Source organism: Microchirus variegatus, assembly GCF_963457635.1.
Source record: "Microchirus variegatus genome assembly, chromosome: 2".
NCBI lineage: Eukaryota > Metazoa > Chordata > Actinopteri > Pleuronectiformes > Soleidae > Microchirus > Microchirus variegatus.
In genome coordinates, this window is record NC_139803.1 from 4,423,218 (window position 1) to 4,567,396 (window position 144,179).

Consider the following 144,179-nt stretch of genomic DNA (forward strand, 5'->3'; position numbering starts at 1 on the left):
CACACACATATCCAGGGCGCCAGTCTCGTTGCTCAGGCTGAAGGTTGCCGGGGACGGACTGGATGGAAGCGCGTCCGTGCGTCTGTATCAGGGGTTCTCAAAGTTTTGATACCTGAGGGCCAATTTAGGAACCCAACATTAGACTGAGGGCCGTCAAAGGGAATACTACGTTGTCCAAAATGTAACAATTTTCTTTGAAAAACAAAAAGTTTGGTCCAAAATTTGACAAAAACGTCATATGTCGTTAAAATTTCAAAATTTTTGGGGGAAATTTTTTTTGTCCAAAATTGGACAAAAACGTTGTACAATACTATGACGTCCCAAATTTGACAATTTTTTCAAAAAAAGTTTTGGTCCAAAATTAGAAAAAAATTACATATATGCCGTCACAAATTTCACAATTTTTTTCAAAAGAAATTTCGGTCCAAAATTTGACAAAAATGACATATATGCCGTCCCAAATTTGACATTTTTTTCAAAAAAAAATTCGGTCCAAAATTTGACAAAACCGACATACTATACTACGTTGTCCAAAATGTGACAATTTTTTTTGAAAAACAAAAAGTTTGGTCCAAAATTTGACAAAAACGTCATATGTCGTTAAAATTTTAAATTTTTTGGGGGAAATGTTTTTTTGTCCAAAATTGGACAAAAACGTTGTACAATACTATGTCGTCCAAAATGTGAAATTTTTTTGGAAAAAAATTTAAATGCCAAAATTTGACAAAAACGTCATACTATACTGTGTCACTATGTCATCCAAAATTTGATGACATAGTAAATACAGTTGTACAGTTTACACTTATTGGTCTGTATCCAGTAATGTCCAATAAACATTTAACAAGCTTAGTAGCTCCTGGATTAAAACTATCAACTGTAATTCATTGCGGGGGCCGCCAGAAATGTTTCTGCGGGCCGCCATTGGGCCCCGCGGGCCGCACTTTGAGAACCAATGGTCTGTATGGATGAGTGACTGATTGAGTAGCAGCGAAACAAAGAAAAATCCACAAAGGGATGAAGAATGGTGAAGGAAACTGAAAAAAAAACAAACAAACAAACGGGAGATTGCATTTAGCCGTTTGACCTTCAGCGCTGCATCGACTTCTCTAAGACAAGGTCGGCTCCTGCACAGAGGTCACGCCCACCCCAAACACACCATCTCACACCCAGATCCAGCCTGTAGACACTCAGCCAATGGATGTGAGGTGCAATAACACCTGATGTGAGTGGGAGCCTCTCGCACACACACACACACACTTTGCGATCTCCAATTCACACGTCTCACTTTAGTGGCCAAAGACAGGGGGAGTGAGAATACAGGAGGAGGTGGAGATAGAGAGAGAGAGAGTGTAAGAGAGGTGTCGCCTCTCCTCACTGATCCCTTATGCTAAGAGGGATTTGCATACATTTTTAATCAAAGCAAATTAGATCATAACCAAATTAAATCACGCTTTCCAGCCGCCCCCCCCCCCCCCCCCCCCCCCTTCTCTGTCTACCTCCTGTTCCATCCTCCCACCTATTTCTCATCATTTAATTATAGTTGCTAACAGGTATGGTTAGACAAAAAAAATAAAAATAAAATCCGCACACTGACGGAGCTAATTGACTTAAAATATATATGTTAAAAACCGTCTGTGGGTGTTGAAGTGAATGCATTTTTTTTGTCAATAATGAATAAAACATGGAGGACCTGGATTTCAGCTTAAAGGCACGGACGAAGCTAATTTTTACATTTGTGGCAGGTTAGCGCCCGTCTTGGCTTTGTTCAGTGGCACCGCTACTGTAACTGTCAAACGTGTACTGACAAATACGTGGCGATAAATCAACACACACACACACACACACACACACACACGCACACGTGGTGGCTTACAAAACAGTCGGCCGCCGCAGAAAACGAAGGCACCTCCTCCTACATTCCTCTCCACACCCTATGCTGCGAAACAGATTGGTATGGGCCCCCGTCGCTCGCTACTGCCAATCGCGCGGTAACTTCCTACCGTCGTCCGATAAGTCAGTCGTTGTACAACCCCGTTGTGGGCGTTCGTCGCCAGGTTCCACCTCCTCACTGGCCCCAAAAAAACACACTTTGTCACAAATGCAAATTTGTCACAATTTCGTCCCCCGACGACAAAATAAAACCAATAGTGATTGCGTTACACACACACACAAACACACAAAAGAGGGAAACATTCATGTGCATTATTATCATAGTCCGTTGTTCTCTGTCACACATGCGTGAGCTCGTGGGCAGACAAAGGTGCCCTCAGGCCTGTTTGAGACGCAGACTCCCATGCCCCCCGGTAAATGAAAACTTTCTCGTGATATTTTAATATTATTAAAAGTCGTATCATGAATAAATCAGCAGGCAGGACCCGAACGTCTCCTCCATGACAGTCGCACGCATACAGTACACAGCAGAGAGAGAGACAGGAAGGGACAAAGATGCTATTAAGCAAAGCACAATGCATATGAAGACATACACAGTGAATAGACTCAGGCTGCATGTACTTTTATTGTTGAGTCACCTGCTACGTACTGTAGATCCTTTTATATATATAACTGTGCTAACCTGTGTGAACCCAGCCCAGTCTGCTGGCTCTTTGGCTAACTAAACAACCGATCAAAAATGAGATTTCTCCCCTGGCATGCTAGAGGCGGGATTAATCGGATGATGATCGCGAAGCGATGTATCGCAGCTTTTGTATACATCCAATATTCTATTTTTGCTGTTAGATTAGGGCCTGAGGACAAATTAAAGCGGACCTAGACCGGAAGTTCCAGTTAACGCTGTTTTTTAGTGTGTATCACATGCGTCATTTCCTTGTTTAAGAAGCCCTGAAGGTTCTAAACAAACAGTTCAGCCACTGCTGAGAACGCTGTGTTTTATTGTAAATCTCGGGCTCAGCGAGGTCTCTGAAAAAACCCGGTCCGGTTAAGTAAACACCGGTTCTCCTGAACAGCAGATCCTCCTGCTCCGGGCACTAGTCCGGGCACATCCGGTTGCGTACATTGAACCGCAGAAGAAGAATAACGTCCGTTGTGGAGGTGTTTCACGAGCGACAGTGTCTTCTGACTCTGGGTCTGACTCCGGGTCAAAGGTCGTCAAAGGGACTGCGGCGGGGAGTCGTGAAGAAGCTTTTTAAACACTGTTAAAACAATGTTTTGATAATGAGTAGCAGTGTATCCACCATTCCAGAGGGGGGAGCTGCGCCTCTGAGAGCGGGTGTGCTGAATATGTCATTTCCGGGTACTGGCCAATCACAAGACTCTGTCTTCTGGGTGAGAGATTTATGTCTGAAATATCGCGGCTGGGGAACAGCGTCAGAAAAGTGGATTTCTATCGGCTCGTTTACAGCAACTAGGAGGTTTTTGAGCATAAAAACAAGTTAATGTATGTAAGTAGACCTCCATAACTTACATATATGTGCAACAGGACCACTCTGTGTGAGCTTTAAAGCACTCACTCTTCCACGCCAATGTCCGTTAATGAGAGGTTTTAGCTCAAAGGGACACAGGAGCTGCTGATCTACTGATCTGCTGATCGAAGCCTGAGGCTAGAAACACGAATTCCATACAAAGCTGCAGTATATATATATATATATATATAGGATCACTAGAAAAAAGATTGTTGGAAAACTAACATTTTGGGATTACAGCTCTTAATTCTAAGCTCTTGGACATGTGATTGTTGGAGTTTATTGTGCGACTCATTTTTAGACGTTTAAAGCTCACATAGAGTTGGTCCTGTTGCACATATATGTTAATTATGGAGGTCTACTTACATACATTAACTTGTTTTTATGCTCAAAAACCTCCTAGTTGCTGTAAACGAGCCGATAGAAATCTGTCCTTTTTGAAGCACTTGTCAGCCGGGCTATTTCAGACATAAATCTCCCCGAGAAGACAGACTGTGTTGTGATTGGCCAGTACCCCGGAACACTTCATCGATCGCTGACGAGCAGCTGTGGGAAAACTACAGCGATGACTTGCAGCTACAGTCTATCATTCAAGTTTCATCAGTATCACAGAACAAAATGAGAGCATGTGTGTGTGACATTTCTGAGCTTTCACTTCCCTGATATTATTTTTTAAGTCTCATCACTAACTCATTACCATCGGTTCAGATCCTGCCCTCCATGCAATCAGCTCATTCCCTTGACCTGTTAATTCCACGCCTCCTTCTCCTCACCTGCAGCTCATTAGTTCTCCTGTGTGTATATATATATATATGTATATATATATATACAGTATATATATCAGCTCACATTCATTTTACCTTCTCCAGCATTCTCTAGTTCATTCGTCTGCCCGATCTGACCTGTTTCAAGTTCTCGACCCTTGGTTTGGAGTCTGCTGTTTTATGGACTTGTTTGCATGATTGGATTGACCTGATCTGACCCTGTTTGTTTCACAGTCTGTGTAAACTGAACACTCCTTTAAACTGAGATTCTGCCTCTGTTGTGTATTTGGATTCTTCTCTGTCAGTTTGTGTCACAAATTTTTTTGTTTGACCTGCGCAAGACACACAGTTTTGTGCAACTTCTCTTGTGCAGGACTTTCTCTCTTGTACCTAACTGTAACCTTAACCTAACTATAATTCAAATCTCTGCCTCATTAGAACCGGGTTTTGGTCTACATGAGGACTACTGGTCTTGACGAGGTCAGGGTTTATGTCAGAACAGGTCCTGAAGAGGTAACTACGATGGCCCAGGGGTATCAGGCCAAATACAAAAGCCACAACACAAATGCAAAGCCACAACACAAAGTGGCTTTTGTATTTATGTTGTGGCTTTTGTATTTGTGTTGTGGCTTTTGTATTTGTGTTGTGGCTTTGCATTTGTGTTGTGGCTTTTGTATTTGGGTTTTGGCTTTTGTATTTGTGTTGTGGCTTTTGCATTTGTGTTGTGGCTTTTGCATTTGTGTTTTGGCTTTTGCATTTGTCTTGTGGCTTTTGTATTTGTGTTGTGGCTTTTGTATTTGTGTTATGGATTTTGCATTTGTGTTGTGGCTTTTGCATTTGTGTTGTGGCTTTTGCATTTGTGTTGTGGCTTTTTCTATTTGTGTTGTGGCTTTTGTATTTGTGCACACAAAACTCATGTTTACCCTCCTGTCATAATTAAGCTGACTTGAAAAGAACTAGGAAGTGGAGCACATGGGTGATTTTTGGGGTCCAGGGAATGTGAAGTATTCTCCGTAGAGTTCAAGCTAAATGTCAATTAATCAATTACCTTTGACATTTTGCACAAAAGTTGAAAGTCTGAGGTTTTCGCCCTAAATGTGAGAACATGCTAATCCTCTAAAGTTCAGTCAGACCGTGATTAAAACATTTATTGCAACAAATTGAAATACAGACAGACTTGTCGCTGATGGCTCTGCTTGTTAAATGTTCCCTGGGTCGTCCAAAAGCAGCATGCCAAAACAAACAGGGAGCACAAGGCAGGGAAACCCCCGTACAAGTGCAAGCCCGTGCAAGACATTTGATAAGATTTCAGACATTTAAATCTGTCAAACTCTGATTTAGAAAAGGTGGAGGCTGCACAACTTTGCCAGGAGTATCAGTGTATCAAGACATGATTGGGAGAGGAGTGTTTATGAAATTAACCAACTTGGTGAGAGAGTGGCACTGATCGGAGCATGAGTAATAGACTGTGGTCAGCTGGCTGTCAGCTGATGTTGTATGTATTTCAAAAGTTCATGAAAATTATTCCTTAAGAGGTTTGCAAATATTTTCAACGGATCCTTGTTCAGGGCGATGCCGACTATTATGATGGTAAATTTCAAGACATTCCGAGATACTTTTTGTTTTTAAGACTAAAGTCAGCTCACTGTCAAATTGCATCAGGGCAAATGGATAATTTCCTGAATTTCAAAAATTCGTTAAAATTATCCCTTAAGATGTTTGCAAATATTTTCAACAGATCCTTGTTCAGGGCGATGCCGACTATTAGAATATTAAATTCCAAGTCATTCTGAGATACTTCTAATGTACAAACAACCATGTCTTCAGGTCAAGTACCGTAGCTTATGTTATAGCTTTCTATACAAATATGATTACATTGTTATTAGTTATTAGTTAGTAGAGTTATTAGAAGTTACCGGGAAACATCCCTCCTTCTGTTTTTTTGACAAATCGTACACCTGATGGTACTGACTGGAAGTACCATAGTGCCAGTGCAGCTGATGCTGACCCACTCAGGTGTTGATGGGCGTGACATTAACCCTGTTGTAAGATGATATACCACCAAAATAATCTTGGAGACATTATTTCAAGGTTGATATCCCACATTGTGTCGGCTTTAAGAGGCTATGTGAGATGACACACGGCCATTGTATTAAATGCTATGATGCCAATGTGTGTATGGTTTGCAACAGGAGGAGGTGCAAACATTAGTTTTTGTGTAACTCTGCCATTTTCTTCATGCTTGATTTTCGTTCCGTACACAGTGTTTTCACCATAACTCCAGACTTAAAATGGTGATTTGTATATTCCACCAGTATCCTGAACGTGACGGGCCGTATTCTGCTGAAAGTGTGCTACCACGTTCCAGGTTCAGTTTCTTTTGTGTAACCGTTAGAGAATCTTGCAGCAAAATATCTGAGAGGTTTAACAATGAGTTTTGAGAGAGGAAGTGGAGGAGTCCAATGGGAGACATGTGAACTGTATGCTAAGTTGTGTATGTGTGTAAGAAAAAAGAGAGAGTTGAGTGGCGCAGATAGCAGGGAATCGGGCTGATGGGCAAAGGCATGCTGCCTCTAGGTTCAATCTGCCCGCAAGTTAGGCATCAAACTTTCACATCCACACATCAATTATTCAGTGCCCGGCGTTGTCGGAGTGTTAGCATGCCACAGTGGCAGACGACAAAACCCTGGATGAGGAGGGAGAAGGGAATCAGGAGGACACAGAGGAGGGAGAGAGAGAGAGAGGGAGGGATGTTGAAGAAAGAAACTGATGATTTGAGAGATGGATGGAGAGACTGCGGCTCCTATAAAAGCAGACTCGAGGGAGGCAGGAGGGGCGAAGAAAGACGTCGGGGTCTGGAGGAGGAGAAAGTTGGGGAAATTGCAGGAAAGTGCAGAGCAGCGGCTTTTGGAAGTGAACACAGTGATGAGATACTATAGCTGCAGCTATGTCCTATAGTCAGAATGTAAATGTATAAAAAATGAGATTCATATATTATTTAACTGCTTCTTTTTTTTTTACACATTATCAATTTCACTTTTTATTTTTTACGGGACCGCACGAGGGAACGGTGCCGAGCACTGTTGCCTCACAACAAGAAGGTCCTTTGAATCCGGGTTTGAATCCCTAAGTATCTTCATTACTCGTTACTACCAAATAAAATCAGAAGAAAGTGTAAAAAAATTAATATACATTGTTTACGGAGTAACTTTGTAAGATAAGATAAGATAAGATAGCTTCATTTATCCCACAGTGGGGAGAGAACAGGGTTCCAGCAGCAGCTCCGTATACAGATAAACAATAACACAAATAATATAAAAACTGTACATGGAGAGAAATAAGATAAGAGTGAATGTAAATAAGGAGCATATTAGGTTAAGATAAAAATAAGACAAATATAGGCAAAAAAAAAAAAAACTGAAGACAAAAACTGTAAACAATAACTTAACAGACCAGTTAAAAACAAGGAACACAACTGTAAACAATAACTTAACAGAACAGTTAAATACAAAACAAAACTGTAAACAATAACTTAACAGACCAGTCAAAAACAAAAAACTGTAAACAATAACTTAACAGACCAGTTAAAAACAAAAAACTGTAAACAATAACTTAACAGACCAGCTAACAACAAAAAACAAAACTGTAAACAATAACAGACTAATACAGCAGTGACACAAACATTGTTATTTGGTTTGCACAAATAATCTGCACATGTTATACATGTGCAGATTATTTGTCCTCTCTAAAGTGTCCTCTCTCTCTCCAGATGAACCAACATTTGAAAGTTAACAGAAAGACCGTTTACATATCCAGCGCGGCAGAGTTCCAGGCTCAAATATTTATCCTCTGTGACTTGGTAGTGCAATTTTTTTCCAGAGGAAATGTCATGAAAAAAAAATGTCCATAGTAGTGTGAACAAGGCCTCGGGACGTCAATAAAACATACAGAGAACGACCAGAGCCATAAACAAGCTCATACAATACAGTACACGTTAGCTTCTTTTTGCCAAGCAATGGACAACATACAGGTAAATGTGGCGTTAAAGAAAAACAAAGGCAAAATTAATAAAAAAGCAAGGAAAGCCAACCTATCCTTGGCAGACGTGTTTGGAACGTGCCCAGGTCCAGTTACGTTCTCACACCTGTTGTACAGTCCACAGCACCAGAGCTCATTTGAGCCGAATCAAACTGTAATATCAACACGATACCAATTCATTCCTGCACTAGAGCCGAACAAATAGAAACCTACGTACGGTACGTCCGGGGGGGGGGGGGATAATGTTCAAGAGTGACTGGAATCCAACTAAGGTGATTAATATCAGCGTAAAATGGCTAAGTTTATGTGTGATCTAAATAATTAGGCAATTTAAAGGTCCAGTGTGTAACCCTAGGGAGGGTTTGTTGGCAGGGATTGACTATTCTACCCATATGTACATTTGTATAAGAGTAAATGCTTTAAAATAGATATTGCTGGGTTTGCATAGCCCTAGAATAGGCCTTTTATATGTACATTAGACAAGGGCCTTGTTTTACAGTGACCACCATCTTGCACTACCATGTTTCTCCACTGTTTGTTCCATTGTTCCCTGACAGGCTTGGGAAAAGGAAGGAGTGAATTATATATCACTAATTTTAACAGCAACACTAGCCCTTTAACTCAGAATCACCAATGATAAGTCGGTCAGTTCAGCCATGGTAACTATCCATCTGTGTTAGTATGGACAGAGATTACTCCTAATACAGAGAAAAACATAAATAACCACTCCAGGTTGCCCAAGAATGAAACATGAATATCAAATAATTGTGGGTACACACTCAGAAATAGGGGTATGAGACAGGAATATTTCTGTAACTGATGATCAGAAAGGGCTAAAAGTGAATTAAAGCAGACCTAGACCGGAAGTTCCAATTAACGCTGTTTTTTTAAGTGTGTATCTGCGTCATTACCTTGTTTAAGAAGCCCTGAAGGTTCTAAACAAACAGTTCAGCCACTGCTGAGAACGCTGTGTTTTATTGTAATCTCGGGCTCAGCGAGATCTCTGAAAAAACCCGGTCCGGTTTACGTAAACAAAGGTTCTCCTGAACAGCAGATCCTCCTGCTCCGGGCACTAGTCCGGGCACATCCGGTTGCGTACATTGAACCGCAGAAGAAGAATAACGTCCGTTGTGGAGGTGTTTCACGAGCGACAGTGTCTTCTGACTCCGGGTCGAAGTCAGTTGGGAAGCCGGGGTGAGAGTTGAGTCTGAAATATCGCGGCTGGGAAACGGCGTCAGAAAAGACAGATTTCTATCGGCTCGTTTACAGCAACTAGGGGGTTTTTGAGCATACAAACAAGTTAATGTATGTAAGTAGACCTCCATAACTAACATATATGTGCAACAGGACCAACTCTATGTGAGCTTTAAATCAAAAGAAGGAACAACTTTGTGCCATTGTCGAAAATCTTCTGTCTTTCAGACCTTGTCACTTGTCTCTAAGCGATAGATCATCGCTGTTCTCACTGTTGTAAACCTTCACCTCTTCAGCATCTACACTACATTTTGGACAATGATATGCTTCAAACTTTATGGCAACCATTTGAGTAACGTTCCTATGTCCTTTTTCTGTTCCGACATGTTTTCTGACCCAGTGCCACAAAGAGAAGACAAGGTCATCGAGCACCTTTGGGATGAACTGGAATAGAGATCGCTGTAGTGCTCAGGCATCCAAACCCTTTTGTCCATATAGTCTACCTTTACTGATAAGCGTTTGTATAATTGTTTGGCAACAACATAATGTAACATTCATCTGTGGAAACTGAAAAATCAAAGAATGTGACGATCGAGTGTGTACTTTCCTGGCAGAAAATATAAGGCAGATGCCAATCAGAGAGAAAGACAGTGATATTTAGCAGAGCTGAAGGTAAAACCACGTTGCCGCACAGTTGACTTCGTGGCTGATCTTGATGTTGGCTGATCTGGGAAAAAAAAAAAAAAGCAAAAAAAAACTCATCGAGGGCATTTCATCACAAACTAAGATCTCTTATTCCCAGACAGAGCAAACTCCTTCTACTGAGCTGAACCCTGCAACATTCCACCCCGACAGTTTCAGAGTGATGCTGCGCTGTCGGGCTTTTTCACGCACAAACACACGTTCTCCAACAGTCAAGAAGTCAGGAATCTGTCCATGAGAGCGCGCGCACACACACACACACACACACACACACACACACACACACACACACAACACAGCGAGCACTCACTTTCACAGAGAAGCATGGTTTCCCACTTGAGTGCGAGCCAGCCATAGAGAGCAGGAAGACGACTGACAGCCAAGGCAGTGTGCTGATGGTAAGCAACATTTTCTCAAAAGCTGGGACAGGGGGAAGTGTGTGTGTGTGTGTGTGTGTCTGTGTGTTCTTGTACTTGCGGCATACTAAGGACCAGTGAGGGTTTTTAAACCAACAAAGTGAGGTCAATTTTACGGCGTTAGGACATTTTGGCAGGTCCTCACTTTGTTTTCATGGAAATCACTTCCGTAGGATGCTATACTCAATTTGTCAGAAAAAATTAAAAAATTGGACGACATCGTATAGTTTGACTTGTTTTGTCAAATTTTGGACCAGAATTTTTTTTTCAACATTTTTTTTCAAATTTTGGACGACATAGTGTAGTTTGACGTTTTTGTCCAATTTTGGACCAAAAAAATGTGGTCAAATTTTTTTGGGGTCAAAATTTGGTAATTTTTTTTTTAAATGTTGGTCGACATAGTATAGTATGACGTTTTTGTCAAATTTTGGACCCGAAAAAAGATGTCGAAAACGTTTTCCAGCTCTTTTTGCTCTGGGGCTCCACCTGCAGACATTTTATAGTACTGCAACCAGTAGTTCTTTATAGATGTCATTCATGAAGTAGATATTTGTAATTGTGTTGATAAATAAAGTGGAAATGCTGGTCCTCGCTTTGTCAGCAACCCAGTCCTCAGTATGCAGCAAGTACAAGTATGTGTGTGTGTGGGTGTTTGAATTCTTTATTATTATTCTTTTTTTTTACTCCATCTAAGAGGAGTTCATTGACATCTGTCTTTTAGAATGTCAAAATAGCTGCTTCGTTAAAAAGGGTTAAATAAAGTGGGCCAAATAGATTTCAACTGAATAAAAACTAGCTGAAGTGGATTCGGCAAAAACTAAAAAGTTTATTCAACGAGAGGAACAAATGAGCAGTGTTTAGAAAAGGGATAGAGAGAAATGTGAGACCGTGAAACTGAGCAAGGTCAGTTTTATATTTGAGGTCGTGCTGTAATTCCCTTGTGAATGTGCTCTGGCTCGGTGTGGGTTTCCCTATAGACAAAACCACAGAAGCAAACGGACGTCCATTCATCCTCAAACCTTGACCTTTAGACATCTAATCTACAGGGCAAGTGAGTGACCTCTCTGCCCTTGTTCTTTCTCCACAGACAAACACACACACACACACGTATGAAATCACGTGTGTGTGTAATTACACTTGTGAAGACCTTCACAGACTAACCTCTTAACCCCAAACCCACTAAAACCGCACTGTGCCACTGCATCTATGCAGAAGAAACGCTACCCACGACTGACATCAAACCATTTATCAGAATCCACACTGTCATGAAAGGCCCTCGGTGCCCAACTAAAAGGGATAGTTCGGTGTTTTTTTTGTTTTTGTTTTTTTTTTATAATGTGATTGTATGAGATACTGATATCCAGTGCAGTGAGTTTGCTGCAACACAGTCAGTGAAATCCAATTCACACAAAGTCTTTGTACTTTGTTACAACACTGCACGTGACACACACAAACGAGTGACAGGTGACTTGTAAAGCAGTTGTTTTCAGTGTAACTGAATCATTAGAATAAGTTAATTAAAACTATTTGTTCAGTACTACTGAAATACAAGGTTTATGATGTGTCGCAATCAGTAGTGCTGTCGCTAAATACACCAGACTGCTCTGGTAAAGCGGACCTAGAGTGGTCCTGTTGCACATATATGTTAGTTATGGAGGTCTACTTACATACATTAACTTGTTTTTATGCTCAAAAACCTCCTAGTTGCTGTAAACGAGCCGATAGAAATCCTCTTTTCTGACGCTGTTCCTGAGCTGCGAAATTTCAGACATAAATCTCACCCCCAGAAGACAGAGTCTTGTGATTGGCCAGTACCCCGGAAGTGACATATTCAGCACACCTGCTCTCAGAAGCGCAGCTCCCCCCTCTGGAACGGTGGATGCACTGCTACTCATTATCAAAACATTGTTTTAACAATGTTTGAAAATAGCTTCTTCACGACTCCCCGCCGCAGTCCCTTTGACGACCTTTGACCCGGAGTCAGAAGACACTGTCGCTCGTGAAACACCTCCACAACGGACGTTATTCTTCTTCTGCGGTTCAATGTACGCAACCGGATGTGCCCGGACTAGTGCCCGGAGCAGGAGGATCTGCTGTTCAGGAGAACCGGTGTTTACGTAACCGGACCGGGTTTTTTCAGAGATCTCGCTGAGCCCGAGATTACAATAAAACACAGCGTTCTCAGCAGTGGCTGAACTGTTTGTTTAGAACCTTCAGGGCTTCTTAAACAAGGTAATGACGCAGATACACTCTAAAAAAGCAGCGTTAACTGGAACTTCCGGTCTAGTTCCGCTTTAAATATTGAGATTTCTCTGGTATTGCTGAAGACTAACCCACATTTTTAGGATTGTTAAGTCTTTTTAACCGATCTACAGCTCTGCATTGTTCGGCTTGATTCTTGCGTAGTCTCTTCCTGTGACCAATCAGTGGCTGGCAGTCTGGCGACGTTGTGCATAGTATCGCCTCGGCTCGATTGGAACCTCGCCAGAGCAGGTACTAAAAAAAAGTACCTCGTACCAGGTACGATGCTCCTGGAAACCCAACTTAACCGTGCCAAGGCCAGTCAAGCCGGTGGAAACACGTCATAACATTTTCTGGTATCGTTTACTTACTTACGAAAATGTTCTTACTTTAGTGTTTAATGATTCAGTAATACACACATACACATCTCATATCTTATTTTTTCCCGACATCACACAGTAAGTACAGGATACATGGATGGATAAACACAGGGACATTGCAGTCGGTCAGACGATGTCACCCGAGAAGTCGATCTCTTGTCCGTCGTAAGGATGGACCTCATTCATGGCTGAATGGCACTCAGCTGCTCCTGATGTGGTTTTTGCGATCAGATTGAACACGTTCAGGATGAATCGTGTAGCATCCAGACCTGTACGTCACACAACGACGACATGATCACATCACTCAGGATGGTTGTTCGTGCCCAGATCTCAACAGGGCTCAAAAAAACCATATTCAGAACCACGTTTGAACGTTCAGTGCCGTGCTTTGAGAGTCATATATTTATATCTCACCCAATTACAAGAGTCATTGTTCTTATATTATCAAAGCAAAGGAAGAGAAAGCTTTGAGAGGAAAAACAAAAATGAGTGATTGGTTTGAGATGGAACACCATAAAAGTCATAGACATTCCCATCCACCAGCCAAACCTCCACTCCTCTTTTCCACTTTGATACACTAGTTCCTGAAATGGGCATGTACACGGATGTAAATCACAAGCTGCGTACGAACATCACTTTTTAGGGAATATTGTTGTGGAAGTATGCATGGATGCGATGGTTAGATTTGCAACCCAAAAAAATGTGGTATATTTGGGTTTCAGACGGAAGTGGCCAACATTCTGCCAAAGTCTCATGTGCCACCCACTGCACTGTCACCTAAATTGCTGAACAATGTTGGGTTGCATTTTGAAAAACATCCTATGCACCCTGTGATGTTTGCCGTTTTTACAGCTTCTCCTTCCACCACATCCTTTGCCCACCATAACTCCTCACCAACCCAAGATGCCCCCCTCTGATGTGGACAACGATAAACAAGTAAACAAACAAAAACAATAATCACACCCTCGACCTTGCACAAAAATAGACGTTTAGGGGAATTTTCTGATTTCAAAGAATTTTCCCGTGTTCTTGTCGAGATCATTTTTGATTCCAGACACAATGAAGCACAAAGTTTGGGCCCCCCCCTGTAAATGTTCATGATTTCCCTTTATAAATCATTGGTTGTTTGGATAAGAAATTTCAGTTAAATACATCATATAGGAGACAAACACAGTGATATTTGAGTTTATATGGTTTACAGAAAGTGTGTAAGAATTATTTAAACAAAATTAGGCATGTGCACAAGTTTAGGCACCGCAAATAGAAACATTTTGTGCATCCTCCTTTTGCAGAAATAACAGCCTCTGGATTCTAAAGCGACTCCGTTTGTGGCGGGTGCAGAGAAAAGGCCTTTTTCTGCATTACTCTTCCATACAGCATCTCCTTGTGTAAAGGGTTTCTGAATTTTGTGGTTGGATGTCCTTATATGGATTATTTATTATCAAATTATTAAAGTATTATTACCTTTCCATTATACACTAGTGCTACTCGGCTCGACTTGACTTGACTCTACTCAGTGTGGTATCAGACACGTCGTTTTCCATGACTTCATCGTACCTCCTCAACGTGGTCATAAGACAACAGTTTTTTTCCCTGTACTGAATCATTAGAATCAGTTTATTAAAAAGATTTGTTTACAGAATCTTTCAGTACTAAAAAAAAGCAGCAGGTACTATCACCAATGGGGAAAAAAAATCAGTAGTGTCGAGGAGAGTAGTGCTGGAAGTGCAGAATTGAAAAGCACCATCAGTTGCTCAGAAACAGAAGGTCTCAGCTTTATTATCTCGCCCATTGTGTCCGAGCACCAAACACTGCACATTATTTTGTTAAATTACTGCTAAATTATTTTTTCATTCACAAGTCTCTCCGGATCAAATTATATTTCTCTTTTTATATCACAAAACAAGAGCAATCCTATTGTAAAAGGGACACGGTCTGTATTTATGTAGCACTCCCGTAATCTTGATGACCACTCAAAGCTGCTCCATTCACCCATTCATGAAGCTGCCGGCACAGCCATCAGGGGCAACTTGGGGTTAAGTGTCTTACTCAGGGATCAGCACAGAGCTGGACATAGAACCCTAAAAACTTCCATTTGAAAGACAATTCGCTCTCCATGACACTGACCAACCAGGATGTCCGATCGTGTCTACTGGACCGTTCCATTTGTGATACACTAATGTGCAGCCGAGAATGTTCATCCCAACAAGAAGAGTGTATTCAATTTTGAGCTTAAGTCGCTGAAGCGGGACAAACCACGCTCACCTTTTCCCCCTCTCTGTACTCAATAACAGGTCGGATTTAGGGTGAATTTCAATTCCTTGCTTAATCCTCAATCTTAACTCTCAATCTCAAAAATAGTGCAAGTGCTGTCGTGATTCTCAAAAAAATTAAGTTGAGGGCCAAGTTTAAGGGCTGTATCGCCCTCAATATTGAGATTTTCCCAAACCACCCTTGGGAGCAAGGGCTACCCAGAATGCATTGCGTATTTCCACATAACAAAGATGGCGCCGAAAGCAGCGAAACGAGTACGCTACAAATGAAGTATTTTCTTTGTTAATAGAGATATAAAAATGATGAAAACCATTGTATTATCTTAGTTTAGGCCCATATTATGGATTACTGACGTCATTGTTGCGTAACATTTCTTTTTATTTTACGATCTTTTTTCAATAGCCGGCCGGTGCGGACAAGCGATGGTTTGCTATGGTTTACTTTTCAATAAGCCGTGGTGTGTGGTAACTGTCAGCTGAATATTTGTATGAGTATCATCTTATAACTAACTGACAACCTAATAACTTGACTGACAAACAGATCGTAATAAATAATCCTGACGTAAATGCGTTCTTCTTCTTCTTCTTTTTTGGAGTTGACAGACTGGACGCAGCTTTCGCGTTATTCTGCCCCCTACAGTCTGAAGACGTATCTGCATTTAAGGGGTGTCCCATTTCTAAGTGACAAAATAACCCTCAACACTTGGTTTTGAGGCCAGTTAAGATTAAGGGTTGAGCTTGAGGGTTAAGATTGAGGGTTAATTGGCCCTTAGATTCACGTGAGAGCTTTTAAACCCCAAATAAACGAGAATCCATTGGAGACGCCTGGCAGCAGTTTCACACGGCACCATTTTCCTAAATGTGGCGATCACGGAGAGTAAATAAAAGTCCCACAGAACGACACGTTCAAGTCAGACATTTACGTGCGTTGCAGTTTTTATGAAGCGCAGATGGCAAGGTTGTCGTAAAAAACATTAAATGATAGCAAGAAATAATGTGTAGAAGTCGCGCATAAAAAATAACGATCCCAGATCGACTCATCCATATGTCGTCCGATCAAATGATCGGTATCCATTCTAAACTTCATTATTTTAAGGATTATGAGATGTATACATTTAAGAGACACTTCACAAACCCAGTAGTCCAGTGTCACTACAATCTCAGATTGAGTATTATAACTCACGAGAGTCAGGGAGCATGGCAGCGTGGTGGCACAATATGTGTGTGTGACCAGTACACAGACACTCCTTATGGTCTGGTCCATAAAAGGGCACACCAAAATGTGGACTTGTGTCAACTTGTCAATACGCCACAGATGTCACAAATCACGAGGGAGAGCGTGCCGTTGGCTCATGCCGAGTGCCGGGTTGAGCGTTTCAGCTGCGGCAACGAACGCGACTGAACGTGCACCATTCCGCTGCCGGCCGCCCGTGGACTCGTTTCAGAGCGACTGGAACCGCAGAGAACCGTGCACATGCCCGCTCAGGACTGGTACGTGCGGCTCCAGCATACTCCGCGATCGGTTCCGCCCCAGCGACCAGAACTGCGGGTGAGACTGTTGGTCTGCGCAACAGGTGCATTGTCCCTGGGGGGCGCATTTGACGTAACACATAGGGAACAGCTAGAAAAAAAATTTTTTTTTCAATATTCCAACAGGTTAAGAATAACAAAGAAGTGTCATATGTTAAAGGGGAAATAAGTAGTTTATAGTGCCATCTAGAGTAGAGGCTGAAATTTACAACAAAGAACTGCTCCTCTGCTCACCCCCTCCCTTCCCTGAGCGCTACGGTATCCTCAGCTGGTCAAATGTCGTCCTCGTTGTCTTTCTTCGTGTCAGCAGATGAGGTTCGTGAGGTGAGGGAGAGGGCGGAGCTACCGCGGCCGTAGCAGACGAAGCGGAGAGAGTGGAGGCGGGACTTGTTCTACAAGTAAAGAGACACTTGATTTGTTCTCTCGCGTTTGTCCTTACAGGCTCCGGTAGAAACATGGCGTCTCGCTGCTAACAGTGGCTATGCAACCGCGGCCCGCGACCGTGTTATTTTACATGACTTTTTGAAACACTACGAAAATGAAACAAAGAATATTAAACAGCGACTAGACAATGCAGGAGCACATAATATGTATAAAAAAGTGGATTTTGGGTTATATAAACCCATAAATACTACATATTGTACCTTTAACTAACAAATGAGGCTTTTCATAAATGAAAATATGTTTTAGATCATTTGATTTTAATCCTCTCTTAAAGGTGAAGTAAGTAGTTTATAGTGCCATCTAGAGGAGAGGCTGAAATTTACAACAAAGAACTGCTCCTCTGCTCACCCCCTCCCTTCCCTGAGCGCTACGGTATCCTCAGCTGGTCAAATGTCGTCGGAGAGAGTGGAGGCGGGACTTCCGCTACAAGTAAAGCGACGTTCGATTTGTTCTCTCGCGTTTGTCCTTACAGGCTCCCGTAGAAACATGGCGTCTCGCTGCTAACAGTGGCAATGCAACCGCGGCCCGCGACCATGTTATTTTACATGACACATACTACGAAAATAAAACAAAAAATATTATACAGCGACTAGACAATGCAGGAGCACATATGTATAAAAAAGTGAATTTTGGGTCATATAAACCCATAAATACTACGCAGTGTCTCTTTAAAGCCTGTAACAATAGACAAAATATAACCGAGGGACGGCATATTTTATATATTCCATATTTCACAGGTATACAATAAATAACTCTTTAAAATTCTTTGAAAGTATGAATGAATATTTAATGAATATTATCATAAAATGAAGATTATTTGTTTACCATACACATACCATGTTAATACAGATTATATGGTATAGGTTTTGTGTGAGGGGTGCAAAATGGCACGCTGAAGTAGAATATAGACCCATATATATTTAAAACAGCTGGATGATGTTAAAATGTATTTCACAATATAATGGTGATAATGGATTTCATGTCATTCTTTACATTTCTTAACACTAGATGAGTCTAATTCAGCACACTTTCAGATTGTATATCTTGTTCTTAATCAGGGCTGGTGTTAGTTTGACTCCAATAAGTGTCACTATAACACTTAAAATTTTACTCTGTAGAGGAAAACAGAGGGAAGTTCACTTCATCTTCCTGTTAGAGGTGTAACAGGTTAATGTTCCCACAGTCGCTCTTGTTGATTAGTGTCCAGGGAAAGACGGCGGTGTTGCGGGTTAGTGACACGACGGCGCGGGAAGTCACGCTTCCCGGTACCACGGGCGTAGGAATAAATAGGTTTTTGCGTGATTATGAATTAGTGGAGAAGTTGGCGTTTGTTTTGATCGTTCAAAATAAGTCAAAGTTAATGTTCAAAAATCACAGTTTGCACATTGTAAACGTGGTGAAGTCACAAATACACATTTGACTTCATCAGGCTCTCTCTTGCAGTAAGCTCTGCTTTTTTTTTTATTTATTTATTTATTTTATTTTTTTGTCCATCTCCATGAGAATACGCTACTGTTTCTGTTACACCCCTTTCTTCAAATCCTTAACCCAGCTGGAAGCTCCAGCTGCTGGGTTATGGCTTGTCTGATTCTCCCCTGTGGCTCATTTAACCAGAGAAGAAAGCAGACGAGAGGGAGAGAAGAGGAGAGAAGAGGAGAGAGGAGAGGAGGGATTTTACCATTTATTTCAAGACAAAAAAAAACTCCAGAAGCGTATCATGATGAGTAATAACTAGTGCTGTCAAATGGTTAATTTTTTTCCCTAATTGCGATTGATTGCAAAAGTGCAACAGTTCATTTTATCATGTTTATAATTCACATTCAAATCACAGTTTTTTTAGGTCCACACTAAACAATGTAAAGCAACTCTTACCAGTGTCTCTTGATTGGGAATCAAACGAATGAAACGTTCTTTTATAAAGTTGACTTTTAGATATCTGTGAAGATTATTGGTTCATCGTCATCTTCAGGAATCAGTTGTGGGCAACTTTAACTCAAGCAGGTTCACTTGCAGAGAGCTAACTCCTGCACTTAAAGGTGCATTATGTAATAAATCATAAAATCCTCCTAATATGTCACAGAGACTCAGGAATAATGTTCATATAACAAACTGAACTCACCAACAACAACAGTACAGACAAAATATTTGCATTAAAAAAAATATATTTTGCAGACTGCAATTCACGTTTATGTTTTGAAATCGTGTTTTGGCGTCATGTGGCGCCACCTACCGCCGTCTACCAACCATCGCAGTCAGTAGAGTCTCAGCTGCCGAGAAACCAACGGGTTGCCAGTTTCTGTGGGATCTTCACAGAAAAAAAAAAGTCAGGAAATAAATAATAAGACTATTAATGAAATAAATAATAATAACCAATGTGGAGGCGGGCCGTAGTTTGGGGACCACTGCCATAGTAGCGTGTGTGTGTCTGTGTGTGTGCGTGTCTGTGTGTGTGTGTGTGTGTGTGTGTGTGTGTGTGTGTGTGTCTGTCTGTGCGTGTCTGTGTGTGTGTGTGTGTCTGTGCGTGTGTGTGTCTGTGCGTGTGTGTGTCGGTGCGTGTCAGTGCGTGTGTGTGTGTCGGTACGTGTCAGTGCGTGTGTGTGTGTGTGTGTGTGTCTGTGCGTGTGTGTGTCGGTGCGTGTCAGTGCGTGTGTCAGTGCGCTTTTGTGTGCGTGTGTGTGTGCGTGTGTGTGTCTGTGCGTGTGTCTGTGTGTGTGCGTGTGTGTGTCTGTGCCTGTCTGTGCGTGTGTGTGCGTGTCTGTGCGTGGGTGTGTGTGTGCGTGTGTGTGTCTGTGTGTGTGTGTGTGTGTGCGTGTGTGTGTCTGTGTAAATAATAATAACCAATGTGGAGGCGGGCCTTTTGCGGCCCCCGGGCCGTAGTTTGGGGACCACTGCCATAGACTGTATATCCATATGCAGTGTGTTCTGTTTTCAACATGAACCGTTTTGAAGCCTCGCCGTTCTCGATTTGATCGCAACGAGGCTCCTGTTGGACGTCAATCACACAGGTGCCCACTCACTTTATCGTCTATTTCCCTCTTAACGGGAAGACGATTTACAAAAACTGGAATCATGTTCGATTGAAGCAGAGCTGAAACTCGCAAAACGAGACCATTAACTCCTCAGGAAAATGTTTATTGACGTTACAAATAAAGTACAAGCGGGAGTAGAAGTAGAAGTATAGAAGCTCATTTTCCAATAGAAGTTATTTTTTTTGCAAAGGATTCACCCCCTGGTGGCCAGGGTAACAATTTCTACAGTCTATGACACTCACATTGCAAATGCATGGCCTACAAATCCGGTTTCTCTCCCCGTCAAATCCCGCCGTGTTAACCATCTTTGTCTCCATCCTTCACTCCCAACTCTACAAACCAGGTTTCCTGTGAGGGAGTATTCAATAAAAATCAGTTGAGCACAGAGAACAGGGGAACGCCTGCCTGACTGAGGTGCACCCGAATGAGCGAGAGGCCAAACGGTCTCCGCAGAGCGCAGTAAACATTACGAGCAGTATAGGGCTGGGAGAATACAGAGTAAAAGTACCATGCAGTACAGTGTATATTACTCTGTGGTCCACTTGGCAGCCATTGGGGTGAGAGGTCAAACCTAAAAGCCAATAGTGATTGGTTCCCCTGAGGAAGGTCACAGTACACACCTGGCCTTGGGCTCACCGTGCATTTTCTCCCTCGCTCTGTCTCTGCACACACTGAGGAGCGACCTTGAAATTTATTTATTTATTTTTTTTTTTTGTCCAACCGTCCTTCTTCCTCCAACTCACCCAACAATTACTGTTATAGCAATTTCAGAAATAAAGGAATCTCAATTTCTGCTCAGGGAAGAAAACCAGTGCTCTGGGGCATTAGAGACTCTCTTTCTGTGTGTGTGTGTGTGTGTGTGTGTGTGTGTGTGTGTGTGTGTGTGTGTGTGTGTGTGTGTGTGTGTGTGTGTGTGTGTGTGTGTGTGTGTGTGTGCGTGTGTCTGTGCGTGTGTGCGTGTCTGTGTGTGTGTGTGTGTCAGTGCGCGTGTGTGTGTGCGTGTGTGTGCGTGTGTGTGTCTGTGCGTGTGTGTGTGTCTGTGTCTGTGCGTGTGTGTGTGTCTGTGCGTGTGTGTGTCTGTGTGTGCGTGTGTGTGTCTGTGCGTGTGTGTGTCTGTGCTTGTGTGTGCGTGTGTGTCTGTGCGTGTTTGCGTGTGTGTGTGTCTGTGCGTGTGTGTGTGGTTGTGTGCGTGTCTGTGCGTGCGTGTGTGTGTCAGTGCGTGTGTGTGTGTGTCAGTGCGCGTGTGTGTGTGTGTGCGTGTCTGTGCCTGTCTGTGCGTGTGTGTGTGTGTGTGTGTGTGTGTCTGTGTGTGCGTGTCTGTGCGTGTGTGTCTGTGCTTGTGTGTGCGTGTGCGTGTGTGTCTGTGTGTGTGTGTGTCTGTGCGTGTGTGTGTGGTTGTGTGCGTGTCTGTGTGTGCATGTGTGTGTCGGTGCGTGTGTGTGTGTGTCAGTGCGCGTGTGTGTGTGTGCGTGTGTGTGTCTGTGCCTGTCTATGTGTGTGTGTGTCTGTGTGTGTGTGTGTGTGTCTGTGCGTGTGTGTGTGCGCGTGTGTGTGTCTGTGCGTGTGTGTGTGTGTCTGTGCGTGTGTGTGTGCGTGTGTGTGTGTGTGTGTGAGGTTAGGGCCCCTTCCGCTTTTTTGATGTACTAGATACCTAGAGCAGAAACAGCTTCAGTGAGCACTTAAGCTATAGGCGATGCCCAAGGCTTTGATTACCATGAGCTCAGGAAAGAAGGCAAAGGTCAAACCAGGGCGTGAGTACTTTTTATTTGTGTGTGTGTGTGTGTGTAAGTGTTTTAAGTGCTACTTATGTAACCATGGGTCATTAAATGCATTCAGCCTTTAGAATCAAACTTAGCGAGCAATTACTTAGGAGGTTGTTCTGTTTACTTCGACTCTGTACTTGTCGAGTTATCGATGGGAAACAATCAGTCGAATGATAAAACTCTTTTGTGGTCAGTCCCTGAATAAATGTACAGTAAAAGTGAAAGTGTATCACGAAGTGTAGGTTACATGATGATGATGAAAACCATTGTATTATCTTATCCATAACTCACATATATGTGCAACAGGACCACTCTGTGTGAGCTTTAAGAAGTCTGACAGGGGTAAAACAATAGTCGAGAGTAGCTCAAAGCACTACTTGTGCTGCTGTGACATGAAATTAGATTTTTAACAGTTAGCAAAAGAGATCACGTGTTGAAGAGTTCATTTATTGTGGTAGTTGTGACAATTAAATCAACATATGAGTGTTGATTTAATCTGTTCAGAGGAGAAATTGTGTTATGCGTTGCTCTTGGGTGCAGGTAAGACCTGGTCTGAACACACTTTTTTTCAGGAGGGATGGTCAAAAAACAGCTTTTTTACCCCCCCAAAAAAAGCCATGCTTTATTTTATTTTTGTGTATTTTTGCAGAAAACAAGATTTTAATAAAAGTCACATACGAGGCTGTGGTCTGACTTGAGTGCAGGCTCTTTGACTTTGACGTGCAGATCAGCCGGACCCCCCCTGGACTGACAGAGCACAATCGCCCTCACTGCGACTCCTGCAACTGAAACTGATCTGAGTGCAGATCCATACGTAGGCCGAACACCTTCAGCTCCTATATTTGAAGCCAAAACGTTGGTACGGGCAGAGAGACGACGACGAGCTGCCGTAGCTGCGAGGCGACGGGGAGCTGCAGCGATTCTGAGAGCAGTCTGAGCGGAGCTGCAGCTCTGGGCCCTGGTGAGCAGTAAGAAATTAATTAAGAGTGAAACGGCAGCAGCAGGAGGGAAGATAGGAAGGGAGGACATGCAGAGGGACTGGAGGAGAAAAGGAGCATGCATTAGAGAAACTGAGAGAGAGAGAAAGAGAAGAGGAGGAGCCTCTGGGAGTGGGAATCCTGCAGGATCAAGACCATTATTGCTATTATCGTTGTCTAATTTTCTCTGCCCATCTTTCTCATACCATCTGTGTGTCTTCCCCTCGTCCTTGTCTCCTCTTCCTCTCTGACCTTTCCTCTCCTCCATCTTCTCTCTCTCTCTCCCCCACTTTTCCCTCTTCATTCCGGCCCTCAGAGTGAGGACAGGCTGCTCGCCGGCGGGCGCAGTAGAGGAGGGAGAAGCGAGTAAGAGCCCTAATGAGATGTCTATCGCCTCTGTCTAGACTGGACCGCTCCTCCTTAGCAAAGAATCACCACCACTTCCACACTGCACTACACACACTATACCTATCTATCTGCAGAGTGTGTGTGTGTGAGGCTGTGTGTCTTTAGGGAATGAGTGGAAGCATTATGTGAAGTTATGGTGTGTGTGAGAGGGGTACACTCTATATAGTGTGTGTGTGTGGTCTTGTACTTGCGGCATACTGAGGACCAGTGAGGGTTTTTAACCAACAAAGTGAGGTCATTTTTACAGAGTGACGACATTTTGGCCGGTCCACTCTTTGTTTTCATTGAAATCACTTCCTTAGGTTGCTATAACATGCTATACTCAATTTGTCCCAAAAAAAATCACATTTTGGACATTTTGGACAAAAAAATATTGGTGAAATTTTTCAAATTTTGGACCAACATTTTTTTTTTTCGACAGTATAATATGACATTTTTGTCAAATTCTGGACGAAAAAAAAAAAAAAAATCAAAAAGATCCAAATTTTTTTGTCAAATATTTTTTTCATATTTTGGACGACATAGTATAGTATGACGTTTTTGTCAAATTTTGGGTCCAATTTTTTTTTTCACATTTTGGACGACATTGTATAGTATGATGTTTTTGGTCAACATTTTTTTTTTTTAATTTTGGTCGACCTAGTATAAGTATGTTGTTTTTGTACAATTTTGGACAAAAAATTCAAAAAAATGAAAAAATCGGAAAAGTTTTCCAGCCCTTTTTGCTCTGGGGCTCCACCTGCAGACATGTTATGGTACTGCAACCAGTAGTTCTTTGAAGATGTCATTCATGACTTAGATATTTGTAATTGTGTTGATTTGTAAAGTGGAAATGCTGGTCCTCACTTTGTCAGCAACCCGGTCCTCAGTATGCAGCAAGTACAAGAGTGTGTGTGTGTGTGTGTGTGTGTGTGTGTGTGTGTGTGTGTGTGTGTGTGTGTGTGTGTGTGTGTGTGTGTGTGTGTGTGTGTGTGTGTGTGTGTGTGTGTGTGTGTGTGTGTGTGATTGTCTTGCTTGTGTATATCATGCACAGACATTTCTGAGTGACAGTGTGTGCTACTGTCAGTGCTATCTCTATAATTTGAGTGTGTGAGAAACTGGCCGTTGGGCAGACAATATTATGATGGATGCCCTCACACACACACACACACACACACACACACACACACACACACACACACACACACACACCTATACTGCCTCACACAGGCTGACCAAAAAAAAAAATAATAATCACTCACCTGGCAGAGCACCCTTTGTATTTCCTGATAGGCAGTGCCCATGGCAGAGCTTCACCGCCACATGGACCTCTGCTTATACAGCAGGGCTGGACCTGAGCAGTTCTGTAGAGACCTCTCCACTGGCAAAGTCACCACAAGTACTCACTTACACATGTTCCCCAGCATTCATCTCCACTGTTGTCTTTGCTATAGTCCAGCAGACTCTTTCAATATTTCAGAAATAAAACCCAAAATCCATCACATCAAGCAGGAGATGACAGATACCTTCCTTACAGCAACATTCTCCATCTCACCAAAAAAATCGATTTCTCTATAACTGAATCCTGAAAACCTTACTTTTGTGGAAAAGGGAAAGAAAAGAAAGAAAAAAGGAAAGGTTTTTCTGCTTATCTGTATTATGTCACATGAAAGAGTCGCTGCCTTAGACATGAAAAATTTAATTTAAATGTTGAATGGTTAAATGGTTGATGTTAACCCACTCTGCAATTCCCTTGGGTTTTGAAGGAGTGTTGAAACATTTTGGAAAACCTGTATATTTGCTTTCTTAATAAGAGTGTGATGACTGACTGACAGCCTCACGTCTGCGTAATAACATGTAGAGATAGTGACACATTGCTGGCAAGTAACAGACGGTTCACCCAATAAAACCTGTGCCATTTTAAAGCTCACATATAGAGTGGTCCTGTTGCACATATATGTTAGTTATGGAGGTCTACTTACATACATTAACTTGTTTTTATGCTCGAAAACCTCCTAGTTGCTGTAAACGAGCCGATAGAAATCTCTCTTTTCTGACGCTGTTTCCCAGCCGCGATATTTCAGACTCAACTCTCACACCCAGAAGACAGAGTATTGTGATTGGCCAGTACCCGGAAGTGACATATTCAGCAACACCAGCTCTCAGAAGCACAGCTCCCCCCTCTGGAACGGTGGATGCACTGCTACTCATTATCAAAACATTGTTTTAACAGTGTTTAAAAATAGTTTCTTCACGACTCCCCGCCGCAGGCCCTTTGACTTCTGCGGTTCAATGTACGCAACCGGATGTGCCCGGACTAGTGCCCGGACTAGTGCCAGGACTAGTGCCCAGGCTAGTGCCCGGAGCAGGACGATCTGCTGTTCAGGAGAACCGGTGTTTACGTAACTGGACCGGGTTTTTTCAGAGATCTCGCTGAGCCCGAGATTACAATAATACACAGCGTTCTCAGCAGTGGCTGAACTGTTTGTTTAGAACCTTCAGGGCTTCATAAACAAGGTAATGACGCAGATACGCACTAAAAAAACAGCGTTAATTGGAACTTCCGGTCTAGGTCCGCTTTAAGTCAACGGCATTTTAATAATATGTTGGCCACGTTATCTTGCCATTAGACAGCCTTATTCAGATGGGAACTGAGGGTTGTGTTGCTTTGTAAAACCCTCACTGCCGAGGTAAAACATTTCCATCACAGCACAGAACAGTTATTGATCCACTGCTGCCTTCACCAGGAAGTTCATATGTGTTTCTTTGTGAGTTTCAAAGCCTTCATTTAGATTTAAAAAATAAGTGGCTCAAAATGTAACAGTGAAAGGACAGCAGTAGACCAGAAACTCATTTATCTTCACAACCTTAACCTTCACAAATTGATTATACAAGCTGGTAAAGATGGTTAGTTACATAGTGTTGATGTAACTGGTGTGGGTCTCATGAGGTCTGCATTGTGTTTTGCCTGAAAAAAGTGGTAAAACCACAAAGCCCAGTAGTTTAGTTTATGTTGAAAGTTGAGTTCATGTCACTTTTGGTCTTGGGTTTTGATTTTCACTTCCCCTTTTATTTTGGTAAATGGTTCAGGGTTTCCTGTTACACTGACACTTCATCCAGCTTGACACATCTCCCCCATAATTCCCTCATGAGCTTCACCTGGTGATCCTTAGTCAATCACTCACACCTGCCCGTGATTCCCTCGCCCCGATATAGTGTTCCCAGTTCCCTTGTCAGTTGCCAGTGTCTTGTTTTTGCTTCCGAAATGTCAGTGCTCATGTCTGAATGACTCCAAGTCTGTATTATTCCTAGTAAAGTTAGTCCTAAAGCTAAGCTTTGTTTTTTTGTTTGCCTCTTCCAGAAGAAGTGATTTTGTTTTTGCCCTAGTAAGCTCTCTTAGAGAATAGTTAGCCCAAATGCTAAGTTTTCTTTTGTGGTTTCCTTCTCATTGAGAAGTGATTTAGATTTTTTTTTTCCTGGCCCTTCAAGAGAATTAATAAAGACTCTTGAAACATTCATCGTGCCTTCTGTCTCGTGCACTTGGATCCAAGCAGTCCACCCGCATTCCTGACAGATCCATGTAGTACGATGGCCGACGGGGACAAACGCACTGCAAACCCCAAAACACCAGCAAATAACAACAATAACAACAGACCCGTAAATCAGTCGTAAACATTGTTCTGTCAATTTTTTTATCTGTAGATGTTACTACGCTGTTTGTGTGTAAAATATCATGCACGACAGCCGTCTTATATCACCATATTCTATTATGATATCACAAGAACAACGTTTGTGGGGATATTTCAGAGAACTTTCAAACAAAAGTGTCTGTATTGATATGGAATAATATATAGTTTAAAAGTAAAAAAATCTATTTATGATGAAAAATTAATCTTTGCGTTAAAAAAAACACAGAAATAACAATAGTAAGTGGTGGACCGCATGAAATCAACTGGAGGGCTCATTGGCTAGCACAATATGTATATATATATATATATATATATGTGTATGTGTGTGTTTCCCACTTCTTAACTGGAACGCACTGACAACTTCCAATTTCCAGGTTTAAATGGGCTGCAGCATTAAGGCCACATTATACTTCTCCGACTGCGTAATGCAGCCCGATCAGTAGGGGTCGCTACTCAAGGCTGTTGTGCTTTTGGCTACAGTGAGCAATGGCGTCCGAGAGAGAAAGACTGCTGTTGCTGAAACGGTGGCCGTTTTTTCACTTTTCCGTGACAAGGAACGCAGTTTTAAGATAATTTGAGGCGAGAAATTGGCCATTTAGAGTCTAAACGTGCTGTGTGTGTTGTCGGCGGTGATCAGCTCCGCCTCTGTGGACGCTCGGTGCGCACTGTGAGCCGGCACAGAGCAGCGTCAGCTCGTTCCGTCCTGAGGACCAATCGCAGCCCTTGCCGTCTCCGACACTGTGCACCCGGAGACTACGGAGAAGCTCTCCGACAGGGTCTCCGTAAGCTACGTAGAGCGCTTTTACGCAGGAGTATAAATCGTGGCTTTACAGCGGCTGTGAGCTCAGTTCTCTGTGATGGTGAGCTGTGAAACAAAAAAAGACTGAGGCTCGTCTCACTCGAGGCTTCGTTTCCTTGCCTCCCTGTGTCTCTTTACATGGCCGTTATTATCAGACGCTATTGTGGGGAGGCATCTCTTATGGCAGCCTGGTCACTGCACACACACACACACACACATTCACTTCACTTCAGCGCTAATCTGGAGGGGCCAAAGTAAACGAGAGGAAGACAAATGATATGAAAGCGAGCAAAGGGAGTGAAGGAGAGCAGCAGAACACTTGTTAGCAGCCACGCTGAAAGTCTGCTCCTGTTCCTCGCTTGAGTAAGAGGCACCACCTTTTTCTTTCAGATAAAAAAAGTCTTCGTCACTGTCTCTGTTTCATCCCCACGCCCTCCCTCCCTCCCTCCCTCCCTCCCTCCCTCGCTCCCTCCTCTCTGAGGTCCATTGGTTCCAGGTGACAGGATTACTGAGGGTCAAGCAAGACTGCACACTGGGTAACTCACCTCAGTCACACCAGAACACACACATTTACTGTCTCTATATCCTTCTGTCGGGCTTATACACACACACACACACACACACGGACAAAATGTGCTCACACACTGGGCTTTCGACTGAAGGCCTCATTACCTACACTACTGCTGCCCATTTTAGAGACACTACTCAGCACGCCGCCTCTCTCAGGCTTCCTCCTCGCTCGGTCTCACACAGCCAGTCACACACACACACACACACACACACACACACACACACACTGTCCTTCCATCAGTGAGTTTCTCTTTGTCCTCATTTTTCAATTTTAGCATCAGACCTCCAATACCTCAAATCACAAGTTATCAATTTACTGATGTTTAGATTATTATAATTTTTTGTGGATATTTATGTCAATAGTTTTCTCATTTAATGAAGTATCACTTCATCAGCAGTAGATTAATCGATGATTAATCCATGAATCGATGATTAATCCATGACTAAATTAATCGCCGACTATTTTGATAATCGGTTTTTAAGCTTTTTTCACAATTAAAACCATTGTATCTTGGAATTACTTGAAATTGTACACATTCACAGTCAACGACACAATGAACAAGAATCCGTCGATTACGGTGGTATTTATCGCCGTTATCGCCGACCTCGTCGTCTTCAAACATAATTATGTCTTCACCATGAATCCCGGTCGATTTGTTCGAATTTGTCGATTTGCATCCTCTTTCAGACACGGTTTCGTGTGTTTGAAGAATAGAATGGTAAGTTTTTCTTCAGGTTGTCATGGATCAAGTGGAAGGGTTCAACTCCAGAGGCGGCAAAAAAAAAAAAAACTCCGCCCTTAAATATTCCCACCACCACATTTTACTGTCAGTTTGATGCATAGCTGCACCGTTCTTTGTCTCCTCACATCAACCCTCTTCTTGTTAAAGCCGTGAATCTCAAAGTCAGATTCATCAATAAACGGGACTTTTTCAGCCACCCACTGTGATCTGCTGGTATTTCACAGCCCACCCTAAGAGTTTGGCGTTGCTTCTCCCACTGAGAAGTGGTTTAGAAACTGCCAGTCATCCTCTGAGACCACAACAACAACACTGCCTTCTTTTGGCACTATGTTTCCCCGATTGGTGTTTGCAGTCTTTATTTAGCGAAATTTTGGAGCTGCAATAAAAGTGTATTTCTCTCTCTCTCTCTCTCAGGGAACTAAAAAGTTGATGTTTTTGATCTTCTGATATCGTGGTCAGTTTTGCTTTGGATACAGACGATCCAGGGTTCCATGCCTGCTTAAAAAAAAAACGTTGGTCTATCTATGGTTTGATGGTCCGCTGTCACGAGGAGGCAGATCTGCTAGTGTTTTGTTGTTTAGTTAGTGTTTTAATTTTTGAAAATCAGGAAAGTTATCCATGCACTTAGGCAGTGACTTGACTTTTTTTTTTTTTAAAAACCCAAAAGTATCTTGGAATTACTTGAAATTGTACACAGTCACAGTCAACGACGCCCTGAACAAGAATCCGTTGAAAATATTTGCATATCTCTAAAGGAATATTTTTAATGAATTCTTGAAAATCAGGAAAGTGATCCATGCACTTAGGCAGTGACTTGACTTTTTTTTTTTTTTAAAACCCAAAAGTATCTTGGAATTACTTGAAATTGTACACAGTCACAGTCAACGACGCCCTGAACAAGAATCCGTTGAAAATATTTGCATATCTCTAAAGGAATATTTTTAATGAATTCTTGAAAATCAGGAAAGCGATCCATGCACTTAGGCAGTGACTTGACCTTTTTTTTTTTTTTTTTTTTAAAAACAAAAGTATCTTGGAATTACTAAAACATGACATGTTTTAGTTCATGTCATGTTTTGGTGTTGGTTTAGGTTCACTTCCCCTTTTATTTTGGTAAATACTCACGCTTCCTGTCGCGCTGATACTGCATCCACCTTGACACACCTTCCCTTAAATTCCCTCATGCACTGCACCTGGTGATCCTCAGTAATCACACACACCTGCCCTTGATTTTCCCTTCCCTTTATAAGGGAACATTACATTTGTTGCATTTGTTCCATGTTCCCTTATAACATACATGGACATTGTTGCTTAGAAATCACACTTTCAGAATCTGTAAATAACTCAAAATGTCCCCTCGGTAGACCGGTTTTGCCATTGCTGGACAAATATTCAAATGAATGCAGTAGCGGATCACGTGTGATGTAAAATAATTGATTCTGTCTGTGCAGGAAACCAGAACTATCCCTTTAAAAAAACCACTGCAGAAGAGGGCGTTACAACCAAATGTGTTTAAAAGTTGTGACTGGATTGACTTGAGAGAGATATTTTTTTTTATTATTATTATTATTATTTCTAGTTCACTTTCTCTGACTGCACATTGAACCTGTGCACAAAAACAAGTGGATGGAAAAACAACTACCTTTCGTCTCCGTCCTTCGCGACGAATACTTCACTTTAATGAAGGAAACCACGAGATAGATAATTTTACCCCGGATTCACCTCGACGGAGTACCTTCGTGAAACTGTTCATGATAGTAAGCGCATTTGGAATAATTTATGTTGCGTGCGCGCCTCGGCGTGCATCTGTCCCGCGGGATCTCGCACACGGCCTCGGCACAAGCGGCTGTTATCTCCTGCGATCGAGTCTGACGCTCCAAAGCTGCTGCCATCAGCCACAAACTCATTAATTACTCTTTAGTATCAAGCCATAATTAGAGACACCAATCAGGCTCCCGCTCTGTTTCCCCCCGCTCCACCCAACCCCCCAGCCCCTATTAGCACTCCAAATCGCACTCTGCGTGCGAGTTGAGCTAAAGCTATAGTTGTTGCACAGCGACGAGTTCCCCCATGTGTGAGATTAGGCTGCGTGTGGTTAGATAGGAGAGGGAAGGAGGGAAGGAGGGAGAGGAGAGGAGAGGAGAGGAGGCAAGGTGGATGTGTGTAAGGGGGGAAATAAGGAAGGTAAGACAGAGATAGGAAGGTGAGGGTGGGGAGGAGGACAAGAGGGAGGCGAGGTGATGTCGGTGCTCAGGAGGAGCATTAATTTGACATTAATTGTGTCATCATCGCTTTAGGTCACACACACACACACACACACACACACAGCCCTCCGTGTCTCACACTCTTGATGAGTGGATCAGTGGAGGAGGGAAGGTAGAAGAGATCTGATTAAATCTGTCTTGTCTGTCTGCAACCGGAAGAAGGTGAAGCAGGGACAAGGTTGAGGAGGTGGGTTATGAGGGTGATGGTGGTGATGGTGGTGATGAGGAGGGTTTGGAGTCATTAAGGTCAGTGATTGGTTTAATTACATGCGCAGGAGAGCAATAGCAGGGTTTTTTCTTTTTAATCAGGAAACAAACAAAAAACACTCTGTAGCCGTGAAACCCGTGGGATCTTTGACTTGATCGTGTAATCTGTTTTATATTTAGAGAGATGAGAGGATTTTATGTAATATATATATACATATATATATATGTATATATATATACATTTTGCAGAAATATCCTTTAAACCTCCAGTGTGTACATTTACAAAGATTTATTGGCCAAAATTTTTTAAAGGTCTTAAGGGTCTTCATTTATCTGCTTATTTACTTATGTATTTACTTTAGTATTGTATTATTTTAATATGTCTTTTATTTATTGATCTATGTCATCCAAATTTTAGATAATGTCACAACCACACTCTCCCTCATCCCAATCTCATACACTGTTAGAAATGTTCCAGTAAAAACACAGTAAGGAACTGAAATTCAGAAATTCCTGAAAATTGTTCCTTAAGAGGTTTGCACATATTTTCAACGCATCCTTGTTCAGGGCGATGCCGACTATTATGATGTACATTGTTTGTATGTATGTAAATTTCAAGTCATTTCGAGATACTTTTTGTTTTCGAGAAGAAAGTCAGCTCACTGTCAAAGTACATCAGAGAAAATGGATCATTTCCTGAATTTCAAAAGTTCTTTAAAAAAATTTCGTAAGAGGTTTGCAAATATTTTCAACAGATCCTTGTTCAAGGTGATGCCTCCTGTTATGATGGTAAATTTCAATTCATTCCGAGATACTTTTTGTTTCCGAGAAGAAAGTCAGCTCACTGTCAAAGTGTATCAGGAAAAATTGATCATTTCCTGAATTTCAGAAATTCATGAAAATTATTCCTTAAGAGGTTTGCAAATATTTTTAACAGATCCTTGTTCAGGGCGATGCCGATTATTATGATGGTAAATTTCAAGTCATTCCGAGATACTTTTTGTTTTCGAGAAGAAAGTCAGTTCATTGTCAAAGTGCATCAGGGAAAATGGATAATTTCCTGAATTTTAAAAATTCATGAAAAATATTCTTCAAGAGGTTTGCAAATATTTTCAACGGATCCTTGTTCAGGGTGATGCCGACTATTATGAAGGTAAATTTCAAGTCATTCCGAGATACTTTTTGTTTGCGAGAAGAAAGTCAGCTCACTGTCAAAGTGCATCAGTTAAAATGGATCATTTCCTGAATTTCAGAAATTCATGAAAATTATTCCTTAAGAGGTTTGCAAATATTTTCAACAGATCCTTGTTCAGGGCGATGCCGACTATTATGGTGGTAAATTTCAAGTCATTCCGAGATACTTTTTGTTTTCGAGAAGAAACTCAGCTCACTGTCAAAGCGCATCAGGGCAGAGGGATGATTTCCTGAATTTCAAAAATTCATGAAAATTATTCTGTAAGAGGTTTGCAAATATTTTCAACAGATCCTTGTTCAAGGCGATGCCGACTATTATGATGGTAAATTTCAAGTTATTCCGAGATACTTTTTGTTTTCGAGAAGAAACTCAGCTCACTGTCAAAGTGCATCAGGGCAAATGGATGATTTCCTGAATTTCAAAAATTCATGAAAATTATTCTGTAAGAGGTTTGCAAATTTTTTCAACGGATCCTTGTTCAGGGCGACGCCGACTATTATGATGGTAAATTTCAAGTCATTCCGAGATACTTTTTGTTTACGAGATGAAAGTCAGATTACTGTCAAAGTGCATCAGTTAAAATAGAGCATTTCCTGAATTTCAGAAATTCATGAAAATTATTCCTTAAGAGGTTTGCAAATATTTTCAACAGATCCTTGTTCAGGGCGATGCCGACTATTATGAAGGTAAATTTCAAGTCATTCCGAGATACTTTTTGTTTTTCGAAGAAGAAGACTTGTGACTTCTTTTTCCTTGTGTGTCTCTGTCTGCATGTGAGTGAGATGGATTGCAGGTGTGCGTGATTGAATGAATGACATGTGTGAGTGAGTCTAGGTGGAATCGTGCGAGCTGATTGGTCCTGCACAGGAGGAACCCCGAATAAGAGGCCTGAACATCCCAGCTGCAGTGGACTTCCTCAAACCTCTCACAGCCAGCAGACATTTTGTGCTTGGTTTTAATACACCTTTAAAATTGTTTGTGTTGTGTGTTGCTGGTGGTTTTTTTGGTAGTTGGGAGGAGGGAGTCTCTTTATTCTTGTTGTGATCGGGTTTTTCCCCTAAGTCTGGTCGTAACAATGGGGAGAAGACAGTGGAAGAACATCTTGACACTTGAAGGAAATAAAGCCGTGTGGACTTGTGTTCTTGGAACAGCAGCAGTGGAGAACCTAGTGCACTCCAGAGGGAAAGGCTGGATGATAAATTCAATGTGAGATTAAAATAATGTGCGAATAGGACATTTAATAGGAAATTACTTTTTGCCTGATCCCAAAATCGAAGTTTTTAAAATTAGATTCTTAAATTGGATAATAAGATCAAACAAAGGGTACTAAGCAAGTGTAATAACGTCACATGCCAAACAACGTAGCTGTGTTAATTATTCTGCATGTCGGGACTCTATCCCGAAGTCCAGAAGGGGGGAATTATGCTGCGTTCCAGAGCCCATCCAAACAAATGGGATGTAGTTCTTATTCTACCTGAATTGTACTTGCTCCTACTTCAAAGCGTTCCAGGCAAATTGAAGTCGAATTTTAGAAAACATGGACGATCGCGGCGCTTTAGATTTATGTTTGAAGAGGCGTTTTGACTGTCGGCAATTCACTCTCTACTTACATACACAAGCGAGCCGTACGTGTAAAAAGCGTTACATGTCGATATGTAACGTCATGAGTGTACTTTTACCGTAGCCCTACGTATCTTCATGCTGACGGATAACAACAATGACATAATTTCACGCCATAACATGCCTACATACCAAACCTAACTGTTCCATAGCTGAACTCCTTATAACTGAAACATAGTTTTGGTAAATCATGGACTCAGACTAGATTTACCAAGGCCTAGTATGTGTGTCCAACTTTTTCTAGTTGGAGGTAGGATAAGTGCCACGTCCAACTGGTTTGGATGGTTCTCTGGAACGCAGCGTAAGCGTATTAGACACTTTAACACAGCAAATATGTTTACTATAAGTCTGTGTTCACATACTCTGTAACTGGGGTTTACAATGCCCTACAATTAAGTTTACGAAAGGAAGCCTGTAGATTTTATCTGAGCGTTGCCTGCTTCGGATGGATCGTCGGTTGACCATGAAGTGGATGTTAAGGTTAGGCATTTCCTGGATCCTGGACAGGTCCTGGTAGTTGTCCTTTAATGTGCTCCCTAGGGGAGACTGAAGGTTGAATGGCAAACCAAGGGCATGGGTGATGATGTATAGGAGGAGGAGTGTGGTTTTGCTCAGGGAGAGTTAGAGCTTTTTGGGATTTTGGCGCCTGGAGTAGACACTTGACTTGTAACAGAATCTCTTTAGAGTCTCATTCGGCATCATCATCATCTCATCACCTGGTGTTCTGAACAAAGAAGGAAGCCCGACTAAAACGACACACTCAGAACTGTTTGAGGAGGATATGCATGTGATCTCTGCGAGTGTGTAATTTTGTCTCAGAAAATACGTAATAAACTTTAATTGAAAATGCACAGTTAAGTTGTGTGGGATATGGTTTAGGAGGAGGTTTATGAGCTATGCTAATTTATTTTTATATACAATAATTAAGCGATGTGAAGAGTGTCTGTCTTCACAACCAAAAACACATGATGAAAAATTATCTCTGGACTGATTGACGGGTGCTTTAATACAGAGACAATCACTGGACGGAAGCCAAATTCAAATTATTAACGTTTCGCTGATGCCGTTACAGTTTGTTTTTTAACGACAGTATGGGGAAATCTCAAACCATCGTGACTGATGTGGTTTAAGTTATAGAGCTTTAAAGCTAAATGTAGCCACCAGAATAAATTACACTGACAAGTGTGTAACTAACAGTTGAGGATGAGGACGGTCTTTAACACGCTTTTACTTTTGCAGGAGACCCACAACTGCCGAGGAGTTCCCCTAACAGCAACACTGTGCCTCAGTTCAACACTGAGGAGGTTGTTTACCATGTTAAAGCTCACATAGAGTGGTCCTGTTGCACATATATGTTAGTTATGGAGGTCTACTAACATACATTAACTTGTTTTTATGCTCAAAAACCTCCTAGTTGCCGTAAACGAGCCGATAGAAATCCTCTTTTCTGACGATGTTGCCCATCCGCGATATTTCAGACTCAACGCTCTCACCCAGAAGACAGAGTGTGTTGTGATTGGCCAGTACCCGGAAGTGACATATTTAGCACACCAGCTCTCAGAAGCACAGCTCCCCCCTCTGGAACGGTGGATGCACTGCTACTCATTATCAAAACATTGTTTTAACAATGTTTAAAAATAGCTTCTTCACGACTCCCCGCCGCAGTCCCTTTGACGACCTTTGACCCGGAGTCAGACCCAGAGTCAGAAGACACTGTCGCTCGTGAAACACCTCCACAACGGACGTTATTCTTCTTCTGCGGTTCAATGTACGCAACCGGATGTGCCCGGACTAGTGCCCGGAGCAGGAGGATCTGCTGTTCCGGGGAGAACCGATGGTTACGTAACCGGACCGGAGATTACAATAGATTCTGGGTGAGAGAGTAGAGTCGGAAATCTCGCGGCTGGGAAACAGCGTCAGAAAAGACAGATTTCTATCGGCTCGTTTACAGCAACTAGGAGGTTTTCGAGCATAAAAACAAGTTAATGTTTGTAAGTAGACCTCCATAACTAACATATATGTGCAACAGGACCACTCTATGTGAGCTTTAAGTGTGTGCAGGCGACGGTGGAGAACATCTTTGAAGGCGTAACGTGTAACGTAATATTCGTTCAAACTTGATTTTTTGGAAAAGCAACAGCACTAACGTCCTCCCCGCAAAGGACGTTAGTGTGTCGAGCATGTTTTAGATTTAAAGACACCCTGCCTGGCACTCATCACTCTCCGCCGAGACGAGTTGTCAAAGTGGAGTCAATTAAAAGTGTACATCTCAGTGAGAAATGCCTGTTTGAGCCTGAGCGTGTCGAGAGCACACACAGTTTCATAACTGCGCAGCGTGTGCTTCTTTTGTGCAAAACGTGTGAATCTGTGGTATTTTCAAATGTATGTGTGTGTGGGTGGGTGTGCATGTGCATGTGCATGTGCATGTGCATGTGCATGTGCATGTGTATGTGTGCACATGAGTGTAAAGGCGGAGGCTCCCCTGGGGCCTGGCAGTATGGCGCCGTAGTGCTGCACACTCCTCCTGTGAAAACGCCTCCAATGGGACCCGGGACAGCTGTGGCCAACCTATACTGCTTCATGAGCCATAACAAGCCTTATGACTGACACACACATATATGTATGTGTGTGTCTGTGTGTGTGTGTGTGTGTGTGTGTGTACACACCTATTTTCTCCAATCCTGCCAACTGTGTCTGGCTGTCTGGTTGTAGCTCCCTTTCATTGTCTGTCTATCAAAAATCTCTCCGGATCTCACTCTCACTCCATTTCGCTCTCTCTCTTCCTCACGCAGTCTGTTGCACAAGTGATGCTTCCCCGACATATGTGAAGGTCCGTTTCCATCCCTTCTTATTCCTTCGTCTTAAAAAAAAAAAAAAAAAAAAAAATTCATACAGCCCACTCCTTTTTTTGCTTCCCACACAGCAACTTGGTGTCACACAACTGCGGGGGTTTGCCTGCCCCGATGTGTGAAAGGACTTTTGAAACGAAACAAACCACACAATAGAGAAATTAATTAACGGGCCGCGTACATTCATTCATCTCATCCGCTATTGTGTGCGAGCGCCATGAGAGAAGCCCCGGGTTTGCTCAGGCAAAATCCACTCCAGAAAAAAGGTCACTTTGTTGTGTATTCATTAAGAATCAAAGAAAAATAGGAATCATTAATATTCGTCGGTCATTGTCCTGCACATAATGACGGTGGAGTCGGTGGAGTTTTTGATTTCATTTATTTAACAGTCACCAGATGATGAGATACATTCTCTTAAAAAAAGAAATAGACAACAAAACCGATATTCTTTTTTGGAGATTTTTTAAAAACTATTATACAATATTCTTAATATATAGATTTTGTACAAAATAAAAGTCAGTAAAAGGTTTGGGGGGGCAAAATCTTAACAAAAAAAACAAGTAAGGGATAGGGGGTCGACTTGAAACAGCAATCACATTAAGGAGTGACAAAGACCAAAAATCTCTTTCATAAATAAATATAGGAAAATTAGACATCATATATAACTCTCTCTCCAATAGCAGGGCATTGTTAAATGACCTATGTAGCAGAGGTTGTGACATAACTGCTTTTATGAGAAAATTCCACATGTTAACTGGAACCAGTGTGGCAAAAAAAAAAAAGCCCTGAAAAATAAGTATTTACCTCAACGGGTAATGGGTCTGATAGTCTGTGCCACACTTGACCTTTGGCTGGAACAATAACTCCCCCGCGACCATACTGTGATCTGTACTCAGTACAGACCAGACGCAGAGATTCTGCTGGAGGGAACTATAGAGGAGGGAAAAAAAGGTACGTCCTCTTTCTTTTTCTATCTCTCTCCCTCTCAAGGCCAGTGAGACGCAATCTTCAGACCCCCCCCCCCCCCACTCGCAAACGCACAGACGATTATGTGCGTTCGTGAGTGTGCTCGGGGGGGGGGGGGCACGGGCACGGGCACGGTATTGAAAAAGAAGGAGCACAGAAGGTCACACTTGCACTGCCGAAATTTCGCTATGTTTCTTTGTTTGGTCCTCGGAATTTTTTAACAATACGACAACAATTACAAGACGACACAAAAATTGCGGATGTGAATGGCTGCGGGGGGGGGGGGGGGATGGGGTGCGACACCACCACCCTGTTTGACATCGACTCTTGCCGTTAAGATTGGCTGATTGTTTTAATCTCCCTCTTTTTTTTTTTGAGAATTTGAAGCTCGGGGGCAAAAGCACAGAAATCATGGCAACACAAAGGAGATATATATACGGAAGATGATCTTCAACACGGACACACCGCGTGTTTTTAACACACACGCCTGAAACTGAGCACTGAAACTGAGGCTGACGACTGATCCCGCTGCGACAATAGACTTTTGTTCTGTCCTTGTTTTCTTTTTTGTACCCAGGTGAGTCGGCCACTGACATTGGCCCCTTCAGAAGCAGGACGGCAAGCAGAGCGACTCGGCATTAATCACAGTTCTGTCAGTTCGCTTTTTTTTTTTATTCTCGGCACATTAAGTCGGTAGAGGAGAGTGGCGGCTGGGACGGCCCCGGAGGTGAGAGATGGGAGGACGGGCGCGGTGGATTTCTCGATAATGACGCGTCGCTCGCCACATCACTTTGGAGATTAAAAGCAAGATGCTGAATTTCAATCAAAGCGCATTAATGGCTCGGTTGTGAGAAATGGCCACTTTGTCTCCACTGGCAGGCAGAGAGAGAGAGAGAGAGAGAGAGAGTGAGAGAGTGAGGAATGAACTGGCACTAGAGGAACAGGTGAGACAAGGTGATATGACATTTTAATTCACTAAATTGCATGCTTGCCGGTAATGATAGAACCTGTTTAATGATGTAGTGACAATATCCTCTAACCGATGGCAAAAGGTCATTAACAAAATGTTACGTCCAAAAGAAAAGTCAAAGTGCCAAGGACTGAACACCCGCCCCCGAGCTGTAAATTACAAGATTGCAGATGTAATATAATAAATTGGAGCTGATTATTATGCGACTGGTATAATTTAACGGGCAAACAGATTTTAGACAAATAAATACTCTTATCCCATTGATGAATTTGGGTTAAAGTGATTGGTTGTATGTTGGGTTAACGTTGGTGGTCACTGTGCGAAATACAGGGGGGGTCTGGGGGACTAATGATTTTCTCTATGGAATTTGGTGCAAGAGAGTGAGCAGTTTACAAACTTAAAGGCGCCATATGTAAGAATGTGGCCAAAAACGGTTACTACATTCAAATTCGAAAAAAATACCGAGGTCTTTTAGGTTTCGTTTTCTGACGTAACTGGCAACCCGTGGTTGCTCGGTAGCCGAGACTCTGCTGACTGCAATGCTTGGTAGACGGCGGTAGGTGGCGCCACATGACGCCAAAACATGATTTCAAAACATAAACATGATTTGCAGTCTGCAAAAAAAATAAAAAATAATAATGCAAATATTTTGTCTGTACTGTTGTTGTTGGTGAGTTCAGTTTGTTATATGAACATTATTCCTGAGTCTCTGTGACATATTAGGAGGATTTCATGGCCAGTTGCTTTAGATTTATTACATAATGCACCTTTAATTTGCAGCAAGAAAATGTGACAAACGCGTTCTTAAGATAGTGTAGACTTAAGCTGGCTACAGATATGATTAGATGTGCCTTTTTTATGTGACTAAAATCAGTTTTTCCTTTTGGCAGCCATCAGTGAGAGCAAACGTCTGTGTCTCATGCTGCTTCCTAGCACGGGGGGGGGGGGGGGGGGGGGGGGGGGCGTACTGCACAATGCAGTCAGTGCTGACAATATGTCAGTACCTAATACAACCAAATAATAATAAAAACATAATAAATACATTTGCCAACAGTATATAAGTCCGTATTAGTAAATCCATAAGGTGAGATGAGTGGACAAGGTAATGGTTTTGAACTAAAAAATTGTCCTCACGACCGACAATGACAGAATAAAGGAGTCAAATGTTAATTCAATGCCAAGATCTTTTTCTTTTTTTTCTTTTTTCTTTCACATTTGTCGCGATCAAATAAAGTCCTGCAGCCACCTCACAAAAACATGTCGGGCTCTGCCTGAGCTGCTCTGCGAAACGTGTTGCACTGTGAGATGTGACCCACTTGCAAATAAAGTGCATTGAGAGTTCAGTTCTCATGGTAGATGAGAAGTGATGTCGGGCAATCACAGCTGAAAGATTGTCATCACAGTATAGCTAGTACAAGGAAAAAAAAAACCTAACGTGACATGAAATAGATCTCTCTCGGAGGGGAGGGGGGTAAAAAGAGGAGAGGGGGGAGGGGTTTACAGACGAACTGTCAAGACAACAAAAAGAGATGGTGGTGTTGGTCATACATTAGTCTCTGTGTCAAGTCAGGAGTGTCAAAGTTGAGCACAGTGCTTCCTGGGTGGGGTTGGATGTCTTTGTTGCCCCGGATTTCAGCCAGGAACCCAGCTCTGGTTGCTGTGGACTTGTTGCGGACTGGCCATGCTGCTCATTCCCATCCCCATGCCCATGGTCACACCCATGCCCATACCCATTCCAATGCCCACACCCTGGGCTAACGAGCAGTCAAAGTTAAAGTCCATCTCCTCCCCAGAGTCCATAATGTCATGGAGGAGGATGGACTCCACATCGCATTCCAAGCTACCATGGAACATGTCAATGTCCAAGTCGGCCGGTAGTCTCTCATGGGTGTGAGCTTGGTGATAGCTGTGGTTGTTGCTACCAATGCTACCGTTACCCAGCACTTGGCCATGGTGGTAAGGTCCGTTCGTCACGCCATGGTGCTGCGGATCAGGAAAATGGCTGTGGCGAGGGTGCGCGTGTGGTGCGGTGGCGACGTGGCAGGAGTCCTGGGGCATGCCAAGCATACCTGCTGGGTTCGGGGGGAGGGTGGTGGAAGCAGGGAGGTGGGCGTGTGACGGTGGACTGTACAAATAGGGAGCTTTGTGGTTGTAGGTCTGCAGTTGATTGTTGTTGCCGCCGCGTGGGGCCAGGGCCACTGCACGCAGGGGTGTGTGGCTATGGCTTTGGTTGAGGTTGTGACTGTTGTGAGCGAGGCTGTGAGGTGAGCTGTGGTTGCGGTTGGTTACACTGTTGTGATTATGACCGGGCGTATGGCTGTGAGTTCTATTATGGCTATGAGCTGAGTTGTGACTAATAGGTCTGCTGTGGCTGTGGCCATTGTGGTGGCCGGGGTGGTGGCTGTGATGGTTTGAGCCTACTCCGTTACTAGATTGACCGATCATGGGATGGCTTTCCCTCTCCTGTCCCAGCATCATGTCCTTGGAGCAGTATTGCTGCCCAGCTGGAACCCCTGTCAGCAGACTCTGCAGGGCATTGGTGCTGGAGTACGCCCGCATGGTTCCAGAGAAACTGGCTGGCTTGTTCTCCTGAATGGTCTGCATGGGTGAGTGGTGGTGCAGCATCCCCACGCCTGACGTTCCATAAACGCCGGCACCGTAAGCGTTCTGCCCCTTCACTCCAGAGCTGTAGTGGTAAACAGGGGTTTGGTGCTTGTGTCTGCCGACAGCCGGATGCTGCTGCTGCTGCTGTGGGTGATGATGATGGTAACTTTCCTCCATCAACTGCTCATCCAGACTGATAGCACCTGTCAGGCTAGCCAGCTGAGGCAGCTGCTCGAGGGGAGGACAGCGATTTCCTGTCCCCATGGATGGAGAGCGGGCACTGGTCGGTGATTGATACAGGTGGGGGGACGTGGAACTGGACAGGCCGCCCTCCTCTGGTTCCTCAGGTTCTTCTTCTGCGAGGATCGGTGACAGACGCCCACTCAGGGTGGAGGCTGAAGAACTAGCCCTGGAATGGAGGTCTGTCCAGGCATCAAACTCGCCATCTGTCCCTGTTGCACCTCCGACTCCCGGGAGGCCTTTCGGTGGTGAGCTGCCATGGTCAGGAGAGCCCTGGAGCCCCGCCGCAGCAGATGCCGCTCCTATTCCAGGACGGCCGACCCTCTTGCCTCTAACGCGGCCTTTGCTTTTCGAGTATTTGGTGCTGTTGTCCATGGAGACTGCTCGCCGGCGTGGGGACTTGCCCATCTTCCCTCCGTCTGGGTTCAACATCCACCAGGAACTCTTGCCGGTCCCCTCATTCTGCACTCGGATGAAGCGTGTGTGGAGGGACAGGTTGTGCCGGATGGAGTTCTGTGGAGAGACGACAGGATTTATGAATAAACTGGTCGATGACATGAACAGTGTGAATCAATGGAATCTGCACATGTGAAATATTACATGGGAAAGTTTGTGAGACAAAAAAAAATATCAGCACAGATATAAAAATAATATAGGGCACATACATATAATGGAAATATATTTGGCCAAATTATGACAATGCTTCGCTTCCTATTATTGGACAAACAAATGTGAAGCTGGATAGAAATGGAATATTCAGCCCTTTATGAAATCCATATATAACCCTTAGAAATGGGACACCCCTTAAATGCAGATACGTCTTCAGACTGTAGGGGGCAGAATAACGCCAAAGCTGCGTCCAGTCTGTCAACTCCAAAAAAGAAGAAGAAGAAGAAGAACACATTTACGTCAGGATTATTTATTACGATCCGTTTGTCAGTCAAGTTATTAGGTTGTCAGTTAGTTATAAGATGATACTCATACAAATATTCAGCTGACAGTTACCACACACCACGACTTATTGAAAAGTAAACCACAGCAAACCATCGATTGTCCGCACCGGCCGACTATTGACAAAAGATCGTAAAATAAAAAAATAAACGTTACGCAACAATGACGTCAGTAATCCATAATATTGGCCTAAACTAAGATAATACAATGGTTTTCATCATTTTTATATCTCTATTAACAAAGAAAACACTTCATTTGTAGCGCACTCGTTTCGCTGCTTTCGGCGCCATCTTTGTTATGGCAAAACACGCAATGCATTCTGGGTAGCCCTTGCTCCCAAGGATGGGTCTCGGAAAATCTCAATATTGAGGGCTTAAACTTGGCCCTCAACTTAATTGTTCTGAGAATCGGGACAGCACTTTTTTTGAGATTGAGGGTTAAGCAAGGAATTGGAATTCACCCTAAAGGTGAAAAGGACTAAGCGATGAAGGTGTAAATCTAAGGAGTCCGAGCCAAACTAAAGCGATCGGAGACGGTCCTCATGTACGCTCCTCACTGCTGCTCACTTTCATTTCCATCCATCCATCCATCTGTCCGTCCTTTCGCTCCTTCTCTCCTTTCAGCACCGGCTGATGTTCGCTGCTGTGGTTGAGTGGACTGCATGTTTGAAGTCAGTGCCAGTCTGGCTCTCGTAGCTTGAACGGTGTGTGTGTGTCGCAAGATTGCGCCAGGAGCGAGGAAGGCTAATGGATGAATCCCACCCTCCAACATCTACCTTCTCTCTCTCCCCTCTCTCTCTTCCTCTCACTGTCACTGTCTGCTACACATTTTTGACTTCGTCTAGATTCTTTGCACACGAGAGCAATTTTCCACTTCGGCTTCCAGTCTCTACGCCTTCAATTATACGATGTGTCACCAATTACTTTCCCATTATCCTCAACACCAGCGTGTATAAGTCATTCGTAGGATATCGGAGTTTTTTTTTTAATAATCATATCTTAAGACTTGCCGAACGCTCGATGGCTCCCGGTGTGCAACAATCTGTCATTGAAATTCTAATGTTTGTTTTGTGTGTGTGTGGGGCATTTTGACGTTCGGGCAGGGGGAAATCTAAAGGAGCTCCCCGTGGTTAAGGAATACACCGGTACAATAGATCGTCTCTGATTGCAGGGCACTCACGCGTCCGCCGTTTGTATTCGCGCTGAATCGCGCGGCGGGGGGACGCAAATAAATCAAATTGCGGGCTGAGACCGACAAACGGGGGAAGGGCGAACTGAATTCAGGTGATCTGCGAGTGCCTCCTTTTGGGGGTTATCTCACTGTGACGCCATCAGCGGTTGGGTAACCATGGCGACCAGGTAAACCCTGCAGAAGTGTATTACACTGTGGGGAGAGGGAGAGAGGGGGGGATGGGATGGGAGAAAGGATGAGGTGGTTGTTTGATGCTGCTGCTCCAACACTAAACAGCCTTTCATCTCAGCAGTGCAGGTCCGCAGGGGGGAACGCCTGCTCCCTGCCTCTGACGGCTCCTCTACGTGCCGCGCCAACTCCCCCCGTCTCACTCCACCAAGGATCATCCACCTAATCACGCTGCTCCAAAATCATCCCCGTCAACTTGTGTGATTCATGATGCCCGAATTAAAACATACGCAAGCCGTCAGGTGTAAACGGGGGGCTGAAGCACTTTGGCGTTGTAACTCTGCGTGACCCGTCTGCTTCAAATCGTGATTTATCCGCCCGTATGAGCAGCCCTCACTGAACTTGGAGGGATTTGTCATCATCCCCCAAACCCTCTTTATCTGATGAATCCACCTGCTTGCCGCAGAGATTTGGAGAGATTTCGGATTCGTCATTATCATCATCATCATCATCATCACTAGCGTCTGGCTTCCTGTCGTGTAGTTTTCCGACACCTTCCGTCCTGTTTGTTTATTTTTTTGCGCCTAAGAATAGCTCGCGCAGGTGGTTTCCACCGCGGGTGTGTCCGCCTCCTGTTCCCCCCGAGGTCTGAGGCCTGAGTCAGCAAGGGGCAATTTGGCCCTCGGTCTATGGCCCTCACGCCCCTGAAACAGGCAGTTGCTGCTAATCCCCCCCCCCCCCCCCCCTCCTCCATCCCGGAGTAATCCCAGACAATCCTGGGCTAATCCTGAGTTGATTCAGGGGCACTCCCAGCTGGGCGTCTCACAGAGAGCCATGCCAGGTCACCACGGACACAGTGGGCCGCCCGGATATGCTATGATCCAATAGTAATCCACATACGGGGGAGTTTGAGTTGTGGGAAATAAGGACGCTCAAACATCCTTAGTGTCAAACTATGTATAAATTGTAATAATTGTATATTTTGATAATTTTTTTTGATACGCCCATCCAATCGACTACCTTCCCTTCTGTCTGCTTTGCTGTCCTTTAGGTGGTTGCCTTTGCCACATTTTCACCCCTCAAGGGCTTGAATGGAATAAAAATTGAAAACTTTATTATGTTTTAAATATTCATAAAATGGAAATTCTCTTTCAGCCCCCCCCCCCCCCCCCCCGCCCCCGGCTCGCCAAGGCAGACAGATGAAGCCTGCAGAAACATACAGTGACAGAGGAACACACACATCACACGCCCCGCGTCCAGGAAGCTACTTCCTATTCAAATCATACTCTTTAATACAATGGGGCCGAGCAGAGAGGGCTCTAAATAATGAATGAAGCCGTGACTGGGCTTGTGTTGAGAGATGCATGCACTGCCTGGTCCCACAATACCGAAAAGAAAAGAGAGAGTCAAAAGTAGTGATGCGACATGTTTTGTTTTCCACATTTGTCTGTTTTTTTTTAATTAACCTTTATTTAAACAGGTAAAAATCTCATTGAGACCCAGGGTCTCATTTACAAGAGAGACCTGTTCCAGTTAAGGCAAGGATGACGTGGTGATAAAGTAAAAACATTTCTTCAGGATAATAGTTTTATGACGAAGTGAAAGCCAATTAAGGTGAAAAGAACAAGCGGCTTTGGCCTGAAATCCCGAGAGCTGAATTAGATATTTAGACAATAGATACCAAGCCACGGCATATAGGTCTATCTGTGCTCAGATTAAAGGCTTATAGGCTCTTTGCACACAAATCTGACAATGTTGACACTCTTGTCCTTAAACGCACAGGTGCACTGAAGAGTAAGAGGGTTTTGACCTAAGGAAGGAACAAGAAGGCAGCGCTGAAACCAAACAGATGGAAGCAAATGCAGCCTTGACAAGAGGCACGTTTCCTTCAGATCAGGAGACTCTCAAAAATAACACGGACTGAGGCTGGGCGATATGGCTTATAAATAATAATAAAAATCTGGATATACAGCTGCATATATACATATGGCGCCTTTAAACAATAAAATTAACTAAAATGTGTGGTCAGATTCTGCTATATTAAAAAGTGTTATTAATTAACTTTTTCAAAATAAAAATTGTGTTTTGAGCAATATTGAGTGTATTTACCACATTTATGCACAAAGTGAGTGAAATAATCTTTTGTTTTACATTGATTCTTTTTCTCCCGATGGTTAGCGTTAGCATTAGGGTTAGCGTTAGGCTACTCTGGTTAATACGACAATCATCCGTGTTCCTGAAACGAGCCAATCAAATCGCTCGATTACTGGAAGAGAGAGACGTGGGAATGAGAAGATGTGGTTCGCCCCGAAAGTGAGGAAAGTTGATAGAGAAAACCTAGTGTTTAAAAATGAAAGGACGGAACCAATATACTGTATCTTCATTCTTCCGACAGCAAGTACTCATTTTATTTATGGTACAGGCGACCATTTCTTTACCATATCAAAAGTCTTTGAAAATTTAAAATAAATAGTGTTGAAATTAAAAGAAAATGCGTACTATAGTGTTGATAGACGTAATGGCAGGATGTTGGATGCAATTTAGACAAAATGAGGTCTAGACCTATGCAGGGAGGACATTTGGCCTAAGGGAGAAATAAATAGATGTTGTTTGGTGCAGATTCAGGGTGGTTTTAAACCACTGTTTTTGCGGAGTTTTTGATATCTTTGATGATAACAATAGCAAAAAATGTATGGAGTATTCAGGCAAATGTGAGCGTCTTGATCTGTAATGAAAACACGGGAAAATGAGGAGCCTCAAACTTTCCTCAAATTACATCAGCAGTCTCCTCTCACCATACGAGCCTGCTGGTAACTTTACATCCTCATCCAAAGTTTTACTAACTTTGTATTATTATTATTTGAGTTGGCCAATTATTGCTCATTATTTGCAGAAACAGGTTACTATGGATTTTCATCCATAGTAACCTCTTTAGGTATGATTAATTTGGCTCTTGGAAATCTTACGAAATCAATTGCTCGACTCTCTGCCCCCCCGTTTTTTTTTTCATGCAAACTCACTTTGATTCAGCGACTGGAGAGGCCTACTCAGTGCTGGGAATCAATAAAGTTAATGGCTATCAGCGCTGAAGCTTAGCACACATCAAGGTCCGGCTGAATCCACGATCCACCTGCATTATGAGGCCAATGTCAGTGCTCGACATGCAATATTCAACTGTTTGCTCTACGCAGTCCGACTGCTACAGGCTGGGAGCACAAAGAGCACTTCCCCCCTGGTTCCTTATCCGGGAGAGTCAGAGACAGTGTTGGGACTGTGGCTACGGTCATAATAATACTGCATTTTTATCAGAAAAACGATGATGTGTGTCCAGACGAGTGTTTCAGCTGCGGATAAACACGCATCGATACCAAAAGACCATGAAAACTTCTGAGGTCAGACAACCGATTGCTCTCGCAGCGAGATCCAGGTTCAAAAACAGAGGCAACAAGGCCTCATGATGACAGACCTTCAGCTTTGGAAGAATGACATTTTCTCACTAACTTGTGTTTTTGATAATGTTTATCCAAGTGCATATTTATTTCTGATTTATAACTGACTCGAGTCATTGGATCGTTTGCTTTGTTTAATCCTTAAAGGTCACATAGAGTGGTCCTGTTGCACATATATGTTAGTTATGGAGGTCTACTTACATACATTAACTTGTTTTTATGCTCAAAAACCTCCTAGTTGCCGTAAACGAGCCGATAGAAATCCTCTTTTCTGACGATGTTGCCCATCCGCGATATTTCAGACTCAACGCTCTCACCCAGAAGACAGAGTGTGTTGTGATTGGCCAGTACCCGGAAGTGACATATTCAGCACACCCGCTCTCAGAAGCACAGCTCCCCCCTCTGGAACGGGGGATGCACTGCTACTCATTATCAAAACATTGTTTTAACAGTGTTTAAAAATAGCTTCTTCACGACTCCCCGCCGCAGTCCCTTTGACGACCTTTGACCCAGAGTCAGAAGACACTGTCGCTCGTGAAACACCTCCACAACGGACGTTATTCTTCTTCTGCGGTTCAATGTACGCAACCGGATGTGCCCGGACTAGTGCCCGGAGTGCCCTCGCTGAGCTCGAGATTACAATAAAACACAACGTTCTCAGCAGTGGGTGAACTGTTTGTTTAGAACCTTCAGGGCTTCGTTAACAAGGTAAATGACGCAGATACGCACTAAAAAGACAGCGTTAATTGGAACTTCCGGTCTAGGTCCGCTTTAACATAACTTAATATGAACATATTGGGTACAATGGGAGTGATTATGATTATCGCCTTAGTCACAAAGTAGTTCTAATGAGAAAACAACAATGGTCAAATGTAGTGGCAGTGATTTCTATTATGATGGTGAAACTGAAAGTCGTAACGGAGCTTTTCCTTCATAGCTAACCTAAAATAAAGCTACGTTTATATGTGAACCTCTGCGTTCATATGCTCCGAACCAATGGGCAGTGAACATCTGCCAATGTATGTCCTAGTTACATTGGAATAACCATGTAAACTTCTTTTATTCACATATTTGAGTTTCATTGTCACACCTCACACACCTAGTGAATAACATTATAGGTGCAGTGTGTATTGGTGAGTTGTGTCGCAGCTTCCTTTTCCAAACTTCAAAACTTCAATGTATAATTTGTCCATTGTGGGCTTTTGTAAAACATGGTGGTCAAAAATGGTGCCTGCCAATAGAGCTGACTTCTGATATAAATATAACATTGATTCTGGGTTATGTGGGTAGATGTGGAAAGTGCGACTCCTTCAATAATTACACCATAACAATGAATCTCAGGAACCGTGTGATCATCTCTTCAGGTCTATAGAGCTGCTCATAAAGACAAATGTACTCTGCTGTTTGTTCCCATGAACATTCACACAAAATTTGGAGGTGAATTACATTTATCAGAAAATTATCAACCTCTGTGGCAGCATCACGTCTGATGCATATGCCCTCACACTTGCAGCAAGACATGAATCGAGCTCAGAGCAGAGCTCGGAAAAAGTGAGAAGATGATAATGGGAATACCTAGAACTGAATCTATCTAATTCAGTTTAAATCTAAACTGAATCTAATTTATCTGGGATGACCCCATCTGACTGACACGGTAGCAGCTGGAGGATACAGCAGGTGGTGGAGGAGCTGAGGGTGGGAACATGAAGGTATTGCAAGGGGCCCCTTCAAGCCACACAAAGGGGTGCCCTCAAAATGCCCCCCACTTGCCCCATCCCCCGCCCCCATCAGAACCCACTCAGAGTATTTCACATGCACACACACACACACACAAGGGCATGGAAGCAGGTCAGATAGTTTATAGGTCCCATCTTGTGGCTACTAAATGTGCACTCATTCAAATCGATCTGAGAGAGGAACTCGGGGACTCTGAGTGAGGGTCTGGGAACCGCTCACCCGATTCAAATAACCGCGAGGGTGAGGCAGAGTGGGTGCGCTCGCCCCGGTTAAGAACACAGCAGCTGCTCTTGTAGTGGCAACCGGGTGGAAGCCGTTTGCCACACTCGACTGGTATTACCAAACCGTTTCATGCAGAATGGAGCCATTATGTATTGTCAAAGGGTATCCCCCCCCCCCCCCCCCCCCTCTACGGCGCACATTCATTTGATAAGCCTAAATCGAGGGGGAGTAGCAGAAGTGCTAACTATGTTTATTGTGATGCTGTATTTGCCTGTGCAGAAGGCAGGAGGGATCGGGTGGGGGGGGGGGATTTCAACACAAGCAGTTTTGTTCAGCACAGGAATGAGTTTTGTCAGCTAAGCCTGTCTCCAGGCTATTGGTGGAAATTAGCGCCGACTAAATATTCGCTTTCCGTGATTGATGTCACGGCTCGCGTTGTCCCTTTGAAGGGAAATAAAGAATTTAGAGCCGTGTGGATTAATCGGGATGGGGTTGGGGGAATTTAATGTGTCTGAGTGGGGGGGGGGTTTGAAGAGGGACTGAAGAGCCTAATGGCTGCACAGATACGGCACAATGGAGCTGAAGCGATACGGTGTATCAGGGAGGGGAGGGGGTGGGTGGGGAAGACAAGTGAGAGTATGAGAGTAAGTACAAGAGAGAAAATGAAAACTGTTTGTGTGTGGAAAAAGAAGGAGGGGGGGGGGGGGAAGAGAGAGAGATGTAGCTATTTGCCTGTGAGGCCCAGAGTCAGATGATTAAAATCCCTTTAAGAGACTTCTTTAGTAGAGACAGATGGGCAGACGGGCCCGTTTTTTGGAATACAATCAAATTGCAAAGATTAAAAAGGAGTCTCTCGTTTATTAGGAGGTGAGAAACAGTTACTTTCTCTGCCACATGTCATCGTCGCCTCCACAACACCGGTCGCGACCGCATTGGCATGCAAGCTGCAGTACAATCGTCAATGGGGGGGGGAAGCATAAACCTGGGATTAGGAATTACATCAATCTGTGTGTATCACTGTGGGGTCTCTGAGGACTGGCAGAATTTTGCGAATTTACTGCAGAATAAATGCCGCCTACAAGGAGAATCCAAAAAAATTGTCATTACTTTCGCGACCGTTTCACAAAAAGCTGAGCTGAGCGCGGGGGTATCTCAAGGACTTTTCATTAAATAGCCGTCAGTGTTACAGACAGAACTTTCACTCCAGCCTTAACTGGGTCTCAGTTCTGATCATTTTTTAGTGATAGTTTGATATTTGACTGTTTCAATTGGTTTCAAATGTTATGTTAGGTTTATACTCTGAAGCAAGTTGTCACCTATTTTTTTTTTTGCCATTTAAAGCGGAACTAGACCGGAAGTTCCAGTTAACGCTGTTTTTTTAAGTGTGTATCTGCGTCATTACCTAGTTTAAGAAGCCCTGAAGGTTCTAAACAAACAGTTCAGCCACTGCTGAGAACGCTGTGTTTTATTGTAATCTCTGGCTCAGCGAGATCTATGAAAAAACCCGGTCCGGTTACGTAAACATCGGTTCTCCTGAACAACAGATCGTCCTGCTCCGGGCACTAGTCCGGGCACATCCGGTTGCGTACACTGAACCGCAGAAGAAGAATAACGTCCTTTGTGGAGGTGTTTCACGAGCGACAGTGTCTTCTGTGTCTTATGTTTTGATAATGAGTAGCAGTGCATCCACCGTTCCAGAGGGGGGAGCTGTGCTTCTAAGAGCGGGTCATGGATGTATTATATGAACTAGATAGAGCATCGCCACCTCTGCCTTGACGACAATTTTTACATGGTGGCCACTGTGGGTACTGCAACAGAAAACCCCATAAAAGCCCAAAAAGCAATTTTCCCATTGACCGCAATAGTAAAAGACACGCCAGTAAACGTGTCCACAGGACCCCTCGAGACGTGGACACGGGCTTTTATAGATCTTCATATGGTAGTGACACTACTGCGCATGCTCTATGGGCCCCATAACCCGGAAATAAACACGGAAGTCAAAAAACTTCTTTAGCTTATGCGCTGGGTGAGCAGCTTCATAGGAATGAACGGAAGCGAAGAAGGCGGTGCTCTCTGCAGTTTGCATATTATACATCCATGGAGCGGGTGTGTTGAATATGTCACTTCCGGGGGAACTGGCCAATCACAACACACTCTGTCTTGTGGGTGCGAGAGTTGAGTCTGAAATATCGCGGCTGGGAAACAGCGTCAGAATAGACAGATTTCTATCGGCTCGTTTACAGCAGCTAGGAGGTTTTTGAGCATAAAAACAAGTTAATGTATGTAAGTAGACCTCCATAACTAACATAGTATTATTATTATTATTTTATTTGGCCAATTATTACTCATTATTTGTTGACTGGCAGAAACACGTTCCTGGTTTTCGTCCATAAGTGGGGTCTCTAAAGGATTGTCAGAATGTGTAATTTACCGCAGAATAAGCACGGCCTTACAAGGGGAATCAAAAAATGTTTAGGCTTTCATTACGTTCGCGATCGTTTCGCAAAAAAAAGCCGAGCTGAGTGCAGGTTTCTCAAGGACTTCTCGTTAACAGCCGTCAGTGTTTTTACGGACACAGAGTTTTCACTTGAGCACCGATCTGAACAGGTACATTCCCTTAGACACCACTGTACTTGAATAGAGTGTAGAGTGATTCAGGCACTGTGAAAGGTGCTTAGTGTTAGACCCCATTATTCCGACATTGCTGTACGACCATTTACTTAAAAAAAAAGCAAGTGTGTGGTGGCCTCAGAACAGGAAGTGGCTGTGGAGAGGTGGTGTAATGGTGTTGGTGGGGGATTCCTGCTTGACTGTGCACTAATTGAAGCCAATGCCTTTTGCGACTCATCAGGCGTGCCCACCCTGGCGCCGAGGGTAGAGTTGGCATCAGGGTGGCAGGGCGTGGGGGTTACAGAAGAGCTGCCGCAGTTTTTTGGTGGATAATAATAGACGCGGACAGATTAGAGGAGCATCTGAGACCCAGATAGGGGATCGGAAAATCCGCTCTCCTGGTGCCAGGGACAGCTGAGCACCAGTTTCCGGTGGGGGACACGATCTGGGCATCGGCGTCTAAAAGCACCACGCCATTAAAACGAGGAGGTCCACAAAAATAATAAGGCGAGTGCCACAGTGTAATATGGAGGATTTTTTTTTTTTTCCACCCGAGACCTGTAAGGGTAAGGCAGGACTCGTGAACCTCCCACTGAGGATTCACACAACAGGTGTTTGGGCTGGGCCACCTGTGGGGCCAGCCGCCTGCTCGCACTTCACACCTCGTCTAGGGAGCAAACTAACATTTTCCACTGGGCTTGCCATGCTTTCGTTTAAAGACCAACACATTTCTGGAGAGGCTTTTTACGGCTTTTTTTTTTTTGTTAACAAGATATGCGTGCGTGCAAAGCGTGTACAAGTCAATCTGCATTTTATGCGAGTGCCTGTGTGTCTATATTTGTGTATCACTCCATTTAATAGCCAACAGGCACAGTGTGGAGTTGATTATATTGAAACCTTACCTCTGCTGTACACAACAGAACCGATGGCCAACAACGGAATCAATGCGGGCCTGAGCTTTTCTCGCACTCGGCCTCCACATAATCTCCTTCGTACAACAACGAGAATCTCATTTTCCGACGTTCCGAAAGGTCGGCGCTCACCTCTGATCACACTTTAATAAACATCATTCTGATCATTTCTAATTTAATTCCAGCAGAGCAGCAAAACTCATAGGCAGCCGTGCACGTGGCATGCAAAATTCATGGGATGGTCCCTTTTAATTGTTTCAATTTCACACTACAGAGAAGAATGACCGCAACCGCAGAAGGAGGGGGAGAAAAAAAAAAAATCCACAGAAACACATCTGCAGAACACACACAGATGAAGAAAAAAAAAAAAAAAAGTCTGGTAAAGTCTAGTAAAGTGCCAGCTCTAGTTACATTTTAATAAAACCATCCTCACAATTCCTTTTTTGGAACGGCACCAAACGCAAGCCTCCGCACTCCTCTCTTTGTCATCTCACCTAAATTGGCAAATTGCGCCCAACAATCTCACAATCCTCTCCAAACGCACACACACACACACACACCTTTGCACACACACCGTCTCCCACACGTACATCGCACGCAACATGCCAACATGACACAAAGCCTGGCACATCGGGGCACACTCATTACTGCGATGCCAAGCTACCAGTTGCTAAGGAGACCTGTGGGAGAGGGAGGGTTCCTCGCTGTTGCCATAGCAGCCGGATCGCTCCCTGCCAACTCTCTCCCTCGGGGAAGAAACGAGGCAAGAGGTGGGGGGGGGGTGAAGTGGGTAGAGGTAGGGGGCAGCGCTTTAATAGGACTACGGAGGTGCGATGGAACTTCGTTAGCCGTCGGTGTGCACCGCGCCAACCGTCGGTCCTCGTTGACTGCCTAATACCCGCATGCACAACACTTATGGGATAAGACGGTGAATGGGCGAGAGTGAAAAACAGTATATACAGAGGGAGGAGCTGAGAGGGCAGAGGTGAATGAAGAACATGAAGATGACTGGAGAGTCTAAGAACATCTCAGATGTTTGGGAAAGCGGTCGGGATGCGATTGTTTAAAGCTCACATAGAGTTGGTCCTGTTGCACATATATGTCAGTTATGGAGGTCTACTTACATACATTACCTTGTTTTTATGGTCAAAAACCTCTTAGTTGCTGTAAACGAGCCGACAGAAATCTGTCTTTTCTGACGCTGTTGACCCAGCCGCGATATTTCAGACTCAACTCTCACACCCAGAAGACAAGAGTGTCTTGTGATTGGCCAGTACCCCGGAAGTGACATATTCAGCACACCCGCTCTCAGAAGCGCAGCTCCCCCCATTGGAACTCATTATCAAAACATTGTTTTAACAGTGTTTAAAAACAGCTTCTTCGCGACTCCCCGCCGCAGTCCCTTTGACGACCTTTGACCCGGAGTCAGAAGACACTGTCGCTCGTGATAAATACCTCCACAACGGACGTTATTCTTCTTCTGCGGTTCAATGTACGCAACCGGATGTGCCCGGACTAGTGCCCGGAGTTGACCGGGTTTTCTTAAACAAGGTAATGACGCAGATACACACTAAAAAACGGCGATCAGACAAGAACTGACACTTGGACCCTGTTCAGACCTGGTATTAACATCCCTCCTGACATCCAGATCTGAAAAATGGAATGAGGGTGCATTTAATTCCAGATGTGAACGGCAATGCTCAGCACTATCCACACCAGATGCCACGTCTGAAGGGGATCATGGACTTTCATCCACAGATTGTCTGCAGAAGTCGCTCCTGAAACCTTCCTCGGGTTCAACTGTTCAACCTTCATGTTATAATCTGAGAAAGCAGCAGTAGAATCTCTGTCCCGCAAACAAAACTTCAACGTCAAAGTTGAACCGCAAAATCCGGACAATTTCTGGACCCCCCGGAGTTCATGTCTAGAAACACCACACAGTGGTGATGTGGCTAGCACTGTTGCCTCGCAGCAAAGAAGGTCACCCGTTCAGATCTCGGATTGATCGGAGGGTCTCTCTGACTCTGATTCCCCTCCCACAGTCCAAAAACATTGGGGGATTATCTCTTGTTCCCCACAATCCTCATGTGGAGGATAGAATGGTAGAAAGCTAATTATATTATAACGTCTAAAAGCTGTTTCTGTAAAATGTGCCTCCTCCATATAATCACCCTTGACCTTCACCTGCTGCCCCCGTCTACCCGAGTAGACGTAATTATCCATTACAATAATATATTAATAATATATTAACGACGTGTCATCAATCTCATCAACGAAAATGGCATCGACGGTGTCGCGCTCCGTTTCATTAGAGCGGAACGCGGTGTTGTGTCATTGACGAATCTCTCAGTTTCACTTGCCAAAAAGTGCGACTCACAAAAAAAAAGAAGCACCGATGTGACTGTGAGTGATGGCTGTAAATGCTACCTGTTAATGGAGCTGTCCAAAACTGTGATTAATGGCTGACAACTTTTTTCAAGCTTTTGCAAAACAGCCGGCACATATCTCTGCGATTACAGGTTTTTATTCATTAAATTAATGCACTTGACATTTGATTGTCAACTTCATCCGTCATCAGCAAGCAGCAGCAACCGGGAAATTACAGCGGCCGAGGTTAAAAGGTAACATTTTAAGATTTATTTTTTTTTTCCCACCAAGTTTTCATCTTCATTATTTATTTATTTATCTTTAGAATTTTTTTGTTCCCAAATTCCCAAATTTTCCAGTCATTTTGGAGCATTTTTTATATTTGTCCCCTCATGATGCTTTTCTTTCATTATTGTTAGACGTGACACAGTTTAAAATAAAAGAACACTACTCAAATTTGTCATGTTTTGATAGAAGCAGGGCCGTTTCTAGCTGTTTGGGAGACACTATTTGGGGGCCCCCATTTTTTTCAAACTTTTCAAACAAAGTAGATATTCCTAACTTTTTCTGATTACCCGACAAACACTTACATGCTTTGCAAATATATCCATAATGAATGCATCCGATACATGCAAATAAAGACAGGTACTTTTAATTCTAAAAAAATATAATAAAATATGAGTCTGAGCTTGCAGTTTGGTGGGGGCCCCCTGGTGGCTGTGGGGCCGTATGCCGCTGCATAGTCCGCATATAGCAAGAAACGGCTCTGGGAGCAAGTGATTGAAAATTAATCCAGGTGAGTGTGTGTGTGTGTGTGTGTGTGTGGCCTCAGATATTGAACGTTTGTAAAAAAAAAATCAAAGTGTATGGAATTCAAATCGTGAAGGGTCAAAGAGATTTCTGTATTCAGGAGCAGTGCTTCACATATCGACAGCCCCGATAACCCCTGATACTCCTGGCTGTCTTAGACTCTCATGTTTTAAGTACCAGTGTACAGTATATATATGAAGTCATGCATCGATTTAGTCTGAATGAACTCTTGAGTGTGTGTTTTTTTTGTTTATTTTGGTGTGTGTGTGTGTGTAAAGTCAAGACCCAGCACCCATCCTCACCTCTTCATCCTGACCGAGTGAATCTTTTCATTTTCTTATTTTCTTTATGTGTTTTTATTTTACTTTTACTTCACTATTTTATTTATATTCATATACTTACTGTTTTTTTTTGTTTTTTTTGTTGATATTTTGACATTTTACAATGCTGCCAATTTCGCTGTAATTTATTTCAGGTCCTCTGGTGAATTGAAGGCTACAAATAAATGTTTTCATGTCATTTAAAACAACGCGTCAGTGTTTTCAAACTCTTCGTATTTTTGCATCCGGTTGCGTACATTTAACAGTTAATGAGTAGCAGTGCATCCACCGTTCCAGAGGGGGGAGCTGTGCTTCTGAGAGCTGGTGTGCTGTCACGTATTCCAGGTACTGGCCAATCACAACCCACTCTGTCTTCTGGGTGTGAGATTTATGTCTGAAATATCGCGGCTGAGGAGAGCGTCGGTGAGGAGAGATTTCTATCGGCTCGTTTACAGCAGCTAGGAGGTTTTTGAGCATAAAAACAAGTTAATGTATGTAAGTAGACCTCCATAACTCACATATATGTGCAACAGGACCACTCTATGTGAGCTTTTACATGTTGATGGTGCTGTGTAATGATCCATCACTTTTTAGAAACTACAATTACAAGTGAATATTGAACTGGGGCTTGACCTTTCCAAAACATATATCTTGCAAATCAAATTGGAATATGTCAGAAAAACTCAGTGTTATTATTTTTCCCAGCCCTAAAAGACGCTGAAATTGAGAAGAACGATAAAATGGGGGTACCAGAAAAGTCGCTATTCACCCCCTTCTTCCTCTTCCTCTTCCTCTTCCTCATCTCACTATTTCCTGAAACAAAAACGAGCCCAATTAAGTCAGTTTGAGTTAGGGTCCAGTGTGTGTGTGTGTGTGTGGGGGGGGGGGTTACTGTATTGTATATTGTGGTTCTGTCTAAGAGGTGAAGAGGGGGGAGGATGAAGGTTGGTTGGGCTTTGGGGGGGGTTGGGGGGGGGGGGGGTAAAAGTGGTGAGATGAAGCTCTCTCTCTCTGCAGCCTAACAGGGCCAAACCTTGCACTCAGCTCCTCGACGGGAGACGCTGAAATATTAATCGCCACGCTCCAGCCGCAGACGAGCGAAAACACAAACGCTTCAAACTCCCACCCTAATGAGTGTGTTCATGAATGGCTAATGTGCACAGATGGGGGGGGGCCTGACGACTGGATGGATCGCAACGGGGGAGGGAGCTAAAAAGGGGGAGTGCGGGGGGGGGGAAAGTGAAATTTCGGCGGGGGTGCGGTGTGTTGAGGGGGTGCAGTGGCATGCCGTGACCTTTTAAGAGCCTCCTGAAAACTTAATTAAGACTAACCTACGACCGCGGCTCTTTCCTTACTCTCCTCTCTCTCTCCCACACACACACACACACACACACACACACTCATTTTCATCTGCTCTGCTCACACACAATTGTTCACCCCCTTGCTCTTTGCCCACACGTCCTGCCGAGCTCATGTACAACACATTTCTGGGGATGAAACTTCAAAACGACTCACGCTGGCTTTTTTTTTTTTTTTTTTATGCACTCGCACAGTTTCCCGGGCGCGCTAATGCACACACTGCACACGCATCCCCGAGATATACACAAAAGTACGACTGTAGACATTAAAGCTGCAGAAGTTGTGATGTCTTCCTTCGCCCCCCCCCCCCGCCACGTGGATGCATCTCAGGAAGAGGCGGTAACAAGTACACACGGGGCTCTGAAGAGCAAGGTGTGTGTGAGTATTTGACCTTGAATGACAAGTGCGGACCTAGACCGGAAGTTCCAATTAACGCCGTTTTTTTGGTGTGTATCTGCGTCATTACCTTGTTTAAGAAGCCCTGAAGGTTCAAAACAAACAGTTCAGCCACTGCTGAGAACGCTGTGTTTTATTGTAAATCTCGGACTCAGCGAGATCTCTGAAAAAACCCGGTTCCGGTTACGTAAACACCGGTTCTCCTGAACAGCAGATCCTCCTGCTCCGGGCACTTGTCCGGGCACGTCCGGTTGCGTACATTGAACCGCAGAAGAAGAATAACGTCCGTTGTGGAGGTGTCGAGCGACAGTGTCTTCTGACACAAAACTATTTTTAAACAATGTTTTGATAATGAGTAGCAGTGCATCCACCGTTCCAGAGGGGGGAGCTGCGCTTCTGAGAGCGGGTGTGCTTATTATGTCACTTCCGGGTATTGGCCAATCACAAGACAGTTGGGAAGGCTCTACGCTGGCTGGCCAATCACAACACACTCTGTCTTCTGGGTGTGAGATTTATAGTCTGAAACACCGCGGCTGAGGAGAGCGTCTGCGAGGAGAGATTTCTATCGGCTCGTTTACAGCAACTGGGATGTTTTTGAGCATAAAAACAAGTTAATGTATGTAAGTAGACCTCCATAACTCACATATATGTCTTCTAGGTTAAAGAGAAAGGCCTAGGAAGTTGGTGGAAGTAGCAGTTTACCAGCAGGGGGCGACTCCACTGGTGGGAAGGAGTCCATCTGTATGGAAGTCTATGGGAAAATGAGCTTCTAATTCCAGTTTGATTTTGATTTTGAATATTTGAGAGGAAACCAGTGAAAATGTGAATCTCTTGAGTTCAGTCTGTGAGTCTATACCTCTATCTTCAATCACCAGCTATTCTCCTCACCTGTGTTTTCAGCACAGCACTGAGGTCAGAAACATCGCAAAACACGAAAGGGCGACAGAAATGTGGGCTAGCGCATCTTCCCAGGACTCTCCATTACCATAGAGGCCACCTACGGATTAGGAGCACCCAGCATGTGGACGCACACACACACACACATACACACAAACGCACAAACACCGATGCAAACACTCACAGCGTCTAATTAGAGGAGTGAGATGCCGCTGACCTAATTCCTAACCTCTCCTCGGCAGTCAGGATCGGAGCCTCTGCTGGAATCGGTTGGATTAAGGCGGGAAAATGGAAGGTGCCTCACACTGAGGAGTGTGGAAATGGAAAGTGTGATGGAGGTTAGAGAGGGAAGAACCTCTTTCTACATGTGAGGAGGCAAGAGATGTGGAGGACACACCTGTGAGGTTACACAATCTAAACAACTACCAATCATAACACAGAGCTTTGTTTGAGATAGATAGATAGATAGATAGATAGATAGATAGATAGATAGATAGATAGATAGATAGATAGATAGATAGATAGATAGATAGATAGATAGATAGATAGATAGATAGATAGATAGATAGATAGATAGATAGATAATAATAATAATGCATTATATTTAAGGCGCCTTTCAAGACACTCAAGGTCGCCGTACAAAAAAAAAAAAAAAAAAATTGATAGATAGATAGATAGATAGATAGATAGATAGATAGATAGATAGATAGATAGATAGATAGATAGATAGATAGATAGATAGATAGATAGATAGATAGCAATGTCTTCGCTTAGCTAACTTTAAGCTAGCAGATAGATAGATAGATAGATAGATAGATAGATAGATAGATAGATAGATAGATAGATAGATAGATAGATAGATAGATAGATAGATAGATAGATAGATAGATAGATAGATAGATAGATAGAATTAATTGTTGTTTTATCCCTTACATTATCAAAAGCAGGGTCTTTTTGGGCCACCATGTATTTACAGGAGCCCACAATGGACAAACTAAACAGATTTTGAGTTTTAAAATCTGTTTGAGTCTAAAAAAATGTGACAGGGGATTTGCTTCTGCATGTTGTTAGTTCACATTTGGAAAACTGTTTGTAAAAATCATGTCTATCATCAAATACGGAAACGGAAGGAACCATTCTTAAAACTTATTTTCAGCCAAATGTAATACCCCAAAGCTTCTCATGGGTCCCCAAAGATGAAATGGCCTCAGGTATCAAAACATGACCCGATAACGCAGCAGCATCAACTGCTTCTCTGTCCACATACTGGTCATCAATGAGGGAATCGCAGATGAAATACAGAGAGCGACCACGCTCTGCAGACAAAGAAGGAACTGCACTGTATGTAGTATAAGAGTTAAGGATTGCAAGAGGTGCGATGTTACTTTGCCATCGACAGAAGTTTCCCAGACGCACTTACGACTGTCTGTCTGAGTCTTTCATTTAAATTCAGCAAAATTAAGCTGATGAGCCATGCAGTTTATCAAACGACTAATCTGCACGCAGCTCCGATTGCCACACCTGCAGAAACACACTGGAACATTCAACACGGGCCCACACGGTTCGTCTCTGAGCAATCCGTGTCTGTATCCTAAGGTGAATGAAATGTCAAAATCCGTTGTGTGTTCTCATTCTCATTCATTTCCACACTCACTACTGTATTTGTCAGCGAGCTCAGAGGCCAAAAGAGACACTGGCAGCATCATTAACAAGTGAGCAGTATACTGTGATTACCTCCATGGCCCACATCCATCCATCATCATATAAAAAAAATCCTGAAGGCGCATGCAGCTGCAAGGATGGAGGCATATTTACAGTGAGTGTGTGAGTGTGAGGCCCACTGGCGGGTTCTGTGTGTGTGTGTGTGTGTGTGTGTGCAGTGAAGGTGATGGCCCCATACTCACACACACAACTACACATCTGTCAGTGGCTTTGAATGAGCTGATACGTGCATGTGAGAAAGTGCTACACCTCCGTGTGCGTGTGTGTGTGTGTGTGTGTGTGTGTGTGTGTGTTCTTGTACTTGCGGCATACTGAGGACCAGTGAGGGTTTTTAACCAACAAAGTGAGGTCATTTTTACAAAGTGAGGATATTTTGGCCGGTCCTCACTTTGTTTTCATTGAAATCACTTCCTTAGGTTGCTATACCATGCTATACTCAATGTGTCAAAAGAAATATGTATATAGTATAGTTGTACATAGTATAGTATTACGTTTTTGTCCATTTTTTTTTTTCAAATTTTGGACGGCATAGTATAGTATGACTTTTTTTTGTCAAATTTTGGACCAAAAACTTTGGGTCAAATTTTTTTTTCAAATTTTAGATAGACATGGTATAGTATGACGTTTTTGTCAAATTTTGGACCAAAAATTTTTGGTCAAAGATTTTTTCAAATTTTGGACGACATAGTATAGTATGACTTTTTTTTGTCAAATTTTGGACCAAAATGTTTTTTTGTTTTTTTTTCAACTTTTGGATGACATAGTATAGTATGACGTTTTTGTAAAATTTTGGACAAAAAACTTTGGGTCAAAATTTTTTTTTCCAATTTTGGACGACATAGTATAGTATGACGTTTTTGTCAAATTTAGGACCAAAAAAAAATAAAAAAAAAATTCTAAAAAGTTTTCCAGCCCTTTCTGCTCTGGGGCTCCACCTGCAGACAGTTTATGGTACTGCAACCAGTAGTTCTTTGTAGATGTCGTTCATGAAGTAGATTTTTGTAATCGTGTTGATTTATAAAGTGGAAATGCTGGTCCTCAGTATGCAGCAAGTACAAGAATGTGTGTGTTTGTGTGTGTCTGTGTGTGTGTGTCTGAAGGGGGGGCTGCAGCATTTCTGCCTGAGTGCGACTGTCAGTGGGCATCACTCAGCCCCGGCAGTGTGGCAGGATGCGAGGATCATTAGTGGAGGAGACGGAGAGAGAGAGGGAGCAGAATGGAGGAGAGTAGAGGAGAAAAGTGGAGAAAGAGAGAGAGAGAGAGAGAGAGAGAAAGAGGGGCAGTGACTGTGTGAGTCAGGCAGCGCATCTTAATATCCGTCTTGAGAGCATTACACACACGGCACTGCACTTTCCTCTCAGTCACGCAATCGCCGCAAAGACCCCGCCGCGGCCCCCTTTTTCTCCTGTCATTCTCTTCCCCTCCGTCACTCTCCCTCCCTTCATCCATCTTCCACCCCCTTTTACACCCTGCATCTCTGATCGACCCTCTCTCCGTCCCTCACCGCAGAAGTCTGAAGTCGTGGCCTCACTTAAGCAACGGTTTGCGTCGCAGATTTTCGTTTCCCCCGAGCTCCAGATTTATCCGTCCTACTTCTTCTTTCCATTTTCGGCACCATTGCTCCCATTTTCACCCACTCTGCATCTGCGCGGCCCCGACCTCCTCCGTGCACCAGGCGTCACTTCTACTCGACCCCGTCTCTTAACCCGCAAAAGCAAGGTGAAACAACTGCTCGACACGTGAGACGTGATTTCTTTTCACTTCTTCGCTCCCCTGCCACATCCCAGCACTTTATCTGCCGCAGTCGTTCGTGTGTCAGCCGCCTTCAAGCCCTCGGCTTACTCGTTTGTACCTTTACCCACCGATTCACTCGTTCATCTGACACTTTGAATCAGCACACCTCGTGTCCACAAATGTGCATTTTCTCCACCGTCCCTCAGTGCTGCCCTGAACTCACACACTCTTTAGTCAGAGTGAATCTCCATCGCTGCAGGTCCGTGACCTGTGCCGTGACGCTGTGCGCTGAATACGCTAATCAACATGCCTGACATTTACACAAGCAGAACAGATAACGAAGCTAGTTGCTGTGCTGCTAGCATGGGTGCTAGCTCTCCCCGATTCACCTTCATCAGTAGCTTCCCTGATCCATTGGTTTGCTTTTGCTTTGCAGCGTTTATCACGCCGCGTTTATCATAGCATTATAGCCCTGCTGATGAAAAAAAAATGAAACTGTCATGTGTTGGACAAGACAAATGATGATAAGGATAGAGACACAGCTATGCATCAAACAAGGCCACTCAAAAATGTGTTGTTTGAGATTTGGGTCCCACTGAGCTTTATCCCCCTAAATCATTGGTTCTCAAAGTGCGGCCCGGGGGCCCAATGGCGGCCCGCAGAAACATTTCTGGCGGCCCCGCAATGAATAACAGTTGATAGTTTTAATCCAGGATTATACTAAGCTTGTTAAATGTTTATTGGACATTACTGGATACAGACCAATAAGTGTAAACAAAAATACTGGGTATTTACCTGGTTTCTATATGGTGAATTTTAGTGTATTATTGGGTTATAAGCTGGTAATAAGCAGGTAGCTACAGCCCCCAATTACTAGCTATTTACCCAGTAAATAATATAGGCCTATATAACCCCAACCCTACGTCAGAAAACGAAACCTAAAAGACCTCGGTATTTTGAATTTGGGTGTAGTAACCGTTTTTGGCCACATTCTTACATATGGCGCCTTTGACAATCCTAAAAACAAGTCACTCGTGTGTGTGTGTGTGTAAAATGAAGTCACCGCAGCCATGCAGTGATGACTCCGCCCACATTGAGTAGGTACTTTTTTTTTCTCGTTGAAATGCAACCAAAACGTGCCGTGTCGTGTCGTTCTACAGCCGTTTTAATCACAGTCATGTCTGGTCTTAAAGGGATAGTTTGGAATTTTGGACATAAGACCTTTTTTCCATCTCAGCCGGTGTGATGGAGACGTCTGGAGACGTTTTCAAGAAATTTAATTCGGTTCTTCTAGTTGCCGAGTTCGCTGGTGCTATGGCTAGCGCAAGTCAGTGGTACAGGTTAACATGGCATTAGAAACGCTCATACCGACTCCACCTCGCGTCGCATGAATTTATGAGGGACTACTTTCTCAGCAGCAGTCCGGAATCAGTCCGCCGCTGCCATAGCCTAACAGGAAGTATGACGCGCTGCTGCTGCTGCTGCTGCTGAGACATAAATCCTTCAAATTGCAAGGTTGGTTTTATTTCAAACATTCTATCAACACAGATATGTACATCGATAGTCTGCCGTTACAATCGATTTGCCTCTGGTGCACTGTGGAGTCGGTATGAGTGTTTCTAATGCCATGCTAGCTTGTAGCCTACCATTGACTTGCGCTAGCCATAGCACCAGCGAACTCCGCAACTAGAAGAACTGAATGAAATTTCTTGAAAACGTCTTCAGACGTCTCCATCACACCGGCTGAGTTGGAAAATAGGTCTTATGTCCAAAATTCCGAACTATCCCTTTAATATACACTGAAAAATGATTAGAAGACCAAAATGAGCTCTAATAATACTCATATTTTTGGAATAATATTGACAAGCATTATATATGCATTTAGGCTCCATGCAGAGCTGCTATTAAAATCCACCCTGAGAGAGACAATCAAAAACACAACATCATTCAGAACATCATCCATTTCCTGTTTTATTTTGTAGTACTCTCCGTCGCGCTCATTTCGTGTAGCTTTACTTCCTGGTGATTATCCAAATTGGCCACACCTGTGTCTCTCAGTATAAAAGCTCAGATCAGCAGTCCGTTCACTGACAGCTTGTCTTGTTAGTGTGTTGCTGTTGTTCTACCAAGTGTTTGGCCTTATTTTTTTGTCATGTCAAAATTCTGTTTTTTAAAGAATTTGCCTGTACAAATGTGTCCCTAGTGTCAAAGTATTTCATGTGTCAGTGTGACAGCAAAAGTAACGCGACGCACAAATACATCAACAACTGCTAATCAAAGTGCAGATCCAGTCACGTTAATGTGTTTATCTCTACGGGCTCAAATAAAGCTCTCAGACAAGGTTGATCTCACCGCTGGTTCTTTTTGTCAGACAAAGTGCATCAAACAATAGTGGACACAGCGGACGTCACATCAAGATCACTTTAGTAACGTTAGCAACTCTTGCTGCATAGTCGGCCATGACGGCATCGGGCGTTAACACAACACGTATGTGTGAGTTGAACTTTAGAGACAGAGAGAAAAAGAGAACGTGAGTGAATCAGTGCAGTATGAACACGCAACTGGAACAAGATTCAAACCTGTTTGGAAAAATCAATCATGTGTTGATTAGGTGAGCCACCGTGTCTGAGCGCACACAAAACTATCCATTTAACACTAGTTGATACCAGAAAGGTATTGCAATAATATCCTTTTAAAAAAGACTAGTAGTATTTATGGGTTTATATAACCCAAAATCCACTTTTTTATACATATTATGTGCTCCTGCATTGTCTAGTCGCTGTATAATAGTTTTTGTTTCATTTTCGTAGTGTTTCAAAAAGTCATGTAAAATAACACGGTCGAGGGGCCGCGGTCGCATAGCCACTGTTAGCAGCAAGATGCCATGTTTCTACGGGAGCCTGTAAGGACAAACGCGAGAGAACAAATCAAGCGTCGCTTTTACTTGTAGCGGAAGTCCCGCCTCCTCTCTCTCCGCTTCGTCTGCTACGGCCGCGGTAGCTCCGCCCTCTCCCTCACGGAGAAAGACGACGAGGACGACATTTGACCGGCTGAGGATGCCGTAGCGCTCAGGGATGGGAGGGGGTGAGCAGAGGAGCAGTTCTTTGTTGTAAATTTCAGCCTCTCCTCTAGATGGCACTATAAACTACTTACTTCAACTTTAATAGAGATATAAAAATGATGAAAACCATTGTATTACCTTAGTTTAGGCCCATATTATGGATTACTGACGTCATTGTTGCGTAACATTTATTTTTATTTGACGATCTTTTGTCAATAGTCGGCCGGTGCGGACAATCGATGGTTTGCTATGGTTTACTTTTCAATTAGTCGTGGTGTGTGGTAACTGTCAGCTGAATATTTGTATGAGTATCATCTTATAACTAACTGACAACCTAATAACTTGACTGACAAACGGATCTTAATAAATAATCCTGACGTAAATGTGTTCTTCTTCTTCTTCTTCTTTTTTTTTTGGAGTTGACAGACTGGACGCAGCTTTCGCGTTATTCTGCCCCCTACAGTCTGAAGACGTATCTGCATTTAAGGGGTGTCCCATTTCTAAGTGACAAAATAACCCTCAACACTTGGTTTTGAGGGCCAGTTAAGATTAAGGGTTGAGCTTGAGGGTTAAGATAGGAATTGGAATTGGCCCTTCAGTCTCCATGAGGATTAGCGGTGCTGACAAGGCCAGGGTTTCTAACAGAAATGGACCAAATACAAGCACATACACACAGATGTGACTGCAGCACCATGCCCTCAGCTGTCTGTCTTGCACCTCCTTGCCACTCATCGTGATCTCTCTCCCCATCCAGTCTTTGGGAATGAATCACTTGTAAGTATTTGAGAAGACTTTGCTAAGCTGATTGCTAAAGGAGAGGAGGGGGGTAAATTACCATTGCACATTGGGTCATGATTTGCCTTATGTAATAGGTTGTGTCTGCGTATGTGTGTGTGTGTGTGTGTGTGAGTGTATGTGTGTGTGTGATCCCGAAATACATCACCCTCCCGCAGCCCGTACCCCACGCCACTTACCCATTTTGCACTAATTGAGGGATCTTTTTTTTTCGGAAGCCATTATTGCACACATTTAATTATTTATTTTGACGGGAAGCAATCTGGTGGCTAGTGAAGAGGCCTCGTGTGTGTGTGTGTGTGTCTGTGTGTCTGTGTGCGTGTGTGTGCTCTCGTAGTTGCGGCATACTGAGGACCAGTGAGGGTTTTTAACCAACAAAGTGAGGTCCTTTTTTATGAAGTGAGGACATTTTGAAAGTGAGGTCCTCACTTTGTTTTCATTGAAATCACTTCCTTAGGTGGTAAACATGCTATACAGAGGTCCTCGATTTGGTACAAAAACCCGTTTTCCAGCACTGGTGTTTTACACACTTTTTGCTCTGGGGCTCCACCTGCAGACATTTTATGGTACTGCACCCAGTAATTCTTTATAGATGTCATTCATGAAGTGGATATTTGTAACTGTCTTGATTTATAAAGTGGAAATGCCGGCCCTCAGTATTCTGTGTGTGAGTGTTCTTGTATTTGCGGCATACTGAGGACCAGTGAGTGTTTTTAACCCACAAAGTGAGGTCATTTTTATGAAGTGAGGACATTTTGGCCGGTCCTCACTTTGTTTTCATTGAAATCCCTTCCTTAGGGTGGTAAACATGCTATACTCCTCAATTTGGTACAAAAAAAAAGTTTTCCACAGTCCTGGTGTTTCACACAGTTTTTGCTCTGGGGCTCCACCTGCAGACATTTTATGGTACTGCACCCAGTAGTTCTTTATAGATGTAATTCATGAAGTAGATATTTGTAATTGTGTTGATTTATAAAGTGGAAATGCTGGTCCTCACTTTGTCAGCAACCTGGTCCTCAGTATGCTGTGTGTGAGTGTTCTTGTACTTGCGGCATACTGAGGACCAGTGAGTGTTTTTAACCCACAAAGTGAGGTCATTTTTATGAAGTGAGGACATTTTGTCCGGTCCTCACTTTGTTTTCATTGAAATCACTTCCTTAGGTGGTAAACATGCTATACTCCTCAATTTGGTACAAAAAAAAGTTTTCCAGTCCTGGTGTTTCACACAGTTTTTGCTCTGGGGCTCCACCTGCAGACATTTTATGGTACTGCACCCCGTAGTTATAGATGTCATTCATGAAGTAGATATTTGTAATTGTGTTGATTTATAAAGTGGAAATGCTGGTCCTCACTTTGTCAGCAACCCGGTCCTCAGTATGCAGTGTGTGTGTGTGTGTGGAGGCGGGTGTGTGTGTGTGTGTTTATGAGAGAGAAAGTAAGGGGGGTGGGAGCAAAAGCAAGACTCGGTCAGTGCAGCGGTTTGGGGTAAATGTGTGTGGGTACAGGTATACTGTAATCTAACAGCGTCTGTGGGGCTTTCTGTATGAACAGCAGGACAAATGTAGTAGCGCTCGTATGTGTGCAGGCAAATGTGTGCTGCGTCTCAGAGTGCATGGCTTCCTGAGTGCAATGGGAGTGCCCTAATGGACGCACACTTGAGCTGAAGTGTGCAGAGTGTAGCTGAAGTGCAGCCAAGTCTGGCTTCCCAGTCCTGCTTGGAAGCCCTATAATCTACTCTCTTCTATTCTACCTCTCCTTTTTCACCCTCTCCATTTTCCCTCAATTTCCTACACTCGCCTTTCTATCTTCTGTCTCTCAATCAATTCAATATTTTCATCCCCTCCTCGGTGATCAAGACAGCCCACCCCCGTCTCTCTACTGTCTCCCTATTAAACCTGGCTCTAAGAAGGAGACACATGGATTAGCATCGTCGCTGGCTGGCTGTGGACTCTTCCTTTCTTCTTGGTTCCCTCCCCCCTGCTGTGCAGTGAGGAGAATGAAATAAGGAAATCCGACATGTAACCACCAGTAGTCTTGACCTTTACCAAGCTCCAAAGCCTGAGGCTGGAGCGAATGAGACATTAGGGAAAATGACTGAGCATTATTAACCTCTACTTACTTACTTACACACACACATTTACACACTGTCTGATCAGAATAATAGCTATAATGCTTATTTCCTGTTGGTTCATGTTAGGTTTTTTTAGAAGTACTGTCACGGCAAACATGGCTGCCAGCAGAGACACAAGGAAAAACACATTTTGGTCTGCACCCACTTAAGTCTTTGATATCTTAAGAGTATATTTGCCTCTTTATCTCACAGTGAGACGGCCTTTTCTGACTGGAAGCTGAAGTCTGTAAAGCACTCGCTCTCTCACACCAAACTCCAAAGTGAAAATCGACATTTTTTAGCTTGTGGGGACAGGGGGGGGGCTGCTGGTCTTCTGCTACCTCATTTGGTACATTTGCGTCATTGCTGTAAAAGCAATGATTTCAAACACGGACGTCTCTAAATAGCACGTTTAAACTGACTGGTAGAGGCAGCAGTGGATCATCACGCTCCTGTGTGGATCAGGGAGGGAATGGTTTAGAATGTGATGCAAAACCTCAGTTACTCATTAAAGAAGACTGACTAACACCAAGATGAAGAGGAGAAATATTCTGAGGGTATCGTAGCAAGCTCGTTTAACGAAGCCCTGTAGGTTAGAAACAAACAGTTCAGCCACTGCTGAGAACGCTGTGTTTTATTGTAATCTCGGGCTCAGCGAGATCTCTAAAAAAAACCCGGTCCGGTTACTGAACAGCAGATCATCCTGCTCCGGGCACTAGTCCGGGCACATCCGGTTGCGTACATTGAACCGCAGAAGAAGAATAGCGTCCGTTGTGGAGGTGTTTCACGAGCGACAGTGTCTTCTGACTCTGGGTCTGACTCCGGGTCAAAGGTCGTCAAAGGGACTGCGGCGGGGAGTCGTGAAGAAGCTATTTTTAAACACTGTTAAAACAATGTTTTGATAATGAGTAGCAGTGCATCCACCGTTCCAGAGGGGGGAGCTGTGCTTCTGAGAGCTGGTGTGCCGATTACGTCACTTCCGGGTACTGGCCAATCACTAGACAGTCTGTCTTCTGGGGGACAGATTTTAGTCTGAAACCACGCGGCTGAAGAGAGCGTCAGTAAGGAGAGATTTCTATCGGCTCATTTACAGAAACTAGGAGGTTTTTGACCATAAACACAAGTTAATGTATGTAAGTAGACCTTCATAACTCACATATATGTGCAACAGGACCACTCTATGTGATCTTTAAGTAAGCCTCTTGTTAAGTGTCTCAAATATTTTGATATTTTCACTAAGAGCAAGTGTCAGTGTCCATCAGTAACTCATATAACTATACATAAAACAAAAACCCTGAATGATCCCTTTTAGGATAAGCCAGATTATCATACTGGGGGAAAAAAACACTTATGCATTCTGCATCACATTACTTGAAAAAAAAAAAGCTAAGAAAGGCTAGACCGGCACGAGCAGTCGGCATCGCATTGTTTAACTGTGATTGATCCCTCGTCGAGCTCCTGCTTCCCAGCACTCCAGCGAAGGCGAGTGGCCTGTTAAAGAAGCGATGCTTCATAATAAACCCCCGACAGCACGTGTTCTTCAAACGACGCATCTGCCTCGGAGAGAGAAAGCTACACTTGCGAGGGCCCGACGATAAACCCTGAATATTGCCAAAACCGAACCAAACCGACCCGTCCGTCTAATGATGGACCTTTTTCCCTAAGTCTCTCCTCTTCGTCTTCTTCCTCTTTTTTTTCTTCAGCCTTGTGTGCGCGAGCGGTGCATGCGCACGTGTGGCCATCCTTCTACTCCAGTCAATCAATGAGCAGAGACAATTCCCCGAGTGACATTTACGGAGAAGAAAGAGAGCCATTTATCACTTTAGTTTTGGGATAATAAAAGAATGACTGAATGAGCCTGTGCATGTGTGTGTGTCTGTGTGTGTGTGTGTGTGTGTGTGTGTGTGTGTGTGTGTGTGAGTAAGTGAGAGAGCAGGCAAGAGAGAGAGAGCTAAAGATGAAAAGAGGATTTCAAAAGCACATGAAAGAAGCGGGCGAAATGAGCAAGGGAAGAGGGAAATGAGTGATAAAAAAAAATAGGCTCTACTTTGTGGAGAGGACTGAGAGTGTGAAATAGAACAAGTGAGGAGAGAAGAGGAGGCCGTGAGTAACGGTGAAAAGGAGGATAGAGACAACAGAGGAGAGTGGGGGTTAGTGAAGGCTTTCAGTGCAGAGAGAAGGCAAAGGAGGAAGAAGGGGAAAGAGTGACGGATAAAACGGAACGAGAGAAAGAGTGAGAAGAAGACGTGTCGGAGACGTAGATGGTGCTGGGTTCATTCAGGGCTAGACCTCACACGGTCAGCATACTAACACAAGACCCAGTGTGTCCCGACATAGATCAAGTGACATGTAACACACTCGTGCCTTAAGGGTCACGTTATACTTCTCCGACTGCGTAACCACGGAGACCCCCTCGAGCCTTCGTAGTTCTCCGTCGTAGTGGACGGATACGCACTGCAATTTCCCCGCCCGATCGGTAGGGGTCGCTAAGCGAGGTTGTTGTGCTGAGAGAGAGACTGTTGTTGTTGTTGATGAAACAGTGGCCGTTTCTCACTTTTCTGTGTCACGGAACGCAGTTTTAAGATCATTTGAGGCGAGAAATAATGACGTATTGATAGTTTTGGCGGCGACGTCGTCGGCGGTGATCAGCTCCGCCTCTGTGGACGCTCGGTGCGCACCGTGAGCCGGCAAAGAGCAGCAGCGTTAGCTCGGCCTGTCCTGAGGACCAATCGCAGCCCTTGCCGTCTCTCCGTTGTCCCTTGACGGAGTGGCGGACACAAAATATTTCGTGCAGCCGGAGACGACGCAGAGAGCTCTGCGTAACCTACGTAGAGCACTTTACGCAGGAGTATAAATTGGGCTTTTACCCCTTTGCTCCAGCTGGTCTCACAGTCACCACATAAGCCCAACCACCTCTCCCCCCCACACATACACACACACACACATGCCTGACTCTCACGCAGATTTGCCTACGCATGGCTTGTTTTACACGTGCAAATGCACACACACATGCTCAGGCGTGAGAATTTCTTTTCCAAGGTCAGATTTCCTCAGGTGAGCTGATGTTACACCTCAGCAGGGAGCCACGTCGGGAGTCCTGATCAGCCATTACCCCGACGTGACCTTTACAAGCTCCATCCATCAGCCGCGGTCACGTGGGTCGGCCTCGGCCGCAGCGTATCCATATACCGACCATTAGCATAACAAGCGTCTTTCTTGGAACATAACTCTTGATGTTCCTCCACCCCACTGCTTTTCTTTTCTTTCTATTTGTCTATGCACGCGCTCCGATTAGTCAAACGTTAACCGCGTTTCCCTTTTGCGAGGCAGCTCCCTCCATCACGAGCTACGTCCGCCAAATTCAGGTAGACTGATCTATGACCCTTAAAGTCCTTAGCCTCATGACAGCAACAGCTTGATGGACAGGTGGAGAGGAGGAAGGAGAAGGAGGCACGTTGGCCGGGGTCAGAAGATGGAGCGCCGTGAAACATGCCCGTTTAGCTCGGCGTGCATCATCTCTTTTCTCAGGGACAGTTGTGGCGCTGTGTGCGTGGCACGCGGCCCATCAATCGCTTGCATACATGCAGGAGGAGATATACCCCGACAAAGAGAAAAATTGTGTTATGGAGGAAATATGGGCATGGTGATTTGTTGGAAGCCGGGGGGTTTCATGGCCGGGAGAGAAACATGGCTCGGGGCACACTTCATCTTATAGGGGACGAGCGAAGAGGGAAACGTGGAAAAAAAAACACATCTATGTTGTTTATCTACAGCCCCCCCATCTACTTACAATGGCTTGATTTGAAATATTCATACACATGTATGACAAGATCAGGCCCATTATGTTGTTCTCTCAGCGGGGCTCGGCTGAACGGACGGAATGGAAACCCATCAGTCAGTGTAAATTACGAGCACATGATGCATCGCGTAAGCCTATAGATGGGCATGAAGAGGACTATTATTGAGGCCCGATATCAATCACGGCAACGTGCGTTCAACGGTGTCGTCAGTACGATAACATGCTATAGGCTATTTCAAGGATAAACTCGCCATTATAATATTTCACAAAGCATATAACAATGGGGGAAAACACATTAAGCTCGACGCCGTGCGCATCATAAAGCATCGTGTGGGTTATGTTTTCAGATGGATCTGTGAGCACACGAATGGCACTTCAATCATAATGAAGCGTAAATCACACGCGCGCACACAAGGGCAGCGGCTAATCATTATGTTCCCTGATCAATCCAAGCTATATTCCAAACATATATCTGCTGTTGTAAAAGAGTTGTAAGATGTTCCGTGGTCCAAAACCAATGCATATATGATTTGACTCACATATAGAGTGGTCCTGTTGCACATATATGTTAGTTATGGAGGTCTACCTACATACATGAACTTGTTTTTATGCTCAAAAACCTCCTAGTTGCTGTAAACGAGCCAATAGAAATCTCTCCTTACTGACGCTCTCTTTAGCCGCGTGGTTTCAGACTAAAATTTCCCCTCCAGAAGACAGAGTGTGTTGTGATTGGCCAGCCAGCGACAGCTTTCCCAACTGTCTTGTGATTGGCCAGTACCCGGAAGTGACGTAATCGGCACACCAGCTCTCAGAAGCTTTTTTCTAACGGTGTTTCCCAGCAGCGATATTTCAGACTCAACTCTCTCAACCCGGAAGACAGAGTCTTGTGATTGGCCAGTACCCCGGAAGTGAAGTATTCAGCACACCCGCTCTCAGAAGCGCAGCTCCCCCCTCTGGAACGGTGGATGCACTGCTCCTCATTATCAACATTTATCATTTAAAAATAGCTTCTTCACGACTCCCCGCCGCAGTCCCTTTGACGACCTTTGACCCGGAGTCAGACCCAGAGTCAGAAGACACTGTCGCTCGTGAAACACCTCCACAACGGACGTTATTCTTCTTCTGCGGTTAAATGTACGCAAACGGATGTGCCCGGACTAGTGCCCGGACTAGTGCCCGGAGCAGGACGATCTGCTGTTCAGTAACCGGACCGGATTTTTTCAGAGATCTCACTGAGCCCGAGATTACAATAAAACACAGCGTTCTCAGCAGTGGCTGAACTGTTTGTTTAGAACCTTCAGGGCTTCTTAAACAAGGTAATGACGCAGATACGCACTAAAAAAACTAAAAGAACTGCATCAGGCACGGGAGCACATAGTTGTGATCCAGTTCTTAAACTGGATCACATCTCCTGTCATTTGTGTCAGAGTGAAGTCACTGTGCCTACAGCTCATTGAAGGACGCAACAATCACCCCGAGCTGAACCGTGACGCCGCAAACGCACCATAAACAAAACCAGTCGGAGAAAGGAGAACGTCAACATCGAAAACAACACCGTCGCTCAGCGATAAGCGTTAAGGTGGTTATTATTATTTATATCTTTCACTTCGCTCCCTCTTCCGATCGATCTTTTTTAAGTAACCCTGATGAACTGATGAAATAAAAAAAATATTGAGCCAAGCTGCAGGATTGCGACCAACAGCTCTCTCTGCTGAAGGCCTGAAGATGGACGTGTGATGTTACACTGTTGAAAATAATGTTTTTCTTCTTGCGTTCCCATCAGTGTTGATCACGGCCAAAGCAAAGACAAGAGACTCATTCGACTGCCAATCAAACACAGGTTTAAACAGGGTTTTTTGTTTTTTGTTGTGTGTGTTGTTACCATTACTGATATGTATGCAAAGGTCATTTAGTGTTTACATCTACTCATGTCGCATAAATATAGATTTTCTTCATTGTGTAAAATAAATACATTATAGCTGTAGAGGACAGAAGCGTAGAAGTAAAGGAGGTAGAGTTCCGCTTTAATTTCAGCCGACTGTTTTTGTCATATCAGGGGATTATATAATATTATTAATAATACACTGTTAAAGCCAATATTTGCCAATACTGATACTGCAGCGATAATTGTTTAGTCTGATTAACCCTAGAACACTATCGCTCAAATTCAAAACACCATCACCATCAACGCCGGGTAATAAAAAATTACTTGTCATCAGAATATATCAAAACATGACAATACGTGACACATTTGAGTCGTGTTTTTTTGTTTTAAACTGTGTCATTTCCTAACAAAATGAAAGAAAAGCATAATGAGGGGACAAATATTAAAAATGCTCCAAAATGACTGGAAAATTAGGAATTTGGGAACAAAAAATTGTCCAAAAAAGAAAAAATAATAATGAAGATGAAAATTGGTTTTCATGAAAATCACTAGAGCTGAAACGATGAATCGCTTATTAATCGATTACTAAATCAATCGATAATCGGTTTGAAGCTTTTTTTCATGATTAAAAACAAGATTTCTGATTGTTTCAGCTTCTTAAATGTGAATATTTTCTTGGTTTCTTTGCTCCACATAACAAAAACAAAGACAGAACAAAACAAAGACGTTCAAGAACATTGTCATTTCCAACTGATCAACGTTTTTTAACATCATCTGACATTTTATGGACCAAACTATTAATCGATGAATCGAGGAAATAATCGTTCGTTGCAGCTCTAAAAAATCACATAAACGTATTCGCTCGGGTGAAAACCCCCCTGCAATGGTGTTCTCGGGTTAACGGATCCGGCTTTATTCCGTTTGAGGCCGACGATTAAATAAATGATTGTGCCGATCGCCTCGGCGTCGCTTAAATAAGTTAACATTCAGTGAAGACGCTCGAACCGCATCGGCCTGCAGATCACGTCTCGCTCGGGCCGACAGAACAAAACAAAACAAAACATTCCACGGCGACGCTCAAACGGTATTACACAGTCTGTGTATAATCAGAAGTATATGAGGCACATCTTTAAGTACAAATAAAAATAGTACGCTCGTTGTTACGGCTATTAAGGGTGCACGCCAATATGGAGAAGGCTGTAGCCTGAGGCCATGATGGAGGGGGGGGGGTGGATGGTGAGTACTGGAGACAGAGCAGAGCAGAGCAGAGCCCTGTAGTGGTGGTGGAGAAAACAGACAGAACGAGTCGACCCAGCGTGACTATACTGCCTGCCTGAGCAGAGCAGCCTGCCTGCAATTAAGGTGGAATCAGGGAGAAATCTGCGCTGCCTTGATAATGAGCCTCGTCTGAATTATTAACGAGAGCTGTTCCCCCGGGACCCGGGCTCCCACTGAGCCCATCAACCCCCCCCCCCCAACACATCCACACACACACACACACACACACACACACACGCTTGCACTCATCCAGGGGAAAGAGGGGAGAGAAATACATGCACATAATCACACATTATGCACAGTGACGAGTTTGAGCAACAAGCCGCCGCCGCCGCCGCCGCCGCCGCCGCGACGCATGGAGGCTGAAATTTGCAGCACTGCCTGCCGGGGGGAAAAACGCATTCTATCTGCATGCAGAGGTGAATATCTGTGGAGTCACAAAAAAAAAAAAAGTCACTTCAATCACCGCCGTCCAAAAGAGACTTTTTCAGCAGCCCCCCCCCCCGACCGAATTTGGAAAGAAAGGCTTTTGGAAGAAGGCCCTCGATGTGCTGCAAACATGTGGAGCAACGCAGCGCTCTTTCCTCAACCACATTACATTACATTCACAAACAGGCGTTTTTTCGCCGTACGTCAGCTCTCTCTCTCCCGACGATGAGTCATTCGTTGCCTTTATTTGCTACGACGGAAAGTATTTATGGTCGTGGAAAGGAAAGAAAAAAAAAATGCTTTGTTCCAAGAACTGTTTTCCTGACGCTATAATATGACTTAGTTAAGTCAGCTGAGAAAAGAAAAATGTGAGGTTCTGAAAACCCCTATTACCCAGCAGAATATGCAGTGTTTTTATCAGGATTGTACAGTAAAAGCCTCTTTGACACCAATATTAGAGTGTATAACGTAGGATTTGTGAGCCGGGTTGAACCCTTTAAAAAAGAAAAAGGTAATTACTATTGCTATAGCCCACTGGTTCTCAAAGTGCGGCTCGGGGGCCAATGACATTTCTGGCGGCCCCGCGGTGAATTACAGTTGATAGTTTTAATCCAGGAGGATTATAATAAGCTTGTTAAATGTTTATTGGACATTACTGGATACAGACCAATAAGTGTAAACAAAAATACTGGGTATTTACCTGGTTTCTATATGGTGAATTTTAGTGTATTATTGGGTTATAAGCTGGTAATAAGCAGGTAGCTACAGCCCCCAATTACTAGCTATTTACCCAGTGAATATATGGTAACAGAAATGTGTTACTTGGTATTAACCTGTAATTAGAAGGTAAGAACAATGGCCAAAATACTGGGTAATTACCCAGTAAATTATAAAGCGTTATTATATTAACGCTTATATCACTTAACGCTAAACTGTAGAACTGCAATCTGGTCATTAAAATTATTACATATGGGATTTATTTCTGTTTTTTTCCCTTTGGCGGCCCTCAGTCCAATGTTGGGTTCCTAAATTGGCCCTCAGGTATCAAAACTTTGAGAACCACCTGCTATAGCCCATTGAATACAGTTTTTTAGAGTGTATTTGAGAGACTTCCCTTCCATCTTTATTAAAAATGTAGGGATTGCGGGTGCAAGCGTTTCAATGACCCCCCAAAGCAGGAGAAGACCTCTGTGTTCGAGGCTGAGACGTCGAGCTAACGCAGCCTCAGAGAGGAACACACACACACACACACCACATTCTGTCCCTGCAGCTGCGAAACGGTTTTGCCAAAAAACTCCACGGGCGCTCACCAAAACAGAACCACGCCTTCCCGCGCGGGCCAATCGCAGAGAGTCAAAGACAGGTTTTACAAAAACATATTAAAACGGCAAAAACAGCACCGCAGAAAGAAAGTCGCTTCCGATCTCCCTCCTCCCTCCTCCTCCTCCTCCTCCTCCTCCTCCTCCTCCGAAGAATTGTTCACCCCACCCAAGAACAGAGTGTTCCTCCATGGGTGGTTTCGAGGAGGCACAAGTGTGTTGTGCGTTTGCATGCAAATGCCTGACTCGCAGGGAATGGGTGGAAACCGTCACCGTAAATATGGCAACGGGGAAATAAAAAAAAGTACAATTAATATTCTGAGAAATGTCATCACATGCCTGTTCAAAAAAAAAAAAAAAACACCAGGATGCAGAACCACGGGTAACATGCGCGCTTAGAAAGTGCTTCATCCGGAGTTCAGCTCAGCTGAGAAGAACAACCAAATTAAGGCCACATTACTACTTCTCCGACTGCGTAACCACGGAGACCCCCTCGAGCCTTCATACTTCGGATACGCACTGCAATTTCCCGGCCGATCAGTAGGGGTCGCCACGCAAGGTTTCTCACTTTTCCGTGTCACGGAACGCAGTTTTAAAGGTACAATATGTAGTATTTATGGGTTTATATAACCCAAAATCCACTTTTTTATACATATTATGTGCTCCTGCATTGTCTAGTCGCTGTATAATAGTTTTTGTTTCATTTTCGTAGTGTTTCAAGAAGTCATGTAAAATAACATGACCGTGGACCGCGGTTGCATAGCCACTGTTAGCAGCGAGACGCCATGTTTCTACCGGAGCCTGTAAGGACAAACGCGAGAGAACAAAACAAGCGTCTCTTTACTTGTAGCGGAAGTCCCGCCTCCACTCTCTCCGCTTCGTGTGCTACGGCCGCGGTAGCTCCGCCCTCTCCCTCGCCTCACGAACCTCATCTGCTGACACGGAGAAAGACGACGAGGACGACATTTGACCGGCTGAGGACACCGTAGCGCTCAGGGAAGGGAGGGGGTGAGCAGAGGAGCAGGTCTTTGTTGTAAATTTCAGCCTCTCCTCTAGATGGCACTATAAACTACTTATTTCCCCTTTAAGATAATTTGAGGCGAGAAATTGGCCTTTTAGAGTCTAAACATGTGCTGTGTGGGTTAAGATGTGACGTATTTACAGTTTGGCAGCGACGTTGTCGGCGGTGATCAGCTCTGCCTCTGTGGACGCTCGGTAGCGCACTGTGAGCCGGCACAGAGCAGTGTTAACATCGGCCTGTCGTGAGGACCAATCGTCTCCGGAGTGACGGACACTTAAAAAACACTTTGTGCAGTCGGAGACGACGCAGAGGGCTCTGCGTAAACCTACGTAGAGCACTTTACGCAGGAGTATAAATTGGTGCTTTAGTTCAACCCTGTCGAACTGGGACCTTGACGGTCTCATCTCCTAATATTCTGCTCAAAAAGACCCTGTAGCTTGGAGTCTGTGAGTTGAATCCAGCATTGTTATCCTATTATCTCTGAGATAATATGAGATATGAGCTTTCCTCTCAGATAAAGCGACTCACACTGCTTAAGAAAGTCCACATCACTGGCAGAGGAGATGACTAAAGCTCAAGATCCCGACGCTATAGACTCCTTACCTCGTTTGGCCTCTTGTGAAAATAAATTTACCGGGACAGAAAGAATGTATAGAATGTCTAATGGGTAGAGAGACGGGTGGAGAAGTGATGAGGGGATAACGCGGGTGTGTCTGCTCGACGGAGCTACAATAAAGAGTGGAGTAATATCAAAGACAAAATGACGTGTTTTTTTTTCTTTTTCATATTACTGCCTCCTGATAGCTGTCTCGCATATTTGAATGCGTGCCCATGCTTCGGTAATTTGCATGTACATTAATCATTTGCGGTGAGAAATGAACTGTCATGGCTGCCTCGAAGGCTGCGGGCGGAAAAAAAAGGCGGCGGTGAGAAAACGAGCTTTCTTGGCATCAGACGCACCGGCTCGACCTGAATATACTGCACTGAACCCGACCTGGCAGCTCCGGCTGCCGAGAGCCAAGAGGAAGATGTGAGGTGCTCATAATCCCGCACCGTAAATCTGTCCAGCACGCATCATATGCTCTCATTTCGGTGGCGTGTGTGAGCAGCGTGTGTGTGTGTGTGCGTGCGCGTGCGCGTGTGTGTGTGTGCATCAGTCGCACTCTCAAATTACTCTGCTCCCCCGAGCCAAGACGGAAGGATAAAATATGAATCAGCTGAAGTCTAGGACCGTTTCCCAGTCTCTCCAGACTCCAAACCGTCACTGAGTGACACGAGAATGCATTCGCACACACGCACACGACACACACACGCACGCACACACACACACCGGGGGAAGTTTCGAGTCTCTTCACTTCATGCTAAGCTCCTGACAAACCCACTCTTTGCGGCACATTTGACATTCATATCCCTCACATTTTGCCAAGTGCCTCTCTCTCTTGCTGCAGCTGCCGGAGCCCATAGTGACAGGATTACGAGACTCCATCTCTTCAACAATCAGTCAATTAGACAAAGTGATGTGATCCAGCTCTATTTCAGATACTGCTGTGCTACGTGTCTGTGCAGATAAGACTATCCCGGTTTATGCTGTATTTACACAGAGTCGTTTTTTTTTTTTTTCTAGCGCGTATGCGGTCGCTCGATACAACGCGTGTGGGAAAAAAAAAAGACTGTTAAAATATATGTGAAGATGTTCGTCCAAATGAAATCGTCCTAAATTAAATTTGTCAAAGCTGGTTGGAGGAGTTGAATTACTATCGCGTTTATACGCTCAACTACACCCAAACTGGGCACGGTGCCCTGCACATGCTCCACAGGCCCCCTCGGCTTTAATCTGAAAATAAGTGAAGAAGCTGGTTGCACGGAAAACAACAAGGAGGGAAAAACATGGGCAAATCCAGATTGGTCCCTTTTTTGGACGGGGAAAAAAATTTTGAGTTGTCAGCTTTAAAGGGACACTGTGTAGTATTTATGGGTTTATATAACCCAAAATCCACTTTTTTTATACATATTATGTGCTCCTGCATTGTCTAGTTGCTGTATAATATTCTTTGTTTCATTTTCGTAGTGTTTCAAAAAGTCATGTAAAATAACATGGCCGCGGTTGCATAGCCACTGTTAGCAGCGAGACGCCATGTTTCTACCGGAGCCTGTAAGGACAAACGCGAGAGAACAAATCAAGCGTCTCTTTACTTGTAGCTGAAGTCCCGCCTCCACTCTCTCTACGCTTCGTCTGCTACGGCCGCGGTAGCTCCGCCCTCTCCCTCGCCTCACGAACCTCATCTGCTGACACGGAGGAAGACGACGAGGACGACATTTGACCAGCTGAGGACACCGTAGCGCTCAGGGAAGGGAGGGGGTGAGCAGAGCAGCAGGTCTTTGTTGTAAATTTCAGCCTCTCCTCTATAAACTACAGCACTATAAACTACTTACTTCACCTTTAAGAATAGAATATTTTGAAGTCAACGGATGGAATGAAGACATAGAACGGCATTTTGTTTCGTTAAAACGGTGAAAATGTCAATTCCCCACAAGTGTTTGCATGTATATATATATATATTTATATATATATATGTATATGTATATGTTTTGTATGGGAAAGTCGAAAATGGGACTGCGCCTGTTGACAATGCCACGTTTATCTTTCCTGCTTTGTGGGATTTCTAGCCACTAGCGGGCGCCCCTTGACCTCTTGCCCTGCCGGCCCCCTGTGCAAGACCTCTCTATATATATATTTTAAAGACGCCTCATAAATAACACTCCGGTCTCTTTGGATTAAACCGTCTAAGTGATTGCCTGGCTGGCACCACCCTGGCAGCAAAAGCCCACGCTGTGCAGCGATGCCCTGGCCTCTGACTGACCCGAGCGCCGGAGGAAAAACTCTATAGCTATAGCATAACTACACGGGTTAGCATCCAAATATTCGCTTCTAGTATTACTGCTATTTTAGTTTGAAAATGAGCCATTGTTGTGAACATATATAGTATAGTTATGTCAGGCAGAGACAGACGTAAAAATCCTTCCCCTTCACAATAAAAGCAGAACAATGTCATAATATGACCCCCCCCCCCCCCCCCCATTGAAGTTTCTAAACTCCAGGGCGCCTGCAGCACAATCCTCACACCAAGTTCCCTTTTTTTTTTTTTTTTTTTTTTTGTTAAAACCACCATTAGAGGCATTATGAAGTCAAGAGCGAGACTGCACACAATCGTCCTCACAGTGACGGGCTGTCAGACCAATCGGCAGCCCAAGCACACACATGCCTATGGGACCAGACAGGCCCCCCCCCCCCCCCCCCCCCATCCCCCTGCTGCTCTGGCCCCCCCACACACACACACATGCGACACGACCAGTCCTGTTGTGCTTTTCTCTCGTGCAACTGTGGAATTACTTGAAAAGAAAGACCGGTTTAGCGTGCACCAATCTATATATATATATATATATATGTACACACTGTCGTTTTTGGCTAGCTAGCCCAGTGCACAGTGTTATAACAGGCTTCACAAGTGTACAAAGTCCATATGTAACATCCTCCAGTAAGGATCTGATTAAGGAGCCTCCGTGACCTCAGAATACCGTAGCCTTTCCGAGAACCGAGAAGTCGTTAGGTATTTATAGGAGCTTAATGGTACTGTCTAGGTGCACTGGCTGTCTGGGACCCATCGTCAAACAAAAAGCATCGCATCTGCTTTTCAACTTTATTTTCCTTAAGGTCACGTTATAAATCACGGACTGCGTAACCAAGGAGACCCCTCGAGCGTTCATACTTCTGCGTCGTGGTGACGGATACGCATTGCAATTTCCCCCCCCCGATCAGTAGGGGTCGCTACGCAAGGTTGTTGTGCTTTTGGCTACAGTGAGCAATGGCGTCCGAGAGAGAAAGACTGTTGTTGTTGTTGTTGTTGTTGTTGTTGTTGTTGTTGTTGTTGAAACAGTGACCGTTTCTCACTTTTCTGTGTCACGGAACGCAGTTTTAAGATCATTTGAGGCGAGAAATTGGCCGTTTAGAGTCTAAGGGTGAATTCCAATTCCTTGCTTAACCCTCAATCTCAAAAATGTGCGCTCCCTCTAGTGCAAGTGCTGTCCCGATTCTCAGAAAAATTAAGTTGAGGGCCGAGTTTAAGGGCTGTATCGCCCTCAATATTGAGATTTTCCTAGACCACCCTTGGGGCTACCCAGAATGCATTGCGTGTTTTCACGAAAGAAAGATGGCGCCGAAAGCAGCGAAACGAGTACGCTACAAATGAAGTATTTTCTTTGTTAATAGAGATATAAATATGATGAAAATCATTGTATTATCTTAGTTTAGGCCCATATTATGGATTACTGACGTCATTGTTGCGTAACATTTATTTTTATTTTACGATCTTTTGTCAATAGTCGGCCGGTGCGGACAAGCGATGGTTTGCTATGGTTTACTTTTCACCATATGGTGTGTGGTAACTGTCAGCTGAATATGTTGTGGTATTTGTATGAGTATCATCTTATAACTAACTGAAAACCTAATAACTTGACCGACAAACGGATCATAATAAATAATCCCGACTAAATGTGTTCTTCTTCTTCTTCTTTTTTGGAGTTGACAGACTGGACGCAGCTTTCGCGTTATTCTGCCCCCTACAGTCTGAAGACGTATCTGCATTTAAGGGGTGTCCCATTTCTAAGTGACAAAATAACCCTCAACACTTGGTTTTGAGGCCAGTTAAGATTAAGGGTTGAGCTTGAGGGTTGAGCAGGCGACGTTGTCGGCGCTGATCAGCTCCGCCTCTGTGGACGCTCGGTGCGCACTGTGGGCCCGGCACAGAACATCGTTAGCTCGGCCTGTCCTGAGGACCAATCGCAGCCCTTGCCGTCTCCGTTGTCCCTTGACGGCGTGACGGACCCTTAAAAAATATCTTGTGCAGTCGGAGGTTACGCGCAGGACTATAAATTGGGCTTAAGTCCCGTGTCCAATACGCTGTCTCTGCAGGTTCCTTTTGCTTGTAGTTGGTTATCCCTCCTCCTGCCCGCTAACACCCTCAAAGCGATCCTAAACAAGCGAAAGCACCTAATTTCATTTTATTTCATCAGCACCGTATACCAACAATCCTTTTATCTGTTTTCCCGTCCTTTCCTCTGCCATGAAAGAAAAAAAAAGCAGACTTCCACGTATGGACTGTTCTACTGTGCTATGGACGGAAATGAAGATGAAGTGCGTGATACAAGCGGTGTTTTCCAACTCGCACGTCCTGCTATCAAATTGAATTGACCGATATGTCTGCAAAAAAAATGACGTGTGAGAGTGGACCTGCTTTGCATATGAGTGTGTGTGTGTGTGTGTGTGTGGGAGGGGGGTCATTGGACCCAGGGTTGACCTCACATTAACCTCATCACATTTACAGACTGGCTTTACGCGCGATCCTGCCGCTCGTCTCTTATGAAACATAATTTGGCCTTTAGATTCACGATTGCCTTTAATGGACTCATTTGCAGCGACACTTCTGCTCTGTGAGTGTTAAAAAAGAAGGATGAAAAAAAAAGGATTTGTGGTGACGCCTCGCTCCAGGCAAAAAAAGATATTCAACAAAAGTTCCGTTAAGTTTTTCAAAAGCCCAGAGACCAAGCTCACTTAAAAATTCAGCTTACGCTCCGATGTAAATGCACTGCCCGGCATTTGTTGGAGAAAACTCCAACTTTTCAGAACAACACCACGGCAAATGTGTGCCGTTATGAAGCTAAAGGGCAGTTCTTAACTACAGTTATCGGGCGCTGCATCAAAAAAACCAAGCGTTTTTCTTTGCACGAACGCTGCCGAGCGACGATATCTCCAACAGCTGTTGCTGTACTTCTTGTCAGCGAGCTTCGCATGTGACTTTTAAGTGTATGTTTACATTGCCCGCTCTGACTAAAACCAGGTCAGCCTCCGCTACCGACATCATGACTGCATGCTTTAAACGACTTACCTAATCCCCCGTCATTACCTGGAATGGGCCCCATGTCTCGCCTGTGGCCTGAAATAGCCCAGGACCTCAGATTGCCACTGTCAAACCCCCTCATTTGCAGTTTTTTTTTTTTTTTTTTTTTTTTTTTAAATAGCAGACTGGGACTTTGGCGCTAAAGAAAAAAAGGTTAGGCCCTGTGGTTGTTGAGTGTGCGGCGCTAATGACAGCCGAGCGTCTACCTGGAGACACACCTTTGGCCCAGTTGAGTTTTAATGGGACAGGCTTAAGGTGTCAGTCGGGTGCTTGAGATTATGCGTGAGGCCACAAGAGGAGCGAGAGCGGTGACAGGGTTTATGTTATGCAACGGCGACACGACAAGTTTCGACAGAAGACCGAGTGCGTGTTGCTGCACACATGCATTCGTCACTTGTGTTTGATGATATGAAAGACGTGCCTATACGCTCTAAATAGTCGCGGACACCATAATTCCTCCTGTAAATATCGACCGATCCGGTGATCAGTTTGTGGCCAGCGTGACCTCCTCTCTAAACCCTGTCTTGCTTTAGTAAAAAAACAAAAAAAAAAACAGATGCTGCCTATGGATGCATTCCCATGGAAATCACAAGCAAACTCAACTATCTATAGTCTCAAAAGTCTCCTCTCAGCAGGTGCAGGATAAGGACAAGCTCTGCTGCGCGGCTGATCCCTCTCTACCCCCTTCACCCTGTCCTCAGATGGCCACAATGAATGGCTGTATATAGGAGGAGAGGCTGCTGCTGCTGCTGCTGCTGCTGCTGCTGCTGCTGCTGCTGCTGCTTCTGCTGCTGCTGAAAACATGGGCAGATGTCCAGGAGGTTACTCTAGGCTCTCAGCCAGACAGGCAGTAGTGGTGGTGGTGGTGGTGGTGGTGGAGGACTGTGGTCAGTTGTGGAAAAAACCCCACTCTGAATATTTACATTGCGGACAGCCGAGTTGTGATCATCTCCAACAAGTGTCCGTCTGTTGATTTTCGAGGAGGTTATTGGAAGAAAACGTGCGCTGCGTTTCTTTACATATACCAGATCATCCTTAATAACAAAGCTATGGACAATACTTCATGTAATAGGGAAAATGAGTCTGAACAAGTGTATTTTGAACAGAGAGAGAAGGGGCAGGGGGGGGGTGAATCACTGACTGTTTTCAGGTTGGTCTGTGAACAGTTTTGTTCCATTTCACCAGTAGATATGAAGATTAAACACAGTGTGGTTACCGTCCTGCTGCTGGTGAATCACGGACACTACATGATGTCCATCACGAGCATGGAGACTCCACTCCACAGTCTATTATACAGTGTGTCATCTCTGATCTTTCACAATGACTGGTAATGAACTATAAGACAAGATAAGGCTTGTCACCATTCATGCGTAACCGCCACGGAATCCCATGTGTGTGTGTGTGTGTGTGTCTGTGGAACCTGAATGACTGAGTGGATTCTGATAATAATAATAATTATGAATACTATTATAGTTTAATGTTGGATTATTTCAGATGAGGATGTTTAAAGCTCCATCCATTCCGCTTTCACTCCTTACCTTCCAGCCAGCTGAGCTATTACTGTCGCCCTTATCCTTGAAATAGGGCACATAACGGACCATCCAGTCGTAAATCTGTGACAGCGTCAGTCTCTTCTCCAGTGTGCTCTCGATGGCGCGGGTAATGAGATCCGCGTACGACAGGTTCCCCCACGCGTTCCGCCGCGAGGATTTGGCTTTGCGCAGCGGTCCGGTCGCGTCGAGGACCGCCGCGCCGGCCAGGCATGGGTGCGTCGCGCCCGCGGGTGCCGGGGCGCCGGCTGGATGCTTCATCTCTGCCGGCGTTCCGCCCACGAGCGCCGCCGCCGCCGCCGCCGCCGCTGCCCTGCACGCCGGGACGTCCTCCGGTTCCACCTTGATGTTGGCCACCACCGGGAGACCCCCGCTGACCCCCTCGTGTCCGCCGGGGAAATCCTCCGGGCACGGCGGCGGCAGCGGCGGCCAGGTGCACGAGCGAGGCCGGCTCTGCGGCTCGAAATCCGAATCAACCTGATGCGCGTCCAGGTCGTCGTCCTCCATCATCAGCATTTATAGTTGGAATGGAGTAAAATCAAAAGGGGGGAAGAAAAAAAAAAAGAGGGGAAATACCTCCACGATCCCTTAAATGTCACTTGACGTTGAAAAATGTCTTGTGATATAGTTTCGATGTATGAATATACAACGAGAGGGTGTTCAACAGATCATGGTGGATTCAAAAAAAAAAAAAAAAAAAATCACAGCTTCCCGTGGAGAGATAACAGAAGTAATAAAAGTAATAATAATTTCTCCTCCATTTTTTTTTTTTTTTTTAAATAAAAAAAAGATCAAATATCAATTTCTTATTTCACAGTCCACATCCGCTCCGCACGTGCACAGTCTCAGAGCCAGTCATCGGGGTTCTCCTCTCCTCGACTCAAATTCAGTCACAACAGCAACAGATGATATTTCAGATAAGGAGCATATTTTGCAGGGAAACCGTCGATAAATAAATCCTCCAGGAGACAACGACAGTGGTGGGGGTGTGGTGGGGGGGCGAAAGACGAGGAAGAGGGAAGAAAAAAACCCCAGCACGGCTGCGTAAAGACAGCAGCCGCTGAGGCGATAATACGTTATTACCGTGAATTATTCAATCTTCCAGTGCGCGCGGATTTTACGCTGGCAGCGGCGCGTTCAAGTCCATTCAGCCTGAACAGCAGCCAACTGTCTGCAATTATAATGGAGAGGCGCGCGCATGTGACCAACCCATAAACACCCAGTCTGGCGGAACAAAAAAAAAAAAAAAAGGGAAAAATGTAAAGAAAAAAAATATATATAGTCCAGAGAATGAAATCTGGGAATGAGAATAATCTGGGTTCTTCTCTCTCTCTCTCTCTTTTTTAAAATCACACCTCCTCTTTCTTGCTCTCCTCTTCTATATCCTCCCTCTCTCTCTGATCCCACACATGTTCTCATTTGCTTACAACTCGCTCCGTCGACGTGAAGTGAGGATGACGCGCCGGCGCTGGAGTGAAGATGCTCTGCCAATTGGAGTGCGCTCGCGAAATCAATACTCTCTGAACGTGATTACAGCCAAATCCTCCCTCTCTCTCTCTCTCTCCCTCTCTCTCTCTCTCTCTCTCTCTCTCTCCTCCAAAAAAAAAATCTCAATCTTAATCCCAAATTAAGAATGACCTTTCATGTGACCACGAGCGCGCATCTGTGCGCGCCACAGCCTCAGCAATAAAACAAAAAACCATGTGGTGATGATTCCTGCACAGTCTCGTGTCGTGGAGGGCACGCGCGCTTCCGATAAAGAAATAAAGAAAGAACTAACAGCGTGGGTGTGTGTGTGTGTGTGTGTGTGTGTGTGTGTGTGATGATGATGATGATGATGATACGCCTCTGTGCGTGAGAAATTGACCGCGTGCATGCGCAGCGTCCAAATATCCTCGATGGGGAAAGGTATATTATAGTGTGCTGATTGGTTTATTTGGGGGGGGGGGGGGGGGGGGGTGGGGCACACCTGCAGTCAGTTATATTCTACACCGATTAGATTTAGTGAAGATTAAGATAGATTATAGATCAGGCCCTGTACTATGGAAGTCATAATTATGAGAGAAAAAGTCACAATTATGAGATTTAAAAAAAGTCGTAATTATCTCGTAATTATTATAGAATCTCACAATTTCGACTTTTTATCTCATAATTTCGACATTCTCTCTCATGATTTCGACTTTTTATCTCACAATTTCGACTTTTTATCTCATGATTTTGACGTTTTAATCTCATGATTTCGACTTTCTAACCCATGATTCCGACTTTTTATCTCATAATTTCGACTTTTTATCTCATAACTTCGACGTTTTAGTCTCATAATTATGACTTTCTCTCATAATTTCGACTTTCTAACCCATGATTTCGACTTTTTATCTCATAATTTCGATTTCCTATCTCATGATTTCATCTTTTTATCTCATAATTTCGACTTTTTATCTCATCATTTCGACTTTTTATCTCATAACTTCGACGTTTTAGTCTCATAATTATGACTTTCTCTCATAATTTCGACTTTCTAACCCATGATTTCGACTTTTTATCTCATAATTTCGACTTCCTATCTCATGATTTCATCTTTTTATCTCATAATTTTGACTTTTTATCTCATAACTTCGACGTTTTAGTCTCATAATTATGACTTTCTCTCATAATTTCGACTTTCTAACCCATGATTTCGACTTTTTATCTCATAATTTCAACTTTTTATCTCATAATTTCGACATTTTAATCTCATAATTATGACTTTTATCTCATAATTTCAACATTTTAATCTCATAATTATGACTTACTATCTCATAATTTCGGCTTTTTATCTCATAACTTTGACGTTTTAATCTCATAATTTCTCCCCTTCTCGGGTAGATTTAGACTTCTCATGTAAACTGTATCACACTATAAGGACCAAGGGTCTCAAAGGCCACATCAGCTTCACGTGCGGTCAAGTGAAAAAACAAAAGTCTAACTGCACGTCAAGCTATAGCAACAACAATGATATATGCGGCAATATTTTAAGATCATTTCAGCATAACACGTAAGCGGCATTGAAATCAATGTAGTGCCACAGGCTGGGGCTGAGCGCTTTAAGGTGATGGTTCAGGTATTTGAAAATGAGGCCGTGTGTGACTCATAGTCATCAATGACCGTGAAAGTAAGGAAAACATATATTAGCCTCCAAACAGAAGCTACTCTTTCATAATGTCCACAGAGAAAATCAGCATTTGTAGCCGACGTGGACACAGGAGCTACTGCTCTGTTTCTGCCTCTTTTGGTGACTCTGTGTCACTTAGATGAAAAATAGAAACAAAGGATTTTAAACACAAAAGTCACAAAATAACATGTTTGAACATAAGGATCGGAAACAACAGTGGGTCTAGAATTCCTGTGTAACCGTGATGGAAATTGTTGATTCCTCCCTGGAATTTGGTGCAGAGGAGGGACTTGGTTTTTCACAGAGATGTAAATCTCAGTTTTTCAAACTGACGTGATTGATTAACAATGGGATTAGAGTGATGAACACACTTAAGATCTCACAGACTTAAAGCGGACCTAGACCCGGAAGTTCCAATTAACGCTGTTTTTTTAGTGTGTATCTGCGTCATTACCTTGTTTAAGAAGCCCTGAAGGTTCTAAACCAGGGGTTCTCAAAGTTTTGATACCTGAGGGCCAATTAGGAACCCAACATTGGACTGAGGGCCTCCAAAGGAAAAAAAAAAAAGGGAAAAAAACCAGAAAGAAATCCCATTTGTAATAATTTTAATGACCAGATTGCATTTAGCGTTAATATAATGTAATTTAAGCGTTAATATAATAACGCTTTATAATTTACTGGGTAATTACCCAGTAGTTTGGCCATTGTTCTTACCTTCTAATTACAGGTTAATACCAAGTAACACATTTCTGTTACCATATATTTACTGGGTAAATAGCTAGTAATTGGGGGCTGTAGCTACCTGCTTATTACCAGCTTATAACCCAATAATACACTAAAATTCACCATATAGAAACCAGGTAAATACCCAGTATTTTTGTTTACACTCATTGGTCTGTATCCAGTAATGTCCAATAAACATTTAACAAGCTTAGTAGCTCCTGGATTAAAACTATCAACTGTAATTCATTGCGGGGCCGCCATAAACGTTTCTGCGGGCCGACATTGGGCCCCCGGGCCGCACTTTGAGAACCAACGTTCTAAACGAACAGTTCAGCCACTGCTGAGAACGCTGTGTTTTATTGTAATCTCGGGCTGATGCGAGATCAGCGCATCTTAGCATCATAGCAGTGCATCCACCGTTCCAGAGGGGGGGGCGATGCGCTTCTGAGAGCTGGTGTGCTGAATATGTCACTTCCGGGTACTGGCCAATCACAACACAAGACTCTGTCTTCTGGGTTGAGAGAGTTGAGTCTCAAATCTCGCGGCTGGGAAACAGCGTCAGAAAAGAGAGATTTCTATCGGCTCGTTTACAGCAACTAGGAGGTTTTTGAGCACGGCAGCCGTTATGCATACGAAGCTCACATTTTCATATGCACATTTGCACCTGTTGTGTGGCTGGATGCTGAGAGTGTGGAGAGACCATTATTTATTCATGGACTTTTAACAGACAGTTCTACATTCGCACACGCTCACATTTGTGCAGCAACAGTTTCTGATCATATATATCGTGCGCAGCCGCTGCATGCGAGCGTTTTTAATAGCGTAAGGGTAATCAGTACGACCTGTGGGGGCATGTTACTGCGATTGTGTTGACGTCAAAAGCACTTGACAGCTGGAAAAAAAAGGACACCGTCCATCGACACAGAGGCGTACATGCGGTAAGCCCAAACTATAAATGGTTGAAGTGAGCTCCATGGTGTAAGGTGGAACCCCACCCTTTGCATGCAAAGTGTGTGTGTGTGTGTTCTTGTACTTGCAGCATACTGAGGACCAGTGAGGGTTTTTAACCCCCAAAGTGAGGTCATTTTTACAGAGTGAGGACATTTTGGCCGGTCCTCACTTTGTTTTCATTGAAATCACTTCCCTAGGTTGCTATAACATGCTATACTCAATTTGTCAAAAAAAAAAAAAAATTCACATTTTGGACGACGTTTTTGTCAAATTTTGGACCAAAAATTTTGGGTAAATTTTTTTTTTCAAATTTTGGACGACAGTATAGTATGACGTAAATTGTCAAATTTTGGAACAAAAAGTTTGGGTCAAATATTTTTTTTCAAATTTTGGACGACAGTATAGTATGACGTTTTTGTCCAATTTTGGACCAAAGTTTTTTTTGTTAAAGATTTTTTCAAATTTTGGAATACGTAGTATAGTATGACGTATATTGTCAAATTTTGGACCAAAAAGTTTGGGTCAAATTTTTTTCTCTAATTTCGGACAACATAGTATAGTATAACGTTTTTGTCAAATTTTGGGTCAAATTTTTTTTTCAAAGTTGTGGTCGACATAGTATAAGTACGATGTTTTTGTCAAATTTTGGACCAAAAATTAAAAAAATAAAAATAAAATGGAAAAAGTTTTCCAGCCCTTTTTGCTCTGGAGCTCCACCTGCAGACATTTTATGGTACTGCAACCAGTAGTTCTATATAGATGTCATTCATGAAGTAGATATTTGTAACTGTGTTGATTTATAAAGTGGAAATGCTGGTCCTCACTTTGTCAGCAACCCAGTCCTCAGTATGCAGCAAGTACAAGAATGTGTGTTTGTGTGTGTGTGTGTGTGTGTGTGTGTGTGTGTGTGTGTGTGTGTGTGTGTGTGTGTGTGTGTACTGAAGCTGTACTTAAATGTTGCACAACATGGCCACCCTGTGCACTCAGACATGACTGATGTTGAGAAATGTGTGTCAAAAATAGCCCACTTTTAAATGTGGGAGGATGTGTCATCGTGTGTCATGCCAGTGACTTAACGTGCGGGGCATCAAATGCCGTGTTGCTAATAGTTTGCATATGCAAAAAGGCTACAAACCCTATTGCACCTACAAATTTGAGCAAAGGGTAATTACTATATTTTCAAATTATGCGGCGAGACTAACAATCGGGCCAGTGCCGGAGACGGATGAGCCTTTCATACGCTTCCCCCGTCGCAAAACACGAGGTTCTTGTTGCAAGCGCTTGTTCGCAAATAAAACTCCCTGAGAACCATAATTTTTGTGACACTTGAGATTACATAATGTGTCTTGATTACACATATAGTGAAAGAGGAGTAATTGTGAACATCGGGAAGACAAATGACCCGATGCAGAGGCTCACAGCAGGGCTGAATCTCCAGAGAGGCTCTGAGGAAGAGCAGAAGAACTTGCATACAGTCAGGAAAAAGGGGCCAGACGGCGTGATTTCACAAAACTACGTATGTTTTTCGTGGCCCTTTCCATTGCTTATTGCTACACCGTCCACATACCAGACATACCAGAGGCAGCGTGGCTAGCTTCAGGCTCTGGCTGATCCCAGAACAGAATATTCTGCAGAGCAGAATAATCATCTTAAAGCAGCCACAAGCAGGAAGAAGCACCACATCAACAACAAGGCAGCGCTTTGTGCTCGTCAAGTTGCGCGCCCCCCCCCCCCCATCAAAAAAAGGAGTCTCTGGAATTTCGTTCACATAAGGGACGCATCTTAAGACGTCGCTCGCAAAAAAAAAACCTCATGATGTCGTGTAAATTCATCCCTGCATCCACACCAAGAGTTTTAATTGAGGCTTGCGTTGTGGAATTGAAAAATATAAAGGAACGAGGCAGGTAATTGCTCCTATCCCCGTTTCAGAGGTTGGGCAAAATATGATTAACTGACGCCGTCTGTTTTTGGTCAGTTCATTATATTTAACAGTCAAAGAAGCAGAATAGCCAAATGGTCCAGAGAGCAAAATCAGTGTGCAGTCTTTTAATGGCCAAAAGCGCGTCGTGCTAAATGGTGGAATAATGAATTGATGATGTCAAAGATGGTTAAAGACTGTAGGGCTGAGTGGACAGTGCAAAAAAAAACACCAGTGTAAGTGAGATGTTAAAGGTGCATTATGTAATAAATCATAAAATCCTCCTAATATGTCACAGAGACTCAGGAATAATGTTCATATAACAAACTGAACTCAACAACAACAACAGTACAGACAAAATATTTGCAGACTGCAAATCATGTTTATGTTTTGAAATCACGTTTTTGGCATCATGTGGCGCCACCTACCGCCGTCGACCAATCATTGCAGTCAGTAGAGTCTCAGCTGCCGAGCAACCACGGGTTGCCAGGTACGTCAGAAAAACGAAACCCTAAAAGACCTCGGTGTTTTGAATTTGAATGTAGTAACCGTTTTTGGCCGCATTCTTACATATGGCACCTTTAATCACCGCATCCAACATGTGTCTACAGGGCCGGCCCAAGCATTTATGGGGCCCCTAAGCAGAAACCACCACCACCACCACCTTGGAGTAGCTGGGGCTTGAATATTATTGATAGAAATGTAAATGTGTTATTTACACTAAACCAGTGCTTCCTCTATAAAAAAAATATATTCCATCCATCCATCCATTTTCCACCGCTTATCCGGGGCCGGGTCGCGGGGGCAGCAGTCTGAGAAGGGACGCCCAGACCTCCCTCTCGCAGGACACTTCCTCCAGCTCTTCCGGGGGGACCCCAAGGCGTTCCCAGGCCAGCCGGGTGACGTAGTCACTCCAGCGTGTCCTGGGTCTTCCTCTGGGTCTCCTCCCGGTGGGACATGCCCGGAGCACCTCCCGAGGGAGGCGTCCAGGGGGCATCCGATTCAGATGCCCGAGCCACCTCAGCTGGCTCCTCTCGATGTGGAGGAGCAGCGGCTCTACTCCGAGCTCCTCCCGGGTGACAGAGCTCCTCACCCTATCTCTAAGGGAGCGCTCCGCCACCCTGCGGAGAAAACTCATTTCAGCCGCTTGTATCCGGGATCTTGTTCTTTCGGTCATAACCCAAAGCTCATGACCATAGGTGAGGGTAGGAACGTAGATTGACCGGTAAATCGAGAGCTTTGCCTTTCGGCTCAGCTCCTTCTTCACCACAACGGACCGATACAACGACCGCATTACTGCGGCCGCTGCACCGATCCGCCTGTCAATCTCACGCTCCATCCTTCCCTCACTCGTGAACAAGACCCCAAGATACTTAAACTCCTCCACCTGAGGCAGGATCTCTCCACTGACCCGGAGGGAGCAAGCCACCTTTTTCCGGTCGAGAACCATGGCCTCGGACTTAGAGGTGCTAATTCTCATCCCCGCCGCTTCACACTCGGCTGCAAACCGCCCCAGCGCATTCTGGAGTTCCTGGTTCGTAGGAGCCATCAAGACCACATCATCTGCAAAGAGCAGAGATGGAATCCAACCGCTCCCGAACTGGACCCCTTCCGGCCCCCGGCTGTGCCTAGAAATTCTGTCCATAAAAATAATGAACAGAACCGGTGACAAAGGGCAGCCCTGCCGGAGTCCGACATGCACTGGGAACAAGTCTGACTTACTGCCGGCGATGCGAACCAAGCTCCTGCTCCGGTCGTACAGGGACCGCACGGCCCTTAGCAAAGGGCCCCCGACCCCATACTCCCGGAGCACCCCCCACAGAATGCCACGAGGGACACGGTCGAAAGCCTTCTCCAAGTCCACAAAACACATGTGGACTGGTTGAGCAAACTCCCATGAACCCTCGAGCACCCTGCGAAGGGTATAGAGCTGGTCCAGTGTTCCACGGCCAGGACGAAAGCCGCATTGTTCCTCTTGAATCCGAGGTTCGACTATCGGCCGAACTCTCCTCTCCAGTACCCTGGAATAGACTTTCCCCGGGAGGCTGAGGAGTGTGATCCCCCGATAGTTGGAACACACCCTCCGATCCCCCTTTTTAAAAAGAGGGACCACCACCCCGGTCTGCCATTCCAGAGGCACTGTCCCCAACCGCCACGCAATGCTGCAGAGACGTGTCAACCAGGACAGCCCTACAGCATCCAGAGACTTAAGGTACTCAGGTCGGATCTCATCCACTCCCGGTGCCTTGCCACTGGGCAGCTTTCTAACCACCTCAGTGACTTCAGCTTGGGTAATGGGTGAGTCGACCCCTGAGTCAATATATTGATTATCGTTATTGTTATCATAAGTAAATAAAATGAAATAATTTTAAAAAATGCAAAGAAATCATTTTTCCTTGGCTTTTTTCTTGGTGTGTACCTTAAAGGGTTAATCTAATCACTTTTATACTCAAAGTGAAGACTGACACTGAACTTGCACAATAACATAATATAATATAATATAATAATAAATGAAATGTTTGAATTTTATATACATTTAAATGAAGCACCTGTAGTTAATGGACTGTTTGTTAGTCAGGGTTCATCCTCGTGAATTATTATTTTTAATCCATATATTAATAAAAAGAGATATTGGTTATGCTATAAACAACAACAAAACACATGTTTAATCATCAACACTAGTGAGATTCAGGTGGAACAGTTTTCATTTAGACTTTTAATCTTTTATTCCACCGTGTAATCTGCAAAATATTCAGTCAATTTAGGCCGTTTGTTATAAAATAATTCCAGTTTATTCGAAACTCAAGCACTTTTATTCAAACTTTAAAGCCTGTGTGAGCCCTCAATAGAAATTAATCAAGTTTGATGCCTCTTATGAAACCTGATTCAAGAGGATTTTTTTTTTTTTTTTTGCGTACATGTGTTGAGAAAAAGGTGTCAGTCTGGTTTCAGTTTATAATAAACCATGCAGCTCATAACGTTGCCTCTGGGCGACGAGCTGAATCTCCTCAACTTGCGCGCGAGTCGGCGGTTGCGGCTAACGTCCGCAATAACGGAGCAGGCCCCCGATGCCAAGGCGCTGATTAGCCTATAGCCGTTGCCTCTGTTCTTTTTAGGGCAACGCGGAGCGGAGGTTTCAGTGGGGAGTCCAGCTCATCACCAAATGAGCACCGCGCTGAAGACGAAGTTTAAGTGGAAGAAAGCCAGCCAGACTGTATAGAGTGTAGCCACGCCGGACACATAAAGCCTTGGGCAAAGGAGGCATCTGCCTCTTTAATACATAATTCACTCAGAGCTGAAACATCATGCTTTTTCGGTCCTGAGGGGCCCGGTAAAGTCTGCTTCTCGTTGTCGGAACATAAAACTGTCTCCATCAGATTATCTGCTCTCATTGACTTTAATGAAAGAAAAAGAAAAGGTTCTCCAGGTGCGACGACTGTACGTGGAAGAGCGGCGTCGTCTCACCTTTCCACCTCGGTGAGCGTGTGTCCTCGTCAGCCTTTGACGTGCAGGTAGGTCAACGTGGAGAGACAGCATCATCTGCACGCCCCGAGCTCTTCCCTTCACACGCAACATGGTCGCTTTACATCACAGACCCCCCCCCCCCCCCCCCCACCACCACCCCTGCAAATGCATCTTCCTGTAGCAGTATTATTAGAAGCACTCATGACAGATTGCCAACATTATTATCATAACTGACAGGATGTGCATTAGTTACTTCAGTCACCGCAGCAGATTGGCCCCTTAATGTCGACACACTGGCACGTATACACACACACACATACATACATACATATATATATACATATATATATATATATAACCTGGGGGAGCTGTAGTGCTTTCACACACACACAGTCGTCCCAGCTCAAGTTCCCATGAAAGAGGCACTAATGGGTTAACAGTAGAAATGAGAGGGGAAGAGAAGGAAAATCAATGCTTTTGTTGAAGGGGAAGAAAGAAAGGCTTTCACAGGTCTATGTATCATTAAGCAATTGAGAAAGCTAATTAGAGTGTGTGTGTGGGGGGGGGGGGGAGATGTGCAGATCTCACAACTAATTATTTCCATGGCAACCACAGCTCCTGTACATGATCTGAGGTAGCGGTTTCAGCACAGCCTCTGTGTCCACACAGTTACGGGAAGGGCAACAGAGACCCCTAGTGGGATAAAAATCAAAGTGTTCTTAGGTCGGAAATCCAAAAGCTGAGTGCTGAAACAGGACTTGATGCAGGAATAACTGTTGAATTGAACGACTGTTCAGGTCTAATAAAATATGTTTGTTTGCGTTATCTTGCCATTAAATGTTGCTTTTCTAATCGGATGAGGCTGCCACGCACACTTCTTACATTGCTCGATGTTTTATCATGCTGTATTTATTTGTCCCTTACTTGACGTTACTTGCAGAGTAATATTTGTATATGTTTTATCTGTGCTGTATTTGTATTTATTTTAAGGTTCGGGGCTGCAGATGTAAATTAGCCTAAGGCTAATAACTCTGGTGCAATGCATCGAATGGCGACATTTATGTTTTAATTGCACACGGTCCCTTTAAAATAAAGTTCAATCAATCAAATGTAAATCACTCACTCCCTACACCAAAGTCCATAGAGAAAACCTAGCAACATAGCACACAGTAGTTGATGATCCACTGCTGCCTGGATGAGCTCAAAGGTTCAAATGTGTGTGTTTTTTGTTTTGTTATTTCACTGTTTTAAAGGGACACTGCGTAGTATTTATGGGTTTATATAACCCAAAATCCACTTTTGAGGATACCGTAGCTCTCAGGGGGGGAGGGGGTGAGCAGAGGAGCAGTTCTTTGTTGTAAATTTCAGCCTCTCCTCTAGATGGCACTATAAACTACTTACTTCACCTTTAAATACTGGGACCTTTCTGTGTGGCGTTTCTCCCTGTGTCTGCGTGGGTTTCCTCCCACCATACAAATAACACGTTAGCATGTTAGTCGTATAATGACGATAAAGATGACGTCCTTCCTTTCCTTTCTTAACCGCTACACCAACTGTGTGGCCCAAGCACTGAATATCCATCCATCCATCCATTTTCTACCACTATATCCTCCACAGGAGTTTGGGCCCCCCCTGTAAAAGTTCATGATTTTCCTTTATAAATCGTTGGTTGTTTGGACAAGAAATTTCAGTTAAATATGTAATATAGGAGACAAACACAGTGTTATTTGAGAAGTGAAATAAAGTTTATATGATTTACAGAAAGTGTGCAAGAATTATTTAAACAAAATTGGGCGTGTGCATTAATCTAGGCACCCTTGACCTCCATACACAGGTGAATCCAATCATGAGGAAGGTTATTTAATGAGGCCAACTGCAAGTGTTTCTCCTCTTTGCATTTTCTCTGAAGAGTGGCAACATGGGAGCCTCAAAACAACTCTGAAATGACCTGAAAACAATGATTGTTCAACATCATGGTTTAGGGGAAGGACACAGAAAGCTATCTCAGACATTTAAGCTCTCAGTTTCAACTGTGAGGAACATTGTGAGGAATTGGAAGATCACAGGAGAACAGTTCTAGTTAAGGCCTGAAGTGGCAGACCAAGAAAAATCTCAGATAAGCAGAGGCGAAGGACGGTGAGAACAGTCACAGTCAACCCACAGAGCAGCTCCAAAGACCTACAACATCATCTCGCTGCAGATGGTGTCACTGTGCATCGTTCAACTGTTCAGCGCACTTTACACAAGGAGATGCTGTACGGAAGAGTAATGCAGAAAAAGCCTTTTCTCTGCACCACCCGCCACAAACGGAGTCACTTGAGGTATGTTAAAGCACATTTGGACAAGCCAGCTTCATTTTGGACTGATGAAACTAAAATTAGAGTTATTTGGGCAAAAAACAAGGGGCGTTATGAATGGTGGAAAAAGAAAACATAATTCCAAGAAAAACACTTGCTACCTACAGTAAAATTTGGTGGTGGTTCCATCATCATGCTGTGGGGCTGTGTGTGACCAGTGCAGGAACTGGGAATCTTTTTAAAGTTGAGGGTCGCATGGATTCCACTCAATATCAGCAGATTCTAGAGAACAATGTCCAGGAATCAGTGACAAAGTTGAAGTTGTGCCGGGGCTGGATCTTTCAACAAGACAACGACCCTAAACACTGCTCAAAATCTACTAAGGCATTCATGCAGAGGAACAAATACAATGTTCTGGAAAGGCCATCTCAGTCCCCAGACCTGAATATTATTGAACATTTTTGGTGTGATTTAAAGAGGGATGTCCACGCTCGGAAACCATCAACCTGTTGTTTTGTAAAGAATGGTCGTCCAAAATACCTTCAGCCAAAATCCAGACTCTAATTGGAAGCTATAGGAAGCGTTTAGAGGCTGTTATTTCTGCAAAAGGAGGATGCACAAAATTGTTTTTTTAAACTTCTGCACATGCCTAATTGTGTTTGAATAATTCTTGCACACTTTCTGTAAATCAAATAAACTTTATTTCACTTGTCAACTAGCCTACGCTGTCGGGGGCCGACAGCAAGGGGTATATCCGCAAACTTGTCCAATCCTCAAGTTTTCAATATACCCAAATAATACGCACTCGCACCTGCCACTAACTGTTTTAATTAATTATTGTATAAATTCAACAAAATAACTGTTAAATATTATGATATAATGCTGACTACACTTTATACATGTTCAAAGTATCCATATAAACTCGATATTGAACACAGAATACCTCAACTCATACATTTCTCTCTAGTTTTTAATAAAACTAGTTAACCTATTATACCTTGTTAAATATTATGAATATTAAAATGCTAACCACACCTGCCATATCTTCAAAGTGTCCAAATGTCATGAAAAAGCATACACTATGTTTATTAAATTCCATGAAAAAGCTACAATATGTTCAAACTTTCCATTCAATGCATTAATAAAGAAATGGAGGCTTAACTATTTGTTATATGATAATTAATACGTTTATATTATAATGTAATAAATATTATGAATAAGTGCTAAATAAACCCATGATATCCTCAATGTGTCCAAATGAGCTCAATAATAAAGAAAAAATGCCTTAACTATTTTTTCTGTGTTCACTAATAAGTTAACCAGTTAACTTATTATGTAACTATTACCAATCATAGCCAAAGTAATAATGATTGTACTTGTAGATAGTTGTTACATGAATCATTGTACAACATTTGAAGGCAATATCTCCATCAGTCTGGAAGATAAAAACCCCAAAATGTGTTTTTAGCATAATAAATTAATTAATTTGCTAATTAATAATAAAGCTACAAAGATGGGGATAATTCTCAGGTGGTATGTGATGCCCATGCAACATTTGAAGCCAATACCTGCAATACTTTGGAAGATACAGGCGAAAATATGTTTTTTATATCATTAATTAATTAATTAACTAATTAATAATAATGGTAGACAGCTCAAAATCAATAGAGATCATCTACAGGGGGTATGTGACCCATAAAAAAATAAGAACATTTAATCTCAAACGCCTTTCCAGTTATCGCGTTAACGGCTAAAATATGCGGACGTGGAGGCGCGAGACTGATTCCATAATATCCGCGCGTTTCTCGCGGATATAAATATAACTGTGTTTGTCTCCCATATGACATATTTAACTGAAATTTCTTATTCAAACAACCAATGATTTATAAAGGAAAAATCATGAAAATTTAAATGGGTGCCCAAACTGTTGACTGCCACTGTAGACATATTTTCCAGCTTGTATAACAAATGGACCAGAGGTGAAAAAGTTCAGTTAAAGTAGAACAGTATTTAATTTTAGTACAAAAATGGTGAAAAATGATGTAAAGAAAAATGAGAAACAAAGGAACTCGTCCATAGTAGAAAAGTCCACCCAAAAAAGTCAATGTCTCTGCTTGCTTGGGTCGATCTTCTCCAAATGAACCAGGGGTTTGAGTTGCTCAGCAAAGCTGCGCATGTCCTCCGAGACCGTGTCCTGACCAGCGGGAGCCAACACACTCAGCTCCACCAAGTACGACAGCGACAGACGCTCCGTGTTCTCCGTATTACCTGGTACCAGAATGCGCGAGAGCTTGCTGACGACGACTTTCATGACGCCTTTTCGGAATATGTGGCCATTCGCCACAAACTCGTGGTCCATGCGGAAGCCCATCTCGTTTAGGAACTCCGGCAGGCTGTGAGATGCGGCCACGTCGACGCAGTTGCGCACCAGGGCGTGGCGGCTCTTGTCTCCCACTTCAGGTTGGCCCAGGTAGCGCAGGTGCCACGGAGCCGTGGGGTGAGAGAGGGAGCGTCGGGCACGGAGAATGAAGGGGTTACCTTGCTGGCCTTTCAGAAGATAAACCAGTTCGTGATCCGTGAAGCTCTCTGGTTCCATGTTGTCGCAAAGACCTCGGAGGCGATGCAGGAGACTCTCCAGAGCCTGATCTAAGACACTGCCTGAAGAGTTAAAAGGGAAGAGAAATGTTTTGTAGAGTGACACCACTGTATCAATGTCCTTACAAGACCAGAAGAAAAAATATTTTTCTGTTTTATCATTTTCATCCCTCCATCACAAAATAGCCAGATAGCTCATGACATGTCAGCATCTCACAATCATATTACAGGGATAGAGACAATAATTTGTTTGTTGGAAATAAGAAACAATGAATGGGATAATTCAGCTTTTTCGAAGTGAGATTTATGAGGTACTGACAAATACAGGGTCTCTGCAGGTTTCAACAAGTCAAATTTAAGACTTTTTAAGACCATAATGAATACAGTTTAAGACCATACTGACAAAAACAGACTAGCTAGTGGTGCTCCATCAATTCTCATCGGGGAACACAGGTGGCCTATTTTAGTTCCGTGTTGCAGTCATTGTTGTTATCGCATCCTCAAAAATAGAAACATTTCATAGCGAGACTGAAGTTTATGCATGTTTTGAATAGAAGTAACGTTAATAGATTTTTTAAGACCTTTCAAAATTGTATTTAAGACCTTTTATGAGATTTTAGGAGAATTCAAGACATTTGAAGGCCTTAAATTCAAATTATTGGATTTAAGACTTTTTAAGACCCCGCGGATACCCAGCAAATAGTCAGTGACCCCCATATTGAGAACCAACTTGAGGCACGAGAACTCCCTCTCACTGAAAAAAATAAAGTAGAAATCAAATCTACATATGCTTATGTCTACTATATCCTGAGAACATGTTTATTACTTTATTTCATAGCATATAGGCAGCCGTTGTGCACAGACAGAACTTGTCGATTGATTCACTGCTGCCTTCACCAGTATATTCACACGAGTTATTGAGATACTTTGTTGTTTGTATTTAAACACAGGTAAATACAGGTTAATATACCAGGGCAGTTCCTATGTCCCTGAAAGCTAAACATGCTGATTTCTCTGTAAACTTTGGTGCACGACTAGTCAGTCTGAGTGTCCATATGTGTATTGTTGTCACCATTGACTTAGGTGTCAGCACCTCCAGTACCAGTTAATTATATAATGAAATAAGATTGTGGTTCTTTAATTCTCAGCTGCAGAAGTTTCTGACTTATCTCACCTTGCAACAGATACTCCATCATATTGATGGTTCCACCAGTGACTGGCATCACAGTGACAGGAGGGGCCTCCATCTTTACCCAAGCACTTTTCAATCTGAAATATGAAAACATTGACTGTTACACCAGTGGAACAATTTCCTGATTTAAATAATAAATACCAATAAACTGCCAGTTCTGCAATAACGTCAACAGAGAGTTTAGACACTAGTATGGTTTATTTGAATTGATTTGTAATTCACAAGTGTTTATGTCACATTAACTACGAAAAATAAACGCACCTCAGCTCTGTATGTTTGTATCACATAGGTCAAAACAACAACATACACTTGAGCTGGATACGAAAAAAATAAAAATCACCTTTATTGCAAAAGTGTACCTAATAGCGAGAGTTAGCGATATGTACTGAGCTAGCAATAAAAGTTCATGCAGTAAAGCAGTTTGCTCCATTTACCCGTGAACACAGCAGACGAGGAACCCCCGAGATGGTTGGCGAGTACGTCTTCTTCGGCAACGCCTCCTCAGTAAAGGCCGGGGATGCAGTAGGCCTCGCCGGCACCTCCACTCAACACACGGATAGCTACTAGCTAAATGTAAGCCTCTTCAGTTCAAGTAACCGTGCTAAACATTTCACCGTTGTGTAAACGTGTTCTGGTGACAAATATCTGACAGCAGAGAGACGGTTGGAGTAAAAGGAACAACGCCTCTTTGCTAATTATTGAGTACAAGTCGTAGGAAGAGAATAGTTAGCATGAAATCCACTTGTTTTCTTCCTCGGGTTTGTTTCGCTGAGGGACTGCATCACCACCTTCGTAACGCACTAGCTCCACCTTCAGGACGCAGGTAAGCATTGCAACTTTCCTCCACACAAAACGGTTGTAACCCAAGTCAAAAAATATATGCATAATATATATAATATATAATATAACTTTATTATAACTATGGTGGATACCCATACATACTACTACAAATATCCTATTTTATAAACGGGTGCTTTGTTTTGCATCATCACCAGTAATTTGTAACAAATTATAAATAAGGACATTTTACAACATGTAAAGGAATTTTTTTATCCTAGAGAAATAAGTCAGATTTTATCAGGGCTTACGTTTTGGTCTCTTAACTCAGTCGGCAACATACAATTTGGGACTATTTCTCTATAGCTACATGTCGTCAGGATAGATTTATTCATACAGTGCAATAAAAAGGAGTGGAGCCAAAGTGCTTAATTGCAAAGGAAATTTAAGTGGAAAAAAAACAGTTAATGACAAAAAGACAAGATTAAAAGTGAAAGGAATAGTGTAAAATAAAAAAATAATCATATTTTAAGACATTTTAAGCACAGGAAGGAAGGTTGACAGCATGAATATAAGAGTTTACCACACTTAATACATAACAACACGTTGTTTTGTGCACATACAAATCAATACACGCTATTTATAATTGTCTTTCATATGATTACAATAACAGGTGAACAACACTTCCAAACAATTCACTGTAACCCTAACCCATATTGCCATCATTATAACGCCGCATCAACTCTCTACATGTTGCATTTTCTATAAGAGAGCCACTAGTGGGCAGCATATAGCATAACACAGAATGCTGTTATTGCATACGGAACATCTTACAACACTGTAAAAAAAAACTCAGAAAATGAATTAATAGCAAAAAAAAAACATGTACATTTAATCCCTGTGTATAGGCACACTATACACACACTCACTGTCATACATGTGACTGCTATGTGTTGTCCTGACAGGTTTCCTGATGATAAGCGATGAATAAATCACATGGGCCTCCTCCATCTGCAGTAAAACGTAAGAATCTTTATTAAAGTACAGTAGACGGGTGTTTTTTTTTTTAAATTATTATTATTATTGATAAATCATTTCATAATAAACTTTATGCATAATGCAAACCAAGTGATCTGTGAGAGAGGAACAACACCTCTGTGCTCTGTTTTACACTCTCACACTCTCTCAGAGCTCGTAGCATCACAGGGCGACTTTGACCAATCACAGGGTAGATAGAAGGTGAGCGCTCCTATTAGCTTTTCCTTTAAAACTACTCTGCATGCAGGTCACTTCGGTGAGCCGAAGCAACAATAGCCTAATCCACAAAGAAACAACAACAACAACAAAACAGACAAAGAAGAACAAAAAAAACGCTCTTTTAAGCTTTTTAAAATGCTGTTAATGAAGTGACATGGTCACGTTGAACCATTTAACACAAACACTTGGACTTGGACAAAGTGGTTAGTGGTGTGAAAGAAAGGGGTGTTAACTAACAAACATCCAGCAAATGTGGCAGCCAAAAAAACAAATGAGGGAAAACCAAAGAGTAAAAAATACACCCAAGCCATTTAAAGAAGGCTCTCAGGCTTGATGAGAGCAGCTCAGGACAGAGAGAGCTGCAACATCCAAATGTAAAATTCTTTAATAACCTGCAGATTTAAAATGCACAGTGTGTAATTTCTGTTGCTTGGGTTCAGTTATAACAATAACAAATAAGATGCCTAGTTTCATTATGTTGTGAAGCAGAATAGGATCATGGGAATTGTTCGCCTGGTTTGGTTTGGTTCCCCTGTGCGTTTCGCGCTCTACAGGGAGAGCTTCGGCAGCGACAAACAGCAATAAGCTGTCATCAGAGGCGCAGTTTGCGAAAACAGGCAGGGCAGGCAACTGCTTGGGGCCCCCGAGCCGATAGGGGGCCCCCGACACCAGGCTGTTTTTACTGTAATGTGCAGTGAGCAGCCGCCTCCCCGTCCCCCTTAAACAACAATGGGCCGATTTGCAATGACATCTCAGTAGGAAACCCCCCCCTAAAGGGGCCCCACCTCACTTTAACCTGTGTGAAGTTATCGTTCTGCAAGTTGGAAAATGAAGAGGATTATTTACAGTGTAATGAATATCTTTTTTTACTCAGTTTATATATGTTCTTTTCAGTTATTTGCAGTATTTTATTGTTGTATATATTTATATTGTTTTATAATGTGGGTTCTTTACAGTGTAATGTCTTTTTTTAACTAAGTTTATAGTATTTTATTGTTCTTTACATGTATATTTTCACATACTTTCTAATTACAAGGTTTTTCCATGTTATTTCTCTCATTTTGAAAAAAAACAAAAACATTTTGAACTCGTACGTGTTTCGCTGGTGTCAGATTATTTGTAACATAATGGTGATGAACACTGGTTGGAAGGAAGGGCCCCCTGGGAATTGTTGCTTAGGGCCCCTACAGACTCTAGAATCGCCTCTGGTTGTCATTATCCATTAGTGACAAATACACACAATACAACGTTCCATGGGTTTTTTTTTCCCCATTGAATGTGGAGCAGAGTTGGTAAAGTTAACATGAATAGGAATATGTCTTTGGATTAAAATAGTGTTGGGAGCAGTTTGGCTGATGTAAGCTCACTACTGAACACAAAGGATGACAATAGTTTCATCATTTTTAGATATTTTGAAGCAGACATGTTACATTTTGCATCTATACATTTTTGTAATCATCGTCCCACACTCACCCTGTCATCAGTGGCACAGCCGGAGCAACACTGAGGAAAACCTTTACAGAGAGAGAACAGTCAGCCATGTTGGATAGTCATCATTTGAAGACTTCAAGCGCATCAACAAGCAATAAACAGGAAGTTTTACAATGAAAAAAAATGTCCCACCTGCCCACAACCTTTCTCTGAAGTAGAGCACTGAAAGCACCACTAACATAATACACCCAGCTGCTGCTGATGTTCCATAGATAACAGGAGACAGATTGTTTGATTCTGTAAAAGATCGGAAAAACACATTAAAATATGTCACGCCGCAGTGAAATTTGAAGCTTAAAATATCCCCTCAGCCACAAGGTATAGGAGCACAAATCACTTTTTGGCAGGTAAAAGGGGCCTGAGTGGACTATAATAACACCTACCCGGTGAAGTGTTTGATGGTCGGGTGCCATTTTCGCTGCAGTTTAAAGAGCCGTTCTCATGCAGTGGTATGATCCATGTGCCGGTGTCCACATTCGACGTGTTGTTGTATCGGATGTCTCTGAATTCCACGTCGCATGTTACGGCACAAGAAACTGACAGATCTTCTCTCTGGTGAACTGTAATGTGACAAATAATGGCTATATTTCAAAAATCATAATTTTTAGCACATGCAAAATACAGGAACCGCTGGTCTCCTGCTGCCTCTTTGGGTAAAAGTATGTGTCACTTAGGTGAATCCGAAACGGAGGATAGTAAACACCTAATTTACATAATAACACATTTGAACTAGAAAAGCACTCAGAGAGCGCAGACCTCCGCCCAGGCAGCTCAGTGCCTTCAAAATACACCCTGCGGGCGCGCAGTGTATGCATGTATATTGTCCTTTACGGACAATAATACAATGTAGTATTTGCTCTTGGGCTCCCCCTAAAGTTGGAAAAAGGTACTGTCTGTACTGTCGCAAAACTGTCATAAAACATTGTTGACAAAACCACAGGACAGGACTCTCAGACTCTTGATTTTTGGAGACATTATTTGAAGGTTGATATACTACATTGTATAGACCAAGGCTATTCAACCTAAGGCCCGGGGGCCAGAACCGGCCCTTCAAGCAATTTGGACCGGCCCGCGGCCCATTAACCTATAAATAATGAATGTATTATTAAAAAACTTCCAGAAAACATTAAGAAGAATGATGTATATTTGTTTTTAATAATAAGAGTAGCGTTAATTAAACAAATTGCAAGAAATTGGTTAAAAGATTTAAGTCAATTTAAATTGAAGTAATCCCAAATGGAAGGATCTTGTAAATGAGATATATTTATACGTAATGGAAAAAAATAACAATGAGAATTAGAAATCAAGTTTACATTTTTGAAAAAAGACGGGAAAAATGGGCAAGATATATAACAAGTAATATCTCTAATGATTTGTAAAATATGTTTCTCATTGATATTATATATATATATGTGTTTGTTGTTATGGTACCTAGTGCATATATTTCTGAAAATGTATCCTCTGACTGAAACCTTATGTAATTATTTATTATTATTATTATTTTTATTATTTATGGGTTTTTTTTTCTCCGTTGTCTGTCTGAAGAAAAAGATAATTAAAAAAAAAAAGCCAATAAAACCGTAGCCTCGCCTATTTCTGGCACTTTGTGACACTTTTTGGCAAATACTAGTACAGCTGTAATCGTAGGCATGAATATTTTGCACTAAGAGCCAACTGTAGCGTACGAAGGAGTATTAGGGCCAACCAAAAAAAAAAAAACAGCCGAAAAAAAAAATTGTGGCACAAGAAAAAAAACGGCACAAAAAAAGAAAATAGGCACTCAAAAAAAAAAAAATTCTTGTGCCGTTTTTTTTTTTGTGCCGCATTTTTTGGGGGGGGGGAGTTTGGCTCTAACACTCCTTTGTAGTAGCGGTACCTGTGTCTTGTTGTTACTGTAACCTTTATTTTTTGCACTAAGAGCCAACTGTAGTAATTGTACCTGAATATTATTGGTACTGTTACTTATTTTTCTGCAAAAAGGGTTAGGGTTAGCTCATGCACAGCTGCCTGTAATAGAACCACACTCATTTCCCCCCCATTAATATAGACCATCAGACAGTGTATGTGTTACTCTCTTACCAGTTACTATGCACAAGTCGATTGTCAGTAGCTTCCGTGTGGATCCATAACATCTGCTCGTCCAGCAGGTGTATTTCCCAGCATCGGCTCTTGTGACATTTATAACACGTACAGACTTGTTCGAGGTCACAAAGACCGTTTTCAGTTTTGCCGAGGACGTTGCCGCGTCACTCGTCTCGAAACTCCACTCTGACTTTGTCGATTCGCCGCGAAGACATTCGTGTGTAAAAGTGCTGCCTGCGGTCACGTATATTGTCTTATGGATGTCACTCTGAACTTCTGTGGGGGATAAAAGAAGATAAACATGCTTTGAGGACGAGGATCGGGCTTTTTTCGGCAGATTTAATAGAAGAAAGTTGACAGTTTCGTACCTTTCTTGACTCCGACGACTGTGGACAGTTGACGGACGCATTTGTCCTGATAACAGCTCTCACACCAGTACAGGCCTTGATCGTCCTCGTTAAAATTAGTGATCACCAATGAACGATTTGACATGACACTCTTTCTGGTTTGAGAGACAGAACGGAGCGGCATTCCAAGCTTATTTTGATGCAATATCTTGATTGCGGGACTGTGTTTGTTCTTCTCGTAAAACCACTCGAAAGCGTCAGAGTCACTTGTCCCACGTTGACATGGTATCACAGCTCGACATCCCGGCAAGAAGTCAAGTTGCTCTGGGAAAAAACATCACAAGAGTTTGAATATGAGCTGTTTCTTATTATTATTTCCTATTATAATAAAATAAAAAGTTAAAGGTGCCATATGTAAGAATGTGGCCAAAAACGGTTACTACATTCAAATTCAAAACACCGAGGTCTTTTAGGTTTCATTTTCTGACGTAACTGGCAACCCGTGGTTGCTCGGCAGCTGAGACTCTACTGACTGCAATGATTGGTAGACGGCGGTAGGTGGCGCCACATGACGCCAAAAACGTGATTTCAAAACATAAACATGATTTGCAGTCTGCAAAATATTTTTTTTTTAATGCAAATATTTTGTCTGTACTGTTGTTGTTGGTGAGTTCAGTTTGTTATATGAACATTATTCCTGAGTCTCTGTGACATATTAGGAGGATTTTATGGCTAAGTTGCTTTAGATTTATTACATAATGCACCTTTAAATAAAAAAAAGTTAAAACACAGAGAAAGATTACGTGCACAAATAAGAAGGTTTAAGTGCAAAGAGCGGCAAAATCATCCTTCATCATCCAAACTCTGTTTTTTTTTGTTTTATTTGGATAATTGTTAATCGGATGATGATTAAAACAAGATTTCTGATTGTTTTAGCTTCTTAAATGTGAATATTTTCTTTGTTTCTTTGCTCCACATAACAAAGAAATCATTAAAACTGAATCATTTTGTGTTTGTGGACAAAACAAAGACATTCGAGAACATCATCATTTCCAGGTTTGACACACACCGATCAATGTGTTTTTTTAACATTTTCTGACATTTTCTGGCGCAACCGATTCATCGAGAAAATAATCGACAGATTAATCGATTACGAAAATAATCGTTAGTTGCAGCTCTAAACCAGAGCTGTCTCCATCAGTAGATTGTCCACATAGTGTTGTTTCTGCCTTTTGTTTTTGTTTTATCTTCTGTTAAATTTGTTACCTGCCTAGGGGACTACAGACGTAAATTAGCGTTGTTGCTATAATGAAATAAATAAACACATGCTAATATTAACAAAGCAGTTGGTTACTTACTGTTTCCTGAGACAGAGGTGGAGTATTTCCAAAAGAACAAAGAACGATGGCTTTCTGCATGGTGACACACTTGTGCATACACGCACATCTGAAGGATCACAACAGTGACATCGGTGGCTCTCAGATAAGTTTCTGATGTATCGGAAGTGGTCTAACAGTCGATGCTAAATGGAAAATGACAGCGGTGTTTGTTTGCCCACATTGTTTTTGTGAAGGTGTTGCATTGCATGTTAACCTGTTCATGCTGTTCATGCTGTTTAATCCTCATATATAATTAATTTCATTCTCTCAAATATTTGCTTAACTTACTTACTGAATACATTTAATTATTTTCTTTTCTTTTCATTTCTTTTCATTTGTTAATACTTACATTCACTGTATATTGTATATATTTCCAGATTGTCTACTTATTATTGTATTTTATTTTTATTGTTTGTCGTATTGTTTATTTTATTTCATTTAACGTATTGTCTATTTCACTGTCTTATTTTATTTTATTTATTTATTTTATTTTATTTTATTTTATTTTATTTTATTTTATTTTATTTTATTTTATTTTATTTTATTTTATTTTATTTTATTTTATTTTATTTTATTTTATTTACATATTTTTATTTTATCCCCTCAGCCACAAGGTATAGGAGCACAAATCACTTTTTGGCAGGTAAAAGGGGCCTGAGTGGACTATAATAACACCTACCTGGTGAAGTGTTTGATGGTCGGGGGCCATTTTCACTGCAGTTTAAAGAGCCATTCTCATGCAGTGGTATGATCCATGTGCCGGTGTCCACATTCAACATGTTGTTGGATTGGATGTCTCTGAATTCCACGTCGCATGTTACAGCACAAGAAACTGACAGATCTTCTCTCTGGTGAACTGTAATGTGACAAATAATGGGCATATTTCAAAAATCATAATTTTTAGCACATGCAAAATACAGGAACCGCTGGTCTCCTGCTGCCTTCTTTGGGTAAAAGTATGTGTCACTTAGGTGAATCCGAAACGGAGGATAGTAAACACCTAATTTACATAATAACACTTTTGAACAAGAAAAGCACTCGGAGAGCGCAGACCTCCGCCAACGGCAGCTCAGTGCCTTCAAAATACACCCTGCGGGCGTGCAGTGTGTGCGTGTATATTGTCCTTTACGGACAATAATACAATGTAGTATTTGCTCTTGGGCTCCCCCTAAAGTTGGAAAAAGGTACTGTCGCAACTGTCATAAAACATTGTTCACAAACCACAGGACAGGACTCTCAGACTGTTGATTTTTGGAGACATTATTTGAAGGTTGATATACTACATTGTATTGCTTTAAGATGTGACACAAACTTCAGTTTTCATTGGGCCAGAACCGGCCCTTCAAGCAATTTGGACCGGCCCGCGGCCCATTAACCTATAAATAATGAATGTATTATTAAAAAGCCTGAAGTCTCTGTTAATAAAAATCCATTAGTTTTGTTACTTGGAAAACTTCCAGGAAACATTAAGAAGAATGATGTATATTTGTTTTTTAATAATAAGAGTAGCATTAATGAAACAAATTGCAAGAAATTGGTTAAAAGATTTAAGTAAATTTAAATTGAAGTAATCCCAAATGGAAGGATCTTGTAAATGAGATATATACGTAATGGAAAAAAATAACAATGAGAATTAGAAATCAAGTTTACATTTTTGAAAAAAGATGGGAAAAATGGGCAAGATATATAACAAGTAATATCTCTAATGATTTGTAAAATATGTTTCTCATAGATATTATATATATGTGTTTGTTGTTATGGTACCTAGTGCAGATATTTCTGAAAATTTATCCTCTGACTGAAACCTTATGGAATTATTTATTATTATTATTATTATTATTATTATTTATGGGTTTTTTTTTTCTCCGTTGTCTGTCTGAAGAAAAAGATAATTTAAAAAAAGCCAATAAAACCGTAGCCTCGCCTATTTCTGGCACTTTGTGACACTTTTTAGCAAATACTAGTACAGCTGTAATCGTAGGCTTGAATATTTTGCACTAAGAGCCAACTGTAGCGTACGAAGGAGTATTAGGGCCAACCAAAAAAAAAAAAACAGCCGAAAAAAAAAAATTGTGGCACAAGAAAAAAAACGGCACAAAAAAAGAAAATAGGCACTCAAAAAAAAAAAAATTCTTGTGCCGTTTTTTTTTTTGTGCCGCATTTTTTGGGGGGGGGGAGTTTGGCTCTAACACTCCTTTGTAGTAGCGGTACCTGTGTCTTGTTGTTACTGTAACCTTTATTTTTTGCACTAAGAGCCAACTGTAGTAATTGTACCTGAATATTATTGGTACTGTTACTTATTTTTCTGCAAAAAGGGTTAGGGTTAGCTCATGCACAGCTGCCTGTAATAGAACCACACTCATTTCCCCCCCATTAATATAGACCATCAGACAGTGTATGTGTTACTCTCTTACCAGTTACTATGCACAAGTCGATTGTCAGTAGCTTCCGTGTGGATCCATAACATCTGCTCGTCCAGCAGGTGTATTTCCCAGCATCGGCTCTTGTGACATTTATAACACGTACAGACTTGTTCGAGGTCACAAAGACCGTTTTCAGTTTTGACGAGGACGTTGCCGCGTCACTCGTCTCGAAACTCCACTCTGACTTTGTCAATTCACCGTGAAGACATTCGTGTGTAAAAGTGCTGCCTGCGGTCACGTATATTGTCTTATGGATGTCACTCTGAACTTCTGTGGGGGATAAAAGAAGATAAACATGCTTTGAGGACGAGGATCGGGCTTTTTTCGGCAGATTTAATAGAAGAAAGTTGACAATTTCGTACCTTTCTTGACTCTGACGACTGTGGACAGTTGACGGACGCATTTGTCCTGATAACAGCTCTCACACCAGTACAGGCCTTGATCGTCCTCTTTAAAATTAGGGATCACCAATGAACGACTTGACAGGACTCTCTTTCTGGTTCGAAAGACAGTACGGCGCGGCACCCCAAACTCATCTAGATGGAATATGTTGATTGCGCGACTGTGTTTGTGCTTGTAAAACCACTTGAAAGCGACAGAGTCCCTTGTCCCACGTTGACATGGTATCACAGCTCGACATCCCAGCAAGAAGTCAAGTTGGTCTGAAAAAACAAATCACAAGAGTTTGAATATGAGCTGTTTCTTCTTATTATTTCCTATTATAATAAAATAAAAAGTTAAAGGTGCCATATGTAAGAATGTGGCCAAAAACGGTTACTACATTCAAACTCAAAACACCGAGGTCTTTTAGGTTTCGTTTTCTGACGTAACTGGCAACCCGTGGTTGCTCGGCAGCTGAGACTCTACTGACTGCAATGATTGGTAGACGGCGGTAGGTGGCGCCACATGACGCCAAAAACGTGATTTTGAAAACATAAACATGATTTGCAGTCTGCAAAATTTTCTTTTTTTTAATGCAAATATTTTGTCTGTATTGTTGTTGTTAGTGAGTTCAGTTTGTTATATGAACATTATTCCTGAGTCTCTGTGACATATTAGGAGGATTTTATGATTTATTACATAATGCACCTTTAAATAAAAAAAAAGTTAAAACACAGAGAAAGATTACGTGCACAAATAAGAAGGTTAAGTGCAAAGAGCGGCAAAATCATCCTTCGTCATCCAAACTCTGTTTTTGTTTTGTTTTATTTAGATAATTGTTAATCGGTTTGAAGCTTTTTTTTCATGATTAAAACAAGATTTCTGATTGTTTCAGCTTCTTAAATGTGAATATTTTCTTTGTTTCTTTGCTCCACATAACAAAGAAATCATTAAAACTGAATCATTTTGTGTTTGTGGACAAAACAAAGACATTCGAGAACATCATCATTTCCAGGTTTGACAAACACCGATCAATGTGTTTTTTTAACATTTTCTGACATTTTCTGGCGCAACCGATTCATCGAGAAAATAATCGACAGATTAATCGATTGCGAAAATAATCGTTAGTTGCAGCTCTAAACCAGAGCTGTCTCCATCAGTAGATTGTCCACATAGTGTTGTTTCTGCCTTTTGTTTTTGTTTTATCTTCTGTTAAATGTGTTACCTGCCTAGGGGACTACAGACGTAAATTAGCGTTGTTGCTATAATGAAATAAATAAACACATGCTAATATTAACAAAGCAGTTGGTTACTTACTGTTTTCTGAGACAGAGGTGGAGTATTTCCAAAAGAACAGACAAAGAACGATGGCTTTCTGCATGGTGACACACTTGTGCATACACGCACGTCTGAAGGATCACAACAGTGACATCGGTGGCTCTCAGATAAGTTTCTGATGTATCGGAAGTGGTCTAACAGTCAATGCTAAATGGAAAATGACAGTGGTGTTTGTTTGCCCACATTGTTTTTGTGAAGGTGTTGCATTTGCATGTTAACCTGTTCATGCTGTTCATGCTGTTTAATCCTCATATATAATTAATTTTATTCTCTCAAATATTTGCCTAACTTACCTACTGAATACATTTAATTCTTTTCTTTTCTTTTCATTTGTTTATACTTACATTCACTGTATATTGTATATATTTCCAGATTGTCTACTTATTATTGTATTTTATTTTTTATTGTTTATCGTATTGTTTATTTTATTTAATTTAACATATTTTCTATTTCACTGTCTTATTTTATTTTATTTTATTTTATTTTATTTTATTTTATTTTATTTTATTTTATTTATTTATTTATTTATTTTATTTTATTTTATTTTATTTTATTTACATCTGTATATTGATATTACTTTTCAAGGTTTTATTTGTTGATACAAATGATTTTTACCGTGTTTTTCCCTGTATAGCAGCAGGGCCGGACGGGGACCAAAAAATGGCGGCCCACTAGGATTATTTATACGATATGACATAAAAGAGGATATATGTGCACATTGTATTGTTTCAAAAATGTAAATAAAGTGCAGTAGCCTACACGGAAGAGAGTTAAATCATGTTTAAAAATAAATGTAAATGCTCTTTCACTACTCACACAGACTTTCATCTTGGCAGAGATGGCCTCAGTACCACAATTTCCAACGTCTTTTAGGTTTTCGTTTTCTGACGTAACTGGCAACCCGTGGTTGCTCGGCAGCTGAGATGCTACTGACTGCAATGATTGGTAGACGGCGGTAGGTGGCGCCACGTGACGCCAAAACATGATTTCAAAACATAAACATGATTTGCAGTCTGCAAAATAGTTTTTTTTTAATGCAAATGTTTTGTCTGTACTGTTGTTGTTGGTGAGTTCATTTTGTTATATGAACATTATTCCTGAGTCTCTGTGACATATAAGGAGGAATTTTATGGCCAGTTGATTTAGATTTATTACATAATGCACCTTTAGTGTTGATCAAACCTGGAACCTAGTTTTAATGATTATTTTTTTTCAAAGAAACCAGACAATATTCACATTTAAGAAGCTAAAAAAAATCACATACTTGTATTAATTGTAAAAAAAAAAAACTAAAATCGAGTAATTCTGATTATTTCACGAATATTACATAATAACAAAAAAAAATCATAAAAAATTATTTATAATATATAGTGCTGGGCGTTAACGTTAATAGCATGTTTCCGTTTCCGTGGCAAATGACCGGAACAAGACGCACGTGACGTCATGTTTACGTGACTCCTGATTTGTTAAAATGAGTCTCTAAAGTGACGCTAAACTTTAAAAACAGAGGCACACATACGCAGTACACAGGTACGCTAGTTATAACTTATTTAATAGCGCCGCTCTTTTCCTTTATTAAACAGACCGCTCCAACTGTTCCACTGTAGGCTAACGCTAAACGACACTAAAGAAGCTAACGCAGCTAACTGAGCTAACTGGTAAACATCGCCTTGGACATCGGGAGGCACGTAAAACATGACGTTACGCGCGTCTTTTTCCGGTCCGTCGTCATGGAAACTCGTCATGCCTAAAACGCCGTTAACGTGCCCAGCACTAATAATATACTTTTTAATGGACAGCTCCATTAAACCGGCCCAAAAACATGCGTTTTTACTCAAATAAGCTAAGGTTGCGTATAGGGGGGCGTGTCGTGAGTGCTCCAGGCTGCAGCCGAACCCACCTCTCCATTCACCGCCAGATTGCGCAGCTGGAATCACTGCTTCATTCTCCCTGTGTCACCTCCAACGGAGGCACCGGACCTGGACAGTCGGGCATGGATTTATCCGAGCTCTTCGCGGTGTTTGTCCCGGGTTGGCTTCGCCTTCACCACCTGTTAGCTCTGCTTTGTCTCGGTGTCGTCGTTTCTAAGTTACGCCTCCTCTGGGTCCAAAGAAGAGCCCAGTTTCGAATGACGGAACACTTTCCCGGACCGCCGAGACACTGGCTGTTTGGAAATATACTCGAGGTAAATCAATAACAACAACAACAACAACAACCGTGTTTATATTGATAAAGTGCATTGGTATGTGCATTACTGGGTATTAAGCTGAAATATATGAGCACATCATATCGCATGGTGCAGTTTTGGACCACATCATCAAGTAGTTCGGTAAAGTTGGAAAGATATTGACAGATTCGGACTTTCGAGTTCAATAGCTTGTAAACGAAACGTTCTATAAACCCAAGCGTAGTCTCTTCTCAATCAGAATTGTGTACTTAATGAGCTACAGTAACATTTTCATCCAACAGACCTGAATTCCGGGCTGGAAGAATAACATTATTCTCTATGCGAGACGGGTGTGAGGCGAGTGCCCAGGGACCGTCTACAAATTGCAACACAAGAGCAAGATGCTGCAAACAAAAATCAATAACTCTGCTGTTATACATTGCAGAGATTCCAAAATCACTACACACACCAATGGTCTCCTCATGGTCATACTACAACAGCTGTTTTGTCAAAATGTGCCTTTTTTGAATAAAGTGATTTTTTATCTGTATAAATCATTATCTACCAATATTAATCAATAACTCCACTGTTATACAGTACAGAGAGTCCAAATTTACTACACACACCAAGGGTCTCCTCATGGTCCTACTACAACAGCTGTTTTATCAAAATGTGCCTTTTTTAAATTTTAGTGATTTTGTATTGGTATTAATCAGTAATATCTACCAATATTAATCAATAACTCCACTGTTATACAGTACAGAGAGTCCAAATTTACTACACACACCAAGGGTCTCCTCATGGTCATACTACAACAGCTGTTTTGTCAAAATGTGCCTTTTTTTAATTTTTGTGATTTTTTTATTGGTATAAATCAGTAATATCTTCCTATAATAATCAATAACTCCACTGTTATGCAGACTCCAAAATCACTACACACATCTATGGCCTCCCTATCAACATACTACACGTGCTAATTATGGAAATGATGACTTGGCCTATTTACAATATATATTTTATTGGGGGAAAAAATCAATAGGTTAACTCCTCTTAATCGTAGTTTTTTTTAAATATCAGCACAGACAAAATATGTCCTCACCATGGTCTCACTACACTTCCTATTTTGGACAAAATTGCTTTTAAACAATTTAGCTGAATTTTTCTGTGAAATAATTTTCAATAACTTTGCCACTGTGCATTTTGTAGAGTCACCAAACTCACCTCGGTCAAAGATGACCTTCCTATGGTCACACTACACCTCTTATTTTGGCCAAAATTAATAAATAACCTTTAACCAAATAACTCACATATGTTAATTTTTTTTGTTCTTTCAGTTTAAACAAGACGGGACTGACTTTGACTTGATCCTGAAGTGGGCAGAACAGTATCCCTGTGCGTTCCCAATGGCGTTTGGTCCCTTGGTGTGTTCCCTCACCGTTTACCACCCTGATTATGTGAAAACCTTACTGTCAACAACAGGTGTGTTTACATTTTCATTTGTTCTACCACCCAGTGAAAGGTGAAGGCAACACGGCTGTTGTTTGTTTCCTAACAGAACCTAAAGATGACATCTTTTATGGATTTATTGAGCCCTGGATTGGTAAGATATTGCTTTACCTTTGACTTGCTTTACCTTTGACTTGCTTTACATATTTACCGGATTTTCTCATTAAACTTTACTCACTCTTACTCTTTAACTGTGACCGTTTTCAGGTAATGGTTTACTGATCTCAAACGGCCAGAAGTGGTTTCGCAGCCGGCGTCTCCTGACGCCAGGGTTCCATTATGATATCTTAAAATCATATGTGACATTGATGTCAGACACTGCTACAACAATGCTGGTGTGTGTGTGTGTAAATCCAAATCGTGCATAACTGGGTTGTTTGACAGTTGCAGAGATGTCATTCGTGTCCGTTCTCTCACTGTTGCCAGGACAAATGGGGACGATATGCAAACACAAATGAATCCTTTGAGTTGTTTGATCACGTGAGCCTGATGACGCTGGACAGCATTTTGAAATGTGCATTCAGCTACGACAGCAACTGTCAAACTGAAGGGTGAGTCCATACACAGTTTCCACCTTTACTGCTTTACAACTGTCGCATTAGAGACTAAAGTTAATGAACAACAATACATTAAAGGTGAAGTCAGTAGTTTATAGGGACATCTAGAGGAGAGGCTGACATTTACAACAAAGAACTGCTCCTCTGCTCACCCCCTCCCTTCCCTGAGCGCTACGGTGTCCTCAGCCGGTCAAATGTCGTCCTCGTCGTCTTTCTCCGTGGTGCGGGCGTACGGTCAGGTACTGGTGTTCCTTTATCCGCTGTCAAACACGTGTGCTCCTCCGTTCTAAACGCGTAAAAAAGATCCGCTCTCTCAGACCCGTCTCGGCACTCGATTTGTTCTCTCGGGTTTGTCCTTGCAGGCTCCCGTAGAAACATGGCGTCGTGGCAATGCAACAGCGGCCCCGCGACCATGTTATTTTACATGACTTTTTGAAACACTACGAAAATGAAACAAAAACTATTATACAGCAGCGACTAGACAATGCAGGAGCACATAATATGTATAATAAAAGTGGATTTTGGGTCATCTAAACCCATAAATACTACACAGTGTCCCTTTAAAGCTCCCATAGACCGGACGTTCCAATTAACAATGTTTTTTGGTGTGTATCTGCGCCATTACCTCGATTATGAAGCCCTAAGGTTTGGCAACAAACAGTTCAGCCACAGCTGAGAACGCTGGGTTTTATTGTATTCTCGGGCTCTGCAAGCGGTCTGAAAAAGCCTGGAATCTTTACTTAAAGCTCAAGCTGTTGCACATATATGTTAGTTATGGAGGTCTACTTACATACGTATAACTTGTTTTAATGGTCAAAAACCTCCTAGTTGCTGTAAACGAGCCGATAGAAATCTCTCTTCACTGAAGCTCTCCTCAGCCTCGGTGTTTCAGACTGAAATCCCACCCCCAGAAGACAGACTGTGTTGTGATTGCTAATATCTGATTGTACATTTTAAAGCTAACAGGGCCGGCCCGAGGCATGATCGAACTAAGCCGCTGCTTAGGGCCCCGTGACCACCAGAGGGCCCCCAAGTGCAATTAACTAAAAAAAATAGTTTAGATTGCTGTAGTTTATTTAGAATTTTTCTCCCCATTTTTACCAAAGCTTTTTCACAGTTTTTACACAGTTGTCAGATGTGATTATTTAACTTTATATTTTATTTATAAACCATTTTTATGACCTTGTTCCAGGTGCCTCTGTTGATTTACATTATTATTTAACTATTTGTTTATTTTATTTAATGCTGTGTTTTTTTTACATATAAAAGTCAAATATTTGTATTACAGGAGTGATAATGTTAGTTAGAGCAGTATTTCCCAACCTTGGTCCTCAGGGAACACTAACCCTGCCATGTTTTAGATGTTACCCTGCTCCAAAAACACCTGATTCAGTTGAAATATTACATTTTTGAAAAAAAAAATTGACGAAAGTTGAAACATTACATTTTTGGGGAAAAATGTACAAAAGTTGAAACATTAATAAAAAAAAAAAATTTAAATATAATTTTTTTGAAACATTGACATTTTTGAAAAAAAATTGACAAAAGTCGAAATATTAATTTTAAAAAACGACAAAAGTTGAAACGTTTTAGTTTTTTTTGGGTTTTTTTTAAATACAAAAGTTTGTTATTAGGCTTCTGCAGAATTCGGCAGTGTTCCCTGAGGACCAGGGTTGGGAAACACTGAGTTAGAGTGTTAATATCTTAATATTTTATTTATAAACCGTTTGGTTTTATGTATTGATTCTCTGTGTCGCCAGTAGGGGGAGTTGCTGAGTTTGCCAAATATTAATTGAAAGATTTGTCTGTAAGTTTGCAAATCTGGTGATGGCTGATACAATAATATTGTGCAACCCTGAAAAGAAGACATCCTGAACTGTGATTTTGATGTCCAAATGTTCTTGTCTCTTCTCTTATATCAATGTTTTCTCATCTCTTATTAGGCTGAATGTTGCCTAATACACATTTAAGCCAGCAACTAACATTTATTGTCTTATTGGTTCGTCTAACGTTTAAACATTATTGTTTCAGTGGGAAAAACGATTACATCAAAGCAGTGTATGACCTGGCTAATCTGATTAACTGGCGCGTGAGGTTCTTCCCGTACCACAACGACCTCGTCTTCCACCTCAGCCCATCCGGCTTCAGGTTCAGGAAAGCGTGCAGGATCGCGCACAGACACACAGGTAAATAAGCTCAGCACGTGGTTTGACGAGTAACCGTGAAAAACATTCGTCAAACAACTTATCGTTGTCCTCCTGTCTTTTAAAGCGGAGGTCATAAGAAAGAGAAAGGAAGCGCTAAAGGGAGAAAAGGAGCTGGAACGTGTTCGATCCAAGAGGATCCTGGACTTTCTGGACATCCTTCTCTCTGCAAGAGTATGTTGGATTTAGGATTTGCATTTATTTGTGAACTGCCTGTAGGAAGTATTTGTAGGTGTACTCTTGTGTAGTGTTAATATACAACGTGCGTATTGGGTAAGACATGGGTGTACAATGAGATGTAAAGTGTTAAAATAACACAGGAAAAGTTATTTTAAGAATAAGAAAATGAATCATTCAACACGGTACAGACACAGGTATAGTTGGGAGGAAGTTTACATGCAGCACAAACAGATGGATGTGAACAGAGGCGCAGTTTAGGAACAGGCAAGGCAGGCAACTGCTTGGGGCCCCCGAGCCGATAGGGGGCCCCCCAACACTCGGAGCCTGAGGGCTGTTTTTACTGAAATAAGTTATGGAGGTCTACTTACATACATTAACTTGTTTTTATGGTCAAAAACCTCCTAGTTGCTGTAAACGAGCCGATAGAAATCCTCTTTTCTGACGCTGTTTTTCTGCTGCGAGATTTCAGAGTGAACTTTCACCCCCAGAAGACAGAGTCTTGTGATTGGCCAGTACTATCCAGCACATCCGTTCTCAGAAGCGCAGCTCCCCCCTCTGGAACGGTGGATGCACTGCTCCTCATTATCAAAACATTGTTTTAACAGTGTTTAAAAATAGCTTCTTCACGACTCCCCGCCGCAGTCCCTTTGACGACCTTTGACCCGGAGTCAGACCCAGAGTCAGAAGACACTGTCGCTCGTGAAACACCTCCACAACGGACGTTATTCTTCTTCTGCGGTTCAGTGTACGCAACCGGATGTGCCCGGACTAGTGCCCGGAGCAGGACGATGTGCTGTTCAGGAGAACCGCTGTTTACGTAACCGGACCTGGTTTTTTCAGAGATCTCTCTGAGCCCGAGATTACAATAAAACACAGCGTTCTCAGCAGTGGCTGAACTGTTTGTTTAGAACCTTCAGGGCTTCTTAAACAAGGTAATGACGCAGATACACACTAAAAAACAGCGTTAATTGGAACTTCCGGTCTAGTTCCGCTTCAAATATTAGTCTCTGCGTTGTGAGAAAACATTTTCTAGGACCGAGTGTGGTTGAATGAGGCACTGTCACATCACTGAGAACAGTTTCGAGACATGGAAGCTCACTGAAAAAGCATGGCAGAAATGCTGATTTTACACACTCAACAACACTTTTTCTGGAGTTTTATATGTTTGTCTTCTATCTTGACTTTCAGGACGAGAGTCAGAACGGCCTTTCAGATGAAGAAATCCGAGCAGAAGTGGACACCTTCATGTTCGAGGGTCACGACACCACGGCCAGTGGCATCGCCTTTATCCTCTACGGTCTCGCCTGCCACCCAGAACACCAGAAGCTGTGCAGGGAGGAGATCACTGACGTTCTGCGTGACAGAGACACCATGGAGTGGTACGTCTGTGTTCTCTGCTGCTCTCTGTGCTGATTTAAGTGTGTATCTATCCGATGATGATGTGAATAATCTATCATTGTTTTTTTTTGTCCTATATTAGGGAGGATCTCAATAAAATTCCATACACTACAATGTGTATCAAAGAATGCCTTCGCCTTTACCCTCCTGTGCCAGGAATAGCCAGACAAATCACCAAACCCATGACCTTTTCTGATGGAAGGACTGTCCCTGCAGGTGTGTGTGTGGTTTCATATGTGAGAGAAGGTGTTTTATTGAACATTTTTGTGAAGTTAATATAGCTAATGCAGCCCAAAATGTTGCGTCAGTTGGTATCTTTACTGAGCTAAACACTGTTGAACACTGTTTTTCTTTAAATGAAAAAAAACCTTCACTTCGATCAAAGAAAACATTTTCAATCAAAGAAAAACAGTGTTCAAATGCATTTTTTTGAGTCTCAAATATATTTTAGCATTCAAACATTTTTTTTCTTTGATTGAAAAGGGTTTTTGATTGAAGTGAAGGTTTTTTTGATTGAAAATGTTTTTTGATTGAAGCAAACTTTTTTTGATTGAATAATAAAGACACAAATCTAACTCCATAGATAAGGGAAAACAGATTTTTTTTACAAGTCAGGGAAAAACTGAGGGAGGGAAGCACATTCTCTAAAAAATACTACTGCTATTCTAGCAACACAAAGCCACATTCAAATCGGTGAAGTATCCCTTTCAGCGAGTAAATAAGGCGCACGAAGAAGCGCCCGTGAAAAGTTCCACAAGTGATTTCTAGTGTTCAAATACTCGGTGGTTTAGCAGGTTGAAGGGTTAATTAAACCTTACTTGCTCCGACCCTGCACTGCTGATGTACAGCGCTCCAGTCCCTGAAGACGTCAAGAAAAGTGGGGTCAAAGTCCGAGTAATAAAATAAAGGATTGACGCATTTAAATAGCCGACGTACATATAAAAAAAAAATACTGACACATATAAGCAGAGGTGGAAAGTAACGAAATACATCAACTCAAGTTACTGTATTGAATACTTTTTTTGTGTGTATTTTGTGTTTTTTAAGTACAATTTAAAATCAGGATTTTGTATTTTACTCTACTTTATTTTAGTTACTTTATAAATCCTATCCGTTACTGAGTAAAAAAATAAAAATTCAGCACAATGAATGAAGACCTACAGGGGGCGCAAATATACACCAGAACCAGACGAATGATGATGCGATTAGCACCGTTAGCACTGGCGCGTGAACGTAGAGGGCGTGGCCAAAAGTGACGTAATATCCTGTTTCGCGCCGGGTGCGTGAGCTCCAAAATAGTTTTGCGATTTCTGACCCGTTGTCGTATTTCTACTGTAACTTTTACTTAAAGTACATTTCAAATGAACTACTTTTTACTTCTACTTGAGTACATTTTCAGATGACTACTTTTGCTTCTACTTGAGTAATATTTCATCACAGTATTGGTGCTTTTACTTGAGTACAATATGTTAGTACTTTTTTCCACCTCTGCATATAAGTGATGTTGATAAATAATAAATGCACAAGGAAGCATATTTTAAAATTTCAGATACTATTGTATTAGTATTAGTAGTTTCCTGTGACGACGGAACTTGTCTTCTGTTACACACTCTATGGCCAAACTACAGAGTCAAGAGTTCAATATATGTGTTTTCTGCTGTTTTGTTTTATCCGTTGTATGCCAGAGAATAATCCGCCCCTTAATGAAGACTATTCTTTTATTTATTGTTGCTCACTGTCAGCGGTTGCTTACATAGCTAACAGGTGGGTAGGGTTTGCTCTTGACTCCTGACACACAGCCAGTGTGCAGTGCGGCTCCAGCCAGGTCAGCTGAGGCTGCAGTCGCTGTGATTCTTTCTGTTGACATTCTTAATGATTGGTGTGTGCTTTGTTTGTTTTTATGTCTCTTCCTGTACTCAGCTGTGCACTCTGCAGAGCAGATAGTCGACACTTAGAAATAAGGCACCCAAAAGAGTCCTTCTACAAGGGCTGAGGTTCTACCTGGAACCATTTGCTTGGTAACACGAATGATTCTGGTAAGAATCATTTTGATCCAGAGAACCCTTTAAAAACCCTTTCCTGAATAAAGGGGTTTTAAAAGGGTTCTTGGTGAAACCCTCCAAAAGGGTTCCAGGTGGAATCTTTACAAAAAGGGTTCTCCTATGAGGACAAGCCGAAGAACCTTATACGGTTCTCCTTGGCACTTTTATTTCTAAGAGTGTGTGACATGATAGTCTTTGGTTCTGTTTTTTAATGTTATATCTGTGTGTGTGTGTATTTACACTGCACGTGTCTGTGACCAGGGAAAAGGAGCATGAACCTGTAAAACAAGGCTATTCAACTTAAGGCCCGGGGGCCAGAACCGGCCCTTCAAGCAATTTGGACCGGCCCGCGGCCCATTAACCCATAAATAATGAATGTATTATTATAAAGCCAATAAAACCGTATATAGCTTCGCCTATTTCTGGCACTTTGTGACACTTTGCTTCCCTTTTTGGCAAATATTTCTGCAAAAATAGCCTATTGTGGCCATTGCACCTTAATTTTAAAGTTTATATTGTTACCTCTAATTTTGTCAGAGCCAATTGTGACTGTATTCTAAATGTTGGTGATACTGTAACTGTGACCCTTTTTGCACTAGACACACATTGTATTGTACCTGAATGTTGGTGGTTTTGTTATTGACATTTTTAGCACAAAACTAGCAGCCATTTCAATAAATAAGTGCCAAATAATTTATAACATTTTGTATGCGTTTACTGCACATGCAACACAAAATAGTAGTATTTTGAAATGTTAGTTGAATAGCCCTGATCATGAACAATGATGTCATTGAGAGGTTAGAGGTGGAACAGATCATATTTCTCTGTGGCAAAGCATTTAGCTGGTAGTAGCTGTATGTATTGTTTATTCAGGTTCATGTCGTACAACTTGTTTTGACACAATCCTAATCCCTATTCTTTTTTTTTCTTTTCAATACAGGCTCCAGAGTTTCAATATCTTTCTTTGCGGTTCACAGGAATTCAGATGTATGGGAAAACCCACATGTAAGTGAATATAGAGGCAAGGATTGTTTTGATCTGCAAAATCTCTGAATGGAACGCTCTCACGTTCCCACCGGTGTCAGTTAGCAGGGTGAGAGTTCGGCACAAACAACAAAATCAGTCAAACCGACAAACCGAATCATATTAGTCTTTATTTATACAGCAACTTTACATGAAGTGCTGTTATATACGAAGCTATTGGAGGAATTGCACATTCTACACTTAGGGGCCAGTTGTTCAAAAAAATGTAATCTGGATCAAAATTATGATTACAGATTTGGAAATCCCATTTTTTTGCAGATCTTACTTTTAAGTCGGTTTTTCAAAGCAACATTGGATCGGATCACCCTGATCCAGATACACCGTTTTCAGGATTACCAAATCCGGATTACCAGCTATGTAAAGAACAGGTAGAAGATCCAACATTGGATCACTTTAAGTGTTTATTATATATTTGAGACGAAACATAAAAACATAAACGTCCACTTCCATTTATAATAACCCGACACTTATGTAAGTGGACTCGTTAGCATTTTAAGGGGACCGTATCTATGTTCCCCGCTTTGTATGTGACCGGGGAACATAGGACCCTTTCTCTAACCCTACCCTTTTTCAAAAAAAGGGTCCTATGTTCCCCTGTCACATACAAAGTGGACCTTTTTTGGGAAAAACGGGGAACATAGGACCCGGGGAACATAGGTACGACCCCCCCATTTTAAGCTAGCGATCTTTATGCTAACTACAACAAACGGATGGATTATTTAGCGGCAGTAAGAAAGCAGGACATGACAATAACTGGACACAGTAGCTAGTAGTAGTGGCTAAAGTTAGCTTTTGTTACGCTAACGTCAATTTCATTATGTGTGTGTTTGTTTAGCAGCATGTTTAGCCATGTTTACATTCAGTGACGGTGTGGTCATGTGAAGTGACTAAAATGTGACTAAAACTAATAAGCATTTTCGTCCAGAAGACTTAAGACTAAGACGTTTGTCAAAAACAACACTGTTTATGACCCTTTTTACGATGCACCCGAGCGTGTTGAAGAACCAGACCAACCTCTGGAGTTCTGTCAGAACGAGGGACTGACTGGACGCGTAGTAAAGGATGCAATTGTGCGAAATTATTTTTGACAGTTTCAAAATCAAAAAGTCATTGAAATCTGTTTGGGGGGGTTTATTTCAGATTTGATCCAATCCTATAACCGAAATCCGATCAGATTACCTTTGAACAACTGGCCCTAGGTGATATACTACTAGTATTACTACTGCTGCTGTTCTGCTTAGGCCTAAACCTCTTTAGCCAACACCAATCTCCTCCTCTATACTCTTAGAAAAAATGGTTTCAAAAAGGTCCTTCTTCAAGGGCTGAGGTTCTACCTGAAACCATGTGCTTCTGAAAAACCCTTTTCCCTGAATAATGGGTTTTAAAAGGGTTCTTGGTGGAACCCTCCAAAAGCGTTCCTGGTGGAACCTTTATAAAAAGGTCCTATAAGGAAAAGCCGAAGAGCCTTATATGGTTCTACTTAGCCGTTTTAAGTTGCCATATTCTGTAAACGTATCACACATTTTAACCAAATGTTCAGGTCACTGAGCTGATTTCCTGTTTTCACCAAACCTGTGAGGTCAACAGTTGAAACAATGAACCGCAGCCCGAGATGAATGATTATCCAGGAAAAGTCTGTAAAAGACTGACCTGGAATCTGCCCTCGATGATGGAGTCTATGGATGGAGCATTAACGTTGTCGTTTTTTTTGCTTCCGTTACCCCGCTGTAATCTCCCTCTTCTTCAGCCAGCCTCAACAGCGCCACCACGAGGAGACGTGAAGTAGTGGCGTCCAGTGATTTAAACCGGCAGGGACTAATGATAACTTACAGATACACCAACCACACACTCATAACTCCTCTCTGTCTGTCTGTCTCTATGCAGAGGCGATTCTAGAGTCTGTAGGGGCCCTAAGCAAAAATTCCCAGGGGGCCCTTCCTTCCAACCAGTGTTTATCACCATTATGTTATAAATAATCTGACACCAACAAAAAATGAGAAAATGAAAAATGAGTTCAAAACATTTTTTTTCAAAATGAAAGAAATAACATGGAAAAACCTTGTAATTAGAAAGTATGTGAAAATATAAAATGTAAAGAACAATAAAATACTGTAAATAGCTTTTAAAAAACTATATAAACTTAGTAAAGAAAATACAAAAAAAATAAAAGTCACTATATATTTTTTTTGTTTGTTAGTTTTTTTTTTTTTAATTGTTTTGTTTCCTTTTTTAAAAACCATTATATAAATAAAAATAAAGTTGGCCTCCGAAGACGGGGGTGGTGGTGGGATAGAAAAAGGAAAAGGAAACGGGCAGGGACTGTTGACTTTAGGTCTTTACTTACGTCTTTTGAACCGCACTCTTACAACCAGTAAATATCTAAAAAATCTATTCTAAAAAAAAAAAGACTGATCTGATAAAACAGAACGCTGAGTTCTGACAGAAGTGAGGTGCAGTGATACAGTCCTGATCAAATGAACGCATGAATAACCTTTACTTACGTCAGAGTGAGGGAGTGGTGTTTTATTATCTGGTGGTAGCAGGCAGCAACGTCTCTTATTGACGTGTGAGATCTGATCTGAATCGAAAATAAAGTGGACGGTTCGGTGTGTGATTTATTCCTGACTCTGACTGACGTTTCTTTCTTCGCGCAGGTCTTTGATCCACAACGCTTCCGACCTGAGAATATCTCCAACAGGTCGCCTCACACGTTTGTGCCCTTCTCGGCCGGATCAAGGTTTGTTTACACATGACACCGTGTGACTGCGTCACTCACAACACGGCAGGTTAGGTTTTCATGGTTCATATCATGGACTGTTAAAGGCGCCATATGTAAGCATGTGGCCAAAAACGGTTACTACACTCAAAACTCCAAATACCGAGGTCTTTTAGGTTTCGTTTTTCCGACGTAACTGGCAACCCGTGGTTGCTCGGCAGCTGAGACTCTACTGACTGCAATGATTGGTAGACGGCGGTAGGTGGCGCCACATGACGCCCAAACATGATTTCAAAACATAAACATGATTTGCAGTCTGCAAAATATTTTTTTTAATGCAAATATTTTGTCTGTACTGTTGTTGTTGGTGAGTTCAGTTTGTTATATGAACATTATTCCTGAGTCTCTGTCACATATTAGGAGGATTTTATGGCCAGTTGATTTAGATTTATTACATAATGCACCTTTAAGGATAATCTAAATATGTAAGTGGGCAAAAAGTGTCACAGAAGTCCAGTTTTTACTTATTTTAAAATGGAATAAGTTAAATAAATAGATAAATACACTCTTAGAAATTAAAGAGCTAAGTAAACCATATAAGGTTCTTCAGCTTCATAGGAGAACCCTTTTTGGCTCCAGGTGGAACCTTTATTAAACCCTTTATTAAAGGAAAGGGTTTTTCAGAAGCAAATGGTTCCAGGTAGATCTTTAGCCCTTGGAGAAGGACCCTTTTGGAACCCTTATTTCTAAGGGTGTAGATCATTGGTTCTCAACGTGCGGCCCGGGGCCCAATGGCGGGCCCAATTACCTGGTTTCTATATGGTGAATTTTAGTGTATTATTGGGTAATAAGCTGGTAATAAGCAGGTAGCTACAGCCCCCAATTACTAGCTATTTACCCAGTAAATATATGGTAACAGAAATGTGTTACTTGGTATTAACCTGTAATTAGAAGGTTAGGACAATGGTCAAAATACTGGGTAATTACTCAGTAAATGATAAAGCGTTATTATATCAACGCTTATATTACTTTATATTAACGCTTATATTACTTAACGCTAAACTGTAGAACTGCAATCTGGTCATTAAAGTTATTACAAATGGGATTTCTTTCTGGGGTTTTTTTCTGTGGCGATCCCTCAGTCCAATGTTGGGTTCCTAAATTGGCCCTCAGGTATCAACACTTTGAGAACCCCTGATCATAGGAGAACCCTTTTTGAAGGTTTCCACCAAGAAACCTTTTAAAACCCTTTATTCAGGGAAAAGGGTTTTTCAGAAGCAAATGGTTCCAGGTAGAACTTCAGCCCTTGGAGGGGGACCCTTTTGGAACCCTTATTTCTAAGATCTCTAGATAGACGAGCCCTAACATGACTATTACTTTGCCGGTGGAATGCAGTTTAAGTTTGACACATCTGCCTTAACCCTAGAACATTATCGCTCAAATTCAAAACACCATCATTTTTACCCGAGATAATAAATACACCCATGAAAATCACATACATTTATTCGCTGCCTGTTTTCACCCAGCAATGGTGTCCTTGGGTTAAAGTGAAAAACGATCATCTGCATCTGCCACATGTGTCTCCTCACATTCTTTCTCACCTCTCATGTTATTATTTGAATTCCTCATGTTTGACGCACAATGTCTCTCGTGATCTCTTTCTCCCAACAGAAACTGCATTGGTCAGAACTTTGCCATGAATGAGATGAAGGTGGCGGTGGCCCTGACGCTGAAGAGGTATCACCTGCTCGAGGACCCCACGCAGAAACCTAAGCTAATTCCTAGGCTGGTGCTGCGCTCACTCAATGGCATCCACATTAAAATCAAACCTGTGGAGCAAGTCACTGAAAAATAACATTTTCATTTTTAACATTTATAAACGCGTGATAGGTAAAGCTTAAAACAATTACAATGCTGCTGTGTTTGTTTAATTCACATTCTATTACAGAGTTGGATTAAATTTGACCCCTTTTTTTGTTGAATTTATTTTTTCAGATCTTTATCTTGCTTAGTTTATGTGTGAATGGATCATTTTCTCAATTTCAAAAATTAATATGACTGTGAATGTTATTAAAGCAAATTTCAAGTAATTTAACTGTATGGTTTTTGAATAGTTTTTGAAAAACGGTAGTTGAAAAGTCACCTCAAATTCCCTCCCACTGTCATAGTGAGTCAGTGCAAATGGTTCATTTCCTCAATTTCAATATTTCATAAAAATACATTTAATTAAGTGGTGCGTTAATAATTTTCAATGGATCCTTGTTCAGGGTGATGCTGACTCTTCAAGTCATTTTAAGTTACCTTTTGTTTTTTTAATGAAGTCACCTCACCGTCAAAATTTGACAAAAGTCAAAGTATACTACGTCATTCAAAATGTGACCAAAAAGTCAAATCGTATGTCGTCCAAAATTTACCAAACAGTCAAACTATAGTATGTCATCCGAAATTTGTCCAAAACGTTATACTGTACAAGGCCGTCCAAAATTTGACAAAAATGTCATATTATGGCATATCGTCCAAAATTTGACCAAAACTTCATAATATAGTATGTCGTCCAAAATTTGACGGGCCACATTAGCATAATGGGTACCCTCAAAGGGCCTGTACTATAGCATGTTTTCCAAAATGTGACAGTTTTTTGGGGAAAAAAACTTTGGTCCAAAATTTTACAAAAAAGTCATACTATAGTATGTTGTCCAAAATTTTACCGCTTTTTTATTTTTTTTTAAATTTGGTCCAAAATTTGAAAGAAAACGTCATGCTATAAGGTCAAAGTATAGTATGTTGTTTTTTTCACTATTTTTTTGTTGTCCAAAATTTGACAAAAAAGTCAAAGTATAGTATGTTGTCCAAAATTTGACAATTTAAAAAAAAAAAAAAAAATCTTTGGTCCAAAATTTGACAAAAACGTTATACTATACAAGGCCATAAAAAATTTGACAAAAACTTCATAATATAGTATGTCGTGCAAAATTTCTTTTGAAAATATATATTTTTCCAAAAAAATTGGTCCAAAATTTGACAAAAACGTCAAACTATACTATGTCGTCCATAATGTGACCATTTTTTGAAAAAAAAAATTGGTCCAAAATTTGACAAAAACGACATACTATACTATGTCGTCCAAAATCTGACCATTTTTTTGAAAAACGTTTTTTTGGTCCAAAACTTGACAAAAACGTCATACTATACTATGTAGTATGTCCTACTATACTATGTCATCCATAATGTGACCATTTTTTGAAAAAAAAAATTGGTCCAAAATTTGACAAAAACAACATACTATACTATGTCGTCTAAAATCTGACCATTTTTTTGAAAAACGTTTTTTTGGTCCAAAACTTGACAAAAACGTCAAACTATACTATGTCGTCCATAATGTGACCATTTTTTGAAAAAAAAAATTGGTCCAAAATTTGACAAAAACGACATACTATACTATGTAGTACTTCCTACTATACTTTGTCGTCCATAATGTGACCATTTTTTGAAAAAAAAAATTGGTCCAAAATTTGACAAAAACAACTTACTATACTATGTCGTCCAAAATGTGACTTTTTTTTGGAAAAAAAATGTTTGGTCAATCATTTGACAAAAATAGATATTACATGTAGAGGAATATTGATTCATGGCTGCTCAACTGAGACGGTTCACGACAAAGTTTAGTGATGACAGAGATGATGATGTAGTCACAGATAAGGTTGTGAGCTTGTTTTCTGCAGTTCATTTCAAAACATGTTAACTCTCAAAGTAACGTTTTTTATGGACATTTGATTCATGGATGCTCAACTGTTGAAACTGCCCTCATGTGGACAAACATGATATTACACTTATGGCTGCCCAACTGTTGAAAGTGCCCTCCTGTGGACAAACGTGATATTCCCTCCCTCCCTTCGTCCCCTCTCCATAAATGGATTTGGAATCTTCCACTTCCTGTTTGCCATGCGGAGCCAGCAGGAGCAGGAGGAGACACCCGGGAGGAGGACGAGGAGCAGCGGGGACAAACATGTGGTAACTGCTGCTTAAAAATGATCCACACATTTCTTAGATGTTCTGTTGACGCTCTGTTTACAACTGTTGTTAACATCCGACCTGAGTGATCTGATCACAGGTGTTCACATGACACCTGCTGCTGATGCTGATGCTAATGCTAATGCTAACGCTAACGTCACTGCTCCACAGTAAACAAACACCTTTAATTTCATTTGTCTTCACATACAAATGATGTTGTTTTCTGTTTGTTACAGAAAGACAAAGAATCCAGGAAATGTTCATGTTATTTTCTTTGTTTGGTCCAGAAAACGTTTGAAAAATGTTCATCAATGTTTCTCAAACCTGGAATTGATAATTCTCAAATGTCTTCTCTTTTTTTTATCCGCAAGACAAAAATTATTCTGTTTTAATTATTTCTTTGTTATAAGGAACAAAGAAACCAGAACATGTTCAACATTAAAGAAACAACAACAGTTTATTGATTCTTAAAGTATTTGACAATTAATTTAGTCATGGTTTAAAAATGCAGTAATCATTGCATACCTACTTGTTTTATATATTTTTTAAAAATCATCAGAGACACCATGATACGATTTTTCACTATATTTGAAAAATCATATATTGCGTTATACTGACAGCGCTATGATGAAAACAATGATTAGTTGCAGCACTAGAACACAAATGGTGTCCATGTGTATTTGTTTATAGAGCAGTAAAGTAGGATTCACCTGTGATTTCATCACCTCAGACGGACGTTAACAGCACTTGTCAACAGAGCCTCTGTTTAATGTGTCTGCATTGATTTTCATTGTTAACATGTGACTTTAGTGAAAACCACATTCAACTGTTTGCTGCTTTTTCAGGCTGAAGCCAGTCCAAGTCAACTGCAGCTGTTTGGAGTTCTTCAGTGTTGGGATGTTCACACACAAACTTTTGATAAACACTCATTTTTATCTTTAAACACTTTAGATGATCCATGTTTAGCTCACTGCACCAAATTTGACAAAAACGTCATACTATACTATGTCGTCCAAAATTTGACAAAAATGTCATACTATACTATATCGTCCAAAAATTAACAATTCTATTGTAAAAAAGATTTTTAGTCCAAAATTTGACAATATTTTGGAAAAAAAAATTTGGTCCAAAATTTGACAATAAAGTCACACTATACTATGTTGTCCAAACTTTACAATTTCTTTGGGAAAAAAAATTTTGTTCGAAAATTTGACAAAAATGTCATACTATACTTAGTCGTCCAAAAATTAACAATTCTATTGTAAAAAAGATTTTTAGTCCAAAATTTTACAATTTCTTTGAAAAAAAAATTTTGGTCCAAAATTTTACAAAAATGTCATACTATACTTAGTAGTCCAAAAATTAACAATTCTATTGTAAAAAAGATTTTTAGTCCAAAATTTGACAATAACGTCATACTATACTATGTTGTCCAAAAATTGACAAAAATGTCATACTATACTATGTCGTCCAAAAATTAACAATTCTATTTAAAAAAAAAATTTGGTCCAAAATTTGACAATAAAGTCACACTATACCAGGGGTCACCAACGTGGTGCCCGCGGGCTCACTTCACTTCACCTCATTTGCATGTATCCGTATGATCGCTCAGTAAAATATCTTTGATATTGTTTATGAAAACTGGTAATCGTTAGGAGTAAGCACTGGAATGAATGTGTATGCAGTTGAATGCATAATATTAATCATTTAAATGGTAAACAAACATAAAAATATTATATGGTAGCCCTCCATATTATTTTTTACCCTTAAGGTAGTTCTCTGTCTCAAAAAGGTTGGTGACCCCTGCACTATACTATGTTGTCCAAAATTTAACAATTTCTTTGTGAAAAAAAATTTTGGTCGAAAATTTGACAAAAATTTCATACTATACTATGTTGTCCAAAAATGTACAAAAATGTCATACTATACTGTCGTCCAAAATTTGACAATTAAAAAAAAATACATTTTGGTCCAAAATTGGGCAAAATGTCATACTATACTTCCAAAAATTAACAATTCTATTGTAAAAAAGATTTTTAGTCCAATTTGTCCATTTTTTTTGAACGATTTTTTTTGGTCCAAAATTTCATAAAAATGTCATACTATATACTATGTCGACCAAAAATTGAAAAATGTTTAAAAATATTTTTTGGGTCCAAAATTTGACAAAAATGTCATACTATACTATGTCATCCAACATTTTACAAGAACTTCATACTATACTATGTCGTCCAAAATCAGCTGTCTGTGTTTAGTCGGTGTAGTGGCTCAAATATGAGTCAAGTAGTGAACAATATTTACAAGGTACAGTCACGTAAACATGGATCACCTAAAGTGTTTGAATATAAATGAGTGTTGATCAAGTTTCTGTGTGAACATCCCAACACTGAAGAGCTCCAAACAGCTGCAGTTGACTTGGACTGGCTTCAGCCTGAAAAAGCAGCAAACAGGTGAATGTGGTTTTCACTAGTCACATGTTAACATGTAAAAAATGATGTGCACACATTAATCACACACAAGTCTAATTAATGTGTGGATGATTTTTAAGCAGCAGTTACTGGACACCTGGACCCCAACTGTCTGGTGGACTGTCCAGGGAGTGAACCCCTGTCATTTTTTTATAGTTTTTTTATGCATTTTTGGGAAAAAATTTGTGAAATAAAACATCATAACCCCCTCTTCTCATGTCTGTGAATTTCCGGGGGGACACAAGCCCAGCCCCGTTCTCCTACCACCACACCACCACCAGTGAGTAATCTCTTGGGACTGCGAGGTGGAATCGAACCAGCCACCACCGGACCGGTACAACCTTACGGTTGTGAACCAAACCACTACGCCACACATCCCTGAGAGATTTGGGAGCTCTTGGTGCTTTTCACTGTTCACTTTGGATGTGGAACCTTAAATGTTGGCGTATAAGGGAATTGAACCCAGAATCTTATGATCCTGATGACTGCTCCTTAACCAGTTGAGCTAACTTCATACTCTTTCTTTCATTGTTCGAACTCCTACTTACTGTTTGTGGTTGAATATCGTATTTAAAAATCAGCCAATACTTACAAGAATCAGGGATTTGAACCCACAATCTTAGGATACTGACTACTGCTCCTTAACCAGTTGAGCTAAGTCCACAGTCGGTGTGTCATTTTTTGAACTCCTATTTACTCCTTCTGGTTGAATATTGTATTTAAAAAACAGTCCATGCAAGATTTGAACCCATGCTCACAGAAACCTCAGGAACTTGAGTCATTCTCTTAGTCCCATGAGCTACTTGTCCTTGAGAGGTTTTTCTTAAAATGTGAAAGTGTTTCAAGAACCTATGACTTCAACGTGTTGAACTATATAATAACGTCCGTCCGGTACAGACAGCCAAACAGTTAGTGTAGTGGTTTACACACTTGTCTTTAGAGCAGGAGAGCAGGGTTCAATTCCCACTTGAAACAAGTACCTTTATGCATGACATTTTTCTCCCTGTGTGACTGGCACACACACACTGAAGTCTGGTTGTATGACCATCAACACTAACTTTGGGGGTGTTGTGGCGAGTGGGTGTGGGGGGTAATTCACAAACACATGGAGAACATGCAAAACCACGTGCAGGAATGCCCATGTTCCAACCGGGATTCGAACCCTGGTCCAAAGAAAGGACTGTAACATTCTTCACAAGAGTGCTCAACCAGGTGAGCTATCTGTCCTTGAGAGGTTTTTCTTAAAATGTGAAAGTGTTTCAAGAACCCATGACTTCAACGTGTTGAACTATATAACAACGTCTGTCCGGCACATACAGCCAAACAGTTAGTGTAATGGTTTACACACTTGTCTTTGAAGCAGGAGAGCAGTGTTCAATTCCCACTTGAAACAAGTACCTTTATGCATGGCATTTTTCTCCTTGTGTGACTGGCACACACACACTGAAGTCTGGTTGTATGACCATCAACACTAACTTTGCTTACACACACACTAACAGTGGGGGTGTGGGAGTAATACACAAACACATGGAGAACGTGTGGGTGTGGGTGTGGGGGCGGGTGGGGTGTGTGTGTGGGTGAGTGGGTGAGTGGGGGTAACACACAAACACATGGAGAACATGCAAAAGCCCATGCAGGAAAGACCATGTTCCAACCGGGATTCGAACCCAGGTCCAAAGACAAGAGTGTAACATTCTACACAAGAGTGCTCAACCAGGTGAGCTACTTGTCCTTGTGTGTTTTTTCTAAAATTTGAAAGTCTTTCAAGAACCCATGACTTCAACGTGTTGAACTATATAATAACGTCCGTCCAGCACAGACAGCCAAACTGTTAGTGTAATGGTTTACACACTTGTCTTTGAAGCAGGAGAGCGGGGTTCGATTGCCGCCTAGAACAAGGACTTTCGTGCATGTAATTTTGCATGTTCATTTGTGTATTACACCTCCCACTCCCCCACAGACTTCAATGTGTGTGTGTCAGTCACACAGGAAGAAAAACTGCATGCATAAACGTGCTGAGCGGGACCCAAACCCCGCTCTCCTGCTCCAAAGACAAGTGTGTAAACCATTACACTAACTGTTTGGCTGCCTGTGCTGGACGGACGTTATTGTATAGTCCAACATGTGGAGGCATGTTCTATTATTTAAAGGCTTCCAAATTTTGTGACAGTCTCACAAGGACAAATAGCTTACCTGGTTGAGCACTCTTGTGAAGAATGTTACGGTCCTTTCTTTGGACCAGGGTTCGAATCCCGTTTGGAACATGGGCTTCCCTGCATGAGCTTTTGCATGTTCTCCATGTGTTCGTGTATTACCCCCACTCCCCCACACACACCACACACACCACACACACCACCACCCCCCACACCCCCACTGTTAGTGTGTGTGTGTAAGCAAAGTTAGTGTTGATGGTCATACAACCAGACTTCAGTGTGTGTGCGTGTCACACAGGGAGAAAAATGCCATGCATAAAGGTACTTGTTTCAAGTGGGAATTGAACACTGCTCTCCTGCTTCAAAGACAAGTGTGTAAACCATTACACTAACTGTTTGGCTGTCAGTGCCGGACAGACGTTGTTATATAGTTCAACACGTTGAAGTCATGGGTTCTTGAAACACTTTCACATTTTAAGAAAATCCTTTCAAGGACCAATAGCTCACCTGGTTGAGCACTCTTGTGAAGAATGTTACAGTCCTTTCTTTGGATCAGGGTTCGAATCCCGGTTGGAACATGGGCATTCCTGCGCGTGGTTTTGCATGTTCTCCATGTGTTTGTGTATTACCCCCCACACCCACTCGCCACAACACCCCCAAAGTTAGTGTTGATGGTCATACAACCAGACTTCAGTGTGTGTGTACCAGTCACACAGGGAGAAAAATGTCATGCATAAAGGTACTTGTTTCAAGTGGGAATTGAACCTTGCTCTCCTGCTCCAAAGACAAGTGTTTAAACCATTACACTAACTGTTTGGCTGTCTGTGCCGGACGGACGTTATTATATAGTTCAACACGTTGAAGTCATGGGTTCTTGAAACACTTTCACATTTTAAGAAAAACCTCTCAAGGACAAGTAGCTCACGGGACTAAGAGAATGACTCAAGTTCCTGAGGTTCCTGTGAGCATGGGTTCAAATCTTGCATGGACTGATTTTTAAATACAATATTCAACCAGAAGGAGTAAATAGGAGTTCGAAAAAGGACATACAGACTGTGGACTTAGCGCAACTGGTTAAGGAGCAGTAGTCAGAATCCTAAGATTGTGGGTTCAAATCCCTGATTCTTGTGAGTATGGGTTTGAATCTTGCATTGGCTGATTTTTAAATACAATATTCAACCACAAACAGTAAGTAGGAGTTCGAACAATGAAAGAAAGAGTATGAAGTTAGCTCAACTGGTTAAGGAGCAGTCATCAGGATCATGAGATTCTGGGTTCAATTCCCTTATACGCCAACATTTAAGGTTCCACATCCAAAGTGAACAGTGAAAAGCACCAAGAGCTCCCAAATCTCTCAGGGATGTGTGGCGTAGTGGTTTGGTTCACAACCGTAAGGTTGTATCAGTCCGGTGGTGGCTGGTTCGATTCCACCTCGCAGTCCCAAGAGATTACTCACTGGTGGTGGTGTGGTGGTAGGAGAACGGGGCTGGGCTTGTGTCCCCCCGGAAATTCACAGACATGAGAGGAGGGGGTTATGATGTTTTATTTCACAATTTTTTTCCCAAAAAAGCATTAAAAAAAACTATAAAAAAATGACAGGGGTTCACTCCCTGGACAGTCCACCAGACAGTTGGGGTCCAGGTGTCCAGTAACTGCTGCTTAAAAATCATCCACACATTAATTAGACTTGTGTGTGATTAATGTGTGCACATCATTTTTTACATGTTAACATGTGACTTTAGTGAAAACCACATTCACCTGTTTGCTGCTTTTTCAGGCTGAAGCCAGTCCAAGTCAACTGCAGCTGTTTGGAGCTCTTCAGTGTTGGGATGTTCACACAGAAACTTGATCAACACTCATTTATATTCAAACACTTTAGGTGATCCATGTTTACGTGACTGTACCTTGTAAATATTGTTCACTACTTGACTCATATTTGAGCCACTACACCGACTAAACAAAGACAGCTGATTTTGGACGACATAGTATAGTATGACGTTTTTGTCAAATTTAAGACCACATTTTGTTTTCCAAAAAAAAGTCAAATTTTGGACGACAAAGTATAGTATGAAGCTTTAGTAAAATGTTGGATGACATAGTATAGTATGACATTTTTGTCAAATTTTGGACCAAAAAAAATCTTTCAAGAAAATGGTCAAATTTTTAACGACAGTATAGTATGACGTTTTTGTCAAATTTGGACTAAAAATCTTTTTTACAATAGAATTGTTAATTTTTGGACGAGGTAGTATAGTATGACATTTTTGTCAAATTTTGGTCCAAAATTTTTTTTCAAAGAAATTGTAAAATTTTGGACTAAAAATCTTTTTTACAATAGAATTGTTAATTTTTGGACGACTAAGTATAGTATGACATTGTTGCCCAATTACGGACCAAAATTTCATTTTTTTTTTATTGTCAAATTTTGGACGACATAGTATATAGTATGACATTTTTGTCAAATTTTCGACCAAAATTTTTTTCACAAAGAAATTGTTAAATTTTGGACAACATAGTATAGTGTGACTTTATTGTCAAATTTTGGACCAAATTTATTTTTAAAATTAAAGGTCAATTTTTGGACGACATAGTATAGTATGACATTTTCGTCAAATTTTCGAACAAAATCTTTTTTTTTTTTCAAAGGAATTGTTAAATTTTGGACTAAAAATCTTTTTTACAAAAAATTGTCAAATATTGGACTAAAAATCTTTTTTACAATAGAATTGTTAATTTTTGGACGACATAGTATAGTATGACATTTTTGTCATTTTTGGACAACATAGTATAGTATGACGTTTTTGTCAAATTTTGGACTAAAAATCTTTTTTACAATAGAATTGTTAAATTTTGGACGACATAGTATAGTATGACATTTTTGTCAAATTTTCGAACAAATTTTTTTTTTTTCAAAGAAATTGTTAAATTTTGGACTAAAAATCTTTTTTACAAAAAATTGTCAAATATTGGACTAAAAATCTTTTTTACAAAAAATTGTCAAATATTGGACGACAGTATAGTATGACATTTTTGGACAACATAGTATAGTATGACGTTTTTGTCAAATTTTGGACTAAAAATCTTTTTTACAATAGAATTGTTACATTTTGGACGACAGCATAGTATGACATTTTTGTCAAATTTTGGACCAAAATTTTTTTTTTTCAAAGAAATTTTACAATTTTGGATTAAAAATCTTTTTTACAATAGAATTGTTACTTTTTGGACGACTAAGTATAGTATGACATTTTTGTCAAATTTTCGAACAAAATTTTTTTTTTTTTTATTGTCAAATTTTGGACGACAGTATAGTATGACATTTTTGTCAATTTTTGGACAATATAGAATAGTATGACGTTTTTGTTAAATTTTGGACTAAAAATCTTTTTCACAATAGAATTGTTAATTTTTGGACGACTTGGTATAGTATGACATTTTTGTCAAATTTTGGACGACATAGTACAGTAAGACGTTTTTGTCAAATTTGGTGCAGTGAGTGAAACATGGATCATCTAAAGTGTTTAAAGATATAAATGAGTGTTTATTAAAAGTTTCTGTGTGAACATCCCAACACTGAAGAACTCCAAACAGCTGCAGTTGACTTGGACTGGCTTCAGCCTGAAAAATCAGCAAACCGGTGAATGTGGTTTTCCCTAAAGTCACATGTTAACAATGAAAATCAATGCAGACACATTAAACAGAGGCTCTGTTGACAAGTGCTGTTAACGTCCGTCTGAGGTGATGAAATCACAGGTGAATCCTACTTTACTGCTCTATAAACAAATACACATGGACACCATTTGTGTTCTAGTGCTGCAACTAATCATTGTTTTCATCATAGCGCTGTCAGTATAACGCAATATATGATTTTTCAAATATAGTGAAAAATCGTATCATGGTGTCTCTGATGATTTTTAAAAAATATATAAAACAAGTAGGTATGCAATGATTACTGCATTATTAAACCATGACTGAATAAATTGTCAAATACTTTAAGAATCAATAAACTGTTGTTGTTTCTTTAATGTTGAACATGTTCTGGTTTCTTTGTTCCTTATAACAAAGAAATAATTAAAACAGAATAATTTTTGTCTTGCGGATAAAAAAAGAGAAGACATTTGAGAATGATCAATTCCAGGTTTGAGAAACATTGATGAACATTTTTCAAACATTTTCTGGACCAAACAACGAAAATAATAACATGAACATTTCATGGATTCTTTGTCTTTCTGTAACAAACAGAAAACAACATCATGTGTATGTGAAGACAAATGAAATTAAAGGTGTTTGTTTACTGTGGAGCAGTGACGTTAGCATTAGCATTAGCGTTAGCATTAGCGTTAGCATTAGCATTAGCAGCAGGTGTCATGTGAACACCTGTGATCAGATCACTCAGGTCGGATGTTAACAACAGTTGTAAACAGAGCGTCAACAGAACATCTAAGAAATGTGTGGATCATTTTTAAGCAGCAGTTACCACATGTTTGTCCCCGCTGCTCCTCGTCGTCCTCCTCCCGGGTGTCTCCTCCTGCTCCTGCTGGCTCCGCATGGCAAACAGGAAGTGGAAGATTCCAAATGGATTTATGGAGAGGGGACGAAGGGAGGGAATATCACGTTTGTCCACAGGAGGGCAGTATCAACCGTTGAGCAGCTCTAAATGTAAAATCACGTTTGTCCACCAGAGGGCTGTTTGAACAGTTTATTCAACAATCAAATCTTCCGCTAAATGTAATACTACTATTGTGATATTGTTCCTGTGTGGAATTGAACTTGCAACCTTGTGCACAGATTAAGTTCACAGTCATGTTACTGAGTTTACCACCTTGCTGAAATGTTTGGGTCTTCTTGTCTCCTTTCAATCTTCACTGTGGATGTTGAACTTTAAAAATGTCTTGTTCTTTATAAGAATTGATCCTATGACCTCAGAACTTGAGCGCAGCGCTGTTATCCACTGAGCTAACTGCTTCTACCGCTGTTAGACGTACTAAACGTTGGTGATCGCTCTTCAGATCTTCATTCTGCTGCTGCAGGACCTGGACCTTCTCCTCCAGCGACCATCACGTATATATGACGTCCAGACTGTGCGAGTTTTCCTTCATTTGAGCCTCCCACTTTCTCCAGGTCAGAGATCTTCTTGTCCTGCTGGTGAATCTGCTGGTTCTTCATTTCTACAATCTCCTTCAAGCTCTTCAGATCTTTGTCAATGTGCTGGTACGGAGCTAAAGCCTCCTGGAGACACAGAGAGACATTCACAGAGTCATGTGATTTCAGGCGACGTGTCGCGTTAAGAGTTTACACACATTTTGGACCCAAAAAATGATTTTTAAAAATGTTTCAATTTTTGGACGACAGTATAGTATGACATTTTTGTCAAATTTTGGACTAAAAATCTTTTTTACAATAAAATTGTTAATTTTTGGACGACATAGTATAGTATGACATTTTTGTCAAATTTTGGACCAAATTTTTTTTTCCAAAGAAATTGTAAAATTTTGGACGACATAGTATAGTGTGACATTTTTGTCCAATTTTGGACCAAAAATGTTTTTTTGTTTTTTTTAATTGTCAAATTTTGGACGACATAGTATTGTATGACATTTTTGTCAATTTTTGGACAACATAGTATAGTATGACGTTTTTTTCAAATTTTGGACTAAAAATCTTTTTTGCAATAGAATTGTTAATTTTTGGACGACATAGTATAGTATGACATTTTTGTCAAATTTTCGACCAAACATTTTTTTTTTCAAAGAAATTGTAAAATTGTACGTCAAAATATATCAAAACATGACAATTTTTTGGACGACATAGTATAGTAGGACGTACTACATAGTAAAGTATGACGTTTTTGTCAAGTTTAGGACCAAAAAAATGATTTTCAAAAAAATTGTCAGATTTTGGATGACATAGTATAGTCTGTTGTTTTACTCAAATTTTGGACCAAAATTCTTTTTTCAAAAATTGTCACATTTTGGACAACATAGTATACTATGACGTACTTCATAGTATAGCATGACGTTTTTGTCAAGTGTTGGACCAAAAAAATGTTTTTCAAAAAAATTGTCAGATTTTGGACGTCATAGTATAGTCTGTTGTTTTACTCAAATTTTGGACCAAAATTCTTTTTTCAAAAATTGTCACATTTTGGACAACATAGTATACTATGACGTACTTCATAGTATAGCATGACGTTTTTGTCAAGTTTTGGATCAAAAAAATGATTTTCAAAAAAATTGTCAGATTTTGGACGTCATAGTATAGTATGACGTACTACATAGTATAGTATGACATTTTTGTCAAGTTTTGGACCAGAAAAATGATTTTCAAAAAAAAAGATTTTGAATAAACAAAGCACATTGTAGTGAGCGATTACTTCAATCTACATGTGACTGTACGTCAAAATATATCAAAACATGACAATACGTGACACATTTGCGTAGTGTGCTTTTATTTTAAACTGTCATGTCTGACAAAATGACAGAAAAGCATCTTGAGGGGACACATATTTAAAAAAAAAAAAAAAAAAACGCTCCAAAATGACTGGAAAATTAGAAATTTGGGAACAAACAAATTAAAATAATGAAGATGAAAAGTTGGTTTTCATAAAAATCACATAAATGTTACCCGTTAGAAACAAACAAAAATATGAAGTCAATGCTCTGTATGATTTAATTTACCTACTATTGGCCTTTTAAGCCTTATTTCTAACACAGATGTTTTGTTATAATTAAGAGCTTTTAAATCTTTGTTTTCTTTTAAGATGATGTGTTTTTGTTATGATCCAGTGTACGTGTACTATAGTCCATGGACGATAGCGCTGATCAATGACGGGGGCAGTGACTGCGGCAGAGTGACCACGTGTTCCGTGTTGTTGACCCAGATGTTTTTGCGTCACCGCGCATGAGCCAGGCTTATAAAGAGCGAACACGCGCAAACGCGGAGACTCTCACGCACACATTACAGCACGAAACTCGGTTCGTTTTCTCTCTTCAGCTGAAAAAAGACACAGGACACAGGTATGTTGTTGTTGTTGTTGTTGTTTTTCATGTATTTACACTACACTGTCTGTTGATGTGATGCAGACGCAGCACAGTGAGGAGACGGCGCTGCGGAAAGTTTTGATGCGACGATGAATGAGCAGATGTTTTTTTTAAATGAAGTGTTTATGGTCAGAGGCGGTTCTACAGTCTGTAGGGGCCATGGAAAAACCTTGTAATTAAAACGTATGTGAAAATATAGATGTAAAGAACAATAAAATACTGTAAATAGCTTTTTTTCTTAACTATATAAACTTAGTAAAAAAAAAAAAATACATCACACTGTAAAGAACCCACATTATGAAACAATATAAATATATAGAACAATAAAATACTGTAAATAACTGAAAAAACATATATAAACTGAATAAAAAAGATATTCATTACACTGTAAATAATCCTCTTCATTTTCCAACTTGCAGAACGATAACTTCACACAGGTTAAAGTGAGGTGGGGCCCCTTTAGGGGGGGTTTTCTACTGAGATGTCATTGCAAATCGGCCCATTGTTGTTTAAGGGGGACGGGGAGGCGGCTGCTCACTGCACATTTCAGTAAAAACAGCACCTCAGGCTCCGAGTGTCGGGGGCCCCCCTATCGGCTCGGGGCCCCA

At 41.9% G+C, this 144,179-nt stretch overlaps 3 protein-coding genes across 3 annotated transcripts; 1 reads left to right on the top strand and 2 right to left on the bottom strand.

The window, feature by feature from the left end:
• Positions 1-41,061: 41,061 nt before the first annotated feature.
• LOC310944121 (forkhead box protein O6-like) lies at positions 41,062-86,834 on the bottom strand (the record flags this gene model as incomplete). The annotated part of the gene is made up of 2 exons (XM_083909813.1): positions 41,062-42,786; positions 86,307-86,834. 2 exons carry the CDS (start codon positions 86,832-86,834, stop codon positions 41,062-41,064), a joined length of 2,253 nt encoding a protein of 750 aa, XP_083765939.1.
• Positions 86,835-100,924: 14,090 nt separating this feature from the next.
• Positions 100,925-102,676, bottom strand: med18 (mediator of RNA polymerase II transcription, subunit 18 homolog (yeast); the record flags this gene model as incomplete). Its single annotated transcript, XM_083903827.1, has 2 exons — positions 102,593-102,676; positions 100,925-101,481 (listed from the first exon to the last, which is right to left on the bottom strand). The coding sequence occupies exons 1-2, from the start codon at positions 102,663-102,665 to the stop codon at positions 100,925-100,927; spliced, it is 630 nt and encodes a 209-aa protein (XP_083759953.1). The 5' UTR covers positions 102,666-102,676.
• Positions 102,677-115,958: 13,282 nt separating this feature from the next.
• Positions 115,959-129,861, top strand: cyp4t8 (cytochrome P450, family 4, subfamily T, polypeptide 8). The gene is made up of 12 exons (XM_083910766.1): positions 115,959-116,270; positions 117,587-117,731; positions 117,808-117,852; positions 117,966-118,093; positions 118,185-118,309; positions 120,347-120,501; positions 120,587-120,693; positions 121,888-122,078; positions 122,180-122,313; positions 125,080-125,144; positions 127,838-127,920; positions 129,571-129,861. Exons 1-12 carry the CDS (start codon positions 116,079-116,081, stop codon positions 129,752-129,754), a joined length of 1,554 nt encoding a protein of 517 aa, XP_083766892.1. The 5' UTR covers positions 115,959-116,078; the 3' UTR covers positions 129,755-129,861.
• The last annotated feature ends 14,318 nt before the right edge of the window (positions 129,862-144,179 follow it).

What these genes read in the sequence shown, in the direction of transcription:
- cyp4t8 (XM_083910766.1), top strand. Translation starts at nt 116,079, where the DNA reads ATGGATTTATCCGAGCTCTTCGCGGTGTTTGTCCCGGGTTGGCTTCGC. An exon ending in GATCGCGCACAGACACACAG is followed by an intron (nt 120,502 to 120,586) that starts GTAAATAAGCTC and finishes TGTCTTTTAAAG; the next exon opens with CGGAGGTCATAAGAAAGAGA. An exon ending in ACATCCTTCTCTCTGCAAGA is followed by an intron (nt 120,694 to 121,887) that starts GTATGTTGGATT and finishes CTTGACTTTCAG; the next exon opens with GACGAGAGTCAGAACGGCCT.